Raw genomic sequence first — 144,179 nt, forward strand, 5'->3', positions numbered from 1 at the left:
CTCCGACCGGGTGAGCGGAGCGGACTGGACAGTATCACAATAATTAACAGGCTCTGTGGTCACTTTTTTCTGGCTGATCTTCGGGGGCCCCTCTGATGCTTGTGGCCCGGTACAGGTGTCCCCTTTGACCCCCCTGTCGCCGGGCCTGCGTTGGAGTGCCATGGCATTCCCAGAAAGAAAAACCTGTACTCCGTTTGTATAGTGATGATTGTTCTGTAAAACTGTCTTCCCTGGCTTCAAATACAATAGTGCCACATAGGACAAATTCCAGAGAAATTTAAGGAAAACATTGTACAAGCAAGAGGCAAACAGTTGTTTGTACATAGTAGAGATGAGCGGGTTCGGTTTCTTTGAATCCGAACCCGCACGAACTTCACTTTTTTTTTCACGGGTCCGAGCGACTCGGATCTTCCCGCCTTGCTCGGTTAACCCGAGCGCGCCCGAACGTCATCATGACGCTGTCGGATTCTCGCGAGACTCGGATTCTATATAAGGAGCCGCGCGTCGCCGCCATTTTCACACGTGCATTGAGATTGATAGGGAGAGGACGTGGCTGGCGTCCTCTCCATTAGAATAGATTAGAAGAGAGAGAGAGAGAGAGAGAGATTGTGCAGACAGAGTTTACCACAGTGACCAGTGCAGTTGTTGTTAAGTTAACTTTTATTTAATATATCCGTTCTCTGCTATATCCGTTCTCTGCCTGAAAAAAACGATACACAGCAGTCACACAGTGTGACTCAGTCTGTGTGCACTCAGCTCAGCCCAGTGTGCTGCACATCAATGTATAAAAGCTTATAATAATTGTGGGGGAGACTGGGGAGCACTGCAGGTTGTTATAGCAGGAGCCAGGAGTACATAATATTATATTAATTTAAAATTAAACAGTGCACACTTTTGCTGCAGGAGTGCCACTGCCAGTGTGACTAGTGGTGACCAGTGCCTGACCACCAGTATAGTAGTATATTGTTGTATACTATCTCTTTATCAACCAGTCTATATTAGCAGCAGACACAGTACAGTGCGGTAGTTCACGGCTGTGGCTACCTCTGTGTCGGCAGTCGGCACTCGGCAGGCAGTCCGTCCATCCATAATTGTATAATTATATACCACCTAACCGTGGTATTTTTTTTTCTTTCTTTATACCGTCGTCATAGTCATACTAGTTGTTACGAGTATACTACTATCTCTTTATCAACCAGTGTACAGTGCGGTAGTTCACGGCTGTGGCTACCTCTGTGTCGGCAGTCGGCAGGCAGTCCGTCCATCCATAATTGTATTATTATAATATATACCACCTAACCGTGGTTTTTTTTTCATTCTTTATACCGTCATAGTGTCATACTAGTTGTTACGAGTATACTACTATCTCTTTATCAACCAGTGTACAGTGCGGTAGTTCACGGCTGTGGCTACCTCTGTGTCGGCAGTCGGCAGGCAGTCCGTCCATCCATAATTGTATTATAATATATACCACCTAACCGTGGTTTTTTTTTCATTCTTTATACCGTCATAGTGTCATACTAGTTGTTACGAGTATACTACTATCTCTTTATCAACCAGTGTACAGTGCGGTAGTTCACGGCTGTGGCTACCTCTGTGTCGGCAGTCGGCAGGCAGTCCGTCCATCCATAATTGTATTATAATATATACCACCTAACCGTGGTTTTTTTTTCATTCTTTATACCGTCATAGTCAGTCATACTAGTTGTTACGAGTATACTACTATCTCTTTATCAACCAGTGTACAGTGCGGTAGTTCACGGCTGTGGCTACCTCTGTGTCGGCACCCGGCAGGCAGTCCGTCCATCCATAATTGTATTATAATATATACCACCTAACCGTGGTTTTTTTTTCATTCTTTATACCGTCATAGTCAGTCATACTAGTTGTTACGAGTATACTACTATCTCTTTATCAACCAGTGTACAGTGCGGTAGTTCACGGCTGTGGCTACCTCTGTGTCGGCACTCGGCAGGCAGTCCGTCCATCCATAATTGTATTATAATATATACCACCTAACCGTGGTTTTTTTTTCATTCTTTATACCGTCATAGTCAGTCATACTAGTTGTTACGAGTATACTACTATCTCTTTATCAACCAGTGTACAGTGCGGTAGTTCACGGCTGTGGCTACCTCTGTGTCGGCACTCGGCAGGCAGTCCGTCCATCCATAATTGTATTATAATATATACCACCTAACCGTGGTTTTTTTTTCATTCTTTATACCGTCATAGTCAGTCATACTAGTTGTTACGAGTATACTACTATCTCTTTATCAACCAGTGTACAGTGCGGTAGTTCACGGCTGTGGCTACCTCTGTGTCGGAACTCGGCAGGCAGTCCGTCCATCCATAATTGTATTACAATATATACCACCTAACCGTGGTTTTTTTTTCATTCTTTATACCGTCATAGTCAGTCATACTAGTTGTTACGAGTATACTACTATCTCTTTATCAACCAGTGTACAGTGCGGTAGTTCACGGCTGTGGCTACCTCTGTGTCGGAACTCGGCAGGCAGTCCGTCCATCCATAATTGTATTACAATATATACCACCTAACCGTGGTTTTTTTTTCATTCTTTATACCGTCATAGTCAGTCATACTAGTTGTTACGAGTATACTACTATCTCTTTATCAACCAGTGTACAGTGCGGTAGTTCACGGCTGTGGCTACCTCTGTGTCGGAACTCGGCAGGCAGTCCGTCCATCCATAATTGTATTATTATAATATATACCACCTAACCGTGGTTTTTTTTTCATTCTTTATACCGTCATAGTGTCATACTAGTTGTTACGAGTATACTACTATCTCTTTATCAACCAGTGTACAGTGCGGTAGTTCACGGCTGTGGCTACCTCTGTGTCGGCAGTCGGCAGGCAGTCCGTCCATCCATAATTGTATTATAATATATACCACCTAACCGTGGTTTTTTTTTCATTCTTTATACCGTCATAGTCAGTCATACTAGTTGTTACGAGTATACTACTATCTCTTTATCAACCAGTGTACAGTGCGGTAGTTCACGGCTGTGGCTACCTCTGTGTCGGAACTCGGCAGGCAGTCCGTCCATCCATAATTGTATTACAATATATACCACCTAACCGTGGTTTTTTTTTCATTCTTTATACCGTCATAGTCAGTCATACTAGTTGTTACGAGTATACTACTATCTCTTTATCAACCAGTGTACAGTGCGGTAGTTCACGGCTGTGGCTACCTCTGTGTCGGCACTCGGCAGGCAGTCCGTCCATCCATAATTGTATTACAATATATACCACCTAACCGTGGTTTTTTTATACCACCTAACCGTGGCAGTCCGTCCATAATTGTATACTAGTATCCAATCCATCCATCTCCATTGTTTACCTGAGGTGCCTTTTAGTTCTGCCTATAAAATATGGAGAACAAAAAAGTTGAGGTTCCAAAATTAGGGAAAGATCAAGATCCACTTCCACCTCGTGCTGAAGCTGCTGCCACTAGTCATGGCCGAGACGATGAAATGCCAGCAACGTCGTCTGCCAAGGCCGATGCCCAATGTCATAGTACAGAGCATGTCAAATCCAAAACACCAAATATCAGAAAAAAAAGGACTCCAAAACCTAAAATAAAATTGTCGGAGGAGAAGCGTAAACTTGCCAATATGCCATTTACCACACGGAGTGGCAAGGAACGGCTGAGGCCCTGGCCTATGTTCATGGCTAGTGGTTCAGCTTCACATGAGGATGGAAGCACTCAGCCTCTCGCTAGAAAACTGAAAAGACTCAAGCTGGCAAAAGCACCGCAAAGAACTGTGCGTTCTTTGAAATCCCAAATCCACAAGGAGAGTCCAATTGTGTCGTTTGCGATGCCTGACCTTCCCAACACTGGACGTGAAGAGCATGCGCCTTCCACTATTTGCATGCCCCCTGCAAGTGCTGGAAGGAGCACCCGCAGTCCAGTTCCTGATAGTCAGATTGAAGATGTCAGTGTTGAAGTACACCAGGATGAGGAGGATATGGGTGTTGCTGGCGCTGGGGAGGAAATTGACCAGAAGGATTCTGATGGTGAGGTGGTTTGTTTAAGTCAGGCACCCGGGGAGACACCTGTTGTCCGTGGGAGGAATATGGCCGTTGACATGCCAGGTGAAAATACCAAAAAAATCAGCTTTTCGGTGTGGAGGTATTTCACCAGAAATGCGGACAACAGGTGTCAAGCCGTGTGTTCCCTTTGTCAAGCTGTAATAAGTAGGGGTAAGGACGTTAACCACCTCGGAACATCCTCCCTTATACGTCACCTGCAGCGCATTCATAATAAGTCAGTGACAAGTTCAAAAACTTTGGGTGACAGCGGAAGCAGTCCACTGACCAGTAAATCCCTTCCTCTTGTAACCAAGCTCACGCAAACCACCCCACCAACTCCCTCAGTGTCAATTTCCTCCTTCCCCAGGAATGCCAATAGTCCTGCAGGCCATGTCACTGGCAAGTCTGACGAGTCCTCTCCTGCCTGGGATTCCTCCGATGCATCCTTGCGTGTAACGCCTACTGCTGCTGGCGCTGCTGTTGTTGCCGCTGGGAGTCGATGGTCATCCCAGAGGGGAAGTCGTAAGCCCACTTGTACTACTTCCAGTAAGCAATTGACTGTTCAACAGTCCTTTGCGAGGAAGATGAAATATCACAGCAGTCATCCTACTGCAAAGCGGATAACTGAGGCCTTGGCATCCTGGGTGGTGAGAAACGTGGTTCCGGTATCCATCATTACTGCAGAGCCAACTAGAGACTTGTTGGAGGTACTGTGTCCCCGGTACCAAATACCATCTAGGTTCCATTTCTCTAGGCAGGCGATACCGAAAATGTACACAGACCTCAGAAAAAGAGTCACCAGTGTCCTAAAAAATGCAGCTGTACCCAATGTCCACTTAACCACGGACATGTGGACAAGTGGAGCAGGGCAGGGTCAGGACTATATGACTGTGACAGCCCACTGGGTAGATGTATGGACTCCCGCCGCAAGAACAGCAGCGGCGGCACCAGTAGCAGCATCTCGCAAACGCCAACTCTTTCCTAGGCAGGCTACGCTTTGTATCACCGCTTTCCAGAATACGCACACAGCTGAAAACCTCTTACGGCAACTGAGGAAGATCATCGCGGAATGGCTTACCCCAATTGGACTCTCCTGTGGATTTGTGGCATCGGACAACGCCAGCAATATTGTGTGTGCATTAAATCTGGGCCAATTCCAGCACGTCCCATGTTTTGCACATACCTTGAATTTGGTGGTGCAGAATTTTTTAAAAAACGACAGGGGCGTGCAAGAGATGCTGTCGGTGGCCAGAAGAATTGCGGGACACTTTCGGCGTACAGGCACCACGTACAGAAAACTGGAGCACCACCAAAAACTACTGAACCTGCCCTGCCATCATCTGAAGCAAGAAGTGGTAACGAGGTGGAATTCAACCCTCTATATGCTTCAGAGGTTGGAGGAGCAGCAAAAGGCCATTCAAGCCTATACAATTGAGCACGATATAGTAGGTGGAATGCACCTGTCTCAAGTGCAGTGGAGAATGATTTCAACGTTGTGCAAGGTTCTGATGCCCTTTGAACTTGCCACACGTGAAGTCAGTTCAGACACTGCCAGCCTGAGTCAGGTCATTCCCCTCATCAGGCTTTTGCAGAAGAAGCTGGAGGCATTGAAGGAGGAGCTAACACGGAGCGATTCCGCTAGGCATGTGGGACTTGTGGATGCAGCCCTTAATTCGCTTAACAAGGATTCACGGGTGGTCAATCTGTTGAAATCAGAGCACTACATTTTGGCCACCGTGCTCGATCCTAGATTTAAAGCCTACCTTGGATCTCTCTTTCCGGCAGACACAGGTCTGCTGGGGTTGAAAGACCTGCTGGTGACAAAATTGTCAAGTCAAGCGGAACGCGACCTGTCAACATCTCCTCCTTCACATTCTCCCGCAACTGGGGGTGCGAGGAAAAGGCTCAGAATTCCGAGCCCACCCGCTGGCGGTGATGCAGGGCAGTCTGGAGCGACTGCTGATGCTGACATCTGGTCCGGACTGAAGGACCTGACAACGATTACGGACATGTCGTCTACTGTCACTGCATATGATTCTCTCAACATTGATAGAATGGTGGAGGATTATATGAGTGACCGCATCCAAGTAGGCACGTCACACAGTCCGTACTTATACTGGCAGGAAAAAGAGGCAATTTGGAGGCCCTTGCACAAACTGGCTTTATTCTACCTAAGTTGCCCTCCCACAAGTGTGTACTCCGAAAGAGTGTTTAGTGCCGCCGCTCACCTTGTCAGCAATCGGCGTACGAGGTTACATCCAGAAAATGTGGAGAAGATGATGTTCATTAAAATGAATTATAATCAATTCCTCCGCGGAGACATTGACCAGCAGCAATTGCCTCCACAAAGTACACAGGGAGCTGAGATGGTGGATTCCAGTGGGGACGAATTGATAATCTGTGAGGAGGGGGATGTACACGGTGATATATCGGAGGGTGAAGATGAGGTGGACATCTTGCCTCTGTAGAGCCAGTTTGTGCAAGGAGAGATTAATTGCTTCTTTTTTGGGGGGGGTCCAAACCAACCCGTCATATCAGTCACAGTCGTGTGGCAGACCCTGTCACTGAAATGATGGGTTGGTTAAAGTGTGCATGTCCTGTTTTGTTTATACAACATAAGGGTGGGTGGGAGGGCCCAAGGATAATTCCATCTTGCACCTCTTTTTTCTTTTCTTTTTCTTTGCATCATGTGCTGATTGGGGAGGGTTTTTTGGAAGGGACATCCTGCGTGACACTGCAGTGCCACTCCTAGATGGGCCCGGTGTTTGTGTCGGCCACTAGGGTCGCTAATCTTACTCACACAGCTACCTCATTGCGCCTCTTTTTTTCTTTGCGTCATGTGCTGTTTGGGGAGGGTTTTTTGGAAGGGACATCCTGCGTGACACTGCAGTGCCACTCCTAGATGTGCCCGGTGTTTGTGTCGGCCACTAGGGTCGCTAATCTTACTCACACAGTCAGCTACCTCATTGCGCCTCTTTTTTTCTTTGCGTCATGTGCTGTTTGGGGAGGGTTTTTTGGAAGGGCCATCCTGCGTGACACTGCAGTGCCACTCCTAGATGGGCCCGGTGTTTGTGTCGGCCACTAGGGTCGCTAATCTTACTCACACAGCTACCTCATTGCGCCTCTTTTTTTCTTTGCGTCATGTGCTGTTTGGGGAGGGTTTTTTGGAAGGGACATCCTGCGTGACACTGCAGTGCCACTCCTAGATGGGCCCGGTGTTTGTGTCGGCCACTAGGGTCGCTTATCTTACTCACACAGCGACCTCGGTGCAAATTTTAGGACTAAAAATAATATTGTGAGGTGTGAGGTATTCAGAATAGACTGAAAATGAGTGTAAATTATGGTTTTTGAGGTTAATAATACTTTGGGATCAAAATGACCCCCAAATTCTATGATTTAAGCTGTTTTTTAGTGTTTTTGGAAAAAAACACCCGAATCCAAAACACACCCGAATCCGACAAAAATAATTCGGTGAGGTTTTGCCAAAACGCGTTCGAACCCAAAACACGGCCGCGGAACCGAACCCAAAACCAAAACACAAAACCCGAAAAATTTCAGGCGCTCATCTCTAGTACATAGGCCCTCATTCCGAGTTGATCGGTCGCAAGGCGAATTTAGCAGAGTTACACACGCTAAGCCGCCGCCTACTGGGAGTGAATCTTAGCTTCTTAAAATTGCGACCGATGTATTCGCAATATTGCGATTACTAACTACTTAGCAGTTTCAGAGTAGCTCCAGACTTACTCTGCCTGTGCGATCAGTTCAGTGCTTGTCGTTCCTGGTTGACGTCACAAACACACCCAGCGTTCGCCCAGGCACTCCCACCGTTTCTCCGGCCACTCCTGCGTTTTTTCCGGAAACGGTAGCGTTTTCAGCCACACGCCCCTGAAACGCCGTGTTTCCGCCCAGTAACACCCATTTCCTGTCAATCACATTACGATCGCCGGAGCGAAGAAAAAGCCGTGAGTAAAAATACTTTCTTCATAGTAAAGTTACTTGGCGCAGTCGCAGTGCGAACTTTGCGCATGCGTACTAAGCGGATTTTCACTGCGATGCGATGAAAAAGAACGAGCGAACAACTCGGAATGAGGGCCATTGTGTAGTAATTTAGTCAACATTTCTCTCCAAGGGGTATATTTACTAAAAAGTTGATTTGGGTCGATTTTGATTTTCAAGCTGTAATCACAAATTTACTCAGTTTTTGACAGCCATTTAAAAAAAAATTAAAAAAATCATCTGTTAGTAAATGTGTGATTTAAGATGGATCCTGAGTGATATGGTTTACTATATCGCCCAGTGTGTATGCAGCTGATGACGAGCAATGCGCGGCCCCGCTTGTCATTAATGACCCTTGGTGTCGGCCGTGCATGCAGCTCAATTTGGACTCATCGTTTAAAGCTGCATGATCTGTCCAGCTGCGGCATGACGTCACTGTGCGATATTGCTAGCGATATTGCACAGCGTGTATGCCCGCCATCGGGAAGCCCGGGAGGGGTAACACTAGGCAATGATGCTCACCAAGCACTTTGCCTAGTGTGTATCCACCTTTAGACCCTGAAACACAAAATCGTTAAAAAATCAACCAAAAATCGATCAAAATCAACCTGTAATAAATATACCCCTCAGGGCCTAATATATAGTGGGATACCAGTTATACAGTATGTGCAAGGTATGTGCGTTGCCACTCTGAACGTGCAAAAAATGCAGCTAAAATGCAGAATTAAAAGTAATTTGTATTTGTGCACTTTTACGTGTTCAAATAGAATGTTTGTATACATAACAGAAAGATAGATAGATAGATAGATAGATAGATAGATAGATAGATAGATAGATAGATAGATAGATAGATAGATAGATAGATAGATCATACCTCCCAACTGTCCCGATTTACGCAGGACAGTCCCATTTTTTTGGGACTGTCCCACCCGCGGACCACAGTGTCCCGCGGTGGGTGGGGGCAGTGGCGTCACAAGGCAGGTGCGGGGGGTGCGGCCCGCACCCGGGTGTGACGCCTGGAGGAGGGTGACACCAAATGTCAGCTCCTCCGCACTGACAGGAACCAGGTGCTGCAGTGAGAAAGTCTCCTACAGCACCCGGCTCCTGTCACGGAAGAGGAGCTGACAGCGGACGGAGACTGGCTCTGGGGGAAGCCCAGCATCCCCGGAGATGCTGGGCACGCCCCCAGAGTGACGATTCTGGGATCCCCATGAAGCCACGCCCCCTAAGTACAAGACCACGCCCCCTTTTTATCGCGATCGTGGCAGGAGATCAGGGGCGCGCATCGGGTGTCACCACACCCGGTGACGCCTCTGGGTGGGGCAGTTGGGAAGCTTTTGCCCTCGCTGCTCTGCTTAGCAGGGCAGCAGTGAATAGTGGGGGTCATTCCGAGTTGTTCGCTCGGTAAAAATCTTCGCATCGCAGCGATTTTCCGCTTAATGCGCATGCGCAATGTCCGCACTGCGACTGCGCCAAGTAAATTTGCTATGAAGTTAGGAATTTTACTCACGGCATTTTCATCGTTCAGGCGATCGTAATGTGATTGACAGGAAATGGGTGTTTCTGGGCGGAAACAGGCCGTTTTATGGGCGTGTGGGAAAAAACGCTACCGTTTCTGGGAAAAACGCAGGAGTGGCCGGAGAAACGGGGGAGTGTCTGTGCGAACGCTGGGTGTGTTTGTGACGTCAAACCAGGAATGACAAGCAGTGAACTGATCGCAGATGCCGAGTAAGTCTGGAGCTACTCAGAAACTGCTACGAGGTGTGTAATCGCAATATTGCGAATACATCGTTCGCAATTTTAAGATGCTAAGATTCACTCCCAGTAGGCGGCGGCTTAGCATGAGCAAATCTGCTAAAATCCGCTTGCGAGCGAAAAACTCGGAATGACCCCCAGTGTGCGCACGGCATCTATTCCCTAAAGACGGAGGGAGAGGGGGCATGCCAGCAGCTCATAGAGCGCTGAGAATGCCCCCATAGTGCCGAAAAACGGGGCCGTTGCTCACGATCGCGGCACTTCCTCGAAGCCACGCCCCTTTCCTATAGGCCGTGCCCCTTTTCGGGTGGGTTCCGAAAAGCGTCCCTCCTTCTCTCCTCCCAATGTTTGGAGGTATGGATAGATAGATAGATAGATAGATAGATAGATAGATAGATAGATAGATAGATAGATAGATAGATAGATAGATAGATAGATAGGTAGATAGATAGAAACACCCCTCCACCCCCCCCACCCCCCAAAAAAAGGGAACCACACTATTTATCTGTGCTATTTATCACCATCGCAGGGATGTATCAATTATCGCATGCAGGAACAGAGCTTGCGGTCAAGCTCTGTCCCTGCGATGCCTCTTCGCAGCATCATCGGGGTATTTTTTGTAAAAAATACTCCGATGTCCTGCTGCGCATGCACCGCCCCCGCCGACATCGCCGCTACCCCCCGGTCGACACCCCCCCCGTCATGACTACCCCCACGCGCTGCGGCCCCACCCCCCCTCCAGAAGATCAATATACTCACCTGTCCAGGGAGCCGGTCCGCGCTGCTTCAGGAGGCTGCCGGGCGCCGGGTCCTTCTACAGCGCTGTACCCCTGGTGCTGTAAAGTGCGCTGCCATTTTGCAGCATCACTTTACCGCACCGGGGTCACAGCGCAGCATATGGGGGACCCGGCGCTCAGCAGCGCTCACCAGAGCAGCGGACACCGGCTCCCTGGACAGATGAGTGGGTTTTTTTTTTCACTTTTTTTTTTTTTACACTGTGATCAGCTTGTGTGTCCATCGAACACACATAGCTGATCCCTCTGCCGGGTCCCCGTTCAGCTTTCTCTGCCAGGGGCACACTGCGGTATTTAAAAAAAAAAAAATTTTTGTAAATTTTATAAAATTATAAGTATGGGGAATGCGATGTGGGTTACTAAAAAAAAGTGAATTAAAGGGTTTGGAGCAGTTTTTCATGAAAACTGCTCCAAATGCCCTTTAATACATTCAAGTGATACTAAAATAATGTGAAAAGGGTGTGAAAACACCCTTTTTAACATTATTTTAGTAAAAATAATGTTAATAAATAGACCCCATAGTCTGTGGTGTGCTTCATCTCTTCTGCCGAGTTGAAACAATGCAGTGTACATCCATTTTGGCTTCCTTCTCTCCAGCATATCACTCCTAAATTTATCATTTTGGAATTTGATGATGACCCTTTTAGCTGCCATGCACCGTATACCCCTTTCACACCGCACAAATTACCCAATATCGACCCAGCATATTGCCGGGTCGACACGGGTCACTGTACAGTGTGAAAGGGCCCATGGCGAATTCCCAGGTCGCCTGACCCAGTAATTCAACCCGGGAATAAAGCATTGTTATTCCCGGGTTGAATACCGGATCAGTGTCAGTGTGAACGGGTTGCCGGGTTGATGCAACCCGGCACCCGTTCAGTACATAGGGAAAGGCGGCGTGGAGATGAGCTCATCTCCAGCGCTTCCTCCGCCCACACCCCCGATGATGTCGTAGTCCCCGCCCCTGTATAGCAACCCGACCCGGCAATATTCCAGGTCGGGATGGGAGCAGGTAGGGTCAAATGCCGGGTCCCACCCGGTAAGGACCCGTTTCCAATTACCGGGTGGGACCCGGCATTTGTGATGTGAAAGGGGTATGGATTTCAAGCTCGGAACATATTGCATATCCTTTACTGCCATTGCTAGGTTGTTTCTATATCTTGTCATGTGACCTGTTGTTCCTGAAGCTATAAACCAATTATGGTACAGATGTCCCTCTGTTCTGTTGTTTTCCACTCCTCTGACTTCTGCACGTGTCACTTGAGTGTGGTTTTAACTTTTTGCTTGGACCCTTTTGGGAATGTACTCTGAAGCTCTGCTTTCCTTATTGAGAAGTCTTCCTTTATATGTTCCATTTTGCTTGCACCTAAATCATGTTCTGTTCGCAGAGCCGGCCTTAGGCATAGGCAAACTAGGCAATTGCCTAGGGCATCTGGTATGCCTAGGGGCACAAGCAGCTTCTGCTGATTAAAATTATATGCGGCATGCCTATATTCTGTGTGTAGCATTTTGTATACAGATACAGTCACAGTCGCACACAGTATATAGGCATGCCGCATATCATTTTAATCAGCGGAAGCTGCTTGTGCATCTTTGCTACACAGCAATGCAAATAAGATGCATTTTCATAAAAAAATAGGCACCCGACATTAGCAAAGCTGCCAGATGACTCACGCCAGGAACTATATGTGTCATTATGTGTATAAGGGCATTAATAATGTGTAACATATGTGTAAGGGGCACTGTGTGTGTCATTATGTGTATAAGGGCACTAATAATGTGCAGCATATGTGTAAGGGACATTATGTGTGTCATTATGTGTATAAATGCATTACTAATGTGTGGCATTATGTGTATAAGGTGCTCTACTGTGTGGCGTAACGTATAGAAAGGGCACTACTGTGTGGTCTAATGTGAATAAAGAGCAATATAGTGTGGTGTAATGAGAATAAAGAGCAATATGGTGTGGTGTAATGTGAATAAGGAACAATTCAGTATGATGTTATGTGAATGAGGGGCACTACTGTGAGCAGTAACGTGTGAGATGTAATGTGAATAAGGGACACTATCGTATGATAAATTGCAAATAAAGTTACACTACTGTGAGGCATAAGTTGAATTGGGGGTACTATTTGTGTGGCCATGCCCCTTGCCAGCAAAAACAAACCTTTGTGGCCTGTTGCTGGGAAAGGGGTGCAGGGTCAGAGGCAGAACTAGCGTTGGTGCTAGGGGGCACCAGCCAAAATCTTGCCTAGGGCATCATATTGGTTAGGGCCGGCTCTGTCTGTTCGCTATAATTTATATTTGCAGCTTGAAGGGTCATTACAATGTGATCGACCTTATTGTCATATATGAGTTCCTTTCTACACTGATCTTTGGGGGTAATTCAGACCTAATCGCTCGCTAGCAGTTTTTTGCAGCGCTGCGATCAGATAGTCGCCGCCTACAGGGGAGTGTATTTTAGCTGTGTAAGTGTGCGAACGCATGTGCAACCGAGCGGTACAAATAGACCTTTTGGAGTTTTTGAGTAGCCCAGGACTTAGCCGCTGCGATCAGTTCAGCCTGTCCGGGACCAGAATTGATGTCAGACACCCGCCTTGAAAACATTTGGACACGCCTGCGTTTGTCCAACCACTCCCAGAAAATGGTCAGTTGACACCCACAAACGCCTTCTTCCTGTCTATCTTCTTGTGATCGGCTGTGCGAATGGATTCTTCGTAAAATCCATTGCTCAGCAATGATCCGCTTTGTACCCGTGCGACGCGCCTGCGTAATGCGGTGCATGTGTATGCGCAGTTCTGACCCGATTGCAGCGTAGCGAAAAAACCTAGCCTGCGATCAGGTCTGAATGACCCCCATTGTGAACAACTGCATACCAAATAACATAGCACAGTAGTTGGTTCTAAGAGCTGCTGCCCAGAGATGAAGTACTGCCGCATGCGCAGCACAGCAAAAAAAGCTAGCGTGCAATCAGGTCTGAATTACCCCCATTGTCTATAAGCCAGGCTTCACCAAGTCTAGTGTTAATATAGCTTCAGGTCTTGATTCCAGGGAATTAATCATTCCACTGTATGTGTCAGGTAAACTGTATGGCTATACATGTTTACATTTTACGTCTTCACCCATTAATTGGAGTTGTGCTACTGTCCTTTTATTTGCTCCTGCATGTCCTTTGCCAAGTCTCATTTAGTATAGTTAACTCAATAGAAACAATTTAGTGTTTAAATTCGATCTTTCATGCAACTTTATTGCATTTCTAATGCTTTTTAAGGTAGCCACGTATCTAGAGGCAAATGAACTAAACCTTGGAGAGTTATAAAGTGGAGGGAGATAAAGCACCAGACCATAAGCCCCTAACTGCCATGTTATAGGCTATATTTGAAAATGACAGAAGCTGATTGGCTGGTAGTTTATCTGTCTCCGAAGCTTAGTACAGTACGTCTGCCTCATGATGGGATAGACATAAGGATATCCTTTACAAAGAAATAAGGATCAAATAAGTTTTGAGATAAAAATATGGTTAAAAAAAGGGCAGACTAGATGGGCCAAGTGGTTCTTATCTGCTGTCAAATTCTATGTTTCTATGTTGTGAATTTAGCTCGGCAGCTTCAGCTAATGGGGGTAATTCCAAGTTGATCGCAGCAGGAATTTTGTTAGCAGTTGGGCAAAACCATGTGCACTGCAGGGGAGGCGGATTTAACATGTGCAGAGAGAGTTAGATTTGGGTGGGGCGTGTTCAATCTGCAATCTAATTTGCAGTGTAAAAATAAAGCAGCCAGTATTTACCCTGCACAGAAATAAAATAACCCACCCAAATCTAACTCTTTCTGCACATGTTATATCTGCCTCCCCTGCAGTGCACATGGTTTTGCCCAACTGCTAACAAAATTCCTGCTGCGATCAACTTGGAATTACCCTCAATAAACTTTTGGTTGCTCATGCCTCTCTCTTTTTTTCCCCATTCTTGGATAATATTCTTTCTGAGTTAATAATCTTCTACAAGTTACCTCTGGCTGGCAGGATCTCAACCTTTAATCTTCACAGCTGATAGTGCCCATTATTCATTAGCCCCTGCTAGTTTAAGCTTTTGGGCTGCTGGACATTTTCTTTTCTTTTTACATTCTATACTCTCTTTGAAATACAGGGTTGAGTTACTCACATAGGAAGACATGTATCAAGCATTGGAAAGAAATAAAATGGGGAAATTACCCATTCTGTCATTTATCTAGCACAGTCTATGAAATGAGACTTAAAAGAGAATTGGCTGCTATGGGCAACTTCTCCATTTTATCTCTCTCAAAGGTTTGATACATTTATTCCATACACTTTACAGACACAGCTACTGTACATTAGAGATCATTGATCCTTTTGAGGAAAAAGTGTCGCCTGTGGCCACAGATTTCTTTACATAGCATAGGATAAAAGTGGATGATAAAAAATAGGGTATTTATTTCTATTCTACAATAGATCTGGGTTATGTATAGACTTGTGTTCTATGGCCCTCATTCCGAGTTGTTCGCTCGTTATTTTCCTTCGCATCAGTGCGATTTTCCGCTAACTGCGCATGCGCAATGTTCGCACTGCGGCTGCGTCAAGTAAATTTGCTAAGAAGTTTGGTATTTTACTCACGGCATTACAAGCTTTTTTCTTCGTTCTGGTGATCGGAGTGTGATTGACAGGAAGTGAGTGTTTCTGGGCGGAAACTGGACGTTTTATGGGTGTGTGTGAAAAAACGCTGCCGTTTCTGGGGAAAACGCGGGAGTGTCTAGAGAAACGGGGGAGTGCCTGGGCGAACGCTGGGTGTGTTTTTTGACGTCAAACCAGGAACGAAACTGACTGAACTGATCGCAGTGGCAGAGTAAGTCTCGAGCTACTCAGAAACTGCTAAGAAATTTCTATTCGCAATTTTGCGAATCTTTCGTTCGCAATTCTGCTAAGCTAAGATTCACTCCCAGAGGGCGGCGGCTTAGCGTGTGCACTGCTGCGAAAAGCGGCTAGCGAGCGAACAACTCGGAATGAGGGCCAATATGTACAACATTGTTTTTCACAAGTATCAATAATCCCTGGGGCACTCCTATTTCTCTCTTCCATCCTACAGCAGGTAAATGGAATGCAGAATGGGCAGATGGCCTTAAACTTTCAGACATAAAAGTACCAGTGTTTGCTTAGCAATAAGATCTCTACAAAAATGATAAAAACGGTTTATTTTTCCTTGAATAGTAAAACTGACACATGATGCAATAACTGCTGTATTTATTTACTGCACATAAAAAAATTCCAATGCCATAGATGAGATAATAAACAAAATTCACAGCAAATAATTTGATTATACACATTATACCATTGATCTAGGTTATAGAGAGTATACAGTGTATATTAAAACTGCCTTCATGGCGTAAATATGTAATAACCCTGAATGGCAAATATAAATAAATTGGATGGTTTGCCTTAAAGAAGAAAAAATATATGAAATACATTTTTTAGAGATTTAATAGATTTTGTTTTACATCTTTTTAAATTAAGTAAGATCTTTAATGTGTTATAGGCTGAGTGATGTGCAGGGTCCCACAGTCTTTGTACCCATGCCGTCATACCATTATACCTTGAATTTCATTTACGAAATTAGTGACTATGGGGGTAATTCAGACCTGATCGCTCGCTAGCGTTTTTTGCAGCGCTGTGATCAGGTCAGAACTGTGCATGCTATGCACCGCAATGCGCAGGCACGTTGCACGGGTACAAAGCGGATTGTTGCTGTGCGATGGGTTTTCCGAAGAATCCATTCGCACAGCCGATCGCAAGGAGATTGACAGGAAGAAGGCGTTTGTGGGTGGCAATTGACCGTTTTCATGGAGTGGTTGGAAAAACGCAGGGGTGTCCAAGCGTTTGCAGGGCGGCTGTCTGACGTCAATTTCGGCCCCGGACAGGCTGAAGTGATCGCAGCGGCTGAGTAAGTCCTGGGCAACTCAGAAACTGCACAATTTTTTTTTGTACCGCTCGGCTGCACATGCGATCGCACACTTGCACAGCTAAAATGGGTGGCGTCTATGCGAACGCAGGACTGCAAAAAACAGCTAGCTAGCAATCAGGTCTGAATTACCCCCTATGAGAGAAGTTTATACAATAGCACCACTTTACCTTAAAGGTTTGACCTCATACTGAGATAAGCAAAACAATATTACTTAGACCTTGAGATGTGCGTGGACCCGCGTGTTTTGCTGATGCTTTTGGTTCTAATTCATCATCCTGTTTTGGTTTTCACAAAACTACCTTCAAGTGTTTTGGTTCGGATTCGGTTTAAAATCAATATAATTCCATTAAACAGTTAAAATCATGTAATTTTTGCCATCCAAAATCTGAAATGCGGATTTAGTAATCTGAATTCCGAACCGCAGGAAGATTTGTACCGGAACTCAGCTCGGATTCATCTCATCGGGGGATCTGGAGCAAGTTTTGGGTCAGTTCAGATCCACACAGTTCGGGTGGATTTGGGTTTCTAGAGAACTAAAATGCACATCTCTAGTTGGAACTCAGATATTTTGTTATTTTGGTTCCTTTTATTTACAGCAATAAAGGTACTGTAGGAAAATATTCTCCTAATTTATATTTCCCTGTACTTCTCTTTCCCTCTTTCTGTCACTGCCTCAACTTTTTGCATGAGAAGGTGGGTGGTAAACTTTAGCCTTAGGGGTATCTACACAACACTGGCCTTTATACAGTGGCCCATCATTAAAAGCAGCGGCGGCTGCAGCACCAACTAAATATTGCTGGGGAGGGGGGGGGGGGGGTTAGCACATATAAACACTAGTGATGTGCACCGGACATTTTTCAGGTTTTGTGTTTTGGTTTTGGATTCGGTTCCGCGGCCGTGTTTTGGATTCGGACGCGTTTTGGCAAAACCTCACCGAAAATTTTTTGTCGGATTCGGGTGTGTTTTGGATTCGGGTGTTTTTTACAAAAAACCCTAAAAAACAGCTTAAATCATAGAATATGGGGGTCATTTTGATCCCATAGTATTATTAACCTCAATAACCATAATTTCCACTCATTTCCAGTCTATTCTGACCTCACAATATTATTTTTAGTCCTAAAATTTGCACCAAGGTCGCTGGATGGCTAAGCTAAGCGACACAAGTGGCCGACACAAACACCTGGCCCATCTAGGAGTGGCACTGCAGTGTCAGGCAGGATGGCACTTAAAAAAAATAGTCCCCAAACAGCACATGATGCAAAGAAAAAAAGAGGCGCACCAAGGTCGCTGTGTGACTAAGCTAAGCGACACAAGTGTCCGACACAAACACCTGGCCCATCTAGGAGTGGCACTGCAGTGTCAGGCAGGATGGCACTTCAAAAAAATTGTCCCCAAACAGCACATGATGCAAAGAAAAAAAGAGGCGCACCAAGGTCGCTGTGTGTGTGACTAAGCTAAGCGACACAAGTGGCTGACACAAACACCTGGCCCATCTAGGAGTGGCACTGCAGTGTCAGGCAGGATGGCACTTCAAAAAAATTGTCCCCAAACAGCACATGATGCAAAGAAAAAAAGAGGCGCACCAAGGTCGCTGTGTTACAAGAAAATATATGGACTAGAAAATAGCGCTTGGTGGAAAAAAGCAGCCTAGATATATTCTAGTGATTCCCAATCACTATATGCAAAACTATAGAAAAATAGATAATTGAAAATATCTTTGGCGCTACCACCTTAATGTGAAGTTGCAAAGAAATAACATAATTTAAATTAAAATAAATCTGGAGGAGTGATGAGAAAGTCTATGCAAGTGTCCCAGATGGTTTCTCTGTGAGTAACTTTAATCTTGCTTTCCTCCAAGATTCTTCAGACCTTGAAATTCCTTATAGGTATATGTCCATGCAAACAGAGGGGAAAAAAGATGACATATAGTGTTGTATTTTTCTTAAAAAATTTTTGTTCAAATTTATTTCATATAACAAGAAGATAGAAAACATATAAAAAGGATTTTTCTTCCATCCAATTAAAAGTATGGTCCTTCACTTTATGTGTATATGATTGGAACCGTACCGTGTCAAGCTCCCAGCATGGAGCAATGGAAAGAGCAAAAGATTGGAGTCTCCGGAATTCCTCCTTACTCCCTCCAGGCTAAACACCGGCAGCTGGACCAGGCAAGTTCCTTTCCAAATGTGGATGCAGGTAGATGGATCAAATGGCCGCCTAGGTCGCTGTGTGACTAAGCTAAGCGACACAAGTGGCCGACACAAACACCTGGCCAATCTAGGAGTGGCACTGCAGTGTCAGGCAGGATGGCACTTCAAAAAAATTGTCCCCAAACAGCACATGATGCAAAGAAAAAAAGAGGAGCAATGAGGTAGCTGTGTGACTAAGCTAAGCGACCCAAGTGGCCGACACAAACACCTGGCCCATCTAGGAGTGGCACTGCAGTTTTCTAGTGAGAGGATGAGTGCTTCCATCCTCATGTGAATCTGAACCACTAGCCATGAACATAGGCCAGGGCCTCAGCCGTTCCTTGCCACTCCGTGCCGTAAATGGCATATTGGCAAGTTTACACTTCTCATCAGACGCTTTCAATTTTGATTTTTGGGTCATTTTACTGAACTTTTGTTTTTTGGATTTTACATGCTCTCTACTATGACATTGGGCATCGGCCTTGGCAGACGACGTTGATGGCATTTCATCGTCTCGGCCATGACTAGTGGCAGCAGCTTCAGCACGAGGTGGAAGTGGATCTTGATCTTTCCCTATTTTAACCTCCACATTTTTGTTCTCCATTTTTTAATGTGTGGAATTATATGCCAGTATCAATAGCAATGGCCTACTACTATATATACTGCGCACAACTAAAATGCACCACAGGTATAGAATGTAGATGGATAGTATACTTAATGACGACACAGAGGTAGGTACAGCAGTGGCCTTCCGTACCGTACTGCTATATATAGTATACTGGTGGTCATTGTGTCAGCAAACTGCAAAACTAAAATGCACCACAGGTATAGAATGTAGATGGATAGTATACTTAATGACGACACAGAGGTAGGTACAGCAGTGGCCTTCCGTACCGTACTGCTATATATAGTATACTGGTGGTCACTGTGTCAGCAAACTGCAAAACTAAAATGCACCACAGGTATAGAATGTAGATGGACAGTATACTTAATGACGACACAGAGGTAGGTACAGCAGTGGCCTTCCGTACCATACTGCTATATATAGTATACTGGTGGTCACTGTGTCAGCAAACTGCAAAACTAAAATGCACCACAGGTATAGAATGTAGATGGACAGTATACTTAATGACGACACAGAGGTAGGTACAGCAGTGGCCTTCCGTACCGTACTTCTATATATAGTATACTGGTGGTCACTGTGTCAGCAAACTGCAAAACTAAAATGCACCACAGGTATAGAATGTAGATGGATAGCATACTTAATGACGACACAGAGGTAGGTACAGCAGTGGCCTTCCGTACCGTACTGCTATATATAGTATACTGGTGGTCACTGTGTCAGCAAACTGCAAAACTAAAATGCACCACAGGTATAGAATGTAGATGGATAGTATACTTAATGACGACACAGAGGTAGGTACAGCAGTGGCCTTCCATACCGTACTGCTTTATATACTGGTGGTCACTGTGTCAGCAAACTGCACAACTGAAATGCACCACAGGTATAGAATCTAGATGGATAGTATACTTAATGACGACACAGAGGTAGGTACAGCAGTGGCCTACTGTACCGTAATGCTATATATTATATACTGGTGGTCACTGGTCAGCAAAACTCTACACTGTACTCCTCCTATATAATATTATACTGGTGGTCCCCAGTCCCCACAATAAAGCAGCACACTGAGCACAGATATGGAGTGTTTTTCAGGCAGACAACGTATACTGGTGGTCACTGTCAGCAAAACTCTGCACTGTACTCCTGCTATATACAGCTGCTCCCCAGTCCCCACAATTAAGCAGTGTGAGCACAGATTTATGCAGCACACTGAGCACAGATATGGAGCGTTTTTTTCAGGCAGAGAACGGATAACTGGTGGTCACTGATCAGCAAAACTCTGCACTGTACTCATCCTATATTATACAGCTGCTCCCCAGCCCTCCCCACATTTAAGCAATAGTGCACAATCAAGTTCAACAATAACGGAGAGGACGCCAGCCACGTCCTCTCCCTAACATTTCCAATGCACGAGTGAAAATGGCGGCGACGCGCGGCTGCTTATATAGAATCCGAATCTCGCGAGAATCCGACAGCGGTATGATGATGTTCGGGCGCGCTCGGGTTAACCGAGCCATACGGGAGAGTCCGAGTATGCCTCGGACCCGTGTAAAATGGGTGAAGTTCGGGGGGGTTCGGTTTCCGAGAAACCGAACCCGCTCATCACTAATAAACATACATCTTAACATAGTAAATGCATACCTCCCAACTGTCCCGATTTCAGCGGGACAGTCCCGCTATTCGGACACTGTCCCGCTGTCCCTCCCGAGGGTCGCAGTGTCCCGCGGGCAGGGGGGGGGGGGGGCAGTTGGGAGAGGCTTTCATCACCCGCTGCTTTGCTTTGCAAAGCAGTCGGTGATCACTGAATAGATGCCGCACGGCATCTATTCAATGCTGGGAGGGGAGCAGGGGGCTGCCCAGCTGCTCGTGGAGCGCTGGGCACGCCCCCAAAATGCCAAAAACGGGTCCGTGGCGCTCGGTCACACCCAGTCAAACAGATGTCACGCCCCTTCCACGGCAAGCCACACCCCCTTTTCGGGTCACGCGCGGCTACGCCGATCAGGGGTCCCTCTTACACCCTCTTCAAAGTTGGGAGGTATGTAAAAGTGCTAGCTTGTTTTATATAATATATGTGCTGCCTGTGCATAACAGCCGCTGTGCATACCTGGGAGACAGCATTCAGCTTCACTTTTCTTTAAAGCCCGCTCCCAGACTCGTATTGGCTAGGTTTCACAGGAGTCTGGGGACAAGCTTTGAAGGACAGTAAAGCTGAATGCTGTGTCCTGGGTGCAGCAGCGGCTGTCATAGAAACAGCACTGCTGATCTCCGTGAACCTGCAATCAGCACATATATTACATACATTTCTGCATGTATGTTTATATGTGCTAACCGACTTCCCCTGCACTATAGAGTGTGAGCTGCTGCTTAGGGTCTGCAGCCACCGCTGATTAAAAGGAAGCTTAACACAAGAAATCTGATTTATCAAAGGGAGACAGTAGGGGTATATTTATTAAAGTGCGGGTTTACAAAAGTGGGGTTGCTGACATAGCAACCAATCATAATGTGGCTATTATCTTCAAGAAGGCACTAGGTAAATGATAAGTAGAATCTTATTGGTTGCCATGAGCAACAGCTCCACATTTGAAAACATGCCCTTTAGTAAATATACTCACTGGTGTTTTCTTTGGCAAAAGCACTTGTTTTTACTTTATACTGTACATTAATGGGTTTTGCGCAGGTGATAAGTCTTAGTGGAGAGTGGTACACCCTGTACTGGTAGCGTCACCCTCGGAACAAAGGCATTAAGGCGTCTATTCATTTATTGCGATTGTACCTTAACAACACTTCAAACTAGCTTATCATCTAAAAATAACGACACTGACACAACTGCATTGGATTCAAAGATCATTAATTGGATTGACCCTATTCGTAAAGGGATGGCAAGGAATGCACTACATTAACCAGCTCCAGTTAACTAGATCCAGTTAACTAGAAGGGTAAGTGCCTCACAACAACCACTTGTTCCACACGTGACCGCTGGCCAGTAGAGCCTTCCCGCCTACTGAATTCTAATTGAGTTCCTGATGAAATTAACGTGATGAATTGTATAGTGTGAAAAATTGTTTGGGTGGGTGTGTGGACTTCCAAACCGACAAGAGGAATAATGATATTCAAATTCACCCTTACAACCCCAAACAAAGAATCCGCCCATATACTCACTGATAGGCTAATCTCTAGCCAACTACAAACCCTAAACAGAACTTGATCTGCCTAGCAACAAATAGATCTAAACTACCAAATCACAAAAATAGAAGACTCTTAAATGGTTTCATGCCTATGCAGCCCTCGGGATGTAGTTATGTGACCAGCGGTCAGGAGACCGGTGTTCACATTACCAGCACCTACATCCCGAACACCCACCATCCCGACGGTCAGCATGCTGACCAATAGGGACTATTCCCATTCGTGGGTGTCCACAACACCCATAGAGTGGCAATAGAACCTGTGGCGAGCCAGCTGCGTGATGAGTGCAGCGAGCCCGCAAGGGGGTTCATTGAGCTGCCCCCACCAGCCACCTATCAGCCGGGATACCGGTGTTGGTATTGTGACCGTCGATCTCCTGACCGCTGGTCACACATATCGAACCCCAGCCCTCACCTTATCTAAACATAGTTTATTCTTGAGAAACAAATAAATTATACTTAATTCAGTAATGTTACTTCTTAATTATACAGGCACCACAACCTTGGCCAAATCAGTCAGTAGGGTACCAGATCAGCCAAACATTGTTAATTTTATATAAAAATAAAATTAAAATGATCGGGACCAAAACATGCCCTGTGCCATTTCCACCGTTGAACATGTCATAATAATGAGGGGTTATGGGTAACAAAAGACCGGACAAGTCAGTGATGGCTTTGCTCAGAGTACACAGAGACTGAGCACCTGGTGTGTGGGTCTACCTGGGCTACCATTTCAGACACCCTGCATGCCAAATGTAGGTGCCACAGGGCAGCGATGGTGCTACCCCTTATGCCCTGAATCCTGGGTGGCTGATGTTAACAAGGAAGTTAGCTACAGTAACATATTGATTCCAAACCAGAGTAGGTTTTATTGAATATATAAGGATACACGGGATAGAAGATCAAACAACAGTTAATTCAATAAGGTAGCAAACTCCTTTGGGCTAAGTAGTGTACAGCACTATGATGCTTCAATAACACAGTGGCAGACTTGTACAGACACTTTTATAGAGACATGTAAATAAGTCCAACACCTTGAGCCTAGACAGTCTGACCTTTAAGTTTGGAGAATAATATTTACTCAGACATGTGATGTTATGTAGACAGAGTGATGCACAATAACATAGTTAAGAGACAGCACATAGCGATAAACCATTTAACTACATATCAACAACATCACACCTCTTTTCTAACATAGCACTTTTGCTCTGCTGAGGAGGTGCAGGCTTTGTCATGCCAATGGCCAGAAGGAATATTCTGAATGAACTGCCAACAGTACAGCTTCTACATAGACTACTGGAGCCCTGTGCATACAATGCTATATCAGTGAATAAAGCAGATGCACACACCACACATAGGAGCTGATTCTAAATCACAAGCTGATGCAACTGCTATACCATCTTTATCCATAGTTGCATCTGTGATTTTATGCTAATGCTAGTAAAAGCCCTTACCTGGTGTACAAGTGTCTGAATCTGCAAGGACTGTGCATCACAATCACTACTGCGACTCTGTACACACAATGGGACGCGTGCGCTGTGTGACTTTTTACCTACTTAGACACATGTACAGCTGAAAAACATTGTCTATTTGCGTGACTATCGGCATTGTGTGTGACCCAAAACACATGCTCCAAACTAGAGATGTGCGCCAGATCAATTTTGCTAGTTTTGGTTCTAATTCGTAGTCTGGATTTGGTTTTGCCTAAACGCTGTGACTGGTTTTGGCGTTGTATTTTTGTTCCAAGACTGACAAAAAAGCTAAAATCACATAATTTGGCATGGTTTTTGTTCTTATTAACCTCAAAAACATTAATTTCCTGTCATTTCCAGTCAATTTTGACCACCTCACAGCTCACAATATTTTTTTCATCCACTTTTCGGTAAAAGGCTGCAGCGAGCTGACTGGTTACTAAGCGACAGAGCATCTGCACAAACACACAGCAATTTATAGCACATTTATGAAACAATGCCACACAGACGTGGCAGAAATAAAAAGTGGTGCAAGATGGATTTGTCCTTGGACCCTGCCACCCACCCTTATGTTGGATATTAAAAAGGACATGCACAGTTTTACAAACCAAGCACTTCAGCTACAGGGACTGCCACTTTTGCCCAGTGGCAGTGTGCACATCATCCTCACACAATATCAATTCATCTCCGCTGAAATCCTCCATTATAGAAGTCTCTGTACTTTGATGTCATTGACGGTAAAGGTCCTTGTAGTTCATTTTGATGAACATCATTTTTTCCACATTTTGAGGAAGTAGCCACCTCTGCCAACTTCTGACAAGGTTCCTGGATGTGCTGAAAACTCTTAATGAGTACACACTGGAGGGTGGGCAGCTTAAGTAATGCAAGGCCAGTTTGTACAAGGGCTTCCAAGATTGCCTTTATTCTTTCCAATGGTCACAGGGACTCTGTGACATGTCTATTTGTATGCTGTCATGACAATTATTATTATTATCATTATTACATTTTAGTTATATGGCACCACAAGAGATCCACAGCACCCAGTTACAGAGTTCATAAACAAATAAGCAAAGCAAGAAAACAAGCAAAACAAGAAAACAGTGACTTACAAGTAGGTCTTGAGAGCCTGTTTGAAGTTTTGTAGAGCGGTAGAGAGTCTGAGGGGGAGAGGTAGAGAATTCCAGAGAAAAGAAGCCGCACATGCAAAATTTTAAAGGAAGGAGATAATTAGTAGGTAGGAGAGGCGGCGTGCATTAGCGGTGCACAGAGGACGGGCAGGAGTTTAAAGGGAGATAAGGTTAGAGATGTAAATGGGAGAGGATTAGGTGAGGGCTTTGTAAGTGAGTGTGCGAAGCTTGAATTGGAATCTGAAGGGGAAGGGGAGCAAGGGTAGGGCTTGGAAGAGAGGGGAGGTGGACATAGTATGTTTTGTGAGGAAAATGAGCCTGGCAGCCACACTGGATAGACTGGAGTGGAGAGAGATGTTTGTCAGGGATGAAAGATAGGAGAAGGTTACAGTAGTCCAGTCTGGATATGGTCAGTGAGGGGATAAGGGTCTTAATTGCATCCTGTGTGAGAAAGGGTCTGATCCTGAAAACATTTTTGAGATGAAAACTGCAGGTTTGAGAGAGGTACTGAATGTGTGGTTTGAAGGAGAGGGCAGCACACTTGGGGGGTAGAGGAGATAGTAGTGCCCTCAATAGATAATTAAATTGTGGAAGGTAAGGTTGTGCGGGAGGGTGGGAAGATGATCAGCTCAGTCTTAGACATGTTAAGTTTAAGAAAGTGCTGGGACAGCTAGGAAGAGATAGCAAAGTGTCAGCTGGAGATTCAGTACAAATGAGGAGAGCAGGGGAAATATCAGGTCAGGAAAGGTGGATTTAAGTAATAACATCACATGGATGATATTGTAAGTCAAATGAGCGAATGAGCACACCTAAAGAAGATGTATTGATAAAGGAGAGGACTAAGAATAGAACCTTGGGGAGCACCTATAGTTAGTGCAAGTGAGGGGAAGGTGGAGTCATGATAGGAGACAGATAAAGAATGATCAGAGAGGTAAGAGGATAGCCAGGAGAAGGCAGTATCACACACACTAAACAAGTGAAGGATTTTCGGGAAGAGAGGGTGATCCCCAGTGTCAAAGGCAACAGAAAGATCAACGAGAATAAGCAAAGAGTAGTGGCCCTTGAATTTAGCAGAATTAAGGTAATTGCAGACTTTCATAAGGGCAGTTTCAGTGGAGTGGAGAAGACAGAGGACAGATTGGAATGGGTCAAGCAGTGAGTGGTAGGAAAGAAAGGCTGTAAGGCAGTTGTCGACAATACGCTTAAGGAGTTTGGAGGCAAAAGGAAGAAGAGAGATGGGTCAGTAGTTGGAGAGAGTGTGTGGATCAAGGGTAGGTTTTTTTTAAGAATAGGGGAGATGAGTGCATGCTTGAAGGCAGAGGGGACAGTGCCTGATGAGAGGGAGAGATTGAGGAGGTATGTAATATGGCAGGCAGAAGGACAGAGGTAGCAGTGGAGGTGGGAGGAAATAGGGTCAAATGGAGAGGTGGAGGGAGGGGAACAGATGAGGGCCATGACTATGTCACCAGATGCATGGGGAGGGTAGTAAGGGAAAGATGGTCTGGATGATATGTCCTGACGTATGGAGTAAATTTTGGATGTAAAGTAAGTGGCAAAGTCAAGAGCAGAGAGTGAGTAGATGAGGTGGGGGTGGGCAGAAGAGGGAGATGACAGTGTCAAAGAGGCACCGGGAGTTCCAAGACTGGGAGAAGATGAGGTTCTTTAAGTACGACTGTTTAGCGAGAGAAAGGTATGAACTGAAGGATGAGAGCATAAGTTTCAAATGGAGGAAACCTGCCTTAGAGCGTGATTTCCTCCACTGTTGCTCGCAGTAAGTGAGCATTTTTGCAGATATCTGGTGTATCCTCCACCATTTTTTGTATGGTGACCATATCAGATGGAGTTACGATAGAGGTGTCACTAATTTTAGGCAATTCTTTTAGACCCGACCAGATGTCAAAATTATACAAGAATATATTTTATTCTTTTTTTATCTGCCAGCTTGGCTCACACAGAGTAGAGTCACAGGGCTTACATGAAGTGAACAAAGCACACTGGGGTACAGAATGTACTGGGGTAGGTAGAGTGCACAGAACAGTACAAACAAATTATAAAATATATTTTTTTATTTTTTTTCACTGCCAGCTTGGCTCACACTGTGTGGAGTCACAGACCTTACATGAAGTAAACAAAGCGCACTGGAGTGCAGTGCACAGAACAGTACAAACAAATTATACAATATATATTTTTAGTCTTTTTCTTTTTTTACTTTTTTTTTTTAAACTTTTTGTATACAGTATATAAGTGAAGAAAGTGCACTGGGATACAGTATACTATGGTACAGCACAGCCACTTAATGGACACAGCACAGCCACTCCGGGATGGACAAAGCACAGCCACTTTACAGTAGATGGACACAGTACAGCAATTTGTATGGAGTCTGGACACACAGCACAGCAACTTGTGTGGAGTCTGGAAACACACAGAGCAGCCACTTCTCTGAGGTCCAGACACACAGCACAGCCACTTGTGTGGAGTCTGGACACACACAGCACTGCCACTTGTCTGGAGTCTGGACACTGTACTGCCACTTGTAAGGACACAGCACAGCCACTTTTAATTGAGTCACTGTCACTCTCAACACAGCACAGTCACTTATGGAGTCTGGAGTTTGGACACAGGCACATGAACCAATAGAGCACAGCATACAGCAGAGTGCCTGATAACAGCATGAAATGGCGTCCAGTCCTGGCTGCGGCGCCCTTTTGTAGCATCCAAAAAACATGAGAATCCGACGCTGGGAGGATGACATTTTGCCTCGATTTGGAATCCAAGCCTTGTGGGATCCCGTAGAGCTGCAGTTCGGATTGACTTGGATACCGGAAGTTCAAGCACATTCGGATTAGAGGTAATCCAAATCGCTAATCTATAGTCCGGACTAGAGTCCCCCAGCCCAGCAAACTCCAATTCTCAGTACTACTGGTTATTCTTGTGTACCTGTACAGTTGCATTCGGCTGCCAGTTTTATATTGTATCCCAGTCATCATAGCTTTGGGTTAAAGAGGGGCAAAATATAGCACAAGCAGAGAAGGCATGATGGAAACTAGAGACGAGCGGGTTCGGTTCCTCGGAAACCGAACCCCCCCCGAACTTCACCCATTTTACACGGGTCCGAGGCATACTCAGATTCTCCCGTATGGCTCGGTTAACCCGGGCGCGCCCGAACGTCATCATCCCGCTGTCGGATTCTCGCGAGATTCGGATTCTATATAAGGAGCCGCGCGTCGCCGCCATTTTTCACTTGTGCATTGGAAATGATAGTGAGAGGACGTGGCTGGCGTCCTCTCATTTTGTTTCAGGGGGCTGCATATCTTTATTCTGGGGACCAGCAGTATTATAGGAGGAGTACAGTGCAGAGTTTTGCTGACCAGTGACCACCAGTATACGTTGTCTGCCTGAAAAACGCTCCATATCTGTGCTCAGTGTGCTGCATATATCTGTGCTCACACTGCTTTATTGTGGGTACTGGGGACCACCAGTATATTATATAGGTGTTAGGTTCCTGGTGCTCAGAACAAGGGAGATGTTATGAAGTGAGTCCAGAGCACCAGGACGTAATGCTGGGAAAGGGGGAATGGAAAGGGAATAGCCCCTGGCGCCCTATCTCCGTTGTCTCGCCCGTGCTGTCAGTACACTCTTGCGAGACTATGGTTGCTTGAGCCCATGGCAGCCGCGTTTGAAGGGCGGATTACGTCTGCCCAACTTCGATGCCCCCTCAGGTCTTAATGAGAGACAAAGAGTGTACCGAGACAGGGTGATAACAAGGGGCCCTCTAGCTAAACAACAAGGCCAGGGGCTACTAACAAACCTAAAACCAAAGTATGTGTGGCTTGCCGCCAAAGAAAAAGAACAACAAAGGAAATGCTGACCACACGCCGACACAATACTTTTGTGTACCGGCGGTGACAGCATAAGCAGAACCCTCTGCAAAACACCAGTGACAGAAATATTAACGGAATACAGCGGCCTAGGCCGACGGACGCGGCAGAGCCGCTACTCACGGAACCGGTACGAATACTGGCAAACGGACAGGAACTCCCAATGCTGCCGACACAGACTCTCAGAACTGGAGGACAGGCAGAATCCCAAACGACAGACCGGTGGACACCAAGAAGCCAGAAACTCGACCAGGCATAGGCAAAGCCACTGGACTTCTGTACAGGAACACTTCACGGCAGGACACAGGATCAGACACAGGAATCGACACAGGGACTGACACAGGAATCAACACAGGAAGCAGTTCGACAGACACTGCTACACAGGAGCTCAGGAATTGGCAGGAACAAGCTCAGAACTCAAGCAGACTGGAAACCAAGAAATATCACCAGCGTCTGTGAATAGCACTGAGCCAGCATATAACAGAGAGGCCTAATTAATAATCTCATGCAGCTGCCCTGTTGCATGACTCCAAACTGACAGGATGCAATTAGCAGCCAGGTGAGGCTGAACACATGGGAACAAGCTGCAATTACACAGACTCACCAGCGGCAGCAACCAAGAGTACTCTTAAACAGAGCATCGGGAAATCCTGGCCTGCGAAACAACTTATAAACATAAAATACTTAACTGACATGCAAAACAGGAATGAGCCACAGCCGTGGCTCATAACAGTACCCCCCCTTGAGGAGGGGTCAAAGGACCCCAAAATACAGACTATCCAAAACAAGGGATACAAAAAAAAACCTGACGCACTGGTCTAACAGACACGAAAACAGAAACAAGCTGCAACCACAGCTTGTAACAGTGCCCTCCCCCTGACGGTGGCCACTGGACACAAGATAAGGAAAAAAAATCTTCTTTTTTTTTATATCAAGGCAAGAGTCAAAAATTATTTATTTTTCTTCTTCTTTTTAGAAAGCTCTTTAGGTCTGACCAAGGTAATTCCCCAAACATTGTCTGAACTGATGGTACCACCCAGCAAGGCTGCGTTCAAATCAGAGACAGGTTTCTTACCCTTGGGAGCTGAACTTTCTGGCAAAGTACTATTATTAGAAGAAGAAGAAGTCACAAAAGCACATCCTGCAGTCAAAACAACGGGCTGGGACTCTTGTGCCGAGTTTACAGTATTTGGTGGACTCTCAGCAGACAAGACGGGTGACTTAGAGGAACCTGAACCAATTTCTTTGGAACCATATCTTTTAATAATTGCATCACTGAATGCTGGGGGATCCTGAAGAATGGGATCTTCAGCTTTCATTAGGCTGATCGCCCACTCAAAAGGCTCTCCTCTAAAAGAATAAATCAGATAAAGCACAAGGTTCTCTGAAGTGATGCCCAGAAATGGTCTAGACAACATAATAATGTAATAGTGTTTGTAAAGCGCCAGAAATTGGGCTAAGTCCCCATCAAAGATTATGGATGTTGAGATATCAGAGTCAGGATCTGTTTCCTTCCCATCTGACTGACTGGAGTGCTTTGCTAGGACCTGGTCACTATTGACCTTACTCGAGGCTGAGACTCTCTGAACCCCTCCCGGGGCAGTGACTTTCTGAACCCCTCCCGGGGCAGTAACTTTCTGAACCCCACCCGGGGCAGTGACTTTCTGAACCCCACCCGGGGCAGTGGCCTCCGGGAACCCCGCTGGGGCAGTGGCCTCCGGGAACCCCGCTGGGGCAGTGGCCTCCGGGAACCCCGCTGGGGCAGTGGCCTCCGGGAACTCCGCTGGGGTCAGCACCTCGGATTCTTTTACTGGGACCGAGCCGTCGGCCTCCCCCACTGGGACCGAGCCATCGGCCTCCCTCTCTGAGTCGATAATTATCGAAACTTCTCCCGAGACTATGACTTCCGGAACTTTTGCTGAAGCTATAACCTTCAGCACCTCCACTAATGCTACACCTCTTAAGTTCTTTCCTGGGGGAGCGACCTCTAGACCCTTCTTAGAGGCTGCGTCTTTCGAGACCCCACTTGGGGATATAACTTCAAAGATCCCTTCTGGGGTTTTGCTTCTCGAGTTTCCTTCTAGAACTATGGTTTCAGATACCCTTTCTGTGGTTGCGCTCTTCAAGTCCCTACCTGGGGTAACAGCTTCTGAGACCCCTTCTGGTATGGAAACTTGAGCTATAATATTTGATGTCCCTCTATAAGCTAGAGCATCGGGTACCGCTCCAGCACTCTGGGCATCGGGTACCGCTCCAGCACTCTGGGCATCGGGTACCGCTCCAGCACTCTGGGCATCGGGTACCGCTCCAGCACTCTGGGCATCGGGTACCGCTCCAGCACTCTGGGCATCGGGTACCGCACCAAGATCCTGAGCATCGGGCACCTCTCCAGGACCCTGGGCAACGGGCACCACTCCAGGACCCTGGGCAACGGGCACCACTCCAGGAACCTGGGCAACGGGCACCACTCCAGGAACCTGGGCAACGGGCACCACTCCAGGAACCTGGGCAACTGGCACCACTCCAGGGGCTTGCAACTCTGCTTCAACAGGAACCTCAAGAGAGGAGAGAAACATTCTCTTTTGATTCCTGAATCTATAATGGGGCTCCCTTGCCCAAGGACCCCAATTATAGGACAGAGAGCTTTTTAGTGTGGGTTGTGTGACAAGTACCTCTGCCACAGTAGAGACAGGAGTAGGTCTTGTATCCTGACTCAACTTGGCCAGAGGGCAAGACTCGTCACCACACTTTGGCTTGCGCAACTCACAGGTCTGCAGATAGTGGCCTAAACCCCCACAATATAGGCATAAGTTTAAGTTTCTGCGACGCAGACGCTCCTCTTCTGAGAGTCTAGGCCGCAGAAAACTTTTAAACCTTTTCTCCAATTAAACCAGAGGATTCTCTTGTCACCATACTGTGAACAAGAGTCTCTTTAGAGATAGATGTACTCTCAACGACTTCTGGCAAGATGAGCAAGATTTTAGTCAGAAGGTTTTGCAGTTACTTTAAGGATTGCTGCAAAACTTCTAGTCGCTCTGGTCTCAAAGCACTGAAAGCAGAGTTCAGGGCTGAGAGAGATGCCTGCAGGGCTTGCATGGTAGACATAGGAGGATTTAAAACTAGACAAGACAAGGCAAGACTAGACAAGGCAAGACTAAACAAGGCAAGACTGAATTTTTTAAACTAGACAAAACAAAACTGTTTTTTTGTTTTTGTTTTTTAAACACCGGACTGGATTCTAAACACCGGACTGGATTCTAAACACCGGATTGGATTCTGCACACTGAATTTCTAGGCAAGACTGGATTCTAAACACCGGATTGGATTCTGCACACTGAATTCTAGACAGGACTGGATTCTAGACTAGACACTGGACTAGGCCAAAAAAGAAAAAAAGTTTTATTTCTTTTTTGTGGTTGGGCTGGTGATAATGTTAGGTTCCTGGTGCTCAGAACAAGGGAGATGTTATGAAGTGAGTCCAGAGCACCAGGACGTAATGCTGGGAAAGGGGGAATGGAAAGGGAATAGCCCCTGGCGCCCTATCTCCGTTGTCTCGCCCGTGCTGTCAGTACACTCTTGCGAGACTATGGTTGCTTGAGCCCATGTCAGCCGCGTTTGAAGGGCAGATTACGTCTGCCCAACTTCGATGCCCCCTCAGGTCTTAATGAGAGACAAAGAGTGTACCGAGACAGGGTGATAACAAGGGGCCCTCTAGCTAAACAACAAGGCCAGGGGCTACTAACAAACCTAAAACCAAAGTATGTGCGGCTTGCCGCCAAAGAAAAAGAACAACAAAGGAAATGCTGACCACACGCCGACACAATACTTTTGTGTACCGGCGGTGACAGCATAAGCAGAACCCTCTGCAAAACACCAGTGACAGAAATAATAACGGAATACAGCGGCCTAGGCCGACGGACGCGGCAGAGCCGCTACTCACGGAACCGGTACGAATACTGGCAAACGGACAGGAACTCCCAATGCTCCCGACATAGACTCTCAGAACTGGAGGACAGGCAGAATCCCGAACGACAGATCGGTGGACACCAAGAAGCCAGAAACTCGACCAGGCATAGGCAAAGCCACTGGACTTCTGTACAGGAACACTTCACTGCAGTACACGGGATCAGACACAGGAATCGACACAGGGACTGACACAGGAATCGACACAGGAAGCAGTTCGACAGACACTGCTACACAGGAGCTCAGGAATTGGCAGGAACAAGCTCAGAACTCAAGCAGACTGGAAACCAAGAAATATCACCAGCGTCGGTGAATAGCACTGAGCCAGCATATAACAGAGAGGCCTAATTAATAATCTCATGCAGCTGCCCTGTTGCATGACTCCAAACTGACAGGATGCAATTAGCAGCCAGGTGAGGCTGAACACATGGGAACAAGCTGCAATTACACAGACTCACCAGCGGCAGCAACCAAGAGTACTCTTAAACAGAGCAACGGGAAATCCTGGCCTGCGAAACAACTTATAAACATAAAATACCTAACTGACATGCAAAACAGGAATGAGCCACAGCCGTGGCTCATAACAATAGGAGGAGTACAGTGCAGAGTTTTGCTGACCAGTGACCACCAGTATTATACGTTGTCTGCCTGAAAAATGCTCCATATCTGTGCTCAGTGTGCTGCATATATCTGTGCTCACACTGCTTTATTGTGGGTACTGGGGACCACCAGTATATTATATAGGAAGAGTACAGTGCAGAGTTTTGCTGACCAGTGATCACCAGTATACGTTGTCTGCCTGAAAAACGCTCCATATCTGTGCTCAGTGTGCTGCATATATCTGTGCTCACACTGCTTTATTGTGGGTAATGGGGACCACCAGTATATTATATAGGAGGAGTACAGTGCAGAGTTTTGCTGACCAGTGACCACCAGTATTATATGTTGTCTGCCTGAAAAACGCTCCATATCTGTGCTCAGTGTGCTGCATATATCTGTGCTCACACTGCTTTATTGTGGGTACTGGGGACCACCATTATATTATGTAGGAGGAGTACAGTGCAGAGTTTTGCTGACCAGTGACCACCAGTATTATACGTTGTCTGCCTGAAAAACGCTCCATATCTGTGCTCAGTGTGCTGCATATATCTGTGCTCGCACTGCTTTATTGTGGGTACTGGGGACCACCAGTATATTATATAGGAGGAATACAGTGCAGTTTTGCTGACCAGTGACCACCAGTATACGTTGTCTGACTAAAAAACGCTCCATATCTGTGCTCAGTGTGCTGCATATATCTGTGCTCACACTGCTTTATTGTGGGTACTGGGGACCACCAGTATATTATGTAGGAGGAGTACAGTGCAGAGTTTTGCTGACCAGTGACCACCAGTATTATACGTTGTCTGCCTGAAAAACGCTCCGTATCTGTGCTCAGTGTGCTGCATATTAGAGATGAGCGGGTTCGGTTTCTCTGAATCCGAACCCGCACGAACTTCATGTTTTTTTTCACGGGTCCGAGCGACTCGGATCTTCCCGCCTTGCTCGGTTAACCCGAGCGCGCCCGAACGTCATCATGACGCTGTCGGATTCTCGCGAGACTCGGATTCTATATAAGGAGCCGCGCGTCGCCGCCATTTTCACACGTGCATTGAGATTGATAGGGAGAGGACGTGGCTGGCGTCCTCTCCATTTAGATTAGAAGAGAGAGAGAGAGAGATTGACCTGATTTACTGGAGCTTAGGAGTACTGTAGAACTGTAGAGAGTGCAGAGTTTACTAGTGACTGACCACAGTGACCACCAGACAGTGCAGTTTTATTTAATATATCCGTTCTCTGCCTGAAAAAAACGATACACAGTGACTCAGTCACATACCATATCTGTGTGCACTGCTCAGCCCAGTGTGCTGCATCATCTATGTATATATCTGACTGTGCTCAGCTCACACATCTTATAATTGTGGGGGAGACTGGGGAGCACTGCAGTGCCAGTTATAGGTTATAGCAGGAGCCAGGAGTACATATTATTATTAAAATTAAACAGTGCACACTTTTGCTGCAGGAGTGCCACTGCCAGTGTGACTGACCAGTGACCTGACCACACTGACCACCAGTATAGTTAGTAGTATAGTATACTATATTGTGATTGCCTGAAAAAGTTAAACACTCGTATCTGACTGTGCTCAGCTCACACATCTTATAATTGTGGGGGAGACTGGGGAGCACTGCAGTGCCAGTTATAGGTTATAGCAGGAGCCAGGAGTACATATTATTATTAAAATTAAACAGTGCACACTTTTGCTGCAGGAGTGCCACTGCCAGTGTGACTGACCAGTGACCACCTGACCACACTGACCACCAGTATAGTTAGTAGTATAGTATACTATATTGTGATTGCCTGAAAAAGTTAAACACTCGTCGTGTGACTTCACTTGTGTGGTGTTTTTTTTTTTATTCTATAAAAAACTCATTCTGCTGACAGACAGTGTCCAGCAGGTCCGTCATTATATAATATATACCTGTCCGGCTGCAGTAGTGATATATATATATATTTTATATCATTATTTATCATCCAGTCGCAGTAGACACAGTACGGTAGTTCACGGCTGTAGCTACCTCTGTGTCGGCACTCGGCAGTCCGTCCATAATTGTATACCACCTACCCGTGGTTTTTTTTCTTTCTTCTTTATACATACATACTACTACTACATCTCTTTATCAACCAGTCTATATTAGCAGCAGACACAGTACAGTACGGTAGTCCACGGCTGTAGCAACCTCTGTGTCGGCACTCGGCAGTCCGTCCATAATTGTATACCACCTACCCGTGTTTTTTTTTTCTTTCTTCTTTATACATACATACTACTACTACTACATCTCTTTATCAACCAGTCTATATTAGCAGCAGACACAGTACAGTACGGTAGTCCACGGCTGTAGCTACCTCTGTGTCGGCACTGGGCAGTCCGTCCATAATTGTATACCACCTACCCGTGGTTTTTTTTTCTTTCGTCTTTATACATACATACTACTACTACATCTCTTTATCAACCAGTCTATATTAGCAGCAGACACAGTACAGTACGGTAGTCCACGGCTGTAGCTACCTCTGTGTCGGCACTGGGCAGTTCGTCCATAATTGTATACCACCTACCCGTGGTTTTTTTTTCTTTCTTCTTTATACATACATACTACTACTACTACATCTCTTTATCAACCAGTCTATATTAGCAGCAGACACAGTACAGTACGGTAGTCCACGGCTGTAGCTACCTCTGTGTCGGCACTGGGCAGTCCGTCCATAATTGTATACCACCTACCCGTGGTTTTTTTTTCTTTCTTCTTTATACATACATACTACTACTACATCTCTTTATCAACCAGTCTATATTAGCAGCAGACACAGTACAGTACGGTAGTCCACGGCTGTAGCTACCTCTGTGTCGGCACTGGGCAGTCCGTCCATAATTGTATACCACCTACCCGTGGTTTTTTTTTCTTTCTTCTTTATACATACATACTACTACTACATCTCTTTATCAACCAGTCTATATTAGCAGCAGACACAGTACAGTACGGTAGTCCACGGCTGTAGCTACCTCTGTGTCGGCACTCGGCAGTCCGTCCATAATTGTATACCACCCACCCGTGGTTTTTTTTTCTTTCTTCTTTATACATACATACTACTACTACATCTCTTTATCAACCAGTCTATATTAGCAGCAGACACAGTACAGTACGGTAGTCCACGGCTGTAGCTACCTCTGTGTCGGCACTGGGCAGTCCGTCCATAATTGTATACCACCTACCCGTGGTTTTTTTTTCTTTCTTCTTTATACATACATACTACTACTACATCTCTTTATCAACCAGTCTATATTAGCAGCAGACACAGTACAGTACGGTAGTCCACGGCTGTAGCTACCTCTGTGTCGGCACTCGGCAGTCCGTCCATAATTGTATACCACCTACCCGTGGTTTTTTTTTCTTTCTTCTTTATACATACATACTACTACTACATCTCTTTATCAACCAGTCTATATTAGCAGCAGACACAGTACAGTACGGTAGTCCACGGCTGTAGCTACCTCTGTGTCGGCACTCGGCAGTCCATCCATAATTGTATACTAGTATCCATCCATCTCCATTGTTTACCTGAGGTGCCTTTTAGTTGTGCCTATTAAAATATGGAGAACAAAAATGTTGAGGTTCCAAAATTAGGGAAAGATCAAGATCCACTTCCACCTCGTGCTGAAGCTGCTGCCACTAGTCATGGCCGAGACGATGAAATGCCAGCAACGTCGTCTGCCAAGGCCGATGCCCAATGTCATAGTACAGAGCATGTCAAATCCAAAACACCAAATATCAGTAAAAAAAGGACTCCAAAAGCTAAAATAAAATTGTCGGAGGAGAAGCGTAAACTTGCCAATATGCCATTTACCACACGGAGTGGCAAGGAACGGCTGAGGCCCTGGCCTATGTTCATGGCTAGTGGTTCAGCTTCACATGAGGATGGAGGCACTCAGCCTCTCGCTAGAAAAATGAAAAGACTCAAGCTGGCAAAAGCAGTAGCACCGCAAAGAACTGTGCGTTCTTCGAAATCCCAAATCCACAAGGAGAGTCCAATTGTGTCGGTTGCGATGCCTGACCTTCCCAACACTGGACGTGAAGAGCATGCGCCTTCCACCATTTGCACGCCCCCTGCAAGTGCTGGAAGGAGCACCCGCAGTCCAGTTCCTGATAGTCAGATTGAAGATGTCAGTGTTGAAGTACACCAGGATGAGGAGGATATGGGTGTTGCTGGCGCTGGGGAGGAAATTGACCAGGAGGATTCTGATGGTGAGGTGGTTTGTTTAAGTCAGGCACCCGGGGAGACACCTGTTGTCCGTGGGAGGAATAGGGCCGTTGACATGCCTGGTGAAAATACCAAAAAAATCAGCTCTTCGGTGTGGAAGTATTTCACCAGAAATGCGGACAACAGGTGTCAAGCCGTGTGTTCCCTTTGTCAAGCTGTAATAAGTAGGGGTAAGGACGTTAACCACCTCGGAACATCCTCCCTTATACGTCACCTGCAGCGCATTCATAATAAGTCAGTGACAAGTTCAAAAACTTGGGCCGACAGCGGAAGCAGTCCACTGACCAGTAAATCCCTTCCTCTTGTAACCAAGCTCACGCAAACCACCCCACCAACTCCCTCAGTGTCAATTTCCTCCTTCCCCAGGAATGCCAATAGTCCTGCAGGCCATGTCACTGGCAATTCTGACGAGTCCTCTCCTGCCTGGGATTCCTCCGATGCATCCTTGCGTGTAACGCCTACTGCTGCTGGCGCTGCTGTTGTTGCTGCTGGGAGTCGATGGTCATCCCAGAGGGGAAGTCGTAAGCCCACTTGTACTACTTCCAGTAAGCAATTGACTGTCCAACAGTCCTTTGCGAGGAAGATGAAATATCACAGCAGTCATCCTGTTGCAAAGCGGATAACTGAGGCCTTGACAACTATGTTGGTGTTAGACGTGCGTCCGGTATCCGCCGTTAGTTCACAGGGAACTAGACAATTTATTGAGGCAGTGTGCCCCCATTACCAAATACCATCTAGGTTCCACTTCTGTAGGCAGGCGATACCGAGAATGTACACGGACGTCAGAAAAAGACTCACCAGTGTCCTAAAAAATGCAGTTGTACCCAATGTCCACTTAACCACGGACATGTGGACAAGTGGAGCAGGGCAGGGTCAGGACTATATGACTGTGACAGCCCACTGGGTAGATGTATGGACTCCCGCCGCAAGAACAACAGCGGCGGCACCAGTAGCAGCATCTCGCAAACGCCAACTCTTTCCTAGGCAGGCTACGCTTTGTATCACCGCTTTCCAGAATACGCACACAGCTGAAAACCTCTTACGGCAACTGAGGAAGATCATCGCAGAATGGCTTACCCCAATTGGACTCTCCTGTGGATTTGTGGCATCGGACAACGCCAGCAATATTGTGTGTGCATTAAATATGGGCAAATTCCAGCACGTCCCATGTTTTGCACATACCTTGAATTTGGTGGTGCAGAATTTTTTTAAAAACGACAGGGGCGTGCAAGAGATGCTGTCGGTGGCCAGAAGAATTGCGGGACACTTTCGGCGTACAGGCACCACGTACAGAAGACTGGAGCACCACCAAAAACTACTGAACCTGCCCTGCCATCATCTGAAGCAAGAAGTGGTAACGAGGTGGAAATCAACCCTCTATATGCTTCAGAGGTTGGAGGAACAGCAAAAGGCCATTCAAGCCTATACAATTGAGCACGATATAGGAGGTGGAATGTACCTGTCTCAAGTGCAGTGGAGAATGATTTCAACGTTGTGCAAGGTTCTGATGCCCTTTGAACTTGCCACACGTGAAGTCAGTTCAGACACTGCCAGCCTGAGTCAGGTCATTCCCCTCATCAGGCTTTTGCAGAAGAAGCTGGAGGCATTGAAGAAGGAGCTAAAAGGGAGCGATTCCGCTAGGCATGTGGGACTTGTGGATGCAGCCCTTAATTCGCTTAACAAGGATTCACGGGTGGTCAATCTGTTGAAATCAGAGCACTACATTTTGGCCACCGTGCTCGATCCTAGATTTAAAACCTACCTTGGATCTCTCTTTCCGGCAGACACAAGTCTGCTGGGGTTCAAAGACCTGCTGGTGACAAAATTGTCAAGTCAAGCGGAACGCGACCTGTCAACATCTCCTCCTTCACATTCTCCCGCAACTGGGGGTGCGAGGAAAAGGCTCAGAATTCCGAGCCCACCCGCTGGCGGTGATGCAGGGCAGTCTGGAGCGACTGCTGATGCTGACATCTGGTCCGGACTGAAGGACCTGACAACGATTACGGACATGTCGTCTACTGTCACTGCATATGATTCTCTCAACATTGAAAGAATGGTGGAGGATTATATGAGTGACCGCATCCAAGTAGGCACGTCACACAGTCCGTACTTATACTGGCAGGAAAAAGAGGCAATTTGGAGGCCCTTGCACAAACTGGCTTTATTCTACCTAAGTTGCCCTCCCACAAGTGTGTACTCCGAAAGAGTGTTTAGTGCCGCCGCTCACCTTGTCAGCAATCGGCGTACGAGGTTACATCCAGAAAATGTGGAGAAGATGATGTTCATTAAAATGAATTATAATCAATTCCTCCGCGGAGACATTGACCAGCAGCAATTGCCTCCACAAAGTACACAGGGAGCTGAGATGGTGGATTCCAGTGGGGACGAATTGATAATCTGTGAGGAGGGGGATGTACACGGTGATATATCGGAGGATGATGATGAGGTGGACATCTTGCCTCTGTAGAGCCAGTTTGTGCAAGGAGAGATTAATTGCTTCTTTTTTGGTGGGGGACCAAACCAACCCGTCATATCAGTCACAGTCGTGTGGCAGACCCTGTCACTGAAATGATGGGTTGGTTAAAGTGTGCATGTCCTGTTTATACAACATAAGGGTGGGTGGGAGGGCCCAAGGACAATTCCATCTTGCACCTCTTTTTTCTTTTATTTTTCTTTGCGTCATGTGCTGTTTGGGGAGGGTTTTTTGGAAGGGACATCCTGCGTGACACTGCAGTGCCACTCCTAGATGGGCCCGGTGTTTGTGTCGGCCACTAGGGTCGCTAATCTTACTCACACAGCTACCTCATTGCGCCTCTTTTTTTCTTTGCGTCATGTGCTGTTTGGGGAGGGTTTTTTGGAAGGGACATCCTGCGTGACACTGCAGTGCCACTCCTAGATGGGCCAGGTGTTTGTGTCGGGCACTTGGGTCGCTGAGCTTAGTCACACAGCTACCTCATTGCACCTCTTTTTTTCTTTGCGTCATGTGCTGTTTGGGGAGTGTTTTTTGGAAGGGCCATCCTGCGTGACACTGCAGTGACACTCCTAGATGGGCCAGGTGTTTGTGTCGGCCACTAGGGTCGCTTAGCTTAGTCATCCAGCGACCTCGGTGCAAATTTTAGGACTAAAAATAATATTGTGAGGTGTGAGGTATTCAGAATAGACTGAAAATGAGTGGAAATTATGGTTTTTGAGGTTAATAATAATATGGGATCAAAATGACCCCCAAATTCTATGATTTAAGCTGTTTTTTAGGGTTTTTTGAAAAAAACACCCGAATCCAAAACACACCCGAATCCGACAAAAAAAATTCGGTGAGGTTTTGCCAAAACGCGGTCGAACCCAAAACACGGCCGCGGAACCGAACCCAAAACCAAAACACAAAACCCGAAAAATTTCAGGCGCTCATCTCTACTGCATATATCTGTGCTCACACTGCTTTATTGTGGGTACTGGGGACCACCAGTATATTATATAGGAGGAGTACAGTGCAGAGTTTTGCTGACCAGTGACCACCAGTATTATACGTTGTCTGCCTGAAAAACGCTCCATATCTGTGCTCAGTGTGCAGCATATATCTGTGCTCACACTGCTTTATTGTGGGTACTGGGGACCACCAGTATATTATATAGGAGGAGTACAGTGCAGAGTTTTGCTGACCAGTGACCACCAGTATACGTTGTCTGACTAAAAAACGCTCCATATCTGTGCTCACACTGCTTTATTGTGGGTACTGGGGACCACCAGTATATTATATAGGAGGAGTACAGTGCAGAGTTTTGATGAACAGTGACCACCAGTATTATACGTTGTCTGCCTGAAAAACGCTCCATATCTGTGCTCAGTGTGCTGCATATATCTGTGCTCACACGGCTTTATTGTGGGTACTGGGGACCACCAGTATATTATATAGGAGGAGTACAGTGCAGAGTTTTGCTGACCAGTGACCACTAGTATTATACGTTCTCTGCCTGAAAAACGCTCCATATCTGTGCTGCATTGTAGTATATAGTAGGAGTACAGTGCATAATTTTACTGACCACCAGTATATAATATATAGGAGTACGGTACAGAAGGCCACTGCTCTACCTACCTCTGTGTCATCAAGTATACTATCCATCCATACCTGTGGTGCATTTCAGTTTTGCACAGTTTGCTGACCACCATTATATAAAATATAGCAGTACGGTACAGTAGGCCACTGCTCTACCTACCTCTGTGTCGTCAAGTATACTATCCCTCCATACCTGTGGTGCATTTAAGTTTTGCACAGTTTGCTGACCACCAGTATATAATATATAGCAGTACGGTACAGTAGGCCACTGCTCTACCTACCTCTGTGTCGTCAAGTATACTATCCATCCATACCTGTGGTGCATTTAAGTTTTGCACAGTTTGCTGACCACCAGTATATAATATATAGCAGTACGGTACAGTAGGCCACTGCTCTACCTACCTCTATGTCGTCAAGTATACTATCCATCCATAGCTGTGGTGCATTTCAGTTTTGCACAGTTTGCTGACCACCAGTATATAATATATAGCATTACGGTACACTAGGCCACTGCTCTACCTACCTCTGTGTCGTCAAGTATACTATCAGTCCATACCTGTGGTGCATTTAAGTTTTGCACAGTTTGCTGACCACCAGTATATAATATATAGCATTACGGTACAGTAGGCCACTGATCTACCTACCACTGTGTCAAGTATATTATCCATCCATACCTGTGGTGCATTTCAGATTTGCACAGTTTGCTGACCACCAGTATATAATATATAGCAGTACGGTACAGTAGGCCACTGCTCTACCTACCTCTTTGTCGTCAAGTATACTATCCATCCATACCTGTGGTGCATTTCAGTTGTGCGCAGTATATATAGTAGTAGGCCATTGCTATTGATACTGGCATATAATTCCACACATTAAAAAATGGAGAACAAAAATGTGGAGGGTAAAATAGGGAAAGATCAAGATCCACTTCCACCTCGTGCTGAAGCTGCTGCCACTAGTCATGGCCGAGACGATGAAATGCCATCAACGTCGTCTGCCAAGGCCGATGCCCAATGTCATAGTAGAGAGCATGTAAAATCCAAAACACAAAAGTTCAGTAATATGACCCAAAAATCTAAATTAAAAGCGTCTGAGGACAAGCGTAAACTTGCCAATATGCCATTTACGACACGGAGTGGCAAGGAACGGCTGAGGCCCTGGCCTATGTTCATGGCTAGTGTTTCAGCTTCACATGAGGATGGAAGCACTCATCCTCTCGCTAGAAAAATGAAAAGACTTAAGCTGGCAAAAGCACAGCAAAGAACTGTGCGTTCTTCTAAATCACAAATCCCCAAGGAGAGTCCAATTGTGTCGGCTGCGATGCCTGACCTTCCCAACACTGGACGGGAAGGGGTGGCGCCTTCCACCATTTGCACGCCCCCTGCAAGTGCTGGAAGGAGCACCCGCAGTCCAGTTCCTGATAGTCAAATTGAAGATGTCACTGTTGAAGTACACCAGGATGAGGATATGGGTGTTGCTGGCGCTGAGGAGGAAATTGACAAAGGAGGATTCTAATGGTGGGGTGGTTTGTTTAAGTCAGGCACCCGGGGAGACACCTGTTGTCCGTGGGACGAATATGGCCATTGACATGCCTGGTCAAATTACAAAAAAAAATCACCTCTTCGGTGTGGAATTATTTTAACACAAATGCGGACAACTGGTGTCAAGCCGTGTTTTGCCTTTGTCAAGCTGTAATAAATAGGGGTAAGGACGTTAACCACCTCGGAACATCCTCCCTTATACGTCACCTGCAGCGCATTCATCATAAGTCAGTGACAAGTTCAAAAACTTTGGATGACAGAGGAAGCAGTCCACTGACCACTAAATCCCTTCCTCTTGTAACCAAGCTCCTGCAAACCACACCACCAACTCCCTCAGTGTCAATTTCCTGCTTACACAGGAAAGCCAATAGTCCTGCAGGCCATGTCACTGGCAAGTCTGACGAGTCCTCTCCTGCCTGGGATTCCTACGATGCATCCTTGAGTGTAATGCCTACTGCTGCTGGCGCTGCTGTTGTTGCTGCTGGGAGTCGATCGTCATCCCAGAGGGGAAGTCGGAAGACCACTTGTACTACTTCCAGTAAGCAATTGACTGTCCAACAGTCCTTTGCGAGGAAGATGAAATATCACAGCAGTCATCCTGCTGCAAAGCGGATAACTCAGGCCTTGGCAGCCTGGGCGGTGATAAACGTGTTTCCGTTATCCACCGTTAATTCACAGGAAACTACAGACTTGATTGAGATACTGTGTCCCCGGTACCAAATACCATCTAGGTTCCATTTCTCTAGGCAGGCGATACCGAAAATGTACACAGACCTCAGAAAAAGAGTCACCAGTGTCCTAAAAAATGCAGTTGTACCCAATGTCCACTTAACCACGAACATTTGGACAAGTGGAGCAGTGCAGACTCAGGACTATATGACTGTGACAGCCCACTGGGTAGATGTATTGCCTCCCGCAGCAAGAACAGCAGCGGCGGCACCAGTAGCAGCATCTCGCAAATGCCAACTCATTCCTAGGCAGGCTACGCTTTGTATCACCGCTTTCCAGAAGAGGCACACAGCTGACAACCTCTTACGGAAACTGAGGAACATCATCGCAGAATGGCTTACCCCAAATGGACTCTCCCGGGGATTTGTGACATCGGACAATGCTAGCAATATTGTGCGTGCATTACATCTGGGCAAATTCCAGCACGTCCCATGTTTTGCACATATATTGAATTTGGTGGTGCAGAATTATTAAAAAAATGACAGGGGCGTGCAAGAGATGCTGTCGGTGGCCCGAAGAATTGCGGGCCACTTTCGGCATTCAGCCACCGCCTGCCGAAGACTGGAGCACCAGCAAACAGTCCTGAACCTGCCCTGTCATCATCTGAAGCAAGAGGTGGTAACGAGGTGTAATTCAACCCTCTATATGCTTCAGAGGATGGAGGAGCAGCAAAAGGCCATTCAAGCCTATACATCTGCTTACGATATAGGCAAAGGAGGGGGAATGCACCTGACTCAAGCGCAGTGGAGAATGATTTCAACGTTGTGCAAGGTTCTGCAACCCTTTGAACTTGCCACACGTGAAGTCAGCTCAGACACTGCCAGCCTGAGTCAGGTCATTCCCCTCATCAGGCTTTTGCAGAAGAAGCTGGAGACATTGAAGGAGGAGCTAAAACAGAGCGATTCCTCTAGGCATGTGGGACTTGTGGATGGAGCCCTTAATTCGCTTAACCAGGATTCACGGGTGGTCAATCTGTTGAAATCAGAGCACTACATTTTGGCCACCGTGCTCGATCCTAGATTTAAAACCTACGTTGTATCTCTCTTTCCGGCAGACACAAGTCTGCAGAGGTTCAAAGACCTGCTGGTGAGAAAATTGTCAAGTCAAGCAGAACGTGACCCGTCAACAGCTGCTCCTTCACATTCTCCCGCAACTGGGGGTGCGAGTAAAAGGCTAAGAATTCCGAGCCCACCCGCTGGCGGTGATGCAGGGCAGTCTGGAGCGAGTGCTGACATCTGGTCCGGACTGAAGGACCTGCCAACGATTACTGACATGTCGTTTACTGTCACTGCATATGATTCTGTCACCATTGAAAGAATGGTGGAGGATTATATGAGTGACCGCATCCAAGTAGGCATGTCAGACAGTCCGTACGTATACTGGCAGGAAAAAGAGGAAATTTGGAGGCCCTTGCAGAAACTGGCTTTATTTTACCTAAGTTGCCCCCCCTCCAGTGTGTACTCCGAAAGAGTGTTTAGTGCAGCCGCTCTCCTTGTCAGCAATCGACGTACGAGGTTACTTCCAGAAAATGTGGAGAAGATGATGTTCATCAAAATGAATTATAATCAATTCCTCCGTGGAGACATTTACCAGCAATTGATATATGCAATACAGAAAGAGGACTACTCCTGATTGGCGCTTGACAGATAACACCCACATAAAACATTATGATTGAGCCATGATTGGTAGGAAATAAGGCATGTGTCTAGTATTATGTAAAAACAATCTCTGTTTTAATTTAAACAAACACTTAAAATCAAAACACATATAAAATGGAAGTAGATAACACAGAGAATCCTACCAAGATTGTGGCCGGAGCCGCAGGTGTTATATGCAATTTATACCCGGGAAAGATACCCTGCATAAGGCTCCGGAAGGCGAGATTTTCCCTGTGGTATAAACTGAGTCCAAAAACGTCCTTGGAAGTCCAGAGCACTGGTAGGCAGACACCAACGCGTTTCGGGGACATCAAAGTCCGTTTTTCAAGGTAGTATTCTCTGTGTTATCTACTTCCATTTTATATGTGTTTTGATTTTAAGTGTTTGTTTAAATTAAAACAGAGATTGTTTTTACATAACACTAGACACATGCCTTATTTCCTACCAATCATGGCTCAATCATAATGTTTTATGTGGGTGTTATCTGACAAGCGCCAATCAGGAGTAGTCCTCTTTCTGTATTGCATATATCCATTTCTATTTTTGGGCTCAACAGGGGAACCCTGTGACCACCCCTAGGCCAGCTAAAGTCTATACAGCGCATTTTTCTACCTCAACCCCATTTTGACAATTCACCAGCAATTGCCTCCAGAAAGTACACAAGGATCTGAGATGGTGGATTCCAGTGGGGACAAATTAATAATCTGTGAGGAGGGGGATGTACACAGTGAAAGGGGTGAGGAATCGGACGATGAGGAGGAGGTGGACATCTTGCCTCTGTAGATCCAGTTTGTGCAAGGAGAGATTGATTGCTTCTTTTTTGGTGGGGGCCCAAACCAACCTGTCATTTCAGTCACAGTTGTGTGGCAGACCCTGTCGCTGAAATGATGGGTTTGTTAAAGTGTGCATGTCCTGTTTATACAACATAAGGGTGGATGGGAAGGCCCAAGGACAATTCCATCTTGCACCTCTTTTTTCTTTAATTTTTCTTTGCATCATGTGCTGTTTGGGGACTATTTTTTTGAAGTGCCATCCTGCCTGACACTGCAGTGCCACTCCTAGATGGGCCAGGTGTTTGTGTCGGCCACTTGTGTCGCTTAGCTTAGCCATCCAGCGACCTTGGTGCACCTATTTTTTTCTTTGCATCATGTGCTGTTTGGGGACTATTTTTTTGAAGTGCCATCCTGCCTGACACTGCAGTACCACTCCTAGATGGGCCAGGTGTTTGTGTCGGCCACTTGGGTCGCTTAGCTTAGTCATCCAGCGACCTCTGTGCAAATTTTAGGATTAAAAATAATATTGTGAGGTGTGAGGTGTTCAGAATAGACTGAAAATTAGTGGAAATTATGGTTATTGAGGTTAATAATACTATGGGATCAAAATTACCCCCAAATTCTATGATTTATGAATTTTCAGGGAGGTTTTGCCAAAACGCGTCCGAATCCAAAACACGGCCGCGGAACCGAATCCAAAACCAAAACACAAAACCCGAAAAATGTCCGGTGCACATCACTAATGGAAACATGGTGCTGCCTCTGCAATGGAGGAAGGGAGTAATTACAAAGCTCTATTCTGAATTAGCAAAAAGTTCTATTGACGCAACCGAGTCAGTGTGTTCGAATATTAGCAATACTGCAACAGAAACAGTAACATACTGTATGTGGCTGTCTGTACGTTCTGTGGAAAATCAACCACTTGCCAGATGACTTCTACAGTCTGCCTGACGTGACAAATATTTTATGGTGAGTTCCGGAGACACCTTGTTTTCCTAACGACAGTGCACATTAAAACATTTGTGCCTGGTCAATTATGCAAAATTAAATTACTGATGTAATCAAGGGCAATTTTATAAATCACATTCACAACATTTCCGAACTGTGATAAGGATATTTTTGTTTTAGGGCAGATGGTCCAGAGTCTGTTTTGCTCAGGAGTCATAATTGGTAATTGAAGTGACATGATATATTCTGCCTGCTCCAAATGCATCAGATTTGCCTGGTAATCAGTAACCACAAACAGAACAGAGTCTTGTCAAATGAATCGTCCGGAGGCCTCGAGCCATGTGTTTCACAAGGGGGCCGATCGTTATCAGGTAATTGAAGAAATTCATCTACTCAATAAAACGGCTTTGAAAGTGAGATTATCTGGAAAAGGAAGACATGAAATAAAACACATTATGACTCGGTGGAAGTTAGCATGTATTTCCCATTTTTCCTACAATTTCCCATCCATGGTAAAATAAATAGTTGTAAATGTGAAAAGCAATGGGGTTCCTGAGAGCAATAAAGGCAGTCATTGTGTACAAACAGGATATGGAGAAAAAGTCAATTTAGGATTGCATTCAGCAGAGCGGGCTAGAAATGAAATGATGCTCTCAGCCGTATAAACACATTTCTTATAAAGAAGGAACATTTCCTGTTCTATCATTTTTTATTTTTTTTAGCGGGAAGAAAGACGAGGGGCTTATTTTTCTTTTATTATGCATTTTCTAAGTTACTATAGGTTAAAATGACACATAGCAAGATTGCACATACTGTATGTATATATGATATTCATGTACCATTGGCTTTCTGCTCTTCAATGTTCAGCTCCATGGCTCAGTGTGTAGTATGTCCTCTAATATTGTTTAAAGAATGATAACTTCATAATTCTATTTTAATGTGTCTTGTGAAATTAGTTGCAATTAAGAGTTCCCAATGTATTTCATCAGGCACAAATCACACTGTATTCTTCCCTAATATGAAGTCTTTATTATGTTTGTCAGCTAGCTAAGGATGAACATCATTTACTGACAGAAGGATCATATTTATTTTGCTTGATTTTATTGTTTTTCTACAGTATATTATTTATTATCTTGTTGGATTCAGCAATTCCTTGTAGAACCCTCACTCTTCCTCTTATATTACATGGAAAAGCCCTGTATAGTATCACTAGCCATAAAAAGGATTATTTGTCCTCAGAAAAATTATAACAGCTATGCACTTTCCTTACAACACAATACTAATACTTCTTTTTATAATAATAATAATAATATGCAGAATATTGATGATGATGATGATGATGACGACGACGATAATAATAGTAGTAATAATAATAACAATAATAATGTAATGTCTTTTATTCAATTGATGCCGAAAGGATTCACCCAGTCAAATCTTTACAGTGGCAGGATCTTGGTCAAAAGTGTTCGCCACCCCATAGGTAGCGAACACCTACAGTATGTTTCTCTGGTGCAATTTTTGATGACGCAACCAATAGTGGTGTATTAGGAATAAAGTGAGCACCTCAGTCCTTGCAAATAGAACCGCAGAAACACACACACACACATATATATGTATATACTATTTCCCTATAGATTGTAAGCTTGTGAACAGAGCCCTCCTACCTCTATGACTATCTGTTATTACCCAACTTTGTTTTTTTACTGTTGTTTCCAATTGTTTTGTTTTATGTTATCACAATTTCCAACTGTAAAGTGCAACAGAGTTTGCTGTATATGATAAACTGTTAATAAATAAATAATACAAACATATGAGGCGTGTGCTTACACGTGTATTTTTTTCTGGATGCACAAAAAGCATTATCTTTACAAAGTGATCAGTACATTTTTTCAAATGATTCACCTGAGGAGGCTATGCAAAGTTGTACATACTCAAACCACTTGGTGAAGCAGCTGGACCAGTCCGAAGCAGGTTTATCGTCTACATGCTGGACGAAGGTCTCCACTGCAGCTTCCGGTGACTCAACATGAATCTCTCGTATCTTGTGCTTGATTTGTGGAAATCCGAAGAAGTCATAGGGGGCCAGGTCTGGACTGTACATCAGATAACTCAGCTCTTGGATGCGTTCATTGGCTAGAAAATCGAGCACTTTCCTGGACTTATGGGCAGGAACATTGGAGGTAATTCAGACTGAATCGCTGCAGCGGCTAAGTGCAGCTAAGTGCATTTTTTTTAAACAAATTGTTCTCCAGCCTCCAGCCCCATCCCACTCTTTCTCGTTTCTCTCTCCAGTGTGAAATGACACCCGAGATCACAAGGGAGGGACTTACAGTTCTAGAATCCAAAACATGCGAGATCCAACTCTGGGGAATACCAAACCGCGTGATATACGACACTGTGAACAGGATGTTTTGCCTAGTTCTGGGATCTGAGTGTGGTGGGAAGACCTAAGACTTGGAAGCACTTGAATCACCTAAGTTCGGGAATGTTCGGATTGTGATAAATTGCCAATCTCTAACGAAGAAGAGGTCACTGCCAGTAAATCAGTTTCGGAATAGAAAATAAAAATTTCAAAATTTTAAGGCATTTTATATAGTAAGAACCCAAGATATGACCACATCAAACAAACACAGATTACAAATCTGTTATGAGAAAAGTCTTATTCCTCTTTCTTATATGGTATCCGGTCTATAGATCTACTCTAAAAAGGTCTACAGTCAATAGGTAGACCACTAAAGGTCGACATGCATTAGGTCAATAGGGTCAAAAGGTCTGCATGTAAATGGTTGACAGTTCAATAGAACGACAGGGTCAGAAGGTTGACATGACACTGGTTAACATGAGAATGGTTGACACAAGTTTTATTTATTATTTTTCATTTTTTCAGCTTTTTCAGAGGGTCAACCTTTTGTCCCTGTTGACCTAATGCATGTCGACCATTAGTGGTCTACCTATTGACTGTAGACCATTTTAGCGTAGATCTGATAATCCCCACCCATTTATACTTCCATATAAGACTACATTTTATTTTATTAATTTATTTTGTATGATCCTTTAAGACAGCAAATTGATGCAGAAGGCATTAGTAATTCTAGTCAATAGGAACATGAAAGAAAATGTATATAGAGATTTACTATTATCTATAGCCCCAAGGTTAATGGAGAAAATATAGATATGTTTCCTTTTGAGCTGTGGTAATAATAGAACCTTGCTAAGACCATAATTAGAAGCAGTAATTACACGCACTGGAAACATGTTTCGCCAAGGGTGAATGAGAAAGAGCTGCAATAAGGATGTGCTCAGTAATCAGGGTGCTAAGCGTACCGCAGGTCACCTATAATTTAGAGTCTCATATTTCCAATGGCTGGTCTGAAGCCGTTGGAGAATAGCTCTTATCACACAAGTGTACTGCGCATTCACACATTGCCGAGAACATTCACACAGAAGCGCCACGCTAATTTGTCCTGAACACTGTTTCATTAAAAATTGATTTATTTTACATTTAGAAAGAAACGTAAAAAAAAAACAATAATAAGCAAACCAGCATCATAACGCTTTGTACCATATCACGCTAAAATAATGTCATTTTATTGCCAGTATTTTAAGGCAAAATACTCAGAAATTAATAATCCTCTACAGCGAAAATAATTTTATACCTTATTTCTTTATAATGCTCAGTAAAAAGGGCATAAATTATAGCTGGGACTACTGCGTTACTGATGTCGCTGTTCACACTCAATGCAATTACAGTATCATAACTACAGTATCTTCAATCCAGTAGTTGTTGGCAGATTAACCTCTGCAGAAAATTACAAGTACACTTTATATATAGACCGCCCATCAATGGAGCTTGTGATTATAAATGGAATGACTCCTAGTTGAGGAATTGTAGAACCCACTTGGTAAGTACAAAGCATCGGTGGATTTATTAAGTAGTAACTGTGGGCAATGAAAACAGTCCCCGATCCAATCCACCAAGCAGAGGTTTCAGAACACAGTATATGTATTTATTCTTTAAGATCAGGCAAGCACACAGCTGATGGGCACAAAGGCCCAAATGTATTAAGCCTTAAAAAGTGATAATGTGGAGACAGATAAAGGAGGTCATTCCGAGTTGATCGCTCGCTAGCAGTTTTTAGCAGCCGTGCAAACGCATAGTCGCCGCCCACCGGGGAGTGTATTTTTGCTTTGCAGAAGTGCGAACGCCTGTGCAGCAGAGCGCCTGCAAAAACATTTTGTGCAAAACAAGACCAGCCCTGGACTTACTCTTCGTGTGCGTTGATTCTAACGTTGGAGGGTTGGCTTTTGACGTCACATACCCGCCCAGCGTTCGCCCAGCCACGCCAGTGTTTTCTCCGACACGCCTGGGTTTTTCCAAACACTCCCTGAAAACGGTCAGTTGACACCCAGAAACGCCCCCTTCCTGTCAATCTTCTTGTGTTGTGTCGTGCGACTTAAAGCTTTGCTAGAACCTGTGCAAAACCACAAAGGTCTTTGTACCCGTACGTCGCGCGTGCGCATTGCAGTGCATAGAAATGCAGGTTTTTAGCCTGATAGGTGCTCTGTGAACAAAGGCAGCTAGCGATCAACTCGGAATGACCCCCAACGGCAGCTAGCGATCAACTCGGAATGACCCCCATAGAGTGATAAATGACCAGCCAATCAGCTTCCTAACTGCCAAGTAAAATGGGTGTGTTTGAAAAATGACAGTTAGGAGCTGATTAGCTAGTCATTTATCACTCTTTATCCATCTCCACTTTATCACTTTTTAAGGCTTAATACATTTGGGCCATAGTGAGGAGGAGGCTGAGGGATCTGCTCAGATCTCTCTTCGCAACCCCAGACCTCCTTCCCATAGGAAAGACTGGGGCTCGGAGAATCAACACCATCTGAAGATGGTGTTTGTTCTCTGCAGGCAAACTCTGAAAACATCGGGCTCCTAATAGTGAATAAGCCCGTTATATAAAACATGTGGAAACTAGTGTTTCTGCATGCATAACGGGCCCTTAAGTGACATTGAATAGCCCCCTTAATCCATGGGAACCCCTTCCATAAAATTTTTAATATCTGTAACCTAGTACAGGGTGTTTCACTCGCTATTCGCTGCAAAGTTTTTCTTATACCTTTTAAAGTAATTGACGGAATTTAGTGAAATTTGACATGGATATGCCTTGGGCTATGAGAAACATCAGGAGGTATTAGCAAGTGTTGAAAGTAGTGATGTGCACCGGAAATTTTTCGGGTTTTGTGTTTTGGTTTTGGATTCGGTTCCAGGGCCGTGTTTTTGATTCGGACGCGTTTTGGCAAAAACTCCCTGAAAATTTTTTGTCGGATTCGGGTGTTTTTTTTTTACAAAAACCCCTCAAAAACAGCTTAAATCATAGAATTTGGGGGTCATTTTGATCCCATAATATTATTAACCTCAATAACCATAATTTCCACTCATTTCCCGTCTATTCTGAACACCTCACACCTCACAATATTATTTTTAGTCCTAAAATTTGCACTGAGGTTGCTGGATGGCTAAGCTAAGCGACCCAAGTGGCCGACACAAACACCTGGCCCATCTAGGAGTGGCACTGCAGTGTCAGACAGGATGGCAGATTTAAAAAAAAGTCCCCAAACAGCACATGATGCAAAGAAAAAAAGAGGTGCAATGAGGTAGCTGTGTGACTAAGCTAAGCGACCCAAGTGGCCGACACAAACACCTGGCCCATCTAGGAGTGGCACTGCAGTGTCAGACAGGATGGCAGATTTAAAAATAGTCCCCAAACAGCACATGATGCAAAGAAAAAAAGAAGTGCAATGAGGTAGCTGTGTGACTAAGCTAAGTGGCCGACACAAACACTTGGCCCATCTAGGAGTGGCACTGCAGTGTCAGACAGGATGGCCCTTCCAAAAAATAGTCCCCAAACAGCACATGGTGCAAAGAAAAAAAGAGGTGCACCAAGGTCGCTGGATGGCTAAGCTAAGCGACCCAAGTGGCCAACACAAACACCTGGCCCATCTAGGAGTGGCACTGCAGTGTCAGACAGGATGGCAGATTTAAAAAATAGTCCTCAAACAGCACATGATGCAAAGAAAAAAAGAGGTGCACCAAGGTCGCTGGATGGCTAAGCTAAGCGACCCAAGTGGCCGACACAAACACCTGGCCCATCTAGGAGTGGCACTGCAGTTTTCTAGCGAGAGGATGAGTGCTTCCATCCTCATGTGAATCTGAACCACTAGCCATGAACATAGGCCAGGGCCTCAGCTGTTCCTTGCCACTACGTGTCGTAAATGGCATATTGGCAAGTTTATGCTTCTCATCAGACGCTTTTAATTTTGATTTTTGGGTCATTTTACTGAACTTTTGTAGTATACTTGACGACACAGAGGTAGAGCAGTGGACTACTGTACCGTACTGCTATATATGTACTGGTGGTCACAGCAACATTCTGCACTGTCCCCTCCTACTATATACTGCGCACAACTAAAATGCAGCACAGGTATGGATGCATAGTATACTTGATGACACAGAGGTAGAGCAGTGGACTACTGTACCGTACTGCTATATATATACTGGTGGTCACAGCAACATTCTGCACTGTCCCCTCCTACTATATACTGCGCACAACTAAAATGCAGCACAGGTATGGATGCATAGTATACTTGACGACACAGAGGTAGAGCAGTGGACTACTGTACCGTATTGCTATATATATTATTATTATTATTATTATCCTTTATTTATATGGCGCCACAAGGGTTCCGCAGTGCCCAATTACAGAATACATAAACAAATAATCAAACAGGAAAACAGCAACTTGCAGTTGATAACAGTATAGGACAAGTACAGGGTAAATAAACATAGTTACATCAGCAGATGACACTGGAATAAGTATCAGGTGGCAGAAGACTGCTGGATGTGGTGCAGTTGAAGATTATTAAAGTAAGAAAGGATAAGCACATGAGGGCCCTGCTCGTGAGAGCTTACATTCTAAAGCGGAGGGGTAGACAGACAGGGGTGACACAGATGGGGTACATAGAGAGCGTAGAACAGAGGGTTAGGATGAGATTTGGCTGGGTTTGGTGAAGAAGTGGGTCTTGAGAGATCGTTTGAAGTTTTTTAGAGAGGTGGAGAGTCTGAGGGGGAGAGGTAGGGAATTCCAAAGAAGTGGTGCAGCACGTGAAAAATCTTGGAGGTAGGAGTGGGAGGAAGTAATCCGTAGGCAGGAGAGTCGGCGTGCATTAGCAGAGCGAAGAGGACGGGTGGGAGTGTAAAGGGAGATAAGGTCAGAGATGTAGATGGGAGAGGAGTGGGTGAGGGCTTTGTAAACAAGTGTGAGAAGCTTGAAATGGATTCTGAAAGGGAAGGGGAGCCAGTGAAGGTCTAGTAAGAGAGGAGAGGTGGACGTAGTGCGTTTGGTGAGGAAGATGAGCCGGGCAGCAGCATTGAGGATAGATTGGAGTGGAGAGAGGTATTTGTCAGGAATGCCAGTCAGGAGCAGATTACAGTAGTCCAGTCTGGAGATGACCAGTGAGTGGATAAGAGTCTTAGTAGCATCCTGGGTCAGAAAGGGTCTGATCCTGGAAATATTTTTTACATGAAAATGGCAGGTTTGTGAGAGGTGCTGAATGTGTGGTTTGAAGGAGAGGGAGGAGTCAAGGATTACTCCAAGACAGCGCACTTGGGGGCTAGAGGAGATTGTAGTGCCATCAATAGATAATGAGATTGTAGGAGGTGAGGTTATGCGGGAGGGAGGAAAGATGATCAGCTCTGTCTTAGACATGTTAAGTCTAAGAAAGCGCTGGGACATCCAGGAAGAGGTAGCAGAGAGACAGTTGGAGATACGACTGAGGAGAGCAGGGGAGAGGTCTGGAGAGGAAAGATAGATTTGGGTGTCATCAGCATAGAGATGATATTGGAAACCAAAATAACTAATGAGCTTACCTAGTGAGGACGTATAGAGAGAGAAAATAAGAGGACCAAGGACAGAACCTTGGGGTACCCCTACAGTTAGTGGAAGTGAGGGGGAGGTGGAGTCATGAGAGGAGACAGAGAAAGAACGGTCAGAAAGGTAGGAGGACAGCCAAAAGAGGGCAGTGTCACGCAGACCAATGGAGTGAAGAATTTGCAGTAGGAGAGGATGGTCCACAGTGTCAAAAGCAGCAGAGAGATCAAGTAGAATAAGTATAGAGTAGTGTCCCTTAGATTTAGCAGCATGGAGGTCATTGCATACTTTTGTAAGGGCAGTTTCAGTGGAGTGGAGAGGACAGAAGCCAGACTGGAATGGGTCAAGCAGTGAGTGTGAGGAAAGAAAGGAAGTAAGTCGGTTGTAGACAATACGCTCAAGGAGTTTGGAGGCAAAAGGGAGGAGAGAGATGGGTCGGTAGTTGGAGAGAGTGTTTGGATCAAGTGTAGGTTTTTTAAGAATAGGAGAGATGAGTGCATGCTTGAAGGCAGAGGGGACAGTGCCTGATGAGAGGGACAGATTGAGAAGGTGGGAAAGATGGGAACAAGCAGAAGGAGAGAGGTAGCGGAGGAGGCGGGAGGGGATAGGGTCAAGTGGGGAGGTGGTGAGGGGACAGGAACGAATGAGGGCCAAGACTTCCTCTCCAGATGCATGGAAGAAAGATGTCAGAGTAGGTGCGAGGGATGGGGAGGGTTAATAAGGGATGGGAGAAAGCTGGTTACTGATGGTCTGGTGTGATGTGATGTCCTGACGTATGGAGTCAATTTTGAACGTGAAGTAAGTGGCAAAGTCAAGAGCAGAGAGTGAGGAAGGGAGACGAGGTGGAGGTGGGCAGAGGAGTGAGTTGAGAGTGGCAAAGAGGCGCCGGGGGTTGGAAGACTGGGAGGAGATGAGGTTCTTGAAGTATGACTGTTTAGCAAGAGAAAGGGCAGCACTGAAGGATGAGAGCATAAGTTTGAAATGGAGGAAGTCTGCCTTAGAGCGTGATTTCCTCCAGTGTCGCTCAGCAGTACGTGAGCATTTTTGCAGATATCTGGTGCATTTGGTGTGCCAGGGTTGAGGTGTTAATTTGCAAGGGTGAATAGTAGTGATGAGCGGGTTCGGTTTCTCGGAAACTAAACCCCCCCGAACTTCACCCTTTTTACACGGGTCCGAGCCATACTCGGATTCTCCCGTATGGCTCGGGTAACCCGAGCGCGCCCGAACGTCATCATCCCGCTGTCGGATTCTCGCGAGATTCGGATTCTATATAAGCAGCCGCGCGTCGCCGCCATTTTCACTCGTGCATTGGAAATGTTAGGGAGAGGACGTGGCTGGCGTCCGCTCCGTTTATGTTGATGCATTGCAAATATTTTGTGCTTGCTTATTACTTAATTGTGGGGACTGGGGAGCAGCTGTATATAGGAGGAGTACAGTGCAGAGTTTTGCTGACAGTGACCACAAGTAATACGTTGTCTGCCTGAAAAACACTCCATATCTGTGCTCAGTGTGCTGCATATATCTGTGCTCACACTGCTTAATTGTGGGGACTGGGGAGCAGCTGTATTATATAGCAGGAGTACAGTGCAGAGTTTTGCTGACAGTGACCACCAGTATACGTTGTCTGCCTGAAAAACACTCCATATCTGTGCTCAGTGTGCTGCTTTATTGTGGGGACTGGGGACCACCAGTATAATATTATATAGGAGGAGTACAGTGCAGAGTTTTGCTGACCAGTGACCACCAGTATATAATATATAGCATTACGGTACAGTAAGCCACTGCTGTACCTACCTCTGTGTCGTCATTAAGTATACTATCCATCTACTTCTATACCTGTGGTGCATTTCAGTTGTGCAGTTTGCTGACACAGTGACCACCAGTATATATAGCAGTACGGTACGGAAGGCCACTGCTGTACCTACCTCTGTGTCGTCATTAAGTATACTATCCATCTACATTCTATACCTGTGGTGCATTTTAGTTTTGCAGTTTGCTGACACAGTGACCACCAGTATACTATATATAGCAGTACGGTACGGAAGGCCACTGCTGTACCTACCTCTGTGTCGTCATTAAGTATACTGTCCATCTACATTCTATACCTGTGGTGCATTTTAGTTTTGCAGTTTGCTGACACAGTGACCACCAGTATACTATATATAGCAGTACGGTACGGAAGGCCACTGCTGTACCTACCTCTGTGTCGTCATTAAGTATACTATCCATCTACATTCTATACCTATGGTGCATTTTAGTTTTGCAGTTTGCTGACACAGTGACCACCAGTATACTATATATAGCAGTACGGTACGGAAGGCCACTGCTGTACCTACCTCTGTGTCGTCATTAAGTATACTATCCATCTACATTCTATACCTGTGGTGCATTTTAGTTTTGCAGTTTGATGACACAGTGACCACCAGTATACTATATATAGCAGTACGGTACGGAAGGCCACTGCTGTACCTACCTCTGTGTCGTCATTAAGTATACTATCCATCTACATTCTATACCTGTGGTGCATTTTAGTTTTGCAGTTTGCTGACACAGTGACCACCAGTATACTGTATATAGCAGTACGGTACGGAAGGCCACTGCTGTACCTACCTCTGTGTCGTCATTAAGTATACTATCCATCTACATTCTATACCTGTGGTGCATTTTAGTTTTGCAGTTTGCTGACACAGTGACCACCAGTATATATAGCAGTACGGTACGGAAGGCCACTGCTGTACCTATCTCTGTGTCGTCATTAAGTATACTATCCATCTAAATTCTATACCTGTGGTGCATTTTAGTTGTGCGCAGTATATATAGTAGTAGGCCATTGCTATTGATACTGGCATATAATTCCACACATTAAAAAATGGAGAACAAAAATGTGGAGGTTAAAATAGGGAAAGATCAAGATCCACTTCCACTTCGTGCTGAAGCTGCTGCCACTAGTCATGGCCGAGACGATGAAATGCCATCAACGTCGTCTGCCAAGGCCGATGCCCAATGTCATAGTAGAGAGCATGTAAAAACCAAAAAACAAAAGTTCAGTAAAATGACCCAAAAATCAAAATAGAAAGCGTCTGATGAGAAGCGTAAACTTGCCAATATGCCATTTACGACACGGAGTGGCAAGGAACGGCTGAGGCCCTGACCTATGTTTATGGCTAGTGGTTCAGATTCACATGAGGATGGAAGCACTCATCCTCTCGCTAGAAAAATGAAAAGACTTAAGCTGGCAAAAGCACAGCAAAGAGCCTTCCACCATTTGCACGCCCCCTGCAAGTGCTGGGAGGAGCACCCGCAGTCCAGTTCCTGATAGTTAAATTGAAGATGTCAGTGTTGAAGTACACCAGGATGAGGATATGGGTGTTGCTGGCCCTGGGGAGGAAATTGACAAGGAGGATTCTGATGGTGAGGTGGTTTGTTCAAGTCAGGCACCCGGGGAGACACCTGTTGTCCGTGGGACGAATATGGCCATTGACATGCCTGGTCAAAATACAAAAAAAATCAGCTCTTCGGTGTGGAATTATTTCAACACAAATGCGGACAACAGGTGTCAAGCCGTGTGTTGCCTTTGTCAAGCTGTAATAAGTAGGGGTAAGGACGTTAACCACCTCGGAACATCCTCCCTTATACGTCACCTGCAGCGCATTGATCATAAGTCAGTGACAAGTTCAAAAACTTTGGGTGACAGCGGAAGCAGTCCACTGACCACTAAATCCCTTCCTCTTGTAACCAAGCTCCTGCAAACTACACCACCAACTCCCTCAGTGTCAATTTCCTCCTTACCCAGGAACAGTGACGTGCGGTGAGGTCACTGGTTGGGGAGGCACTGGCAGCTAACAAGCCCTCCCCCCCCCCCCCCCTCCCGAAAAAAAAAAAAAAAGTGTAGTCCCCCAACACATCAGTAAAACCAGCACTAGGCAGAACCAGCCAGGGGGAGTAATGCCATAGCAGGGGAGACACTCAGTGTGGTGTCCCCCTGCCATTCCATTAATCTGCCCCCCCAGCCAGTCAGCCCAGGGTTGGAATTCCTCGGAAAGTGGGAACCCCAAACAATAAAAATGGGGTCCCCCCTCCCGAGCAATAACCAGCACTGGGATGATAGACCTGTGCTATGCCCCGCACCCCTGGTGGCGGTGGGTGCGGGGTTCATTGTGTGTTAATATTGTTCTTTACAGGTGGCCTACAGGTCCCAGCAAGCCTGCCCCAGCATGCTGGCACTTGGAGAACCACAAGTGCCAGCATGCCCGGACATAAAGGGCCTGCTGGCACCTGTAGTCCACCTGCAAAAAATAGTAATATAGTTCTTTACAGGTAGCCTACAGGTCCCAGCAAGCCTGCCCCAGCATGCTGGCACTTGGAGAACCACAAGTGCCAGCATGCCCGGACATAAAGGGCCCGCTGGCACCTGTAGTCCACCTGTAAAGAAAATATTAAAATAAAACACCACACAAAAATAAGCTTTATTAAACCGGGTCTTCACCTGGGGGCGGCGGCCTTTAAGCTCTTTTGCGTGGCCGCCGCCTTCCCAGGGCTTCCGGCGTCTTCACCTCGGGGGCGCCACCCCCCCCCCCCAGGGCTTCCAGCATCTTCACCTGGTGGGCGGCGGCTGCTAAGCTCTTTTGCATAGCCGCCACCCAGCCAGGACTTCCGGCGTCTTCTTTCTTCAGGAGCTCTTCACTGCTCCTCCTCCGCCGTCGGACTGACTCTCCTCCGCCTCGCGCTGACTTATATAAGTCAGACGGAGGGGGCGGGGCGATGACGCGGCGAGCCGTGATTGGCTCGCGGCGGCCATCTTGAATTTCAAAAATGACGCTGAGGCGCCATTTTTGAAACTGGAACCGCTCCGCTGCCAAACTCTGCAGATAAAGGTACATTTCCGCCGCTGCACCGCCGCCGCAACCCGCCACCCGCACCGCCGCCGCATCCCGCCGCCCGCACCATCGCCGCATCCAGCCGCCCGCACCTCCTCCGCCAGCGTCGCCGACACAGTGATTGACAGCGGATCCAGTGACGGATCCGCTGGCCAATCACTGTGGCCTCACTGACAGGGACGTGCTTTCATAGGTTGAAAGCACGTCCCTGTAGGAAAGCGGCACCTCTAATGGTGCCGCTTTCCCATATATTTTCAATGGGCTTTTACAGCCCATGGCTAGTCCCCGCCCGTGCCCGATCCCCATACTGTCCCCAGTGACAACGGGAGGCACCACGATCGGTGCCTCCCAAACACATACAGAGGGGAGCAATGTAAAGAATAATATTAAGAAGATACATATGACACAGAATATGTGTCATTATCATCTTCTTTGTATTAACTTAATCATTAATGACAGGGGAGGCACTGCCTCCCCTGTCTCCCCTGACTGCACGTCCCTGCCCAGGAAAGCCAATAGTCCTGCAGGCCATGTCACTGGCAAGTCTGACGAGTCCTCTCCTGCCTGGGATTCCTCCGATGCATCCTTGAGTGTAACGCCTACTGCTGCTGGCGCTGCTGTTGTAGCTGCTGGGAGTCGATCGTCATCCCAGAGGGGAAGTCGGAAGACCACTTGTACTACTTCCAGTAAGCAATTGACTGTCCAACAGTCCTTTGCGAGGAAGATGAAATATCACAGCAGTCATCCTGCTGCAAAGCAGATAACTCAGGCCTTGGCAGCCTGGGCGGTGAGAAACGTGGTTCCGGTATCCACCGTTAATTCAGAGGCAACTAGAGACTTGATTGAGGTACTGTGTCCCCGGTACCAAATACCATCTAGGTTCCATTTCTCTAGGCAGGCGATGCCGAAAATGTACACAGACCTCAGAAAAAGACTCACCAGTGTCCTAAAAAATGCAGTTGTACCCAATGTCCACTTAACCACGGACATGTGGACAAGTGGAGAAGGGCAGACTCAGGACTATATGACTGTGACAGCCCACTGGGTAGATGTATTGCCTCCCGTAGCAAGAACAGCAGCGGCGGCACCAGTAGCAGTATCTCGCAAATGCCAACTCGTTCCTAGGCAGGCTACGCTTTGTATCACCGCTTTCCAGAAGAGGCACACAGCTGACAACCTCTTACGGAAACTGAGGAAGATCATCGCAGAATGGCTTACCCCAATTGGACTCTCCTGGGGATTTGTGACATCGGACAACGCCAGCAATATTGTGCGTGCATTACATCTGGGCAAATTCCAGCACGTCCCATGTTTTGCACATACATTGAATTTGGTGGTGCAGAATTATTTAAAAAACGACAGGGGCGTGCAAGAGATGCTGTCGGTGGCCCGAAGAATTGCGGGCCACTTTCGGCATTCAGCCACTGCTTACAGAAGACTGGAGCACCAGCAAACAATCCTGAACCTGCCCTGCCATCATCTGAAGCAAGAGGTGGTAACGAGGTGGAATTCAACCCTCTATATGCTTCAGAGGATGGAGGAGCAGCAAAAGGCCATTCAAACCTATACATCTGCCCACGATATAGGCAAAGGAGGGGGAATGCACCTGACTCAAGCGCAGTGGAGAATGATTTCAACGTTGTGCAAGGTTCTGCAACCCTTTGAACTTGCCACACGTGAAGTCAGTTCAGACACTGCCAGCCTAAGTCAGGTCATTCCCCTCATCAGGCTTTTGCAGAAGAAGCTGGAGACATTGAAGGAGGAGCTAAAACAGAGCAATTCCGCTAGGCATGTGGGACTTGTGGATGGAGCCCTTAATTTGCTTAACCAGGATTCACGGGTGGTCAATCTGTTGAAATCAGAGCACTACATTTTGGCCACCGTGCTCGATCCTAGATTTAAAACCTACGTTGTATCTCTCTTTCCGGCAAACACTAGTCTGCAGAGGTTCAAAGACCTGCTGGTGAGAAAATTGCCAAGTCAAGCCGAACGTGACCCGTCAACATCTCCTCCTTCACATTCTCCCGCAACTGGGGGTGTGAGGAATAGACTAAGAATTCCGAGCCCACCCGCTGGCGGTGATGCAGGGCAGTCTGGAGCAAGTGCTGACATCTGTTCCGGACTGAAGGACCTGCCAACGATTACTGACATGTCGTCTACTGTCTCTGCATATGATTCTCTCACCATTGAAAGAATGGTGGAGGATTATATGAGTGGCTGCATCCAAGTAGGCACGTCAGACAGTCCGTACGTATACTGGCAGGAAAAAGAGGCGATTTGGAGGCCCTTGCACAAACTGGCTTTATTCTACCTAAATTGCCCTCCCTCCAGTGTGTACTCCGAAAGAGTGTTTAGTGCAGACGCTCACCTTGTCAGCAATCGGCGTACGAGGTTACTTCCAGAAAATGTGGAGAAGATGATGTTCATCAAAATGAATTATAATCAATTCCTCCGTGGAGACATTCACCAGCAATTGCCTCCAGAAAGTACACAGGGATCTGAGATGGTGAATTCCAGTGAGGACGAATTAATAATCTGTGAGAAGGGGGATGTACACAGTGAAAGGGGTGAGGAATCGGAGGATGATGATGAGGAGGACATCTTGCCTCTGTAGAGCCAGTTTGTGCAAGGAGAGATTGATTACTTTTTTTTTGGTGGGGGCCCAAACCAACCAGTCATTTCAGTCACAGTTGTGTGGCAGACCCTGTCGCTGAAATGATGGGTTCGTTAAAGTGTGCATGTCCTGTTTATACAACATAAGGGTGGGTGGGAGGGCCCAAGGACAATTCCATCTTGCACCTCTTTTTTCTTTCATTTTTCTTTGCATCATGTGCTGTTTGGGAACAATTTTTTTGAAGTGCCATCCTGTCTGACACTACAGTGCCACTCCTAGATGGGCCAGGTGTTTGTGTTGGCCACTTGGGTCGCTTAGCTTAGTCACACAGCTACCTCATTGCGCCTCTTTTTTTCTTTGCATCATGTGCTGTTTGGGGACAATTTTTTTGAAGTGCCATCCTGTCTGACACTGCAGTGCCACTCCTAGATGGGCCAGGTGTTTGTGTCGGCCACTTGGGTCGCTTAGCTTAGTCACACAGCTACCTCATTGCGCCTCTTTTTTTCTTTGCATCATGTGCTGTTTGGGGACAATTTTTTTGAAGTGCCATCCTGTCTGACACTACAGTGCCACTCCTAGATGGGCCAGGTGTTTGTGTCGGCCACTTGGGTCGCTTAGCTTAGTCACACAGCTACCTCATTGCGCCTCTTTTTTTCTTTGCATCATGTGCTGTTTGGGGACAATTTTTTTGAAGTGCCATCCTGTCTGACACTGCAGTGCCACTCCTAGATGGGCCAGGTGTTTGTGTCGGCCACTTGGGTCGCTTAGCTTAGTCACACAGCCACCTCATTGCGCCTCTTTTTTTCTTTGCATCATGTGCTGTTTGGGGACAATTTTTTTGAAGTGCCATCCTGTCTGACACTGCAGTGCCACTCCTAGGTGGGCCAGATATTTGTGTAAGCCACTTGTGTCGCATAGCGTAGCCATCCAGCGACCTCGGTGCAAATTTTAGGACTAAAAAAAATATTGTGAGGTGTGAGGTGTTCAGAATAGACTGGAAATGAGTGGAAATTATGGTTATTGAGGTTAATAATACTATGGGATCAAAATTACCCCCAAATTCTATGATTTAAGCTGTTTTTTAGGGTTTTTTGCAAAAAACACCCGAATCCAAAACACACCCGAACCCGACAAAAAATTTTCGGTGAGGTTTTGCCAAAACGCATCCGAATCCAAAACACGGCCGCGGAACTGAATCCAAAATCAAAACACAAAAAATGTCCGGTGCACATCACTAGTGAATAGTGGTTGGTGGAGCAACAGAGTCATGAGCAGAAGTAAGGGATGCATTTTATGTGGAAGTGGCTTGTTCAGGGCATGAGAGAGAGAGAATAGGAGAGAGAAGTGAATCAAGCAGGGAGGAAAGGAATGTGGTGTCAATAGCTTCAATGTTACACTTAGTGATGGTAGCATTAAGAGGTAGAGATGGGGAAGTCGAGAGAGATAGGTTAAAGGAGAGCAGGTGGTGGTCAGAGAGGGGAAATGGGGAGTTGGAAAAATCAGAAATATCACAGCGGTGAGTGAAGACCAGATCCAGTGAGCTCACATCCACATGGGAGGGTGAGGAGGTCCACTGGGAGAGAGGTGAGGTTAAGGAGTTTAGAGGCAGGGGATTGTGTGGGGATGTCAATAGGGATGTTGAAATCGCCTAAGATAATGGAGGGAATGTCAGAAGAGAGGAAGTGAGGAAGCCAGGAAGCAAAGTTGTCAATGAATTTGGAAGCAGTGCCAGGGGGGCGGTAAATGACAGCTACTCTTAGATGGACTGGTTGGAAGAGGCGTATGGCATGGGCCTCAAATGTAGAGAATGTAAGGGATGGTTCTGGTGGTATGAGTTGGTAGGAGTAACTAGAAGGTAAAAGGACCCCAACACCACCCACATGGCGACCCCCAGGTCGGGGTGTGTGTGTGAATGTGAGGCTCCCAGCAGAGAGAGCAGCAGGAGAAGTAGTGTCAGAGGGCGTAATCCAAGTTTCAGTAATGGCTAGTAGGTGTAGGGAGTTGGAAATGAAAAAGTCATGAGTGGGGACCAGTTTGTTACAAACAGATCTGGCATTCCAGAGGGCACAGGATAGGGGGTATGAGTTTGTGGGAGAGATGTGAATGAGATTATCAGGGTTGCTGTAGGGATGAGGTGAGTATATATACTGGTGGTCACAGCAACATTCTACACTGCCCCCTCCTACTATATATTGCGCACAACTAAAATGCAGCACAGGTATGGATGCATAGTATACTTGACGACACAGAGGTAGAGCAGTGGACTACTGTACCGTACTGCTATATATATATATATATATACTGGTGGTCACAGCAACATTCTGCACTGTCCCCTCCTACTATATACTGCGCACAACTAAAACGCAGCACAGGTATGGATGCATAGTATACTTGACGACACAGAGGTAGAGCAGTGGACTACTGTACCGTACTGCTATATATATACTGGTGGTCACAGCAACATTCTGCACTGTCCCCTCCTACTATATACTGCGCACAACTAAAATGCAGCACAGGTATAGATGCATAGTATACTTGACGACACAGAGGTAGAGCAGTGGACTACTGTATCGTACTGCTATATATATATACTGGTGGTCACAGCAACATTCTACACTGTCCGCTCCTACTATATACTGCGCACAATTAAAATGCAGCACATGTATGGATGCATAGTATACTTGACGACACAGAGGTAGAGCTGTGGACTACTGTACCGTACTTCTATATATATATATATATACTGGTGGTCACAGCAACATTCTGCACTGTCCCCTCCTACTATATACTGCGCACAACTAAAATGCAGCACAGGTATGGATGCATAGTATACTTGATGACACAGAGGTAGAGCAGTGGACTACTGTACCATACTGCTATATATATACTGGTGGTCACAGCAACATTCTACACTGTACCCTCCTACTATATACTGCGCACAACTAAAATGCAGCACATGTATGGATGCATAGTATACTTGACGACATAGAGGTAGAGCTGTGGACTACTGTACCGTACTGCTATATATATACTGGTGGTCACAGCAACATTCTGCACTGTCCCCTCCTACTATATACTGCGCACAACTAAAATGCAGCACAGGTATGGATGCATAGTATACTTGACGACACAGAGGTAGAGCAGTGGACTACTGTACCGTACTGCTATATATATACTGGTGGTCACAGCAACATTCTGCACTGTCCCCTCCTACTATATACTGCGCACAACTAAAATGCAGCACAGGTATGGATGCATAGTATACTTGACGACACAGAGGTAGAGCAGTGGACTACTGTACCCTACTGCTATATATATATACTGGTGGTCACAGCAACATTCTACACTGTCCCCTTCTACTATATACTGCGCACAACTAAAATGCAGCACAGGTATGGATGCATAGTATACTTGACGACACAGAGGTAGAGCAGTGGACTACTGTACCGTACTGCTATATATATACTGGTGGTCACAGCAACATTCTGCACTGTCCCCTCCTACTATATACTGCGCACAACTAAAATGCAGCACAGGTATGGATGCATAGTATACTTGACGACACAGAGGTAGAGCAGTGGACTACTGTACCGTACTGCTATATATATACTGGTGGTCACAGCAACATTCTGCACTGTACCCTCCTATTATATACTGCGCACAACAAAAATGCAGCACAGGTATGGATGCATAGTATACTTGACGACACAGAGGTAGAGCAGTGGACTACTGTACCGTACTGCTATATATATACTGGTGGTCACAGCAACATTCTGCACTGTCCCCTCCTACTATATACTGCGCCCAACTAAAATGCAGCACAGGTATGGATGCATAGCATACTTGACGACACAGAGGTAGAGCAGTGGACTACTGTACCGTACTGCTATATATACACTGGTGGTCACAGCAACATTCTACACTGTCCCCTCCTACTATATACTGCGCACAACTACAATGCGGCACAGGTATGGATGCATAGTATACTTGACGACACAGAGGTAGAGCAGTGGACTACTGTACCGTACTGCTATATATATACTGGTGGTCACAGCAACATTCTGCACTGTCCCCTCCTACTATATATTGCGCACAACTAAAATGCAGCACAGGTATGGATGCATAGTATACTTGACGACACAGAGGTAGAGCAGTGGACTACTGTACCGTACTGCTATATATATACTGGTGGTCACAGCAACATTCTGCACTGTACCCTCCTACTATATCCTGCGCACAACTAAAATGCAGCACAGGTATGGATGCATAGTATACTTGACGACACAGAGGTAGAGCAGTGGACTACTGTACCGTACTGCTATATATATATACTGGTGGTCACAGCAACATTCTGCACTGTCCCCTCCTACTATATACTGCGCACAACTAAAATGCAGCACTGGTATGGATGCATAGTATACTTGACGACACAGAGGTAGAGCAGTGGACTACTGTACCGTACTGCTATATATATACTGGTGGTCACAGCCACATTCTGCACTGTCCCCTCCTACTATATACTGCGCACAACTAAAATGCAGTTCAGGTATGGATGCATAGTATACTTGACTACACAGAGGTAGAGCAGTGGACTACTGTATCGTACTGCTATATATATATACTGGTGGTCACAGCAACATTCTACACTGTCCCCTCCTACTATATACTGCGCACAATTAAAATGCAGCACATGTATGGATGCATAGTATACTTGACGACACAGAGGTAGAGCTGTGGACTACTGTACCGTACTGCTATATATATATATATATATATACTGGTGGTCACAGCAACATTCTGCACTGTCCCCTCCTACTATATACTGCGCACAACTAAAATGCAGCACAGGTATGGATGCATAGTATACTTGACGACACAGAGGTAGAGCAGTGGACTACTGTACCATACTGCTATATATATACTGGTGGTCACAGCAACATTCTACACTGTACCCTCCTACTATATACTGCGCACAACTAAAATGCAGCACATGTATGGATGCATAGTATACTTGACGACATAGAGGTAGAGCTGTGGACTACTGTACCGTACTGCTATATATATACTGGTGGTCACAGCAACATTCTGCACTGTCCCCTCCTACTATATACTGCGCACAACTAAAATGCAGCACAGGTATGGATGCATAGTATACTTGACGACACAGAGGTAGAGCAGTGGACTACTGTACCGTACTGCTATATATATACTGGTGGTCACAGCAACATTCTGCACTGTCCCCTCCTACTATATACTGCGCACAACTAAAATGCAGCACAGGTATGCATGCATAGTATACTTGACGACACAGAGGTAGAGCAGTGGACTACTGTACCCTACTGCTATATATATACTGGTGGTCACAGCAACATTCTACACTGTCCCCTTCTACTATATACTGCGCACAACTAAAATGCAGCACAGGTATGGATGCATAGTATACTTGACGACACAGAGGTAGAGCAGTGGACTACTGTACCGTACTGCTATATATATACTGGTGGTCACAGCAACATTCTGCACTGTCCCCTCCTACTATATACTGCGCACAACTAAAATGCAGCACAGGTATGGATGCATAGTATACTTGACGACACAGAGGTAGAGCAGTGGACTACTGTACCGTACTGCTATATATATACTGGTGGTCACAGCAACATTCTGCACTGTACCCTCCTATTATATACTGCGCACAACTAAAATGCAGCACAGGTATGGATGCATTGTATACTTGACGACACAGAGGTAGAGCAGTGGACTACTGTACCGTACTGCTATATATATACTGGTGGTCACAGCAACATTCTGCACTGTCCCCTCCTACTATATACTGCGCACAACTAAAATGCAGCACAGGTATGGATGCATAGCATACTTGACGACACAGAGGTAGAGCAGTGGACTACTGTACCGTACTGCTATATATACACTGGTGGTCACAGCAACATTCTACACTGTCCCCTCCTACTATATACTGCGCACAACTACAATGCGGCACAGGTATGGATGCATAGTATACTTGACGACACAGAGGTAGAGCAGTGGACTACTGTACCGTACTGCTATATATATACTGGTGGTCACTGCAACATTCTGCACTGTCCCCTCCTACTATATATTGCGCACAACTAAAATGCAGCACAGGTATGGATGCATAGTATACTTGACGACACAGAGGTAGAGCAGTGGACTACTGTACCGTACTGCTATATATATACTGGTGGTCACAGCAACATTCTGCACTGTACCCTCCTACTATATATTGCGCACAACTAAAATGCAGCACAGGTATGGATGCATAGTATACTTGACGACACAGAGGTAGAGCAGTGGACTACTGTACCGTACTGCTATATATATATACTGGTGGTCACAGCAACATTCTGCACTGTCCCCTCCTACTATATACTGCGCACAACTAAAATGCAGCACTGGTATGGATGCATAGTATACTTGACGACACAGAGGTAGAGCAGTGGACTACTGTACCATACTGCTATATATATACTGGTGGTCTCAGCCACATTCTGCACTGTCCCCTCCTACTATATACTGCGCACAACTAAAATGCAGTTCAGGTATGGATGCATAGTATACTTGACTACACAGAGGTAGAGCAGTGGACTACTGTACCGTACTGCTATATATATACTGGTGGTCACAGCAACATTCTACACTGTCCCCTCCTACTATATACTGCGCACAACTACAATGCGGCACAGGTATGGATGCATAGTATACTTGACGACACAGAGGTAGAGCAGTGGACTACTGTACCGTACTGCTATATATATACTGGTGGTCACAGCAACATTCTGCACTGTCCCCTCCTACTATATATTGCGCACAACTAAAATGCAGCACAGGTATGGATGCATAGTATACTTGACGACACAGAGGTAGAGCAGTGGACTACTGTACCGTACTGCTATATATATACTGGTGGTCACAGCAACATTCTGCACTGTACCCTCCTACTATATCCTGCGCACAACTAAAATGCAGCACAGGTATGGATGCATAGTATACTTGACGACACAGAGGTAGAGCAGTGGACTACTGTACCGTACTGCTATATATATATACTGGTGGTCACAGCAACATTCTGCACTGTCCCCTCCTACTATATACTGCGCACAACTAAAATGCAGCACTGGTATGGATGCATAGTATACTTGACGACACAGAGGTAGAGCAGTGGACTACTGTACCGTACTGCTATATATATACTGGTGGTCACAGCCACATTCTGCACTGTCCCCTCCTACTATATACTGCGCACAACTAAAATGCAGTTCAGGTATGGATGCATAGTATACTTGACTACACAGAGGTAGAGCAGTGGACTACTGTACCGTACTGCTATATATATACTGGTGGTCACAGCAACATTCTACACTGTCCCCTCCTACTATATATTGCGCACAACTAAAATGCAGCACATGTATGGATGCATAGTATACTTGACAACACAGAGGTAGAGCAGTGGACTACTGTACCGTACTGCTATATATATACTGGTGGTCACAGCAACATTCTGCACTGTCCCCTCCTACTATATACTGCACACAACTAAAATGCAGCACTGGTATGGATGCATAGTATACTTGACGACACAGAGGTAGAGCAGTGGACTACTGTACCGTACTGCTATATATATACTGGTGGTCACAGCAACATTCTGCACTGTCCCCTCCTACTATATACTGCGCACAACTAAAATGCAGTTCAGGTATGGATGCATAGTATACTTGACGACACAGAGGTAGAGCAGTGGACTACTGTACCGTACTGCTATATATATACTGGTGGTCACAGCAACATTCTACACTGTCCCCTCCTACTATATATTGCGCACAACTAAAATGCAGCACAGGTATGGATGCATAGTATACTTGACGACACAGAGGTAGAGTAGTGGACTACTGTACCGTACTGCTATATATATACTGGTGGTCACAGCAACATTCTGCACTGTACCCTCCTACTATATACTGCGCACAACTAAAATGCAGCACAGGTATGGATGCATAGTATACTTGTCGACACAGAGGTAGAGCAGTAGAAAACTGTACCGTACTGCTATATATATACTGGTGGTCACAGCAACATTCTGCACTGTCCCCTCCTATATACTGTGCACAACTAAAATGCAGCACAGGTATGGATGCATAGTATACTTGACGACACAGAGGTAGAGCAGTGGACTACTGTACCGTACTGCTATATATATACTGGTGGTCACAGCAACATTCTGCACTGTCCCCTCCTACTATATACTACGCACAACTAAAATGCAGTTCAGGTATGGATGCATAGTATACTTGACGACACAGAGGTAGAGCAGTGGACTACTGTACCAGACTGCTATATATTTACTGGTGGTCACAGCAACATTCTGCACTGTCCCCTCCTACTATAAACTGCGCACAACTAAAATGCAGTTCAGGTATGGATGCATAGTATACTTGACGACACAGAGGTAGAGCAGTAAACTACTGTACCGTACTGTTATATATATACTGGTGGTCACAGCAACATTCTACACTGTCCCCTCCTACTATATATTGCGCACAACTAAAATGCAGCACAGGTATGGATGCATAGTATACTTGTCGACACAGAGGTATAGCAGTAGACTACTGTACCGTACTGCTATATATATACTGGTGGTCACAGCAACATTCTGCACTGTCCCCTCCTATATACTGTGCACAACTAAAATGCAGCACAGGTATGGATGCATAGTATACTTGACGACACAGAGGTAGAGCAGTGGACTACTGTACCGTACTGCTATATATATACTGGTGGTCACAGCAACATTCTGCACTGTCCCCTCCTACTATATACCGTGCACAACTAAAATGCAGTTCAGGTATGGATGCATAGTATACTTGATGACACAGAGGTAGAGCAGTGGACTACTGTACCGTACTGCTATATATATACTGGTGGTCACAGCAACATTCTGCACTGTCCACTCCTACTATATACTGCGCACAACTAAAATGCAGTTCAGGTATGGATGCATAGTATACTTGACGACACAGAGGTAGAGCAGTGGACTACTGTACCGTACTGCTATATATATACTGGTGGTCACAGCAACATTCTACACTGTCCCCTCCTACTATATATTGCGCACAACTAAAATGCAGCACAGGTATGGATGCATAGTATACTTGACGACACAGAGGTAGAGCAGTGGACTACTGTACCGTACTGCTATATATATACTGGTGGTCACAGCAACATTCTGCACTGTCCCCTCCTACTATATACTGCGCACAACTAAAATGCAGTTCAGGTTTGGATGCATAGTATACTTGACGACACAGAGGTAGAGCAGTGGACTACTGTACCGTACTGCTATATATATACTGGTGGTCACAGCAACATTCTGCACTGTCCCCTCCTACTATATACTGCGCACAACTAAAATGCAGTTCAGGTATGGATGCATAGTATACTTGACGACACAGAGGTAGAGCAGTGGACTACTGTACCGTACTGCTATATATATACTGGTGGTCACAGCAACATTCTGCACTGTACCCTCCTATTATATACTGCGCACAACTAAAATGCAGCACAGGTATGGATGCATTGTATACTTGACGACACAGAGGTAGAGCAGTGGACTACTGTACCGTACTGCTATATATATACTGGTGGTCACAGCAACATTCTGCACTGTCCCCTCCTACTATATACAGCGCACAACTAAAATGCAGCACAGGTATGGATGCATAGCATACTTGACGACACAGAGGTAGAGCAGTGGACTACTGTACCGTACTGCTATATATACACTGGTGGTCACAGCAACATTCTACACTGTCCCCTCCTACTATATACTGCGCACAACTACAATGCGGCACAGGTATGGATGCATAGTATACTTGACGACACAGAGGTAGAGCAGTGGACTACTGTACCGTACTGCTATATATATACTGGTGGTCACAGCAACATTCTGCACTGTCCCCTCCTACTATATACTGCGCACAACTAAAATGCAGCACAGGTATGGATGCATAGTATACTTGACGACACAGAGGTAGAGCAGTGGACTACTGTACCGTACTGCTATATATATACTGGTGGTCACAGCAACATTCTGCACTGTACCCTCCTATTATTTACTGCGCACAACTAAAATGCAGCACAGGTATGGATGCATTGTATACTTGACGACACAGAGGTAGAGCAGTGGACTACTGTACCGTACTGCTATATATATACTGGTGGTCACAGCAACATTCTGCACTGTCCCCTCCTACTATATATTGCGCACAACTAAAATGCAGCACAGGTATGGATGCATAGTATACTTGACGACACAGAGGTAGAGCAGTGGACTACTGTACCATACTGCTATATATATACTGGTGGTCACAGCAACATTCTGCACTGTACCCTCCTACTATATCCTGCGCACAACTAAAATGCAGCACAGGTATGGATGCATAGTATACTTGACGACACAGAGGTAGAGCAGTGGACTACTGTACCGTACTGCTATATATATATACTGGTGGTCACAGAAACATTCTGCACTGTCCCCTCCTACTATATACTGCGCACAACTAAAATGCAGCACTGGTATGGATGCATAGTATACTTGACGACACAGAGGTAGAGCAGTGGACTACTGTACCGTACTGCTATATATAAACTGGTGGTCACAGCCACATTCTGCACTGTCCCCTCCTACTATATACTGCGCACAACTAAAATGCAGTTCAGGTATGGATGCATAGTATATTTGACTACACAGAGGTAGAGCAGTGGACTACTGTACCGTACTGCTATATATATACTGGTGGTCACAGCAACATTCTGCACTGTCCCCTCCTATATACTAGAGATGAGCGCCTGAAATTTTTCGGGTTTTGTGTTTTGGTTTTGGGTTCGGTTCCGCGGCCGTGTTTTGGGTTCGACCGCGTTTTGGCAAAACCTCACCGAATTTTTTTTGTCGGATTCGGGTGTGTTTTGGATTCGGGTGTTTTTTTTTAAAAACACTAAAAAACTGCTTAAATCATAGAATTTCGGTGTCATTTTGATCCCATATTATTATTAACCTCAAAAACCATAATTTCCACTCATTTTCAGTCTATTCTGAATACCTCACACCTCACAATATTATTTTTAGTCCTAAAATTTGCACCAAGGTCGCTGGATGACTAAGCTAAGCGACACTAGTGGCCGACACAAACACCTGGCCCATCTAGGAGTGGCACTGCAGTGTCACGCAGGATGTCCCTTCCAAAAAACCCTCCCCAATCAGCACATGACGCAAAGAAAAAAAGAGGCGCAATGAGGTAGCTGACTGTGTGAGTAAGATAAGCGACCCTAGTGGCCGACACAAACACCAGTCCCATTTAGGAGTGGCACTGCAGTGTCACGCAGGATGTCCCTTCCAAAAAACCCTCCCCAATCAGCACATGACGCAAAGAAAAAAAGAGGCGCAATGAGGTAGCTGACTGTGTGAGTAAGATTAGCGACCCTAGTGGCCGACACAAACACCGGGCCCATTTAGGAGTGGCACTGCAGTGTCACGCAGGATGTCCCTTCCAAAAAACCCTCCCCAATCAGCACATGACGCAAAGAAAAAAAGAGGCGCAATGAGGTAGCTGACTGTGTGAGTAAGATTAGCGACCCTAGTGGCCGACACAAACACCGGGCCCATTTAGGAGTGGCACTGCAGTGTCACGCAGGATGTCCCTTCCAAAAAACCCTCCCCAATCAGCACATGACGCAAAGAAAAAAAGAGGCGCAATGAGGTAGCTGACTGTGTGAGTAAGATTAGCGACCCTAGTGGCCGACACAAACACCGGGCCCATTTAGGAGTGGCACTGCAGTGTCACGCAGGATGTCCCTTCCAAAAAACCCTCCCCAATCAGCACATGACGCAAAGAAAAAAAGAGGCGCAATGAGGTAGCTGACTGTGTGAGTAAGATTAGCGACCCTAGTGGCCGACACAAACACCGGGCCCATTTAGGAGTGGCACTGCAGTGTCACGCAGGATGTCCCTTCCAAAAAACCCTCCCCAATCAGCACATGACGCAAAGAAAAAAAGAGGCGCAATGAGGTAGCTGACTGTGTGAGTAAGATTAGCGACCCTAGTGGCCGACACAAACACCGGGCCCATTTAGGAGTGGCACTGCAGTGTCACGCAGGATGTCCCTTCCAAAAAACCCTCCCCAATCAGCACATGACGCAAAGAAAAAAAGAGGCGCAATGAGGTAGCTGACTGTGTGAGTAAGATTAGCGACCCTAGTGGCCGACACAAACACCGGGCCCATTTAGGAGTGGCACTGCAGTGTCACGCAGGATGTCCCTTCCAAAAAACCCTCCCCAAACAGCACATGACGCAAAGAAAAATAAAAGAAAAAAGAGGTGCAAGATGGAATTGTCCTTGGGCCCTCCCACCCACCCTTATGTTGTATAAACAAAACAGGACATGCACACTTTAACCAACCCATCATTTCAGTGACAGGGTCTGCCACACGACTGTGACTGATATGACGGGTTGGTTTGGACCCCCCCCAAAAAAGAAGCAATTAATCTCTCCTTGCACAAACTGGCTCTACAGAGGCAAGATGTCCACCTCATCATCACCCTCCGATATATCACCGTGTACATCCCCCTCCTCACAGATTATCAATTCGTCCCCACTGGAATCCACCATCTCAGCTCCCTGTGTACTTTGTGGAGGCAATTGCTGCTGGTCAATGTCTCCGCGGAGGAATTGATTATAATTCATTTTAATGAACATCATCTTCTCCACATTTTCTGGATGTAACCTCGTACGCCGATTGCTGACAAGGTGAGCGGCGGCACTAAACACTCTTTCGGAGTACACACTTGTGGGAGGGCAACTTAGGTAGAATAAAGCCAGTTTGTGCAATGGCCTCCAAATTGCCTCTTTTTCCTGCCAGTATAAGTATGGACTGTGTGACGTGCCTACTTGGATGCGGTCACTCATATAATCCTCCACCATTCTTTCAATGGTGAGAGAATCATATGCAGTGACAGTAGACGACATGTCCGTAATCGTTGTCAGGTCCTTCAGTCCGGACCAGATGTCAGCATCAGCAGTCGCTCCAGACTGCCCTGCATCACCGCCAGCGGGTGGGCTCGGAATTCTGAGCCTTTTCCTCGCACCCCCAGTTGCGGGAGAATGTGAAGGAGGAGATGTTGACAGGTCGCGTTCCGCTTGACTTGACAATTTTCTCACCAGCAGGTCTTTCAACCCCAGCAGACTTGTGTCTGCCGGAAAGAGAGATCCAAGGTAGGCTTTAAATCTAGGATCGAGCACGGTGGCCAAAATGTAGTGCTCTGATTTCAACAGATTGACCACCCGTGAATCCTTGTTAAGCGAATTAAGGGCTCCATCCACAAGTCCCACATGCCTAGCGGAATCGCTCTGTGTTAGCTCCTCCTTCAATGTCTCCAGCTTCTTCTGCAAAAGCCTGATGAGGGGAATGACCTGACTCAGGCTGGCAGTGTCTGAACTGACTTCACGTGTGGCAAGTTCAAAGGGCATCAGAACCTTGCACAACGTTGAAATCATTCTCCACTGCGCTTGAGACAGGTGCATTCCACCTCCTATATCGTGCTCTATTGTATAGGCTTGAATGGCCTTTTGCTGCTCCTCCAACCTCTGAAGCATATAGAGGGTTGAATTCCACCTCGTTACCACTTCTTGCTTCAGATGATGGCAGGGCAGGTTCAGTAGTTTTTGGTGGTGCTCCAGTCTTCTGTACGTGGTGCCTGTACGCCGAAAGTGTCCCGCAATTTTTCTGGCCACCGACAGCATCTCTTGCACGCCCCTGTCGTTTTTTAAATAATTCTGCACCACCAAATTCAAGGTATGTGCAAAACATGGGACGTGCTGGAATTTGCCCATATTTAATGCACACACAATATTGCTGGCGTTGTCCGATGCCACAAATCCACAGGAGAGTCCAATTGGGGTAAGCCATTCCGCGATGATCTTCCTCAGTTGCCGTAAGAGGTTTTCAGCTGTGTGCGTATTCTGGAAACCGGTGATACAAAGCGTAGCCTGCCTAGGAAAGAGTTGGCGTTTGCGAGATGCTGCTACTGGTGCCGCCGCTGCTGTTCTTGCGGCGGGAGTCCATACATCTACCCAGTGGGCTGTCACAGTCATATAGTCCTGACCCTGCCCTGCTCCACTTGTCCACATGTCCGTGGTTAAGTGGACATTGGGTACAACTGCATTTTTTAGGACACTGGTGAGTCTTTTTCTGACGTCCGTGTACATTCTCGGTATCGCCTGCCTAGAGAAGTGGAACCTAGATGGTATTTGGTAACGGGGGCACACTGCCTCAATAAATTGTCTAGTTCCCTGTGAACTAACGGCGGATACCGGACGCACGTCTAACACCAACATAGTTGTCAAGGCCTCAGTTATCCGCTTTGCAGCAGGATGACTGCTGTGATATTTCATCTTCCTCGCAAAGGACTGTTGAACAGTCAATTGCTTACTGGAAGTAGTACAAGTGGGCTTACGACTTCCCCTCTGGGATGACCATCGACTCCCAGCAGCAACAACAGCAGCGCCAGCAGCAGTAGGCGTTACACGCAAGGATGCATCGGAGGAATCCCAGGCAGGAGAGGACTCGTCAGAATTGCCAGTGACATTGCCTGCAGGACTATTGGCATTCCTGGGGAAGGAGGAAATTGACACTGAGGGAGTTGGTGGGGTGGTTTGCGTGAGCTTGGTTACAAGAGGAAGGGATTTACTGGTCAGTGGACTGCTTCCGCTGTCACCCAAAGTTTTTGAACTTGTCACTGACTTATTATGAATGCGCTGCAGGTGACGTATAAGGGAGGATGTTCCGAGGTGGTTAACGTCCTTACCCCTACTTATTACAGCTTGACAAAGGGAACACACGGCTTGACACCTGTTGTCCGCATTTCTGTTGAAATAGTTCCACACCGAAGAGCTGATTTTTTTGGTATTTTCACCAGGCATGTCAACGGCCATATTCCTCCCACGGACAACAGGTGTCTCCCCGGGTGCCTGACTTAAACAAACCACCTCACCATCAGAATCCTCCTGGTCAATTTCCTCCCCAGCGCCAGCAACACCCATATCCTCCTCATCCTGGTGTACTTCAACACTGACATCTTCAATCTGACTATCAGGAACTGGACTGCGGGTGCTCCTTCCAGCACTTGCAGGGGGCGTGCAAATGGTGGAAGGCGCATGCTCTTCACGTTCAGTGTTGGGAAGGTCAGGCATCGCAACCGACACAATTGGACTCTCCTTGTGGATTTGGGATTTCGAAGAACGCACAGTTCTTTGCGGTGCTACTGCTTTTGCCAGCTTGAGTCTTTTCATTTTTCTAGCGAGAGGCTGAGTGCCTCCATCCTCATGTGAAGCTGAACCACTAGCCATGAACATAGGCCAGGGCCTCAGCCGTTCCTTGCCACTCCGTGTGGTAAATGGCATATTGGCAAGTTTACGCTTCTCCTCCGACAATTTTATTTTAGGTTTTGGAGTCCTTTTTTTACTGATATTTGGTGTTTTGGATTTGACATGCTCTGTACTATGACATTGGGCATCGGCCTTGGCAGACGACGTTGCTGGCATTTCATCGTCTCGGCCATGACTAGTGGCAGCAGCTTCAGCACGAGGTGGAAGTGGATCTTGATCTTTCCCTAATTTTGGAACCTCAACATTTTTGTTCTCCATATTTTAATAGGCACAACTAAAAGGCACCTCAGGTAAACAATGGAGATGGATGGATACTAGTATACAATTATGGACGGACTGCCGAGTGCCGACACAGAGGTAGCTACAGCCGTGAACTACCGTACTGTGTCTGCTGCTAATATAGACTGGTTGATAAAGAGATGTCGTAGTATGTATGTATGAAGAAGAAAGAAAAAAAAACCACGGTTAGGTGGTATACAATTATGGACGGACTGCCGAGTGCCGACACAGAGGTAGCCACAGCCGTGAACTACCGTACTGTACTGTGTCTGCTGCTAATATAGACTGGTTGATAAAGAGATGTAGTAGTATGTATGTATAAAGAAGAAAGAAAAAAAAACCACGGGTAGGTGGTATACAATTATGGACGGACTGCCGAGTGCCGACACAGAGGTAGCCACAGCCGTGAACTACCGTACTGTACTGTGTCTGCTGCTAATATAGACTGGTTGATAAAGAGATGTCGTAGTATGTATGTATGAAGAAGAAAGAAAAAAAAACCACGGTTAGGTGGTATACAATTATGGACGGACTGCCGAGTGCCGACACAGAGGTAGCCACAGCCGTGAACTACCGTACTGTACTGTGTCTGCTGCTAATATAGACTGGTTGATAAAGAGATGTCGTAGTATGTATGTATAAAGAAGAAAGAAAAAAAAACCACGGTTAGGTGGTATACAATTATGGACGGACTGCCGAGTGCCGACACAGAGGTAGCCACAGCCGTGAACTACCGTACTGTACTGTGTCTGCTGCTAATATAGACTGGTTGATAAAGAGATGTCGTAGTATGTATGTATGTATGAAGAAGAAAGAAAAAAAAACCACGGTTAGGTGGTATACAATTATGGACGGACTGCCGAGTGCCGACACAGAGGTAGCCACAGCCGTGAACTACCGTACTGTACTGTGTCTGCTGCTAATATAGACTGGTTGATAAAGAGATGTCGTAGTATGTATGTATAAAGAAGAAAGAAAAAAAAACCACGGTTAGGTGGTATACAATTATGGACGGACTGCCGAGTGCCGACACAGAGGTAGCCACAGCCGTGAACTACCGTACTGTACTGTGTCTGCTGCTAATATAGACTGGTTGATAAAGAGATGTAGTAGTATGTATGTATAAAGAAGAAAGAAAAAAAAACCACGGGTAGGTGGTATACAATTATGGATGGACTGCCGAGTGCCGACACAGAGGTAGCTACAGCCGTGAACTACCGTACTGTGTCTGCTGCGACTGGATGATAAATAATGATATAAAAAATATATATATATCACTACTGCAGCCGGACAGGTATATATATTATATAATGACGGACCTGCTGGACACTGTCAGCAGAATGAGTTTTTTATAGAATAAAAAAAAAAAACACCACACAAGTGAAGTCACACGACGAGTGTTTAACTTTTTCAGGCAATCACAATATAGTATACTACTAACTATACTGGTGGTCAGTGTGGTCAGGTCACTGGTCAGTCACACTGGCAGTGGCACTCCTGCAGCAAAAGTGTGCACTGTTTAATTTTAATATAATATGTACTCCTGGCTCCTGCTATAACCTATAACTGGCACTGCAGTGCTCCCCAGTCTCCCCCACAATTATAAGCTGTGTGAGCTGAGCACAGTCAGATATATAATATATACATAGATGATGCAGCACACTGGGCTGAGCAGTGCACACAGATATGGTATGTGACTGTCTTGTACTCCTGGCTCCTGCTATAACCTATAACTGGCACTGCAGTGCTCCCCAGTCTCCCCCACAATTATAAGCTGTGTGAGCTGAGCACAGTCAGATATATAATATATACATAGATGATGCAGGCATGCAGCACACTGGGCTGAGCAGTGCACACAGATATGGTATGTGACTGAGTCACTGTGTGTACCGTTTTTTTCAGGCAGAGAACGGATATATTAAATAAAACAACTGCACTGCTGGTGGTCACTGTGGTCAGTCACTAAACTCTGCACTCTCTTCTACAGTATCAGCCTCAGGTCAATCTCTCTCTCTCTCTCCTAATCTAAATGGAGAGGACGCCAGCCACGTCCTCTCCCTATCAATCTCAATGCACGTGTGAAAATGGCGGCGACGCGCGGCTCCTTATATAGAATCCGAGTCTCGCGAGAATCCGACAGCGTCATGATGACGTTCGGGCGCGCTCGGGTTAACCGAGCAAGGCGGGAAGATCCGAGTCGCTCGGACCCGTGAAAAAAAACATGAAGTTCGTGCGGGTTCGGATTCAGAGAAACCGAACCCGCTCCTCTCTACTATATACTGTGCACAACTAAAATGCAGCACAGGTATGGATGCATAGTGTACTTGACGACACAGAGGTAGAGCAGTGGACTACTGTACCGTACTGCTATATATATACTGGTGGTCACAGCAACATTCTACACTGTCCCCTTCTACTATATATTGCGCACAACTAAAATGCAGCACAGGTATGGATGCATAGTATACTTGACAACACAGAGGTAGAGCAGTGGACTACTGTACCGTACTGCTATATATATACTGGTGGTCACAGCAACATTCTGCACTGTACCCTCCTACTATATACTGCGCACAACTAAAATGCAGCACAGGTATGGATGCATTGTATACTTGACGACACAGAGGTAGAGCAGTGGACTACTGTACCGTACTGCTATATATATACTGGTGGTCACAGCAACATTCTGCACTGTCCCCTCCTACTATATACTGCGCACAACTAAAATGCAGCACAGGTATGGATGCATAGCATACTTGACGACACAGAGGTAGAGCAGTGGACTACTGTACCGTACTGCAATATATACACTGGTGGTCACAGCAACATTCTACACTGTCCCCTCCTACTATATACTGCGCACAACTACAATGCGGCACAGGTATGGATGCATAGCATACTTGACGACACAGAGGTAGAGCAGTGGACTACTGTACCGTACTGCTATATATATACTGGTGGTCACAGCAACATTCTGCACTGTCCCCTCCTACTATATACTGCGCACAACTAAAATGCAGTTCAGGTATGGATGCATAGTATACTTTGACGACACAGAGGTAGAGCAGTGGACTACTGTACCGTACTGCTATATATATACTGGTGGTCACAGCAACATTCTACACTGTCCCCTCCTACTATATATTGCGCACAACTAAAATGCAGCACAGGTATGGATGCATAGTATACTTGACGACACAGAGGTAGAGTAGTGGACTACTGTACCGTACTGCTATATATATACTGGTGGTCACAGCAACATTCTGCACTGTACCCTCCTACTATATACTGCGCACAACTAAAATGCAGCACAGGTATGGATGCATAGTATACTTTTCGACACAGAGGTAGAGCAGTAGACTACTGTACCGTACTGCTATATATATACTGGTGGTCACAGCAACATTCTGCACTGTCCCCTCCTATATACTGTGCACAACTAAAATGCAGCACAGGTATGGATGCATAGTATACTTGACGACACAGAGGTAGAGCAGTGGACTACTGTACCGTACTGCTATATATATACTGGTGGTCACAGCAACATTCTGCACTGTCCCCTCCTACTATATACTGCGCACAACTAAAATGCAGTTCAGGTTTGGATGCATAGTATACTTGACGACACAGAGGTAGAGCAGTGGACTACTGTACCGTACTGCTATATATATACTGGTGGTCACAGCAACATTCTGCACTGTCCCCTCCTACTATATACTGCGCACATCTAAAATGCAGTTCAGGTATGGATGCATAGTATACTTGACGACACAGAGGTAGAGCAGTGGACTACTGTACCGTACTGCTATATATATACTGGTGGTCACAGCAACATTCTGCACTGTACCCTCCTACTATAAACTGCGCACAACTAAAATGCAGCACAGGTATGGATGCATAGTATACTTGACGACACAGAGGTAGAGCAGTGGACTACTGTACCGTACTGTTATATATATACTGGTGGTCACAGCAACATTCTACACTGTCCCCTCCTACTATATATTGCGCACAACTAAAATGCAGCACAGGTATGGATGCATAGTATACTTGACGACACAGAGGTAGAGTAGTGGACTACTGTACCGTACTGCTATATATATACAGGTGGTCACAGCAACATTCTGCACTGTACCCTCCTACTATATACTGCGTACAACTAAAATGCAGCACAGGTATGGATGCATAGTATACTTGTCGACACAGAGGTATAGCAGTAGACTACCGTACCGTACTGCTATATATATACTGGTGGTCACAGCAACATTCTGCACTGTCCCCTCCTATATACTGTGCACAACTAAAATGCAGCACAGGTATGGATGCATAGTATACTTGACGACACAGAGGTAGAGCAGTGGACTACTGTACCGTACTGCTATATATATACTGGTGGTCACAGCAACATTCTGCACTGTCCCCTCCTACTATATACTGCGCACAACTAAAACGCAGTTCAGGTATGGATGCATAGTATACTTGATGACACAGAGGTAGAGCAGTGGACTACTGTACCGTACTGCTATATATATACTGGTGGTCACAGCAACATTCTGCACTGTCCCCTCCTACTATATACTGCGCACAACTAAAATGCAGTTCAGGTATGGATGCATAGTATACTTGACGACACAGAGGTAGAGCAGTGGACTACTGTACCGTACTGCTATATATATACTGGTGGTCACAGCAACATTCTACACTGTCCCCTCCTACTATATATTGCGCACAACTAAAATGCAGCACAGGTATGGATGCATAGTATACTTGACGACACAGAGGTAGAGCAGTGGACTACTGTACCGTACTGCTATATATATACTGGTGGTCACAGCAACATTCTGCACTGTCCCCTCCTACTATATACTGCGCACAACTAAAATGCAGTTCAGGTTTGGATGCATAGTATACTTGACGACACAGAGGTAGAGCAGTGGACTACTGTACCGTACTGCTATATATATACTGGTGGTCACAGCAACATTCTGCACTGTCCCCTCCTACTATATACTGCGCACAACTAAAATGCAGTTCAGGTATGGATGCATAGTATACTTGACGACACAGAGGTAGAGCAGTGGACTACTGTACCGTACTGCTATATATATACTGGTGGTCACAGCAACATTCTGCACTGTCCCCTCCTACTATAAACTGCGCACAACTAAAATGCAGTTCAGGTATGGATGCATAGTATACTTGACGACACAGAGGTAGAGCAGTGGACTACTGTACCGTACTGTTATATATATACTGGTGGTCACAGCAACATTCTACACTGTCCCCTCCTACTATATATTGCACACAACTAAAATGCAGCACAGGTATGGATGCATAGTATACTTGTCGACACAGAGGTATAGCAGTAGACTACTGTACCGTACTGCTATATATATACTGGTGGTCACAGCAACATTCTGCACTGTCCCCTCCTATATACTGTGCACAACTAAAATGCAGCACAGGTATGGATGCATAGTATACTTGACGACACAGAGGTAGAGCAGTGGACTACTGTACCGTACTGCTATATATATACTGGTGGTCACAGCAACATTCTGCACTGTCCCCTCCTACTATATACTGCGCACAACTAAAATGCAGTTCAGGTATGGATGCATAGTATACTTAATGACACAGAGGTAGAGCAGTGGACTACTGTACCGTACTGCTATATATATACTGGTGGTCACAGCAACATTCTGCACTGTCCCCTCCTACTATATACTGCGCACAACTAAAATGCAGTTCAGGTATGGATGCATAGTATACTTGACGACACAGAGGTAGAGCAGTGGACTACTGTACCGTACTGCTATATATATACTGGTGGTCACAGCAACATTCTACACTGTCCCCTCCTACTATATATTGCGCACAACTAAAATGCAGCACAGGTATGGATGCATAGTATACTTGACGACACAGAGGTAGAGCAGTGGACTACTGTACCGTACTGCTATATATATATACTGGTGGTCACAGCAACATTCTACACTGTCCCCTTCTACTATATACTGCGCACAACTAAAATACAGCACAGGTATGGATGCACAGTATACTTGACGACACAGATGTAGAGCAGTGGACTACTGTACCGTACTGCTATATATATACTGGTGGTCACAGCAACATTCTACACTGTCCCCTCCTACTATATATTGCGCACAACTAAAATGCAGCACAGATATGGATGCATAGTATACTTGACGACACAGAGGTAGAGCAGTGGATTACTGTACCGTACTGCTATATATATACTGATGGTCACAGCAACATTCTGCACTGTACCCTCCTACTATATATTGCGCACAACTAAAATGCAGCACAGGTATGGATGCATAGTATACTTGACGACACAGAGGTAGAGCAGTGGTCTACTGTACCATACTGCTATATATATATACTGGTGGTCACAGCAACATTCTGCACTGTCCCCTCCTTCTATATACTGCGCACAACTAAAATGCAGCACAGGTATGGATGCATAGTATACTTGACGACACAGAGGTAGAGCAGTGGACTACTGTACCGAACTGCTATATATATACTGGTGATCACAGCAACATTCTACACTGTCCCCTCCTACTATATATTGCGCACAACTAAAATGCATCACAGGTATGGATGCATAGTATACTTGACGACACAGAGGTAGAGCAGTGGACTACTGTACCGTACTGCTAAATATATACTGGTGGTCACAGCAACATTCTGCACTGTCCCCTCCTACTATATACTGCGCACAACTAAAATGCAGCACAGGTATGGATGCATCGTATACTTGACGACACAGAGGCAGAGCAGGGGACTACTGTACCGTACTGCTATATATATACTGGTGGTCACAGCAACATTCTACACTGTCCCCTCCTACTATATACTGCGCACAACTAAAATGCAGCACTGGTATGGATGCATAGTATACTTGACGACACAGAGGTAGAGCAGTGGACTACTGTACCGTACTGCTATATATATACTGGTGGTCACAGCCACATTCTGCACTGTCCCCTCCTACTATATACTGCGCACAACTAAAATGCAGTTCAGGTATGGATGCATAGTATATTTGACTACACAGAGGTAGAGCAGTGGACTACTGTACCGTACTGCTATATATATACTGGTGGTCACAGCAACATTCTGCACTGTCCCCTCCTATATACTGTGCACAACTAAAATGCAGCACAGGTATGGATGCATAGTATACTTGACGACACAGAGGTAGAGCAGTGGACTACTGTACCGTACTGCTATATATATACTGGTGGTCACAGCAACATTCTACACTGTCCCCTTCTACTATATATTGCGCACAACTAAAATGCAGCACAGGTATGGATGCATAGTATACTTGACAACACAGAGGTAGAGCAGTGGACTACTGTACCGTACTGCTATATATATACTGGTGGTCACAGCAACATTCTGCACTGTACCCTCCTACTATATACTGCGCACAACTAAAATGCAGCACAGGTATGGATGCATTGTATACTTGACGACACAGAGGTAGAGCAGTGGACTACTGTACCGTACTGCTATATATATACTGGTGGTCACAGCAACATTCTGCACTGTCCCCTCCTACTATATACTGCGCACAACTAAAATGCAGCACAGGTATGGATGCATAGCATACTTGACGACACAGAGGTAGAGCAGTGGACTACTGTACCGTACTGCAATATATACACTGGTGGTCACAGCAACATTCTACACTGTCCCCTACTACTATATACTGCGCACAACTACAATGCGGCACAGGTATGGATGCATAGTATACTTGACGACACAGAGGTAGAGCAGTGGACTACTGTACCGTACTGCTATATATATACTGGTGGTCACAGCAACATTCTGCACTGTCCCCTCCTACTATATACTGCGCACAACTAAAATGCAGTTCAGGTATGGATGCATAGTATACTTGACGACACAGAGGTAGAGCAGTGGACTACTGTACCGTACTGCTATATATATACTGGTGGTCACAGCAACATTCTACACTGTCCCCTCCTACTATATATTGCGCACAACTAAAATGCAGCACAGGTATGGATGCATAGTATACTTGACGACACAGAGGTAGAGTAGTGGACTACTGTACCGTACTGCTATATATATACTGGTGGTCACAGCAACATTCTGCACTGTACCCTCCTACTATATACTGCGCACAACTAAAATGCAGCACAGGTATGGATGCATAGTATACTTGTCGACACAGAGGTAGAGCAGTAGACTACTGTACCGTACTGCTATATATATACTGGTGGTCACAGCAACATTCTGCACTGTCCCCTCCTATATACTGTGCACAACTAAAATGCAGCACAGGTATGGATGCATAGTATACTTGACGACACAGAGGTAGAGCAGTGGACTACTGTACCGTACTGCTATATATATACTGGTGGTCACAGCAACATTCTGCACTGTCCCCTCCTACTATATACTGCGCACAACTAAAATGCAGTTCAGGTTTGGATGCATAGTATACTTGACGACACAGAGGTAGAGCAGTGGACTACTGTACCGTACTGCTATATATATACTGGTGGTCACAGCAACATTCTGCACTGTCCCCTCCTACTATATACTGCGCACATCTAAAATGCAGTTCAGGTATGGATGCATAGTATACTTGACGACACAGAGGTAGAGCAGTGGACTACTGTACCGTACTGCTATATATATACTGGTGGTCACAGCAACATTCTGCACTGTCCCCTCCTAGTATAAACTGCGCACAACTAAAATGCAGCACAGGTATGGATGCATAGTATACTTGACGACACAGAGGTAGAGCAGTGGACTACTGTACCGTACTGTTATATATATATACTGGTGGTCACAGCAACATTCTACACTGTCCCCTCCTACTATATACTGCGCACAACTAAAATGCAGCACAGGTATGGATGCATCGTATACTTGACGACACAGAGGCAGAGCAGTGGACTACTGTACCGTACTGCTATATATATACTGGTGGTCACAGCAACATTCTACACTGTCCCCTCCTACTATATATTGCGCACAACTAAAATGCAGCACAGGTATGGATGCATAGTATACTTGACGACACAGAGGTAAAGCAGTGGACTACTGTACCGTACTGCTATATATATACTGGTGGTCACAGCAACATTCTGCACTGTCCCCTCCTACTATATACTGCGCACAACTAAAATGCAGTTCAGGTTTGGATGCATAGTATACTTGACGACACAGAGGTAGAGCAGTGGACTACTGTACCGTACTGCTATATATATACTGGTGGTCACAGCAACATTCTGCACTGTCCCCTCCTACTATATACTGCGCACAACTAAAATGCAGTTCAGGTATGGATGCATAGTTTACTTGACGACACAGAGGTAGAGCAGTGGACTACTGTACCGTACTGCTATATATATACTGGTGGTCACAGCAACATTCTGCACTGTCCCCTCCTACTATAAACTGCGCACAACTAAAATGCAGTTCAGGTATGGATGCATAGTATACTTGACGACACAGAGGTAGAGCAGTAGACTACTGTACCGTACTGTTATATATATACTGGTGGTCACAGCAACATTCTACACTGTCCCCTCCTACTATATATTGCACACAACTAAAATGCAGCACAGGTATGGATGCATAGTATACTTGACGACACAGAGGTAGAGTAGTGGACTACTGTACCGTACTGCTATATATATACTGGTGGTCACAGCAACATTTCGCACTGTACCCTCCTACTATATACTGCGCACAACTAAAATGCAGCACAGGTATGGATGCATAGTATACTTGTCGACACAGAGGTATAGCAGTAGACTACTGTACCGTACTGCTATATATATACTGGTGGTCACAGCAACATTCTGCACTGTCCCCTCCTATATACTGTGCACAACTAAAATGCAGCACAGGTATGGATGCATAGTATACTTGACGACACAGAGGTAGAGCAGTGGACTACTGTACCGTACTGCTATATATATACTGGTGGTCACAGCAACATTCTGCACTGTCCCCTCCTACTATATACTGCGCACAACTAAAATGCAGTTCAGGTATGGATGCATAGTATACTTGATGACACAGAGGTAGAGCAGTGGACTACTGTACCGTACTGCTATATATATACTGGTGGTCACAGCAACATTCTGCACTGTCCCCTCCTACTATATACTGCGCACAACTAAAATGCAGTTCAGGTATGGATGCATAGTATACTTGATGACACAGAGGTAGAGCAGTGGACTACTGTACCGTACTGCTATATATATACTGGTGGTCACAGCAACATTCTGCACTGTCCCCTCCTACTATATACTGCGCACAACTAAAATGCAGTTCAGGTATGGATGCATAGTATACTTGACGACACAGAGGTAGAGCAGTGGACTACTGTACCGTACTGCTATATATATACTGGTGGTCACAGCAACATTCTACACTGTCCCCTCCTACTATATATTGCGCACAACTAAAATGCAGCACAGGTATGGATGCATAGTATACTTGACGACACAGAGGTAGAGCAGTGGACTACTGTACCGTACTGCTATATATATATACTGGTGGTCACAGCAACATTCTACACTGTCCCCTTCTACTATATACTGCGCACAACTAAAATACAGCACAGGTATGGATGCACAGTATAATTGACGACACAGATGAAGAGCAGTGGACTACTGTACCGTACTGCTATATATATACTGGTGGTCACAGCAACATTCTACACTGTCCCCTCCTACTATATATTGCGCACAACTAAAATGCAGCACAGATATGGATGCATAGTATACTTGACGACACAGAGGTAGAGCAGTGGATTACTGTACCGTACTGCTATATATATACTGATGGTCACAGCAACATTCTGCACTGTACCCTCCTACTATATACTGCGCACAACCAAAATGCAGCACAGGTATGGATGCATAGTATACTTGACGACACAGAGGTAGAGCAGTGGTCTACTGTACCGTACTGCTATATATATACTGGTGGTCACAGCAACATTCTGCACTGTCCCCTCCTTCTATATACTGCGCACAACTAAAATGCAGCACAGGTATGGATGCATAGTATACTTGACGACACAGAGGTAGAGCAGTGGACTACTGTACCGAACTGCTATATATATACTGGTGATCACAGCAACATTCTACACTGTCCCCTCCTACTATATATTGCGCACAACTAAAATGCATCATAGGTATGGATGCATAGTATACTTGACGACACAGAGGTAGAGCAGTGGACTACTGTACCGTACTGCTATATATATACTGGTGGTCACAGCAACATTCTGCACTGTCCCCTCCTACTATATACTGCGCACAACTAAAATGCAGCACAGGTATGGATGCATAGTATACTTGACGACACAGAGGTAGAGCAGTGGACTACTGTACCGTACTGCTATATATATAGTGGTGGTCACAGAAACATTCTACACTGCCCCCTCCTACTATATATTGCGCACAACTAAAATGCAGCACAGGTATGGATGCATAGTATACTTGACGACACAAAGGTAGAGCAGTGGACTACTGTACCGTATTGCTATATATATACTGGTGGTCACAGCAACATTCTGCACTGTCCCCTCCTACTATATACTGCGCACAACTAAAATGCAGCACAGGTATGGATGCATAGTGTACTTGACGACACAGAGGTAGAGCAGTGGACTACTGTACCGTACTGCTATATATATACTGGTGGTCACAGCAACATTCTGCACTGTCCCCTCCTACTATATACTGCGCACAACTAAAATGCAGCACAGGTATGGATGCATCGTATACTTGACGACACAGAGGCAGAGCAGGGGACTACTGTACCGTACTGCTATATATATACTGGTGGTCACAGCAACATTCTGCACTGTCCCCTCCTACTATATACTGCGCACAACTAAAATGCAGCACAGGTATGGATGCATCGTATACTTGACGACACAGAGGCAGAGCAGGGGACTACTGTACCGTACTGCTATATATATACTGGTGGTCACAGCAACATTCTACATTTCCCCTCCTACTATATATTGCGCACAACTAAAATGCAGCACAGGTATGGATGCATAGTATACTTGACGACACAGAGGTAGAGCAGTGGACTACTGTACCGTACTGCTATATATATACTGGTGGTCACAGCAACATTCTGCACTGTCCTCCTACTATATACTACAATGCAGCACAGATATGGAGCGTTTTTCAAGCAGAGAACGTAGATATTTTCAGCACACTGAGCACAGATATTTGCAGCACACTGAGCAGATATTTGCAGCACACTGAACACAGAAACTGAGAGAACGCAGCCACGTCCTCTCGCTATCATCTCCAAAGCTCGAGTGAAAATGGCGGCGATGCGCGGCTCCTTATATAGAACTCGAATCTCGCGAGAATCCGACAGCGGGATGATGGCGTTCGGACGCGCTCGGGTCAACCGAGCAAGGCGGGAAGATTCGAGTCTGCCTCGGAACCGTGTAAAATGGGTGAAGTTCCATATGTTTCTCAAAGCCCAAGGTATGTCCATGTCCAATTTCACTTAATTCCGTCAATTACATTAAAAGTTATAAGAAAAACTTTGGGCCCAGTAGAGAGGAGAACACCCTGTAGTAAGTAGTGCCCAGCATATGTGCCTCACTGTTGGATCTATCCAGCCACTCTGAGATCAACACAGCAAAAAAGTTGTCATTCCATAAAAAAGCTAAACTGACACTTCATATGGAAATACTGGAATACGGTAGTTAAGTTTCCTTCTGCCTGCGATAATATTAGATTAAGCTGCGACTGCCACTATATTCTGAGAAACTTCCAATTCTTAGTATTCATACATGAAGGAGTCAGACTGTACACCTCAGTGAGCATGCATGCTGCCACCTGTTGGGTTTCTCTATTCCTCAGGCCAATGCATTAATACTTGACAGCTTTGCTCATGCCCTGTAGTACATACAAATACTCTGCCAGAGTCTACTGCACATGTGCAGGTCTCCGAGAGAATGGCTGCTGCACCATAGACACTTGCCATAAACCATGGGGCAAATTTACTAAGATGGGAGGTTTTTTTTTTTTAGAACTGGTGATGTTGCTCATAGCAACCAATCAGATTTTACTTAACATTTATCTAGCTGCTTCTAGAAGATAATAGATAGAATCTGATTGGTTGCTATTGGCAATATCACCAGTTCTAAAAAAAACCTCACACCTTAGTAAATTAACCCCCTAGAGTGCAAATAAAGTGTTCTAGGCAGATTCGTACCCCTTTCACACCGCAGCTTGTACTCGGTAATTTGCCGTTTTTACTGGCTTCCTAAACGGTTCGAGCTGCGATGTGAAAGGGTCACCTTCAATTTACCGTTTACAAAATACCGGTATTTTGAAACGGTAAAAAAGCAGGGTCCTACCCGTTTCAGACCCGTTTAATTGTGCAGTGTGAAAGGGTCTGAAACGGTATTTGCAAGCCCCAGAAGGTGATAGGCTGTCTCCATGTGTGATGTCACCAGGCAGAAGCAGGAAATAAACATTTAAAATGACAACCACTGTTTTGTATGGGTGAAACGGGTTCAGTGTGAAAGGTACCAAAACGGTAATGAAATGGTAATATACTGGTTACAACATGCGATGTGAAGTGGGTTTAACTGCTCAGACCCGTTTAAAGAACCGTTTCAAAAGCAGGTTTTGCGATGTGAAAGCAGCATGAGTGAGCAGGATTGGTTAAAGGGAAAAGTGATTTTTGTGTACCACCAACTTCTGTATTGGAAAAGTGTCTGTCAGCATTGTGGATACCAACTATATTTGTCTTTTTTCAACCTCACTAACTATGTAACTATGGGGCAGATGTATTAAACCTGGAGAAGTGATAAAGCAGTGATAAGTGCAAGGTGATAACGCACCAGCCAATCAGCTACAGTATGTAAATTGACAGTTAACGCACTGGCCAATCAGCTCCTATCACCTTGCACTTATCACTGCTATATCACTTCTCCAGGCTTAATACATCTGCACCTATGTCACTTGAGAGTTATGCCGACTGTCAGTGCAGCTGCAATTCTGGCCTTCCTTTATGACAACAGCTGCCACCTCCCCACATCCTCTGTAACTACAATAGTGCCTAATGCAGAATGAAACAAAAACTTTTTCCAGAACCAGATGAGGAATAACACTCAGTGGCATAAATGAGGAAGGACAGTCATGGCATCAGTTGGCAGTTTTAAGATTTCTACAGTGACTGGTACAGTATATGTTTAATATCATCACCTTCTACTGCCTCCCCTCCCACACCACAGGAAGCTACACAGAAATACCACTTGCCAATGAAAGCATGATTAATGGCAGCTGATGCTTCTGTCTTACAATACACACACTTTCCCCACCAGCTGTCACAATTTTGTATCATGGCCCTCATTCCGAGTTGTTCGCTCGCAAGCTGCTTTTAGCAGCTTTGCACACGCTAAGCCGCCGCCTACTGGGAGTGAATCTTAGCTTATCAAAATTGCGACCGAAAGATTCGCAATATTGCGAAAAGACTTCTCTGTGCAGTTTCTGAGTAGCTCGAGACTTACTCTTCCAGTGCGATCAGTTCAGTGCTTGTCGTTCCTGGTTTGACGTCACAAACACACCCAGCGTTCGCCCAGACACTCCTCCGTTTCTCCAGCCACTCCCGCGTTTTTCCCAGAAACGGTAGCGTTTTTTCGCACACACCCATAAAACGGCCAGTTTCCGCCCAGAAACACCCACTTCCTGTCAATCACATTACGATCACCGGAACGAAGAAAAAACCTCGTAATGCCGTGAGTAAAATACCTAACTGCATAGCAAATTTACTTGGCGCAGTCGCAGTGCGGGCATTGCGCATGCGCATTAGCTACTAATCGCTCCGTTGCGAGAAAAAAATAACGAGCGAACAACTCGGAATGACCCCCCATGTGTTTCCCATACAACTTGTGAGCTCATTTCAGCAAGACTATCGTTTGCTGCTGTTCCTGTCTTTCAAAGTATCTTGTTTATATCATGGTTGGTACACTTCCATCTGATTGGTCGATATGGGTAACTTCTCCACTTATTGTCTTTTGAAGAATCTCTCATTTTCCCATAGACTATAAATATAACTGGAGCAATTACCATCTCAGTTCAACCTGCTCTGGGGTGGTTTTATGTAGAATTCTGAGAGGAATTCTGGGCAGAAAAACAATGATAGGAGTAATTCTATTGGCAGAGCCTATGTTAATAGGTGTCAGCGGAGTGTGAGTGAGATCAGTCCACATGATGAATAGCTGAACCAGGGATTTGTTTATTAGGCAGGCAGAACAGCAGGATGTGAGACAACTCAGGGTTAATGCAGCACAATGAAGGATCACGCAATGGGGGACAGATACAGCCAGAAGCGGGTTAATTCTAGAGATGAGCGGATTCGGTTCTCAGAGAACCAAACCCTTCCGAACTTCACCACCTGAGCCCGGATCTGAGTCAGGCTCGGGTTTTCCCGCCTGACTCGGAAACCAGAACGAGGCAAAACGTCATCATCCCGCTGTCGGATTCTTGCAGATTTTGGATTCCATATAAGGAGCCGCATGTCTCCACTATTTTCTCTCCAGAATTGGAGACTGAGGGAGACAGACCTCTGTCTCTCTGTGGGTGGTGGCGTCGGAGGGGGTCAGTGTGTGCTCAGTAGGGGTGCTGCTGCAGTCACTATGGTGTCCCTGTGCTGTTAGGGGTGCTGTCCTGGCTGTCACTGGTGTTCATGTGCTGTTAGGGGTGCTGCAGCTGTACATGTGTGTTACTGTCCTGGCTGTCACTGTGTTGTACAGGGGGCTGGGGCACTGTCCTCCTGTATGCTGTGAAAATACAGGGGTGCTGGCCATGTCTTGTATGCTGTAAAAATTCAGGGGTTCTGTTGTTAAAATAAAAGCACACTGGCCTTGTATGCTGTAAAAATACAGGGGTGATGTGAAAATACAGGGGTGCTGGCACTGTCCACGGTTGCGATGTCTAGGCCTGACCTTCACAACACTGTATGGGATGAGGAGGCTTCTGCAACCATTTGCACGCCCTCTGCAAGTGCTGGGAGGAGCACCACCAGTCCAATTGCTGATATTGAGATTGAGGATGTCACTGTAGAAGTACACCAGGATGAGGAGGATATTGATGTAGCTGGCTTTGAGGAGGAAGTTGATGATGAGGATTCGGATGGTGATGTGGTTTGTTTGAATAAGGCACCAGTGAAGACAGTTGATGTCCATGGGATGAAAAAGCCCATTGTCATGCTTGGCAAAATACCAAAAAAGCCACCTCTTCGATATGGAATTATTTCTCCACAAATCCGGACAACAGGTGTCAAGACATCTGTTGCCTTTGTCAATCCATAATAAGTAGGAGTAAGGACGTTAACCACCTAGGAACATCCTCCCTTATACGTCACCTGCAGCGCATTCATCAGAAGTCATTGTCAAGTTCAGAAACTTTGGGTGACAGCGTAAGCAGTCCACTGACACCTAAATGAAGTGGTTTGTGATTTTGTTTGAATACTATTTCTCTGAGGATGTAAACACTGAAGGGGGGTGGGAGAATCTGAGGATGAGGATGACATCTTTCCTCTGTAGAGCCAATTTGTGCAAGGAACTTGCTTCTTTTTTGGTGGGGGCCCAAACAAAGCAATCATTTCAGCCACAGTCATGTGGCAGACCCTGTCACTGAAATGATGGGTTTATTGAACTGTGCATGTCATGTTTTTCTTTTTTTATAACATCTGTTTATTGGTTTTTCTGGGGAAATGACATAGAACATAATATAACAGTCCCAATCCACCATAAACAATAGACATAACCGTAATAATAAAATTAAAGGTAAGGCAACCGTAGACAGGACAGACACACGGGGGGGGGGGGGGGGGAGATGTATCAAGTATATAAGCAAGCATGTATCAGCACAGGAGGTGCAAATGACAGTAACACAGTTGTGAAGGATCAATATATGTGGAAAAGGCATGCTATTATACAATGAGGAAGGAAAAACGAAGGTCAAAGTACATTGTCAAAAATTAACTCAAGAGTGTTTAACCCCAGCAGGAGACCATAGAGTATACATATACATGAATTATTCTGGAAGGAGACCAACTGAAACCGCCCTATACCAACCATGTGAACCCAGGTATTGATGAATTAAGGAGCGGGATTCTTCATTCAAGGCTTCTATGAAGAGATCCCATTTACTGTGAAATGAGCGCATAGTAAACAAATCATCTAAAAGGAGGGATCTAATGTCAAAATATAGGTTCTGTAACAGCTTCTGCTGAAGTTCCTGGATGGAGGGGGCGGATTTTCCCGTCCAATGTATTAGTATTAATTTCTTCACTAAGGTTAAGGCTGAAATCAGAAAGGGAACTATACGAGAAGATTGCCCCTGGAGAGGGCAACCATCAAAATTAAAGAGTAGGCAGGCAGAGGGGTCAAGTGATAACTGGAAACCAATGACCGACTTTATATATAGCAAGGTTTTGTTCCAGAATGTACGTATCTTGGAACATTCCCAGAAATAGTGAAAAAAATTGGCATTAGAAATTCCACATTTTACACAACATCCTGATTCTCCCACCATATATTTCCTTTGCACAGGCACCATGTAGGATCTATAAAGAAATCTAAAGTGAACCTCTTGAAGATATGCTGATTTCAAATAAGAGAAAGAGGCAGTATATATCTTTAGTGATCTCTCTGAATTTTCCGAGAGAGTTGGAATATCTATTTTCCAGGCCTTGAGAATGTGTTCAGCATGAGTGGGCATACCAATTCTAAAGTCTATCAAAGGTAAGTAAATATGTTTCACTCTGTAGGGCTTAGCTATATTATCCTGAAGGGTGGTGATAATTGGATTAGGAGAAGACAAAAAATGGGAGGCTACTGGAAGGGATTGGGTGTAATGCCTAAATTGTAAGTAGAAATAGAAATGGCTATTGGGCAGAGAGTATGTTTGCTGGAGAGTTTGAAAAGTTGGGAAGTGGCCACCAGGATCGAAGACCTTGTGCACAAGAAGCAACCCTTTCTCTTTCCAGAGTTGGTAGCATGGGTTATAAAGGGAGGGAGAGAAGTCAGGATTACCCCATATTGTGAGATCGGGGGATTACCGGAAATCTTTTTTAAACTTTTTATGGATGCTAATCCAACAGAAATAGGTGTCCCGAAAGAGAATATTGGTAAATACCTCTCTGGGGATTGCTGAGGCTTTAAGATGCAATAGGGCTGCCGGGGAGAAGGGGTGGAAAACTGCCAAGTCCAGGGAATTGTCAGAATATGTGGACATAGATAGTAACCAATCACTGGCGTATCTAAAGAATACTCCTAGGGTGTAAGCCTTAAAATCCGGGACACCAAACCCTCCTTGTGATCTGCGAAGAATCAGTTTAGAATAAGCTATCCGTGGGCGCTTCCCTTTCCATAGGAAACGGGAGCGAAGGGATTTTATGGACAAAATATCTCTATTGTACAAGGTGGTGGGCAACATCTGTATGAGGTAGAATAATTTGGGGAAAACAATCGATTTGATCGCATCTGACCTACCCAACAGTGAGAGGGGCAAGGGGTTCCATGAGGAGAGGAGCGTGTCTATTTTACGGATCATGGTTGTGAAGTTTAGTGAGTACAAAGCATCAGTCTTACCAGGAATGAGTATGCCTAAATATTTAATAAAGGATGATGAAATTTAAAATTTCGAAAAGACAGAGTCTACATTGACTTTATATCCGGATATCCTCCCAAAGGAAGACACCAGATCCATAATCTTTGGAAGAGAGTGCAAAGGATCAGTCACAAAAAGCAACATGTCGTCTGCGAATAATGATAACTTGACCTCCTGGGAGGATATCCGGACCCCTTTGAAGTCATGAGAGCGGCGAAGGGCAATTGCTAAGGGCTCTATGGCCATGGCAAACAGAAGGGGGGAAAGGGGACATCCCTACCTAGTTCCCCTGAAAATAGTAAAAGAGTCCGACATATGTCCATTACAAAGGATTTGGGAGGAGGGGTTAGTGTAAAGAGTTTGGATACAGGAGATATAGAAAGAAGGGAAACCAAAGCGAGACATACATGAATACAAATGAGGCCATTGTACTAGATCGAAGGCCTTCTCCGCATTTAATGAAACTATCACACCTGGGGGGGGGATCCCCAGAGAATTTTGGAGATGTTGGATCACAGAAATCACCTTTCGTACATTAAGGACCGAATGTCTGCCCCGGATGAATCCAGTCTGGTCAGGATGTATGATGGAAGGTAGGACCTCCTGGAGCCGGTCAGCTAGTATCTTCGCTAGTATCTTATAGTCAGAATTGAGGAGAGAAATAGGCCTGTATGAGCCTGGCATTGTTAAATCTCTGTCAGGTTTAGGAAGGACTTTAATATACGCAGAATTAAAATACAGAGGGGCATTACCCGATTGGAAGATATGATTAAAGGTGGCTACTAAGGTGTCCAAGATCTCCAAATGTAGTGCCTTATAAAAGCTACCACTGAACCCATCCGGCCCAGGGGCCTTACTTGGTTTTAAGGATTTAATAACGCGTGAAACCTCCCCAGGTGTGATAGGAGTGGACAAGACCCTCCCGCTGCTCAGCCGAAATAGTAGGGAGCGGCAGGGATGGCCATACCATGGTCTGGTCAGAGGAGGAAGAGAGAGAGGGAGAATGAGATGAGTCAGGAGAAGAGAACAAATCAGAATAGAAAGCTTTCATAGTATCTGCTATCTGTTTATTTGAGGAAGTTAAGGATCTGTCCGATTGACGGAGGGGGTGGACTTCCAGAGCAGGGTTAGAGCCTTTTAAGATATTGGAAAGGAGTTTACCTGTTTTATTACCGAATCGGTGGTATCGATAATTCATACGGTATAAGTATTTGTTGCCTCTCTTGTTGAGGAATTCAGTGAAATGGGTGTTGGCTAGAATGTAGGCTGATTTGGTTGTTGGGTTAGGGTTACGTTGGAAGGAGGAGAAGGTTGTGGTGAGGGTGTTTTGCAAGGAGAGGTACGAAACCGCATAGGCCTTGTTCAATTGGGACATATAAGAAATGATATTACCGCGGAGGACTGACTTGGCGGTTTGCCAAAACAGGGGAGGGTCGGATATAGCACTAGTATTGTTATCAGCTGCAAAGCCTTTCCAGCTATTAGACAGCAAGGATTTAAATTCCGGAGAGGAAAGGAGATGAGTGGGGAAACGCCAGGGAGTTTGGGAGGGTCGATCATCTGATGTGTCCATCTCAAACCATAGTAGGGCATGATCGGAGATGGTGATCGGTTCAATTTCCACTGAGGTTATTCTTGTGAACAAGGTTGTGGATGCCATGAGATAGTCTATTCTAGAAAAGGTACCATAGGCAGCTGAGAGACATGTATATTCCAGTGAGGTAGGATTAGAGGACCTCCATATATCCACTAAGGACAACTGGGAGGTGAACTGTGAAATACCCAGTCTAGGCAAGCTTTTGGTAGATCGATGGGGGTTAGGGGGGGAGGATTTATCTTAGGAGGAATCAGAGATAAGATTAAAATCTCCACAATTTATAAGAGACTCGTCCATGTATGGAATTAATTTAACAATAAGTGTAAGGAGAAGTCCTTTGAATAAACAGTGGGGGCATATACGTTACAAAGAGTGTAGACTTGGGAATGCAGAGTCAATCTACTGATAGTGAACCTGCCGTCTGGGTCAGAGAATGAGTGAAGTATGGTGTAGGGAATGTTTTGCTTAATAAGTATGGCCACTCCACGAGCTTTTGAATTAAAAGAGGCCGAGGCCAGGAGCTTCCAGCCTAGCATCTGGAGTTTAACCATCTCATAGGTGGTTAAATGGACCTCCTGTACAAATATCAAATCAAGTTTCATTGAACTAAAACAGACCAACAGTTTTCTCCTCTTTGCAGGGGAGTTGAACCCTCCTACGTTACAGGATCCTATTTTTAAGCTAGACATAAAATTCTATCATGTGAGACATATAATCCATACACAGGCATGTTGAAAGATACAATAGACATGCCTATACACTTGAAAATGCTGTCACGGGTAAATGGGGGGGGGGGGGACATTAGGAAGGGGGAGCACAGAGACATGGAAACAGGGACAGAAAAGAGAAAGATAAGAAGGAAAAGGTCCACGCACAGCGTGGTAGACTGAGAACGAGAGTGGACACTTGAGTTCTGGAGTAAAACATTAAAACAACAAAAGTGCAAGCACCGAAGTGCTGTAAACATACTGATACACATAGGATTGGAAAGTGATAGGCGCAAACACCATAGAAAACGTCCTTACATCTGCTATAGATAAATCAAAACAAAGGAATCCCCTTGCGATCCTTCACTGGAGTGTTTGTAGGTATCCTCTTATGACGCCTTACAAAGTGTAGTCTCTTATCTCAAAAAAGAAAACAAATCATCGGGCAGACCAATTTGGACAAAAGGGGACAGCGAATTTATTACACAGAACACTCACAATGTTTTAAAAAATACAAGGCATATATCCACAACAAAACAGGGTGGGTGTCAAGGGGTGCTGGCAGCTGGAATCGAATTACCCTCCCAAAGAGAACACTGGAGATTCCGGACTTCTGCAGCGTATCGGAAGGAAAAGGTCATCCAAGGAAGACAGCTCCACCTCTCCACACCGGGCAAAGCTGTTTTGTTGTGGATATATGCCTTGTATTTTTTAAAACATTGTGAGTGTTCTGTGTAATAAATTCGCTGTCCCCTTTTGTCCAAATTGGTCTGCCCGATGATTTGTTTTCTTTTTTGAGATAAGAGACTACACTTTGGAAGGCGTCATAAGAGGATACCTACAAACACTCCAGTGAAGGATCGCAAGGGGATTCCTTTGTTTTGATTTATCTATATCAGATGTAAGGACGTTTTCTATGGTGTTTGCGCCTATCACTTTCCAATCCTATGTGTATCAGTTTCTGTGGAATTTTTGTGAAGGTTCCAGTGTTAGTGGTTGGCTGCATATACATCATTGGCAGCGCATGGTGTTTATTCTGTTTTTTGTGCTATAAACATACTACCCAGAGCATGAGCACCGACCGTGCCCAGACAGGTAGAGTGGTGAGAGCTAAATAAAAGTCACGGAGCGAATGAACTTTAAAGGCTGCTCATATCACGGGGGGGGGGGGGGGCAACTCAGAGCTGGCCCTAGGCATAGGCAAACTAGGCAATTGTCTAGGGCATCTGGTATGCCTAGGGGCACAAGCAGCTTCTGCTGATTAAAATGATATGCGGCATGCCTATATTCTGTGTGTAGCATTTCGTATGCAGATACAGCCACAGTCGTTGCTTGTGCATCCTAGCCACATAGCAGTGCAAATAAGATGCATTTTCATCAAAATAAGCACCCGATGTTAGCAGAGCTGCCAGTTAATTCACGCCAGGCATCTCCTGCTGCATGGCGCATGGAGGCAAGATTTATGAGGATACATCTGTATCCAAGCAGAGGCAGAGGTCACAGTGTTAGCGGCCGTGTGAGTGCTGTGTGTGTGTGTGTGTCTTGGTTGTGCAATAGTGTTCGGCATATGTGTAAGGAGCATTATGCGTTTCATGTGTATAATGCATTAATAATGTGCAGCAAATATGTAAATGGCACTATATGTGTATAAGGGCATTAATAAAATGTGTGACATATGTGTAAGAGACATTATGTGTGTCATGTGTATAAGGGCATTACTAATGTGTGGCATTATGTGTATAAGGTGCTCTACTGTTGCATAACGTACAGAAAGGGCACTACTGTGTGGTCTAATGTGAGTACAGTGCAATATGGGGTGGTGTAATGTGAATTAGGAGCAATTCAGTGTGATGTAATGTGAATAAGGGGCACTACTGTGAGGACTAATGTATATAAGGTAAAGTGGTACTACTGTGTGATGTAACGTGAATAAGGGACACTATTGCATGATAAAATGTGAATAAAGTTGCAATACTGTGTGGCGTAATTTGAATTGGGGGTACTAGTTTGTGACAATGCCCCTTCCAGCAAGAACACACCCCTTTGTGGGCTGTGCACCGAATGTGCACACCGTTCCTATTTAAAATATAGGGGGTAGGAACACCAAAATGAGGACTGCTATGCACGAGGGGTGATGGCGCTGGGAAAGGGGTCAGAGGCGGAATTAGCGGCGGTGCTAGGGGGCACCAGCCAAAATCTTGCCTAGGGCATCATATTGGTTAGGGCCGGCTCTGGGGCAGCTGAAGGGACCCGGCCTGAGATGTCACCCGATGAGTCGTAATCATCATCACGCAGGAAATCAGCGGCATCAGAGGGAGAAAGAAAGTCATAATGTTTATCTTTGTAGAAAATGCGGAGCTTTGCTGGATAGATCAGGGCAAACTTCTGTTTGTTGCGCACAAGCCTGGAGCAGATGGGTGAGAAAGCTTTTCTCGCTTTTTTTAGCTCAGCTGAGAAATCCTGGAATATCCGCAGCTTGGACCCTTCCCAGTTGATAACAGGGATTTTCCGAGAGGCTTTCCATATCTCAAGCTTATGAGTGTAGCTGAGGCACCTGAAGGGCGTGACCCGCGGGCGGGAGTCATTCTGGCATGGCGGAGGGCCCACCCAATGAACGCGTTCAACAATCATATCTGTGCAAAGATCTTGGATACCCAGTAGCTGTGGTAGTGTATATTTAACAAACTTTTCCAAATCGGGACCTTTGACGGATTCGGGCAGACCTACCACCCGCGTGTTATTACGTCGCGAGCGATTTTCGATATCTTCAATACGGTTAATAAGTGAGTAGTTTTCTCTCTCCAAGCGTTTCAACTCAGATTGCACATCAGCCATATCATGGGCAAGGGATCCTATTCTGTTTTCAGCTCCTGATACCCTAACATTGAGCTGCTGCACTTGCGCAGATATGTCACTCACCGCCTGTGAAAGAAGCGGCCCCACTGCGGAGGTTACAGCGTCCACCAGGTCAGCGTAGGTGAGAGGGGCATCGGGTGGCCGGAGGAGATTAGGTAGTGCATCAGGTCCCATGTCCGCAGCCGACTTCTTGCTGGCCGGAGACGCTGTCTGCGCGTCTGTGTCCGGCACCATATTGGGATCCACAGCACGCTTCACCTGCCGTAGCGCTTGTTGCTGTGAACGCTGTGGCTGAGAGGATGTCACAAATTTGTCCATAGTGGATAGTCAGCGGGAGTTGGAGCCTAATGTGGGAGCTCTGGGAGGCTTTGCAGCCGTGTATGGGTTAATTATAACCGGGCACGGAGCAGAGCTGTGAGAGGGAGCTGCTCACGCCATGCACCCCGAAACCGGAAGTGTGCATGTCATGTTTAAACAACATAAGGGTGGGTGGGAAGTCCCAAGGACAATTCCATCTTGCACCTCTTTTTTTTCTTTGCATGAGGTGCTCTTTGGGGCCTATTTTTTAAATCTGCCATCCTGTCTGACACTGCAGTGCCACTCCTAGATGGGTCAGGTGTTTATGTCGCCAACTTGTGTCACTTAGCTTAGTCATCCATCTACCTCGGTGCAACCTTTTGGTTTAAAAACAATATTGTGAGGTGTAAGGTGTTCAGAATAGACTGGAAATGAGTGGAAATTAATGTTATTGAGGTTAATAATACTGTAAGATCAAAATGACCCCACAATTCTGTGATTTTAGCTGTTTTTGTTTTGTTTTTTCTAAAAACATCCAGATCCAAAACCAAAACCCGAAAGTGCGGTTTTGGCAAAACCAATCCAGATCCAAAACACGAGCAGAGATCTAGATCCAAAACCAAAACACAAAACCCGAAAAGTGTCCGCCTCACATCTCTAGTTATTTCAGATGGTGTACAGTGTTTGTAATGCACACCTGCGGATACTGTACATGCAGTGGTGGCAGTGGGACTTGTAGTGCGGCCAGCAGTGGTGGTACAGTGATGTACAGAGGCACCACTGCTATTATATGTGGCTCTGGTATGCCTGGGTCACAGTCTCTCTGAGACACACAGGGGCACGCCCGAATTATACTTACCTACTCTCCCAGGAGTTGTGGGAGACTCCTGATTTTTCAGGTAATCCTCCTCACTCTTGAACATCCCGCTCGCTTCTTAGGGAAAAAGGCAGGATAGGGAGATAATGTCAGGAGTCATGGGTCAATATGGAGGAGGCGGAACTAAAATGACATGATTCATAATTTTAGTCCCGCCTCTTAGTCAAGGACCTGCAAATTGTCAGATTTACCTTTATAGGGCAGGGTCTAAGTGAGTAATAGCCCGCCCCCCGAAGTGCCTAGCTACCTCTTCTCTCTGGGCTTCTCCCGGAGAGGAGTATTCAAAAGTCATCAAGTATGGTCCAAACTGTCCGGAGGACAGAGAAAGAAGAACGCGCCGTAAGATGCGCATGCACAGAAGGCACATTGGGTCAGAGGCTACACATGTGCAGTAGCTCACCTCCATTACTATGAGAACCCTGTCACACCGGGAGACCCTGCAGAGCTCACTCCTCAACAAATTCTGCTTGATGGGCCTAAATTCCACTGGAGAAATGCTGAATACTCCACAGACAGTTTAGTAGATTTCCATCAACAGTAATACCATATTAATATATTCTATGTATGTATGTATGTATGTATGTATGTATGTATGTATGTAGTGTTTGTAGAATACATAATAGAAAAGGAAAATGTTTGTGAAAGGCAAATAAACATATGGAAAAAAAATGATTCACTGTTTTAAAATACAAATCTTGACATTTCATTGAAGTCAGCATGCAACAATCATTTTAAACTGACTCCAGCATTCTGTACATTTTCACGTACAGCAAATACAGTAATATATGTTACTGGATGGATGGAAGGAATGTGATTTGTATGGCATGTTTAAGGATGTTGACACAATAGGATATACTAACTATGGCTGCTTTTTATGTAGTCTCTGCATTAGTTTCAAGCTATTCTTCCATTCTTCTCTTTCAAGGCTGAATACCTTATAGGCTTTGACAGCCAATAATACTGTATGCACAACTGGAAAATGACACTTAGAAAATTTTATAATATTCAACAGGAGCAGAACACCCATCGGAAGCAAATTATATGAAAATCAATGCGGAACAAAAATAGCCAATTATTCAGCACTATGAAGAGTACTTCCCATTAAGATGTTCCCTTTCAGCATGAATATCATTAATAACAGCCCAGAGGCTGGAAAATAATAAACTCGCATCTGCACTATACTGTATGAATAATTTCCTTTTTAGGTGCACAAGAAGCAGAGTCTTAATCAACAAATAATGTCTTTACCTTGGACCACCTACGTGTATAAAATAAATTAGTGATACTTCCAGATGAATTATTAATTGTAACCTAGGATAAGCATCACTTGCAAAACTTAACGTACTCTCAGCAATGATGTATCCTGCATACACTGTACATTTCATTAAAGGACAATAACCATTAAAAAATGATTCCCATTAGTGCAGTGTATTCCATTCTGGTGTCTCTCCAGGAAACCCCTCATTATTTCCGCAGTGTCTTCATATGAACTGGAAATATTCTGGATGCCTCAGTGTTTGCTTAATGCATGTGTGTAATGTAGATCAGCAGGGAATGTACATGTTAATGTTACCTGATACAGAAATTAAATGACTATAAATAACTAGAGATGTGCGGCTGGGACTTTTCGTGTTTTGGTTTTGGTTCTGGTTCCACCCTCGTGTTTTTGGATCTGGATTGGTTTTGCCAAAACCACACTTTCGCGTTTTGGTTTTGGATCTGTATGATTTTTGAAAAAAACATATAAACAGCTAAAATCACAAAATTTGGGGGTAATTTTTATCCTACGGTATTATTAACATCAATAACATTAATTTCCACTAATTTCCAGTCTATTCTGAACACCTCACAATATTGTTTTTAGGCCAAAAGTTTTCACCAAGGTAGCTGTATGACTAAGCTAAGCGACACAAGTGTGCGGCACAAACACCTGGCCCATCTAGGAGTGGCACTGCAGTTGCAGACTGGATGGCACTTAAAAAAAACTAGGCCCCAAACAGCACGTCATGCAAAGAAGTAAAAGAGGTGCAGTGAGGTAGCTGTATGACTAAGCTAAGCGACACAAGTGTGTGGCACAAACACCTGGCCCATCTAGGAGTGGCACTGCAGTTGCAGACAGGATGGCACTTAAGAAAACTAGGCCACAAACAGCACATCATGCAAAGAAGAAAAAGAGGAGCAATGAGGTAGCTGTATGACTAAGCTAAGTGACACAAGTGTGCAGCAAAAACATGGGACGTGCTGGAATTTGCCCAGATGTAATACACGCACAATATTGGTGGCACAGGAGAGAGTACCCCTAAACCAGACACACACGGCAAAGCCTGTAAAATTAATTTGGATAATAATAACCCTTTTATTTGGAGCTATTATAATAATATGCAGCACAGGCGAGCGTACCCCTACACCACACAGGGCAAACCCTGTATAAATTATATTTGGATTAATAGTTAATAACCCCTTTATTTGGAGTAAATAATATACAGCACAGGACACTACCACTGGTCTGATGAAGGACAACACAGCAACACTGCAAGGGACTTAATATACAGCAGCACTGGACATATGGCAGCAGAGGACACCACCACTGCGACTGGTCACTAGACTGACTGATACAGGACACTACCACTGGTCTGATGCAGGACAACACAGCGACACCGTAAGGAACTTATTATACATCAGCAAGGATATATGGCAGCAGAGGACACCACCACTGCGACTGGTCACTAGACTGACTGATACAGGACACTACCGCTGGTATGATAAAGGACAATACAGCAACACTGTAAGGGACTTTTTATACAGCAGCACTGGACATATGGCAGCAGAGGACACCAATGTGACTGGTCACTGGACTGACTGATGCACAGAACACTACCACTGGTCTGATGCAGGACAACACAGCAACACTGTAAGGGACTTATTATACAGCAGCACTGGACATATGGCAGCAGAGGACACCACCACTGTGACTGGTCACTGGACTGACTGATACACAGGACACTACCACTGGTCTGATGCAGGACAACACAGCGACACTGTAAGGGACTTATTATACAGCAGCACTGTACATATGGCAGCAAAGGACACCATCACTGTGACTGGTCACTGGACTGACTGATGCACAGGACACTACCACTGGTCTGATGCAGGACAACACAGCGACACTGTAAGGGACTTATTATACAGCAGCACTGGACATATGGCAGCAGAGGACACCACCACTGTGACTGGAATGATGCAGCACAAGACACTACACTGGACTGATGCAGCACAAGACACTACCACTGAACTGATGCAGGATACTGAGGACTGAGACACGTCCTCTCTCTACACTCTCCAATGCCGGAGTGAATATGGCGGCGACGCGCAGCTCCTTATATGGAATCCAAACCCCGTGAGAATCCGACAGCGGGATGATGACTTTTTGCCTCGTTCTGGTTTCCGAGTCAGGCGGGAAAACCCGAGCCGGGCTTGGATCCGGGCTCAGGTAGTGAAGTCCGGTAGGGTTCGGTTCTCTAATGTATGGGTCTGATTCTAAGTTGCACGCAAAAGAGAATACGGTAACATCTATGCAAATTGTTTTGCAGACTCTGTATGTGCTGTACAAGTGATTAATCACAGCTGTTTCTTTCCATCCAGCAAATGGACATTACTGGGTGGCAAATGGAGATGGGTGATTTTAAGCAGTGGTGGTATTTACCTAGGGCCCCTCCCCCAATAAAATCTTCCCCCTGCAGGGACTGCCTAGCAGTGGCAGACACTTCCCATTGGAGGCACTCACTACTAATCACAACCAGACAGGCAGTCCCAGGGGGAAGTATTCCCCCCCCCCCCCCCCCCCCTAGAACTACCATTCTGGACTGGACAATAGAGAGAGAGCGCTTCTCATACCATCGCTTCCCTCCCTGCTATCATGGCAGCCCTATCTGACTTCTAGGAACTGCAGCCGAAGCAGTCCCTAGAAGCTAGCATGTAGTATCTGGCAGTGACAAACCTAAGCCACGCCCCCTGGCAGTGGCGTAACTACTGCCCCCGCAGCCCTCGCGGTGGCTTGGAGGCGCAGGGCTGCAGGGGCGCCGCCACTGATTTAGCGCAGATTGACATGCGGACAAGCCGTCCGCATGTCAATCTGCTGTCTCCTCTCCCTCCTTCCCTCCGCTGCTTCCCTCCGCGCGCCTCTTCTGTGTCCCTCCTGCGTCTCCGGCGGGTCTATTGAATGAAGTGCCCGTTCGTGAGCCCTGATTGGCTCACGAACCGGCACTTCATTTAACAGACCCGCCGGAGACGCAGGAGGGTCACAGGAGAGGCGCGCGCTGTGCCCTCCTTCACAAAACAGTGGGGGAGCGGGGGAGGGGGGGATTTAACTGGCACTGGGAGAGGGGGAGCATATTTTGCACTTCGGGGGCATATGTGGCACTGAGGGGGCAGCATTTGTGGCACTGGGGGGGTATATGTGTACCTGGCACATGGGGGGGGCTATATTTGGCACTGGGGGAATGTGAGTACCTGGCACTGTGGGGGAATATCTGGCACTGGGGGCATATGTGGCACTGGGGGGGGGGGTATATGTGTACCTGGCACATGGGGGGGGGCTATATTTGGCACTGGGGGCATGTGAGTACTTGGCACTGTGGGGGAATATCTGGCACTGGGGGCATATGTGGCACTGGGAGACAAGCCCTAGCAACAAGCACTACCCCCTAGCAATGAGCATGACACCCAGTGCATGAAACCCCTGGCAACGAGCATGACACCCAGTGCATGAAACCCATGGCAACGAGCATGAAACCCTGAGCATGAAAACCCCTGAAACCAGAGAATTTTTTGGCTTGGGAGAGAAAAATTTCTAGTTACGCCACTGCCCCTTGGATATAGACTCCATCTCTCGCCAGACTTAAGCCTCCCGTAACGTCAGCCGTCGATCACCGGGAGGACAGGAAAGAGGTGGAATTAGCTAGAAACGATGCAGACTCCCGGACAGACAGATAATGAGCCCCTGCTACACCCAAGCATCTTTTATTTTCATTATTCCCTACTATATAAACTACATTACAATATATACAAAAAGCCCCAACCACCCACTGTATACATGGTGCATGTTGCTAAGTGTGTGTATACACACTAGACAATGTGGCGATGTGCTCTATGAGCGACGTCGCCTAGTGTGTTCCCTTCCCTGCCGGAGCGGTGGTCGGTAGTACGTGCACACACTGAGCTATATGCAAACGATATCGCTCAGTGACGTCACGCCGCTGCTGGGCCGTGCATGCAGCTTTTAGATGACAGTCCAATTGAGCTGCATGCACGGTCGACAGCAAGGGTCGTTAACAACCCACGGGGCCATGTATCACTCGTTGTTCGGCAGCATACGCACTAGTCGATATGGTAAACGACCGCTCAGGAACGGCAAAATAAGCTACTGTACGTCATGTATTGGCAAGTGTATATTCTAGAGATGAGCGCCTGAAATTTTTCGGGTTTTGTGTTTTGGTTTTGGGTTCGGTTCCGCGGCCGTGTTTTGGGTTCGAACGCGTTTTGGCAAAACCTCACCGAATTATTTTTGTCGGATTCGGGTGTGTTTTGGATTCGGGTGTTTTTTTCCAAAAACACTAAAAAACAGCTTAAATCATAGAATTTGGGGGTCATTTTGATCCCAAAGTATTATTAACCTCAAAAACCATAATTTACACTCATTTTCAGTCTATTCTGAATACCTCACACCTCACAATATTATTTTTAGTCCTAAAATTTGCACCGAGGTCGCTGTGTGAGTAAGATAAGCGACCCTAATGGCCGACACAAACACCGGGCCCATCTAGGAGTGGCACTGCAGTGTCACGCAGGATGTCCCTTCCAAAACACCCTCCCCAAACAGCACATGACGCAAAGAAAAAAAGAGGCGCAATGAGGTAGCTGTGTGAGTAAGATTAGCGACCCTAGTGGCCGACACAAACACCGGGCCCATCTAGGAGTGGCACTGCAGTGTCACGCAGGATGTCCCTTCCAAAAAACCCTCCCCAAACAGCACATGACGCAAAGAAAAAAAGAGGCGCAATGAGGTAGCTGACTGTGTGAGTAAGATTAGCGACCCTAGTGGCCGACACAAACACCGGGCCCATTTAGGAGTGGCACTGCAGTGTCACGCAGGATGTCCCTTCCAAAAAACCCTCCCCAATCAGCACATGATGCAAAGAAAAAGAAAAGAAAAAAGAGGTGCAAGATGGAATTATCCTTGGGCCCTCCCACCCACCCTTATGTTGCATAAACAAAACAGGACATGCACACTTTAACCAACCCATCATTTCAGTGACAGGGTCTGCCACACGACTGTGACTGATATGACGGGTTGGTTTGGACCCCCCCCAAAAAAGAAGCAATTAATCTCTCCTTGCACAAACTGGCTCTACAGAGGCAAGATGTCCACCTCATCTTCACCCTCCGATATATCACCGTGTACATCCCCCTCCTCACAGATTATCAATTCGTCCCCACTGGAATCCACCATCTCAGCTCCCTGTGTACTTTGTGGAGGCAATTGCTGCTGGTCAATGTCTCCGCGGAGGAATTGATTATAATTCATTTTAATGAACATCATCTTCTACACATTTTCTGGATGTAACCTCGTACGCCGATTGCTGACAAGGTGAGCGGCGGCACTAAACACTCTTTCGGAGTACACACTTGTGGGAGGGCAACTTAGGTAGAATAAAGCCAGTTTGTGCAAGGGCCTCCAAATTGCCTCTTTTTCCTGCCAGTATAAGTACGGACTGTGTGACGTGCCTACTTGGATGCGGTCACTCATATAATCCTCCACCATTCTATCAATGTTGAGAGAATCTTATGCAGTGACAGTAGACGACATGTCCGTAATCGTTGTCAGGTCCTTCAGTCCGGACCAGATGTCAGCATCAGCAGTCGCTCCAGACTGCCCTGCATCACCGCCAGCGGGTGGGCTCGGAATTCTGAGCCTTTTCCTCGCACCCCCAGTTGCGGGAGAATGTGAAGGAGGAGATGTTGACAGGTCGCGTTCCGCTTGACTTGACAATTTTGTCACCAGCAGGTCTTTCAACCCCAGCAGACCTGTGTCTGCCGGAAAGAGAGATCCAAGGTAGGCTTTAAATCTAGGATCGAGCACGGTGGCCAAAATGTAGTGCTCTGATTTCAACAGATTGACCACCCGTGAATCCTTGTTAAGCGAATTAAGGGCTGCATCCACAAGTCCCACATGCCTAGCGGAATCGCTCCCTTTTAGCTCCTTCTTCAATGCCTCCAGCTTCTTCTGCAAAAGCCTGATGAGGGGAATGACCTGACTCAGGCTGGCAGTGTCTGAACTGACTTCACGTGTGGCAAGTTCAAAGGGCATCAGAACCTTGCACAACGTTGAAATCATTCTCCACTGCACTTGAGACAGGTGCATTCCATCTCCTATATCGTGCTCAATTGTATAGGCTTGAATGGCCTTTTGCTGCTCCTCCAACCTCTGAAGCATATAGAGGGTTGAATTCCACCTCGTTACCACTTCTTGCTTCAGATGATGGCAGGGCAGGTTCAGTAGTTTTTGGTGGTGCTCCAGTCTTCTGTACGTGGTGCCTGTACGCCGAAAGTGTCCCGCAATTTTTCTGGCCACCGACAGCATCTCTTGCACGCCCCTGTCGTTTTTTAAAAAATTCTGCACCACCAAATTCAAGGTATGTGCAAAACATGGGACGTGCTGGAATTTGCCCATATTTAATGCACACACAATATTGCTGGCGTTGTCCGATGCCACAAATCCACAGGAGAGTCCAATTGGGGTAAGCCATTCCGCGATGATCTTCCTCAGTTGCCGTAAGAGGTTTTCAGCTGTGTGCGTATTCTGGAAAGCGGTGATACAAAGCGTAGCCTGCCTAGGAAAGAGTTGGCGTTTGCGAGATGCTGCTACTGGTGCCGCCGCTGCTGTTCTTGCGGCGGGAGTCCATACATCTACCCAGTGGGCTGTCACAGTCATATAGTCCTGACCCTGCCCTGCTCCACTTGTCCACATGTCCGTGGTTAAGTGGACATTGGGTACAACTGCATTTTTTAGGAGACTGGTGAGTCTTTTTCTGACGTCCGTGTACATTCTCGGTATCGCCTGCCTAGAGAAGTGGAACCTAGATGGTATTTGGTAACGGGGGCACACTGCCTCAATAAATTGTCTAGTTCCCTGTGAACTAACGGCGGATACCGGACGCACGTCTAACACCAACATAGTTGTCAAGGACTCAGTTATCCGCTTTGCAGTAGGATGACTGCTGTGATATTTCATCTTCCTCGCAAAGGACTGTTGAACAGTCAATTGCTTACTGGAAGTAGTACAAGTGGGCTTACAACTTCCCCTCTGGGATGACCATCGACTCCCAGCGGCAACAACAGCAGCGCCAGCAGCAGTAGGCGTTACACGCAAGGATGCATCGGAGGAATCCCAGGCAGGAGAGGACTCGTCAGACTTGCCAGTGACATGGCCTGCAGGACTATTGGCATTCCTGGGGAAGGAGGAAATTGACACTGAGGGAGTTGGTGGGGTGGTTTGCGTGAGCTTGGTTACAAGAGGAAGGGATTTACTGGTCAGTGGACTGCTTCCGCTGTCACCCAAAGTTTTTGAACTTGTCACTGACTTATTATGAATGCGCTGCAGGTGACGTATAAGGGAGGATGTTCCGAGGTGGTTAACGTCCTTACCCCTACTTATTACAGCTTGACAAAGGGAACACACGGCTTGACACCTGTTGTCCGCATTTCTGATGAAATACCTCCACACCGAAGAGCTGATTTTTTTGGTATTTTCACCTGGCATGTCAACGGCCATATTCCTCCCACGGACAACAGGTGTCTCCCCGGGTGCCTGACTTAAACAAACCACCTCACCATCAGAATCCTCCTGGTCAATTTCCTCCCCAGCGCCAGCAACACCCATATCCTCCTCATCCTGGTGTACTTCAACACTGACATCTTCAATCTGACTATCAGGAACTGGACTGCGGGTGCTCCTTCCAGCACTTGCAGGGGGCGTGCAAATGGTGGAAGGCGCATGCTCTTCACGTCCAGTGTTGGGAAGGTCAGGCATCGCAACCGACACAATTGGACTCTCCTTGTGGATTTGGGATTTCAAAGAACGCACAGTTCTTTGCGGTGCTTTTGCCAGCTTGAGTCTTTTCAGTTTTCTAGCGAGAGGCTGAGTGCTTCCATCCTCATGTGAAGCTGAACCACTAGCCATGAACATAGGCCAGGGCCTCAGCCGTTCCTTGCCACTCCGTGTGGTAAATGGCATATTGGCAAGTTTACGCTTCTCCTCCGACAATTTTATTTTAGGTTTTGGAGTCCTTTTTTTACTGATATTTGGTGTTTTGGTTTTGACATGCTCTGTACTATGCCATTGGGCATCGGCCTTGGCAGACGACGTTGCTGGCATTTTATCGTCTCGGCCATGACTAGTGGCAGCAGCTTCAGCACGAGGTGGAAGTGGATCTTGATCTTTCCCTAATTTTGGAACCTCAACATTTTTGTTCTCCATATTTTAATAGGCACAACTAAAAGGCACCTCAGGTAAACAATGCAGATGGATGGATTGGATACTAGTATACAATTATGGACGGGCTGCCGAGTGCCGACACAGAGGTAGCCACAGCCGTGAACTACCGCACTGTACTGTGTCTGCTGCTAATATATAGACTGGTTGATAAAGAGATAGTATACTCGTAACTAGTATGTATGTATAAAGAAAGAAAAAAAAACCACGGTTAGGTCACTGGTATATACAATTATGGACGGGCTGCCGAGTGCCGACACAGAGGTAGCCACAGCCGTGAACTACCGCACTGTACTGTGTCTGCTGCTAATATATAGACTGGTTGATAAAGAGATAGTATACTCGTAACTAGTATGTATGTATAAAGAAAGAAAAAAAAACCACGGTTAGGTCACTGGTATATACAATTATGGACGGGCTGCCGAGTGCCGACACAGAGGTAGCCACAGCCGTGAACTACCGCACTGTACTGTGTCTGCTGCTAATATATAGACTGGTTGATAAAGAGATAGTATACTCGTAACTAGTATGTATGTATAAAGAAAGAAAAAAAAACCACGGTTAGGTCACTGGTATATACAATTATGGACGGGCTGCGGAGTGCCGACACAGAGGTAGCCACAGCCGTGAACTACCGCACTGTACTGTGTCTGCTGCTAATATATAGACTGGTTGATAAAGAGATAGTATACTCGTAACTAGTATGTATGTATAAAGAAAGAAAAAAAAACCACGGTTAGGTGGTATATACAATTATGGACGGGCTGCCGAGTGCCGACACAGAGGTAGCCACAGCCGTGAACTACCGCACTGTACTGTGTCTGCTGCTAATATATAGACTGGTTGATAAAGAGATAGTATACTCGTAACTAGTATGTATGTATAAAGAAAGAAAAAAAAACCACGGTTAGGTCACTGGTATATACAATTATGGACGGGCTGCCGAGTGCCGACACAGAGGTAGCCACAGCCGTGAACTACCGCACTGTACACTGGTTGATAAAGAGATAGTAGTATACTCGTAACAACTAGTATGACGACGGTATAAAGAATGAAAAAAAAACCACGGTTAGGTGGTATATAATACAATTATGGTTGGACGGACTGCCTGCCGAGTGCCGACACAGAGGTAGCCACAGCCGTGAACTACCGCACTGTACACTGGTTGATAAAGAGATAGTAGTATACTCGTAACAACTAGTATGACGACGGTATAAAGAATGAAAAAAAACCCACGGTTAGGTGGTATATAATACAATTATGGTTGGACGGACTGCCTGCCGAGTGCCGACACAGAGGTAGCCACAGCCGTGAACTACCGCACTGTACACTGGTTGATAAAGAGATAGTAGTATACTCGTAACAACTAGTATGACGACGGTATAAAGAACGAAAAAAAAACCACGGTTAGGTGGTATATATTATAATACAATTATGGATGGACGGACTGCCTGCCGAGTTCCGACACAGAGGTAGCCACAGCCGTGAACTACCGCACTGTACACTGGTTGATAAAGAGATAGTAGTATACTCGTAACAACTAGTATGACGACGGTATAAAGAACGAAAAAAAAACCACGGTTAGGTGGTATATATTATAATACAATTATGGATGGACGGACTGCCTGCCGAGTTCCGACACAGAGGTAGCCACAGCCGTGAACTACCGCACTGTACACTGGTTGATAAAGAGATAGTAGTATACTCGTAACAACTAGTATGACTATGACGACGGTATAAAGAAAGAAAAAAAAAACCACGGTTAGGTGGTATATAATACAATTATGGATGGACGGACTGCCTGCCGAATGCCGACACAGAGGTAGCCACAGCCGTGAACTACCGCACTGTACTGTGTCTGCTGCTAATATAGACTGGTTGATAAAGAGATAGTATACAATACTACTAATATACTGGTGGTCAGGCACTGGTCACCACTAGTCACACTGGCAGTGGCACTCCTGCAGCAAAAGTGTGCACTGTTTAATTTTAATATAATATTATTTATCATGTACTCCTGGCTCCTGCTATAACAACCTGCAGTGCTCCCCAGTCTCCCCCACAATTATAAGCTTTATATACAATACATTGATGTGCAGCACACTGGGCTGAGCAGTGCACACAGACTGAGTCACTGTGTGACTGTGTATCGTTTTTTTCAGGCAGAGAACGGATATATTAAATAAAACAAACAACTGCACTGTCTCTGGTGGTCACTGGTCACTGTGGTCGTCAGTCACTAAACTCTGTCTGCACTCTGCACTCTCTTCTAATCTACAGTATCACAGCAATCTCTCTCTCTCTCTTCTAAATCTAATCTAAATGGAGAGGACGCCAGCCACGTCCTCTCCCTATCAATCTCAATGCACGTGTGAAAATGGCGGCGACGCGCGGCTCCTTATATAGAATCCGAGTCTCGCGAGAATCCGACAGCGTCATGATGACGTTCGGGCGCGCTCGGGTTAACCGAGCAAGGCGGGAAGATCCGAGTCGCTCGGACCCGTGAAAAAAAAAGTGAAGTTCGTGCGGGTTCGGATTCAAAGAAACCGAACCCGCTCATCTCTAGACTATATTCCCCTTTAGACTGCTTTCCCACAAACAACAATCTAAAGTTACAAATACTTAAAAACATTACTACAAATAATCACATTATCTAACTCTACTCTATTTTTTTAACATAAAGGTTTCATTGAACACAAACAGCACTGGCGTGCGCAGCACATTTTATTAGGGGGTGCACCGTTGGAGGGGTGTGTCTAGCATCACCTTTTGGGCGTGTCTAGCACCATCTATTGACGGTCAACGCATATAAAATATCCACCTTTGTAGCAATCCTAATAAAGCAGATACATTGTCAGATGTTGTGGTGTGCACCAAACAAACACCCCTGATGGCACTCACTGCAATTATACTGTTCCTCCTCAGCCTGGTCTGGCTCCACCTCTCTTTCCCCTGCAAGCTGCAGCAGCTTACTTACAAGTCAGTCACTCACTGACACTGACAGTCGCAGACTAGTACTGCTGCTGGAAAAACGAGTGACATGTCAGTGTTGCTACCGACTGCCTGCCAGTATTGAATTTGTCTTCCTAAGAGGAACGCTGGCTGCATGCTGCTCCTCATCAGTGGCTGGCGTTGGCATAGCATAGAAGCATACCTCCCAACTTTGCATCTTCATAAAGAGGGACACACGCGCACGCTCCCAAAAGGGGCGTGGCATAAGAAAAGGGGCGTGGTTTTGTGGGAGGACCTGCAATCGCGAGCCATGCCCCCATTTTCGTCACTGAGGGGGCATGCCCAGCGCTCTGTGAGCCGCTGGCATGCCCCCTCTCCCTCTGACTTTAGTGTATAGACGATGTGCGCATGCGCACAGCGTCTATTCACCGCTGTCCTGCTAAGCAGGGCAGCGCGTGCAGGAGCCTCCCAACTGCCCCCCCTCCCCACCACCTCGGGACACTGCGGCCCGCGGGTGGGACAGCGGGACAGTACCCAAAAAACGGGACTGTCCGCGAAAATTGGGACAGTTGGGAGGTAAGCAGAAGGAAAGAGGTGGGCGTGCGAGCAGCATGATGTAATCACGTCACATCACGCTGTATTTGTACGTGGAGGTGGAGCTGGGAGTTTAAAAGCCGGTGGCAGTGGCACCCTTGATTAACCCAGGCGTCTGGTCAGTAATGCAGTCCTGACAGGGTGAAGCGCAGAGGGGACAGTAATCAGCCTGCTCGGCGATCGCTGCATCAGGCATCTGAGATCGGGGTGCCAGACATTAGGGGGTGCCTGTGCGCACCAGGCACCCCCCCTGCGCACACCTATGACAAACAGGGATCATTCGCTATAAACCCTCAAGTAAAGAAATCCCCATCCCCCTTCCCCATCGTATCTCTGTAACACTTTGTTTATGCAAACAATGACCTGTGCAGCGACGGCCTTTGTGCAGGAAACATACATGTATAATATTTGTGAGACAAAACCTGGCAACTTGTCAGTTCTGTTCTTCTTAATGGAAATTATGAATCATCTCTTTCCATCATTTAGCTGCACATTGCACATACTGAAAACCAAAATGTATTTGTTATTGACTCAGAGTTGAGCTTCCTGACTGAAGAGTGTGTGCACTTAAAAGATATCATATTTAAAGGTAAACTCCAGCAAGAGCCATCCGCTTCAGTAACATTTCCGGTGACATAAGACCAGATGCTTAGTTATAATAGTATGTGGTTGCTTAATGATCTGTTAATGGGAGGCTCCTGTTTAACCCTTTCACTGATCTGACACTAAAAATGATGACGAGATAAAAGAACATGGGCAATATGAATGGTGTGGCTTTTCTTCACACATAAACTGCTCCATATAACAAGAGATTATGGCATTGGGGAGATGGTTCAAACCTCGGAGAGAGATAATGAGATAAATAGCTATAAAATGACAGAAGTTTATGCTCTCCACTTTATCTCGCTGGAAGATTTGGTACATATCCACTGGCGTATCTATAATGGGTGCAGTGTGTGCGGTGCACACGGCCCCTGGGTCCAGAGGGGGGCCCACACTGCACACACTGCACCTATTTCTTCTATACTCACCTTTCTGGTGTCCATCGGTGACTGTGTGGGCCCCTCCTCTCCCGTAGCCGTCACCGCCGCTGCTAGCGCTCTGAGCACTAGAGACTTTGGTACAGTGCCTGAGTCTACAGCGCATGCGAAGGACTCTGAAAAAATGGTGCGGCTGCCATTTTTTCAGAGTCCTGCGCATGCGCTGTAGACTCTGGCACTGTGCCAGAGTCTTGGTGCTGAGAGCGCTAACAGCAGCGGTGATGTCTACAGGAGAGGAGGGGGCCCACACACGGAGTCTGCACACGGGTCCCCTCCTCTCTAGAAACGCCTCTGTACACATCCTATGTTATGAGAAATTACATACTGTATATCTTATCCTACAGTCTGCAGTCTACACAGCCCTCAGCAGCGCACTCAGTACTGGCTTTCACTGGAGCTCACTAAGGGGGACATTTACTAAGCAGTGATAAGAGTGGAGAAGTGAGCCACTGGAGAAGTTGCCCCATCAACCAATCAGCAACTCTGTATAATTTTATAGTATGCAAATTATAGATGTTACTTCAGTGCTGATTGGTTACCATGGGCACTTCACCACTGGCTCACTTCTCCGCTCTTATCACTGCTTAGTAAATGTCCCCCTAATACTCCTTTTCCACCAAAATCCTAGGTTCGACCCAGGATTGGGAACACAGGGCCTAATTCTGCTTGGATCGCTATTGAGACAGAAATTGCAATTTTCTCAATCCTGCATCTGCTAAAAATCACATGAGAAGAGCTGCCCAGAAAGGTAAAAGACGCCCACCGATTCAATCGCAAATTGTGTATGCAACAGTAGAACTGCGATGCATACGCAGAAATTCAGTACCATTAACAATTGCAGTTGACCCAGGGCTACTCGGAATAATGAGAATGTAGTCGCACCAGCGCCATGTTTTTAGTCGCAATCCATTGCAACTGACGACAGATACATTCCCCAAAAAACGGCCATGATCCACCTACATCATCTCTAAGCACCGGAAAATCCAGATCTCCCCGTGATTGGTCCGGACCTCGGAAAACCGGACCAGTAACCTGCAGTGTGTCCTATCCGAGATGGTGTCTGTCACAGCTGTCACTGTGGAGATGGGCGGGGAGAGATTACAGCCTCCACGTATGAAGTGGGGATGAGTAGAGTTGGCCCTAGGCATAGGCAAATGCCTAGGGCATTTGGAATTCCTAGGGGCACAAGCAACTTCTGCTGATTAAAATGATATGCAGCATGCCTATATTCTGTGTGTGACTGCGGCTCTATCTGCATATGAAATGCATTACTAATGTGCGGCATTATGTGTATAAGGTGTACTACAGTACTTTGTGGTGTAACGTATAGAAAGGGCACTACTTTGTGGTCTAATGTGAATAAAGAGCAATATGGTGTGGTGTAATGTGAATAAGGGGCACTACTGTGTGGAGTAACCTGGTACTACTGTGTGATGTAACGTGGCAGCACCAAAAGGAGGACTGCTATGGGTGAGGGGTGATGGTGCTGGGAAAGTAGTACGGGGTCAGAGGCGGAACTAGCATCTGTGCAAGGGGGCACCAGCCAAAATCTTGTCTAGGGTATCATATTGGTTAGGGCCAGCTCTGGGGATGAGGTGAAAATGGAAACGGTCTTGACCAGATGGGGCCTCCCTGGTGACAGCTCTCACAAACACCATTCTGTCTTTTACCCAATCCCCATGCTGTAAACGTTACGTGTTTACATTGCCCCTTCAGCCAGTTCCTTCCCATTTCTTCTAAGCTCCGCCTCCATTCATGGTACCCCTCGACATCCCCTTGTACACAAGATACCCTTTAACCCTCACTGTTCCAAGCTCCACCCACCTCATTCGCGCCCCCCCCCCGACTCCCCCACCCCCCTGCACAGGCTCCCCTCTTCTGTCTTCCCTCACTGCTCCAAACTCCACCCTTCCTTTCGCTACACCAACCACCACCCCCTTCCCCACATAGACTCCCATCTCCTCTCTCTTCTCTCACTGCTCAGGGGGAGTTTCAAAATGTGTGGCATGATGTCATGAGGCAGCCATGTATTCTGTGAAATGCAGACTCTGAAGTCGCTGGTGATGAGGAGTGGGAACACTGGATGGGTGCCAGCTGCAGTGCCAGCACAGAATCCCTGGGCGCCAACTTGAGACACCCTTGACATGGACAGTCTGTTGGAGGAAGAGAGATGCAGATGCACACACTTAGCACTGATAGTAAAAATAATTTAAATAAACTCTCACAATTAACATGGAGTATAAATGGAGTTCTTAGCACACATTTGCGCAAATATGAGGGCCCATGTATCACGGCCAGGTGACTTCATCACATGGGTCCCTAACATTCCTAATACTATCACATTCCATAAATTTATTCAGGACTTACCTCTAAATAGGGCCTTATCAATGTGTGATCTGAAATGCAGGAACCCAGCTAATTAAAACACCTGAGAATGAATGGGAGGAGTGCCAATACCAGAGGAGAGAAGCCTTGCCTTCCGGTGTACAATATATACACAAATATAGAGGAAAAAGGGGGGGAACTGGACTGCACATCCTATTACTAAAGATATCAAGAGGTGCTATCATGCTGAGGCTTCTAATACTATGCTGGAGGAAGAGAGATGCAGATGCACACTCTTAGCACTAAGAACACTGATAGTAAAAATAATTTAAATAAACCCTCACAATTAACATGGAGTATAAATGGAGTTCTTAGCATACATTTGTGCAAATACGCGGGCCCATGTACCGCGGCCAGGTGGTAAGAGAGTGCATCTGCATCTCTCTTCCTCCAGCATAGTATTAGAAGCTGCTCTAGACCCCATCAGACGTCTAATAGTGCCCACATAATGTAGTCTGATGACTAGAAGAGTGAGACATTTGGTAATATGTGTTTGGCCTATTTGCACTATTTTGATTGTAGTCTAGAGCAGCGATTCTCAAACTGTGGGTCCCGACTCCATGTTGCTGACTGACAGGCTGATGACTCCTCTGATTTCTCAGCCAGTGATCCAAGGAGTCTGAAAAATCAATAGAATTCTTTTGTTACTTCAGACTCCTCGGATCACTGGCTTAGAGGAGTCATGAGACAGCTCTGCCCCCACCCCAGTGCTCTGCCTCTCCTGTCCCAGCCACCAACCACTGCTGCCACTGATGCCACCAGCAGGCTGCACTCCTGGCTTCCTCATCTACATGCAGATATCTGCAGGGGAAACTTGCAGATGAAATAGGCAGCCAGCAGCAGACCACAGTCAGACTCAGAAGAGAACTCTGAGTCTGTGAACAACCTCTTGTAAGTAAGTGCAGCATGGGGGTAATCTGTGGGTGCCATGGGGGTGGGGGAGCAAGGGAGCATGAGGAGTAAGGAGGGGAGTATTGAGAAAAAACTTCATGAGATATGTCTGTGGATGGGTGCAACAGGGGAGCACACAGTGTATGACATGGAGGGGGAGCAGGGGAAAACACATTTATTAAACACCCACTGCCTCTCTCTAGTCACATTCTGCCACCCACTGCATTCCTCTTAAATTCCCTTGGCACCCCCTGCCATCCTCCATTACCCATTGCCTCCCTGTCACTCTCTTCAATCCCCTGTCATCCACTGCCATCTTGTCATCCCACTGCCAATCTATGGCTCCCTCTGATACCCCCTGTGACCCTCTGCCATCCCCTATCACTCTCTGCCTGATACCTATAACCCCTGCCATCCTCATCACCCACTGCCACTCCCTAGTCACCCTCTGCCTCTCCCTGCCATCCTCTGCAAATCCCTTCCAGCCACTGCATCAACCTCTCCCACTTCCACTGCCACCCTCTGCATCTCCCTGCCATGCCCCTGACACTCTCTGTCAGCCCCATCATCCACTACCTCAATGCCATCTTCTGCTTCACCATCATCCTCTGCATCTACCTAGTCACCCACTGTCTCTCCCTACTCACTCTCTGCCATCACCCCTGTCATCCTTTACTACCCTCTGTCTCCCTCTGCCACCCCGTCACCCACTGCCTCTCACTAGTCATCCTCTACCTCTCCCTGCCATCCTGAGTCTCCCTGCCAGTCACTACCTCAACCTCTCTCCTATTGCTACCCTCTACTTCTCCCTGAAATCTCCCTGTCACCATCTGTCAGCCTCATCATCCACTGCCTCCCATACCACCTTCATGATCCTATGCCTCCCTCTTCCTCTCCCTAGTCACCCAATGCCTCTCTCTAGTCACCATCTGCCATCAACCCTATCACCCTCTACCACACCTGTCACCTTCTGCCTCTCCCTGTCACCCACTGCCTCCTCTCTGTCACCCACTGTCTCCCCTGTCACTCACTGTCTCCCCTTGTCACCTATTTCCTCTTCCTTATCACCAACTGTCTCCATGACATCCACAAAGCCTTCCCAGCAGGTATAAACTTGACATGCGCAAGAATATGATTTAAAAACCACATACAGGGCAGGGACTCCGAATGTAGCTCATCCCTGCAATTGTGTACAAAATGAAGTGATCACATTAGCGGTCACTTCACTTCTGTTTTGTGCCTCCGCAATGCTACTGCACATGAGAGGTGTCCATTCTGCGGTCACTTGCTGGGGTCCTGTAATAATTTTCAATGTCTTATGGGGTCTTAATAGTTTGAGAACCCACTGAAAAAAACATTTAATGCACAGTCAGGTAAGATGCTGTAACATGGCTGAAATGCAACAAAATGCAACAAAACAAAGGAAATTACATATCAGTAAGAGATGTCAGAGGAGGAGTTTAATGGGGAGTCAACCAAATTTTCTCAGGTTAGGCAGTATGATATGTCTCAATATGTGTCACCAAACCACATCAACTTTTACGCCCTTGTCATCTTACCTCAAACTTTTATTTTGTGAGAATCTGAAAAGGAAATTTCTATGTCGTTCTGCTGAATCAGACACATAAATCAGATTTCAGTCTATTTGAAACATCTTCAGGGAAAAGCCCATCCAAGCTTTACTATATTACTAAGTTTATTGATATTTACCTAAATCGAATATTAACTAACAATACTGTATCTAGTGCCATCTCAGAAAGAGAAGCTGTTTGGCCGATCTCAGCTACTAGAGACTCTGAACCTTTTTCCGAGACAGACATCTCAATTTTTGACAAGTATACTTTAATGCACATGTGCATCATTCACAATGAACGTCCTTTTTTAGTTGTACCACAGACATGGGAAGGCTGGAAGTGGGTGTGGCAGTTGTAGCCAGTTGGCCTGCTGATGTGAACAATCCAGGGAGAACAGGTTTCTCTTTGGCACAAGTTCTACTAAGTATCAATCCGTCCAATAGTATGGAATGAACATACATTTAGGAACTTGGGGGTCTATGTACTAAGCCTTGGAAAAAGATACAGTGGAGAGGGTTAAAGTACTAACCAACCAGCTCCTGTCATTTTTCGAACACAGCCATTGATTTGACAGTTATGAGCTGGTTGGTTGGTTGGTACTTTATCTCTGTCCACTTTATCTCTCTCCAAGGCTTAGTAAATACAGTAGACCCTTTTGTTCCTTTGTTGTTGTGCTTTAAGAACAGATATAAAATATTAATACTACTAAGAATTAGTGATGAGCGGATTCGGTTTTACTCGGTTTTACTCGGTTCTCAAAACCGAATCTTATTGGCTCACTGATGTCACGTGTTTTGGATAGCCAATAAGATTCGGTTTTGAGAACCGAGTAAAACCGAGTAAAACCGAATCCGCTCATCACTACTAAGAATCAATCAGTCCTTTAGTATGGAGTAAATATACATGTATGGAGAGTTCATAAAAAGGGTAAAGGTAGTTTTTAATTATGTATGCTTTTAGTGGGTGCACTTCTTGCTTCCTCGTAATGGGTATTCCCAGTGATTTATCTATTGCGCATGCCAGCGCTTTTAGCAGTGACCGCAATGTAATTATATTCAATGGGAGCAGGGTGTGCAGTGAGGTCCCCCTTGACAAGCATTTTGACTTTAATTATAGCATATTGGGGGTCATTCAGAGTTGTTCGCTCGTTATTTTTTTCTCGCAACGGAACGATTAGTCGCTAATGCGCATGCGCAATGTCCGCAGTGCGACTGCGCCAAGTAAATTTGCTATGCAGTTAGGTTTTTTACTCACGGCATTACAAGGTTTTTTCTTCGTTCTGGCGATCGTAATGTGATTGACAGGAAGTGAGTGTTTCTGGGCGGAAACAGGCCGTTTTATGGGTGTGTGTGAAAAAACGCTACCGTTTCTGGGAAAAACGCGGTAGTGGCTGGAGAAACGGAGGAGTGTCTGGGCGAACGCTGGGTGTGTTTGTGACGTCAAACCAGGAACGAAACTGACTGAACTGATCGCAGATGCCGAGTAAGTCTGGAGCTACTCAGAAACTGCTAAGAAGTGTCTATTCGCAATTCTGCTAAGATTAACTCCCAGTAGGCGGCGGCTTAGCGTGTGCAAAGCTGCTAAAAGCAGCTTGCGAGCGAACAACTCGGAATGACCCCCATTATCTATTTATAGGTGCTTTCCATCTTCAGAATAAGTTCATTAGTTTAATTTGCATGGCCTCCAGCCCTTCTTGAATACTGTATGCATAGGAGTTTTTCATGATCACTTCTTTCATGTTTAACCATGTTTTTATATCATCAGGCAGAGTTGTATATTTTAGATGTCCTGGGAGGGATGAAAGGAAACAAAACGTTCAGAAAAGCTGTTACGTATCCTATAGTCATGGGAATAATAATCATTAAATATTGATTAAATAAATATGACATGGCTGGAAAGCACAGAATGGAGACAAAAAAATGGAACTTGTATAGTCAAAACTGCATAAAGCCATGCAAAGTATATTGGGGGTAATTCTGAGTTGATCGCAGCAGGAACTTTGTTAGCAGTTGGGCAAAACCATGTGCACTGCAGGGGGGGCAGATATAACATATGAGAGAGAGTTAGATTTGGGTGGGTTATTTTGTTTCTGTGCAGGGTAAATACTGGCTGCTTTATTTTTACACTGCAATTTAGATTGCAGATTGAACACACCACAACCAAATCTAACTCTCTCTGCACATGTTATATCTGCCCCCCCTGCAGTGCACATGGTTTTGCCCAACTGCTAACAAAGTTCCTGCTGCGATCAACTCAGAATTACCCCCTTTGTGTAAAGGGGCTAATTCAGATCCAGATGGATCTGTTTCCTGATGCGCATAGTACCAATGTTCCGTACTTAGCACAAGCGCAGGACCCATTCTGCATGTGCATGAACAGGTCCTGCAACACAGACTGTCAGTGATTGACAGTCTGATACCATTTGGGGGTGGAGAGGGGGTGGTGACTGCCTCAGTTTGTGAAAAAGGAGGTGGGGGAGGGAAGAGGCCAGGAATCTCCATTGTTGGACAGAGATTTCCTGGCATCTTACGAGGATCTACAGCTGGTGGCTTGTGCAAACCCATGGGTGCTTCAAGCCACCTGATGGTGTCCAAGGACGCAGCTCGGATCACTACTGAAGCAGGAGGTGTCTACTTGTAATAGTCATCTCCTGCTACATTTACATACAGAGCTATCGCGGCTGCTTCCAAAATAGCCAGCCACGTGTGAATGAGGCCCAATGATCTGTCTTCATCATTATGCTGTTTTTTTTTTTTTTTGCATATACTGTATTGATTTCGTATATATAAGAATATGCATGCCTAGTATAAAACCAATGAGCATGTATAATGTGGCTTTAGATATCTTGCTTGGCTTTAGATATATTTCCTTCTCTAAACAACTGACTCTATACCTGGACTGTGCATTTATTGTTGCCGGAGATTTTAACCAGGCGAATTTAAGATCTGTGTTCCCCAAATTTGTACAGAATGTTTTGGTACCAACCCGGGGGGCTAATACTCTCTTCCATGTTTATACTAATGTTAAACATGTGTACAAATGTCTTTTGTGTCCTCATGTTGGGCAGTCCGATCACTCATCACTCTGGTTAATTCCCAAATATCTGTCGGTATTAGGGAGGAATCGACCAGTTACTAGGGAAGTTAAGATTTGGCCAGAGGGAGCCTTATTAAGTCTGCAGGGCTGTTCTGAATGTACTGATTGGGATCAGTTCATTGAGGAGGCTACAGGGGACTTAGGTGTTGATATCGATCTACTGGCCTCAATGGTGTCACTGTATATAAATTGCTGCATAGAAAGTGTCACTAAGAGGAAGGTAGTTCGTGTTTTCTCTAACGATCAACCCTGGATGAATAGCGAGGTTCGCTCTCTATTGAGAGCTAGGGATAGGGCATTTAGAGCAAAGGATAATTCAGCTTATACGATTGCCTGTTTTAACCTAAAAAAAGGTATTCGTCTCGTTAAGGAAGCCTATTCAAATAGGATTGAAGGACATTTTAAGGAATCAGGTGACGCCAGGGCAATGTGGAGAGGAATTAAATGTATTTCTGATTATAAGGGTTCATCTTCTGCTAGGTCAGGTGGGTTTTCGGAGGAGTTAAACCATTTTTATGCACGCTTCGCAGAGGTTGAGCCTTTTATTGGTAATTCCTCTGGACTCCGCGCAGATAGTTTTTTGACTCTGACTGAAGTTGAGGTCAGGAATTGTTTAAGCAGAATGAACGCCAGGAAGGCTCCTGGCCCGGATTGTATTCCGGGCAGAGTCTTAAGGGCGTGCACTGAGCAACTGGCAGGTATTTTTACAAAGATTTTTAATTTTTCATTGAGTCAATGTATTGTCCCGCGGTGTTTTAAAACTTCAACTATTGTTCCAATTCCGTAGACTGCGGTGGTCACTAGTCTGAACGATTATAGGCCGATTGCTCTCACTTCGTTGATTATGTAATGTTTAGAGAAAATTGTTTTGAATCTAACAAGTGTTATTCCATTGGGATTTTACCCCAATCAGTTTGCCTATCGGTCGAATAGATCAACTGAAGATGCAGCTCTTATGGTCCTCCACAGGGTACTCTGTCATCTTGAAAATAGAGACTCCTATGCTAGATCGTTATTCGTGGATTATAGCTCCGCCTTTAACACGGTAGTGCCAGCGGTGTTAGTAAAAAGCTTTTAGAGATTGGATGTGATACGGCCATATGCAACTGGCTGTTGGATTTCCTGACAGATCGCCCGCAGTCAGTCAGACCGGGCTCTGACTTGTCTTCGGAACTGGTATTAAATGTAGGAGTTCCACAGGGTTGTGTTCTAAGCCCCTTCTTATATTCTTTGTATACCTCCGACTGTGAGTCTAATTTAGAGATGAGCGCCTGAAATTTTTCGGGTTTTGTGTTTTGGTTTTGGGTTCGGTTCCGCGGCCGTGTTTTGGGTTAGACCGCGTTTTGGCAAAACCTCACCGAATTTTTTTGTCGGATTCGGGTGTGTTTTGGATTCGGGTGTTTTTTTCAAAAAACCCTAAAAAACAGCTTAACTCATAGAATTTGGGGATCATTTTGATCCCATATTATTATTAACCTCAAAAACCATAATTTCCACTCATTTTCAGTCTATTCTGAATACCTCACACCTCACAATATTATTTTTAGTCCTAAAATTTGCACCGAGGTCGCTGGATGACTAAGCTAAGCGACCCTAGTGGCCGACACAAACACCTGGCCCATCTAGGAGTGGCACTGCAGTGTCACGCAGGATGTCCCTTCCAAAAAACCCTCCCCAAACAGCACATGACGCAAAGAAAAAAAGAGGCGCAATGAGGTAGCTGACTGTGTGAGTAAGATAAGCGACCCTAGTGGCCGACACAAACACCGGGCCCATTTAGGAGTGGCACTGCAGTGTCACGCAGGATGTCCCTTCCAAAAAACCCTCCCCAAACAGCACATGACGCAAAGAAAAAAAGAGGCGCAATGAGGTAGCTGACTGTGTGAGTAAGATAAGCGACCCTAGTGGCCGACACAAACACCGGGCCCATTTAGGAGTGGCACTGCAGTGTCACGCAGGATGTCCCTTCCAAAAAACCCTCCCCAAACAGCACATGACGCAAAGAAAAAAAGAGGCGCAATGAGGTAGCTGACTGTGTGAGTAAGATAAGCGACCCTAGTGGCCGACACAAACACCGGGCCCATTTAGGAGTGGCACTGCAGTGTCACGCAGGATGTCCCTTCCAAAAAACCCTCCCCAAACAGCACATGACGCAAAGAAAAAAAGAGGCGCAATGAGGTAGCTGACTGTGTGAGTAAGATAAGCGACCCTAGTGGCCGACACAAACACCGGGCTCATTTAGGAGTGGCACTGCAGTGTCACGCAGGATGTCCCTTCCAAAAAACCCTCCCCAAACAGCACATGACGCAAAGAAAAAAAGAGGCGCAATGAGGTAGCTGTGTGAGTAAGATTAGCGACCCTAGTGGCCGACACAAACACCGGGCCCATTTAGGAGTGGCACTGCAGTGTCACGCAGGATGTCCCTTCCAAAAAACCCTCCCCAATCAGCACATGACGCAAAGAAAAAAAGAGGCGCAATGAGGTAGCTGTGTGAGTAAGATTAGCGACCCTAGTGGCCGACACAAACACCGGGCCCATTTAGGAGTGGCACTGCAGTGTCACGCAGGATGTCCCTTCCAAAAAACCCTCCCCAATCAGCACATGACGCAAAGAAAAAAAGAGGCGCAATGAGGTAGCTGTGTGAGTAAGATTAGCGACCCTAGTGGCCGACACAAACACCGGGCCCATTTAGGAGTGGCACTGCAGTGTCACGCAGGATGTCCCTTCCAAAAAACCCTCCCCAATCAGCACATGACGCAAAGAAAAAAAGAGGCGCAATGAGGTAGCTGTGTGAGTAAGATTAGCGACCCTAGTGGCCGACACAAACACCGGGCCCATTTAGGAGTGGCACTGCAGTGTCACGCAGGATGTCCCTTCCAAAAACCCCTCCCCAATCAGCACATGACGCAAAGAAAAAAAGAGGCGCAATGAGGTAGCTGTGTGAGTAAGATTAGCGACCCTAGTGGCCGACACAAACACCGGGCCCATTTAGGAGTGGCACTGCAGTGTCACGCAGGATGTCCCTTCCAAAAAACCCTCCCCAATCAGCACATGACGCAAAGAAAAAAAGAGGCGCAATGAGGTAGCTGTGTGAGTAAGATTAGCGACCCTAGTGGCCGACACAAACACCGGGCCCATTTAGGAGTGGCACTGCAGTGTCACGCAGGATGTCCCTTCCAAAAAACCCTCCCCAAACAGCACATGACGCAAAGAAAAATAAAAGAAAAAAGAGGTGCAAGATGGAATTGTCCTTGGGCCCTCCCACCCACCCTTATGTTGTATAAACAGGACATGCACACTTTAACCAACCCATCATTTCAGTGACAGGGTCTGCCACACGACTGTGACTGAAATGACGGGATGGTTTGGACCCCCACCAAAAAAGAAGCAATTAATCTCTCCTTGCACAAACTGGCTCTACAGAGGCAAGATGTCCACCTCATCATCATCCTCCGATATATCACCGTGTACATCCCCCTCCTCACAGATTATCAATTCGTCCCCACTGGAATCCACCATCTCAGCTCCCTGTGTACTTTGTGGAGGCAATTGCTGCTGGTCAATGTCTCCGCGGAGGAATTGATTATAATTCATTTTAATGAACATCATCTTCTCCACATTTTCTGGATGTAACCTCGTACGCCGATTGCTGACAAGGTGAGCGGCGGCACTAAACACTCTTTCGGAGTACACACTTGTGGGAGGGCAACTTAGGTAGAATAAAGCCAGTTTGTGCAAGGGCCTCCAAATTGCCTCTTTTTCCTGCCAGTATAAGTACGGACTGTGTGACGTGCCTACTTGGATGCGGTCACTCATATAATCCTCCACCATTCTTTCAATGGGGAGAGAATCATATGCAGTGCCAGTAGACGACATGCCCGTATCCGTAATCGTTGTCAGGTCCTTCAGTCCGGACCAGATGTCAGCATCAGCAGTCGCTCCAGACTGCCCTGCATCACCGCCAGCGGGTGGGCTCGGAATTCTGAGCCTTTTCCTCGCACCCCCAGTTGCGGGAGAATGTGAAGGAGGAGATGTTGACAGGTCGCGTTCCGCTTGACTTGACAATTTTCTCACCAGCAGGTCTTTCAACCCCAGCAGACTTGTGTCTGCCGGAAAGAGAGATCCAAGGTAGGCTTTAAATCTAGGATCGAGCACGGTGGCCAAAATGTAGTGCTCTGATTTCAACAGATTGACCACCCGTGAATCCTTGTTAAGCGAATTAAGGGCTCCATCCACAAGTCCCACATGCCTAGCGGAATCGCTCCGTGTTAGCTCCTCCTTCAATGTCTCCAGCTTCTTCTGCAAAAGCCTGATGAGGGGAATGACCTGACTCAGGCTGGCAGTGTCTGAACTGACTTCACGTGTGGCAAGTTCAAAGGGCATCAGAACCTTGCACAACGTTGAAATCATTCTCCACTGCGCTTGAGACAGGTGCATTCCACCTCCTATATCGTGCTCAATTGTATAGGCTTGAATGGCCTTTTGCTGCTCCTCCAACCTCTGAAGCATATAGAGGGTTGAATTCCACCTCGTTACCACTTCTTGCTTCAGATGATGGCAGGGCAGGTTCAGTAGTTTTTGGTGGTGCTCCAGTCTTCTGTACGTGGTGCCTGTACGCCGAAAGTGTCCCGCAATTCTTCTGGCCACCGACAGCATCTCTTGCACGCCCCTGTCGTTTTTTAAAAAATTCTGCACCACCAAATTCAAGGTATGTGCAAAACATGGGACGTGCTGGAATTTGCCCATATTTAATGCACACACAATATTGCTGGCATTGTCCGATGCCACAAATCCACAGGAGAGTCCAATTGGGGTAAGCCATTCCGCGATGATCTTCCTCAGTTGCCGTAAGAGGTTTTCAGCTGTGTGCGTATTCAGGAAACCGGTGATACAAAGCGTAGCCTGCCTAGGAAAGAGTTGGCGTTTGCGAGATGCTGCTACTGGTGCCGCCGCTGCTGTTCTTGCGGCGGGAGTCCATACATCTACCCAGTGGGCTGTCACAGTCATATAGTCCTGACCCTGCCCTGCTCCACTTGTCCACATGTCCGTGGTTAAGTGGACATTGGGTACAGCTGCATTTTTTAGGACACTGGTGACTCTTTTTCTGAGGTCTGTGTAAATTTTCGGTATCGCCTGCCTAGAGAAATGGAACCTAGATGGTATTTGGTACCGGGGACACAGTACCTCCAACAAGTCTCTAGTTGGCTCTGCAGTAATGATGGATACCGGAACCACGGTTCTCACCACCCAGGATGCCAAGGCCTCAGTTATCCGCTTTGCAGTAGGATGACTGCTGTGATATTTCATCTTCCTCGCAAAGGACTGTTGGACAGTCAATTGCTTGGTGGAAGTAGTAAAAGTGGTCTTACGACTTCCCCTCTGGGATGACCATCGACTCCCAGCAGCAACAACAGCAGCGCCAGCAGCAGTAGGCGTTACACGCAAGGATGCATCGGAGGAATCCCAGGCAGGAGAGGAATCGTCAGAATTGCCAGTGACATGGCCTGCAGGACTATTGGCATTCCTGGGGAAGGAGGAAATTGACACTGAGGGAGTTGGTGGGGTGGTTTGCGTGAGCTTGGTTACAAGAGGAAGGGATTTACTGGTCAGTGGACTGCTTCCGCTGTCACCCAAAGTTTTTGAACTTGTCACTGACTTATTATGAATGCGCTGCAGGTGACGTATAAGGGAGGATGTTCCGAGGTGGTTAACGTCCTTACCCCTACTTATTACAGCTTGACAAAGGGAACACACGGCTTGACACCTGTTGTCCGCATTTCTGGTGAAATACCTCCACACCGAAGAGCCGATTTTTTTGGTATTTTCACCTGGCATGTCAACGGCCATATTCCTCCCACGGACAACAGGTGTCTCCCCGGGTGCCTGACTTAAACAAACCACCTCACCATCAGAATCCTCCTGGTCAATTTCCTCCCCAGCGCCAGCAACACCCATATCCTCCTCATCCTGGTGTACTTCAACACTGACATCTTCAATCTGACTATCAGGAACTGGACTGCGGGTGCTCCTTCCAGCACTTGCAGGGGGCGTGCAAATGGTGGAAGGCGCATGCTCTTCACGTCCAGTGTTGGGAAGGTCAGGCATCGCAACCGACACAATTGGACTCTCCTTGTGGATTTGGGATTTCGAAGAATGCACAGTTCTTTGCTGTGCTTTTGCCAGCTTGAGTCTTTTCATTTTTCTAGCGAGAGGCTGATTGCTTCCATCCTCATGTGAAGCTGAACCACTAGCCATGAACATAGGCCAGGGCCTCAGCCGTTCCTTGCCACTCCGTGTGGTAAATGGCATATTGGCAAGTTTACGCTTCTCCTCCGACAATTTTATTTTAGGTTTTGGAGTCCTTTTTTTACTGATATTTGGTGTTTTGGATTTGACATGCTCTGTACTATGACATTGGGCATCGGCCTTGGCAGACGACGTTGCTGGCATTTCATCGTCTCGGCCATGACTAGTGGCAGCAGCTTCAGCACGAGGTGGAAGTGGATCTTGATCTTTCCCTAATTTTGGAACCTCAACATTTTTGTTCTCCATATTTTAATAGGCACAACTAAAAGGCACCTCAGGTAAACAATGGAGATGGATGGATACTAGTATACAATTATGGACGGACTGCCGAGTGCCGACACAGAGGTAGCCACAGCCGTGAACTACCGTACTGTACTGTGTCTGCTGCTAATATAGACTGGTTGATAAAGAGATGTCGTAGTATGTATGTATAAAGAAGAAAGAAAAAAAAACCACGGTTAGGTGGTATACAATTATGGACGGACTGCCGAGTGCCGACACAGAGGTAGCCACAGCCGTGAACTACCGTACTGTACTGTGTCTGCTGCTAATATAGACTGGTTGATAAAGAGATGTCGTAGTATGTATGTATAAAGAAGAAAGAAAAAAAAACCACGGTTAGGTGGTTTACAATTATGGACGGACTGCCGAGTGCCGACACAGAGGTAGCCACAGCCGTGAACTACCGTACTGTACTGTGTCTGCTGCTAATATAGACTGGTTGATAAAGAGATGTCGTAGTATGTATGTATAAAGAAGAAAGAAAAAAAAACCACGGGTAGGTGGTATACAATTATGGACGGACTGCCGAGTGCCGACACAGAGGTAGCCACAGCCGTGAACTACCGTACTGTACTGTGTCTGCTGCTAATATAGACTGGTTGATAAAGAGATGTCGTAGTATGTATGTATAAAGAAGAAAGAAAAAAAACCACGGTTAGGTGGTATACAATTATGGACGGACTGCCGAGTGCCGACACAGAGGTAGCCACAGCCGTGAACTACCGTACTGTACTGTGTCTGCTGCTAATATAGACTGGTTGATAAAGAGATGTCGTAGTATGTATGTATAAAGAAGAAAGAAAAAAAAAACACGGGTAGGTGGTATACAATTATGGACGGACTGCCGAGTGCCGACACAGAGGTAGCCACAGCCGTGAACTACCGTACTGTACTGTGTCTGCTGCTAATATAGACTGGTTGATAAAGAGATGTCGTAGTATGTATGTATAAAGAAGAAAGAAAAAAAAACCACGGTTAGGTGGTATACAATTATGGACGGACTGCCGAGTGCCGACACAGAGGTAGCCACAGCCGTGAACTACCGTACTGTACTGTGTCTGCTGCTAATATAGACTGGTTGATAAAGAGATGTCGTAGTATGTATGTATAAAGAAGAAAGAAAAAAAAAACCACGGTTAGGTGGTATACAATTATGGACGGACTGCCGAGTGCCGACACAGAGGTAGCCACAGCCGTGAACTACCGTACTGTACTGTGTCTGCTGCTAATATAGACTGGTTGATAAAGAGATGTCGTAGTATGTATGTATAAAGAAGAAAGAAAAAAAAACCACGGTTAGGTGGTATACAATTATGGACGGACTGCCGAGTGCCGACACAGAGGTAGCCACAGCCGTGAACTACCGTACTGTACTGTGTCTGCTGCTAATATAGACTGGTTGATAAAGAGATGTCGTAGTATGTATGTATAAAGAAGAAAGAAAAAAAAACCACGGTTAGGTGGTATACAATTATGGACGGACTGCCGAGTGCCGACACAGAGGTAGCTACAGCCGTGAACTACCGTACTGTGTCTGCTGCGACTGGATGATAAATAATGATATAAAAAATATATATATATCACTACTGCAGCCGGACAGGTATATATATTATATAATGACGGACCTGCTGGACACTGTCTGTCAGCAGAATGAGTTTTTTATAGAATAAAAAAAAAAACACCACACAAGTGAAGTCACACGACGAGTGTTTAACTTTTTCAGGCAATCACAATATAGTATACTACTAACTATACTGGTGGTCAGTGTGGTCAGGTCACTGGTCAGTCACACTGGCAGTGGCACTCCTGCAGCAAAAGTGTGCACTGTTTAATTTTAATATAATATGTACTCCTGGCTCCTGCTATAACCTATAACTGGCACTGCAGTGCTCCCCAGTCTCCCCCACAATTATAAGCTGTGTGAGCTGAGCACAGTCAGATATATAATATATACATAGATGATGCAGCACACTGGGCTGAGCAGTGCACACAGATATGGTATGTGACTGTCTTGTACTCCTGGCTCCTGCTATAACCTATAACTGGCACTGCAGTGCTCCCCAGTCTCCCCCACAATTATAAGCTGTGTGAGCTGAGCACAGTCAGATATATAATATATACATAGATGATGCAGCACACTGGGCTGAGCAGTGCACACAGATATGGTATGTGACTGAGTCACTGTGTGTATCGTTTTTTTCAGGCAGAGAACGGATATATTAAATAAAACTGCACTGTCTGGTGGTCACTGTGATCAGTCACTAGTAAACTCTGCACTCTCTTCTACAGTACTCCTAAGCTCCAGTAAATCAGGTCAATCTCTCTCTCTCTCTCTCTCCTAATCTAAATCACTGTACTCCCTAACAGCTGCTCCCCGTCCCCAATCCTCCCCACCAGTGGCGTAAGTTTGTCCCAGTTGCCCGGAGGCAAGAAAAATATTGGTGCCCCCCCCCCCCCCCCTATATATCATCCGTGAGCCAATAAGATGCAGTTTTGAGATCCGAGTAAAACCAAACCCACTCATCTCTAATTCTAACTATATGAAGCTAATACAAAACCCGTTGCAACTAGGCAGATCTATGTAGGAGTCCAGCCACACACTACATAGATCTGCTCAGTCACTCACAATGCTGATTATTTCTCTGACAATTAATTTGCAAGTGTCATATCCAGGATTAGAGCCCACAACCTTTTACACTGGAAGCATGCACCTTACTGATGGAGATATCTGCTCTTGCATAGGAAGTATGAGAATTCTAACTACAGGTTGAGTATCCCATATCCAAATATTCCGAAATACGGAATATTCTGAAATACAGACTTTTTTGAGTGAGATAGTGAAACCTTTGTTTTTTGATGGCTCAATGTACACAAACTTTGTATAATACACAGTTATTAAAAATATTGTATTAAATGACCTACAGGCTGTGTGTATAAGGTGTATATGAAATATAAATGTATTCTGTGCTTAGATTTAGGTCCCATCGCCATGATATCTTATTATGATATGCAATTATTCCAAAATACGGAAAAATCCCATATCCAAAATACCTCTGGTCCCAAGCATTTTGGATAAGGGATACTCAACCTGTATATGAAGTTATGTGTAATTGTCTGAGAAATAACTTCATATAGTTAGAATTCTCATTCTTCCTTTACAGGAGCAAATAGCTCCATCAATAAGGTGTCTGCTTCCAGTGTATCTATCATAAAGAGGGTGTGATTTGTAAGGTGCAGTGACTAGTGGGGAAGTCGGCTACGGAAGATATACCGGCTGCTGTCAATTAACTTAATGGATTAATGTCACTGAACACACGGAACAGGAGGAGAGGTGCCCCCCTTCAAAGCAGGAGCCCGGCGGCAGCTGACTCTGTTGCCTCCCAGAGTTCTGCCTCTGCTCCCCACAATTATAACTAAGTCACTCAGTCTTTACTCTTTTCTACTATAACGGAGAGGACGCCAGCCACGTCCTCTCCCTATCAATCTCAATGCACGTGTGAAAATGGCGGCGACGCGCGGCTCCTTATATAGAATCCGAGTCTCGCGAGAATCCGACAGCGTCATGATGACGTTCGGGCGCGCTCGGGTTAACCGAGCAAGGCGGGAAGATCCGAGTCGCTCGGACCCGTGAAAAAAAACATGAAGTTCGTGCGGGTTCGGATTCAGAGAAACCGAACCCGCTCATCTCTAGTCTAATTCGGAAACAATCTCTGTGATAATGTTTGCGAATGATACCACTTTGGTGGGTTTGATAACTGGTGGAGATGAGAGTAGTTATAGAGAGGAAGTGAGAAGACTCGCTGAGTGGGGGGTAAAAAATAACTTGTTATTAAACGGCAAGAAAACTAAGGAGGTCGTAAAAGATTTTAGGAAATCTAAAAAAACTAGCATCTGCCCGTTGATACTGAATGATGAGGAGGTGGATAGGGTTACCGATGTGAAAGTTTTGGGGATTAAATTTACAGAGGATTTATCATGGTCCTTGCATATCATGTCAGTGATTGGGAAGGCTCAGCATCGTCTTTTCTTCTTACGGAAGCTCCGAGCAGCAGGTCTGCAGCAATCAACTCTTGTTAATTTCTACCGCTGTGTGATTGAGAGCTTGCTGACCTACGTGATCACGGTGTGGTATGGTAATGCCAAGTGTTCTGATCTTGTTGCCCTGGAGAGAGTGATCAAATTTGCAGAGAGGATCATTGGCCAATCCTTTCCTAGGTTGGCGGATGTACTCACTGCAAGGAGCCTGTCGAAGGCAATTAAGATGATTGAAGATAGGGGTCACCCCTGTAATGTGTTTTTTTCCCTTCTGCCATCGTGGAGACGTTATAGGTGTTCAAGATGTCGTACCACTAGGTTAAGGAATCGTTTCTTCCCTTCTGTGATTGTTAGCTTGAATTCTCAACTTTGCTAAATTTTATGTGATATATTTTATCTGGTGTATAGGATACGAGAATTGCATGTAATTTCGCTTTACATGTTCATGTTATAGTGACAATAAATTATTCTTATCTTAATGTAAAAAGAAGCAGATGTGATTAAGATATGCATTTATCTACACAGCTAAAAATGTATGTAAATGTATGAAATACCTACAAATAGCAATATCAATAATTAATTCCTCCTTCACAATTTTATCCAGCACAAACTAAGTCAGTCTGGGCCATGTCTCCAATCAAGATGATGAGTCATACAAATGTATTACTCATTATTCCCGGGGCTGATGTCTCTAATATGCCTGTGCTGCAGCGCATATCTCCCTGTACACCTTCATCCCTTTCTCTCTCTCGCTCTCTCTCCCCACTGTGCTTTTCACACTTGATAATGTAAGTTATCAAGGTACCTGGAAGCATTTATCTGTGAGTCATCACAGCAGATGTTTTATTTAAAACCAGGGAAATATAATATGAAACCTCTTCCAGCTGAAAAGAAAAAAGTATGAACTGCGGAAATTGAGCCTTAGCTGACAGAATGGGGAAAACATACTTCAAGCCATTCCTTTAAAATGATTTTTGAATACATTTTTTGTGCTCATATCTATGTGTGCATATGCGTTTGAGAATATACAGCGTGCCCTTTTCATTTGCTATAACGTCTTTTGGTGGAGAGGTACAGTACAGAAGGCCAGACAGTGGGGGTCATTCAGATCTGATTGCTGCTGTGCGTTTTCGCGCAGTTGGCGATCAGGTCATGACAGCGCATGCACATGCACCGTAATGTGCACGCACGTCGGACAACAACGGGCTTCGCTGGTCAGCGATGGGGTAGTGCGAAAAATCAGTTTGCACAGGCGTTCGCAAAGTGATTGACAGGAGGAAACCGTTTGTGGGTGGTAACAGACCGTTTTCTGGGAGTGTTCTGGAAATCGCAGGCGTGCCTAAGTGTTTTCAGGGCGGGTGTCTGACGTCAGCTCTGGCCCCGATCAGCCTGTTCTGATCGCACTGTAGGAGTAAGTCCTGGGCTGCACAGAGACTGCACAGATATAATTTTAGCAGCTTGGCGTACACATAAGAACGCACACTTGCAAGGCAAATATACACTCACCATGGAGGTGGAGACTATCTGAACGCCGGACAGCAAAAATCTCAGCCCAGTGATCAGATCTGAATGACCCCCAATGTTCTACAGGCGTTAGGTTGGAGTGTAACCTAATGCTTATGGATACCCACCACCCTCTACCTTACAATTGTACTAGCCCTGAAGTGGGCACTTTCATTTGTTTGCTATCTGCTGATGCTGTAGCCTGACATAAGCAGCTAATATTGAATCAGATGCCACCAATAAACTGAGAGAGACAAGTGAGCAAATTTATGTGCAGTAGCATCTGTTTGCATTAATGCCAAATGTTGGGTCTGTCCTTTAGGACTAGGGACATATGAGACATGTATCCATGTGTCATATCCATGAGCCTTATGCTTGGGGAGGGTCACATCATAGCCAAATTAAGCGGGGGTGCGGGGAATACAGTACCCTACGCACCCTGACAGAGCACACTGACATCACTAGCTGTCCCTCTTGTGCAGCAGCAGAACCAGGAAGCCAGAATGCGAGAAGGACAGTATGCAGTGCAGGCAGAGACACAGGAGTATCAGGTTTCATGACCTACCGATGGAGCTTCCCGACCAGAGGAGAGATGGGGGGAGAGAGCTGTAAGTGACCCAGGGATCCCAGATTCACCTCCTCTTCTGTGTTGAAATACCTTTCTTATCAATTAAATAGTTCAACACGCCAATCATAGGGTCATATGGCCTGGAGTTAAAAAAAATGCCCTATTGTTTGAAGCAGGGGAGGTGTGGCCAGTGATGTGTGGATGTGGCCAACACCATGTGGATGTGTATACACTTCTATGTACAGCATACAGAAGGTGAACATGGAAAGACAAAAAGGGAGAGAAGTGGAACATGAGGGGAGAGAAAGGTGCAGCATAAGAGAAAACTGAATGGTGAGGGCAGATAGAAGAAGGGAGGGGACAGAGGGAATGAGGACAAAGATGGGATAAGGTGACAATGACAAAGAAAGTGATAAGGGTCAGAAGCACACAGGTGGATGGGAGGGGCAATGGGCAATCATGGGGAAGAGAGAAGGGGTGGCAGAAGCATACGGGATCCGGTCTGAAGATCGACAGTGTCTAGGTCGACAATGTTTAGGTCGACCACTATAGGTCGACAGTCACTAGGTCGACATGGATGGAAGGTCGACAGGGTTTCTAGGTCGACATGTGCTAGGTCGACAGGTCTAAAGGTCGACATGAGTTTTTCAAATTTTTTTTGTGGATTTTTTTATACTTAACGATCCACGTGGACTACGATTGGAACGGTAAAGTGTGCCGAGCGAAGCGAAGGCACCATGCCCGAAGCATGGCGAGCGAAGCGAGCCATGCGAGGGGACGCGGTGCACTAATTTGGGATCCCGGTCACTTTACGAAGAAAACGACACAAAAATAAAATAAAAATCCTCATGTCGACCTTTAGACCTGTCGACCTAGCACATGTCGACCTAAAAACACTGTCGACCTTCCATCCATGTCGACCTAGTGACTGTCAACCTATAGTGGTCGACCTAAACATTGTCGACCTAGATACTGTCGATAAAACGAACCACACCCGAAGCATACATGGTAAGTGGAGGAGGGGTCAGAGGCACACATAGGGAGTAGAAGGGTGCGGAGGCACATATGGAAAGTGGAAAGGTGCAATAACACACATTGAAATGAAGGAGGAGCACATTGGGTGTGGACTGGGAGGAAGGAGCATTCATAATGAGGGAAAGATTCTGAGGTAATCATGGGGAGGGAAGGGAGGCAGAGGCACTTATGTGGAAGGGAGGGGTAAAAGTCTCTCATAGGGAGGGAAGGATTCAGATGCAATCATGGGGAGGAGGAGAGGGTGTCAGAGGCACACATGAGAAGTGGAGAAGGGACAGAAGTACACATGGAGTGTGGATTGGGATGCAGAGGGTCATAAGTGGAGTATAGAGGAGGGGGCAGAGGTACTCATGGGGAGTGCCTCACAATTCATGGAGGTGTGAGGCAGAATGTGGAGGGGAGGGGGGGGGGAGATAAATATGTAGTTAAACTGGGACAGACATTCAAGGTGGTAGGGAGGGAACATAAATCTGTAGACACGTGGGGTGTGATTCCTGTACTAATGTGCTATGTCTGCAGCATTCTTCCTGGGCTGTGTGTCTGACCTCCAGGCTCCCTCATTGCAAGTCTGCTGGGAATCAAGAATCCAGGGCTGGATTAAAGCTTGTGGGGGCTACGGGGCAACTAGGTTGTGGAGGCCACCACAAACAAAATTGATTCCAAGACACACATAAAAGTCCAATGCTGTTGACGGAGGAGATGGAAAGACACAGAGGGGAATCTTTAACTGTTTCTCGGCAGCCTTCTGCCCTCCCTTTAATCCCACCCAGAAGAATTGTCTGGAGAGTGAGGGGCCTATTCATGAAGCAGTGAAAAGATTGGAGAAGTGAGCCTGTGGAGAAGTTGCCCATGGCAACCAATCAGCTGCTCCATACAATTGTATAGTATGCAAATTATAAGTAATACTTCAATGCTGATTGGTTGCCATGGGCAACTTGTTCACAGGCTCACTTCTCCACACTTCTCACTGCTTCATGAATAGACACCTTAATGAATGACTCATCACACACAGCTTAGCTGTGTGATGAGTCATTCATGTACAGTAACTCTCCGGCCAGTGCTAGCAGCTTGTGCTATACAGTGTGAGTGCAACGGGGATTCGTTCCGACGTCAAAATGAATCCCCGTCAGCCCTGGATCGTGCGTACACAATGGGGCGATGCTAATGAAGGTTGGAACAATCATGTTTCGTCCTTCATTAGCATAATACAGGACGCTAGCAACAACGCTTTAGTTTTATGTGCAGCACATAGAACCAAGTGTCCATCTCTAGCTTCTGCGGGAGCGTGCAATCCCCCATACACACTGAGCGATTCAGGTAATATGTCATTACGAAACGGCATATTGTACCCTGCTTAACGATTTATAAATTAAGTCTGCCATCAACTGGGTCCCCTCGACTGCTTGGACCCCGTACGGGAGTGCTGGCTGTGCCACACTGATGGTGATCCTGGCTGCGGAGTATCCGGTCTATAGCTCTACACTAAAAAGTTATACAGTCCATAGGTTGACCACTAATGATTGAAATACATTAGGTCGACAGGGTCAACAGATCGACATGTAAAAAGGTCGACAAGTTCAAAAGATCAATAGATTCAAAAGGTCAACATGAAAATGGGCAATACAGCATATGGTCGACACAAGTTTTTTTATTTTTTTTTACATTTTGTTCAACTTTTGTATACTTTACCATCCATGTGAACTGTGATTGGGAATAGTCACCTGTGCTGAGTGCAGCGGTAGCGGAGCAAGGCACCTTGCCCGAAGCATGGCGAGCAAGGGGATGCATTATACTAATGGGGCTTGTTTTGGGAGAAAAGTGACAAAACACCCCCAAACACTAAATACAATTGTGTCTAACTTTTTTGTGTCGACCATTTCCACGTTGACCTTTTGACCCTGTTGATATTTTGACCATGTTGACCTTTTCTACTGTCCACCCGTTCCATGGGGGTCATTTCGAGTTGTTCGCTCGCAAGCTGCTTTTAGCAGATTTGCTCACGCTAAGCCGCCGCCTACTGGGAGTGAATCTTAGCTTCTTAAAATTGCGAACGACGTATTCGCAATATTGCGATTAGACCTCTCTTAGCAGTTTCTGAGTAGCTCCAGACTTACTCGGCATCTGCGATCAGTTCAGTGCTTGTCGTTCCTGGTTTGACGTCACAAACACACCCAGCGTTCGCCCAGACACTCCTCCGTTTCTCCAGCCACTCCCGCGTTTTTCCCAGAAACGGTAGCGTTTTTTCACACACACCCATAAAACGGCCTGTTTCCGCCCAGAAACACCCACTTCCTGTCAATCACATTACGATCACCAGAACGAAGAAAAAACCGTGAGTAAAATTCCTAACCGCATAGCAATTTTACTTGGCGCAGTCGCAGTGCGAACATTGCGCATGCGCATTAAGCGGAAAATCGCTGCGATGCGAAGAAATTTACCGAGCAAACAACTCGGAATGACCCCCCATGTCAACCTTTTGACCCTGTCGATCTAATGCATGTCGACCATTAGTACTCGACCTATTGACTTTAGACCATTTTAGTGTAGAACTAATGATCCACACCTGGCTGCGGGATATTGGGGGTCATTCTGACCCGATCGTTCGCTGCAGTTTGTCGCAGCGATCGGGTCGGAACTGCGTATGCGCCGGCACCGCAGTGCGCCGGCGCATGGCAGCTGTCGGGACCCAGTGATCGCCTCTGAGAGAGAGGCGGTCGCCGGGCGGGAGGGGGCTGAACGGCGGCGTTAGGAGGAGTGTAAAGGCATCGCCGATGCCTTTGCACTTCTGCGAGGGGGGGGGGGCGGCACTGACATGCGGGGCGGACTAGCCCTGTGCTGGGCGTCCCCCGCATGTCAGTGTGTATGATCGTAGCTGTACTAAATTCGATCAACTCGGAATGACCCCCATTGTTCCTTGTCTGCATGTACACAAGCTGACAATTTGCATTAATTTTTGTTAATCAGAGCTGTAACACACAGTGTAATGCATCTGACTTATGCACACAAAGGGCCTGATTCACTGCGGCTGAGATAGCGATGTTCACAAATCTGCTATTGCTAATATTCGCATGTGAAAAGCCAGAAAGGATGACTCCCACCGATGTATTCACAAATTTGTGTTTACATTGGCAGAATTGCAATACATACGCAAGAAATCACCATCAACATTTGTGGCTGACCCCAACGGGTGGCACTTGATAAACCAGTTGTCAGGATCCCGGCACTCAGCATATTGGCGCCAGGATCCTGACCGCTAGTATACCGACAACTGTTCTCCTCTTGGGGTGTCCACGACAACCCTGGAGAAAGAATAAAATAGCGCAGCGCCACCGTGTCTGCAGCGTGGCAAGCGCAGCATGGCAAGCGTGCTCCCCCAGCTGCCGGCATTCCAGCTGGCAGGATCCTGGCGCCGGTATGCTGGGCGCCGGGATCCCGACAGCCGACAACTCGTAGTACACCCGACCCAACACACAAATCATTGACAATGCAGTCGCACCGGGTGCCATGTTTTTGAAAGCAGAGTTCACAGATGACGTCAGATACACTCCCTGAAAATGGCAATGACACGCCCACATTTTCCCAACCGCTCCCCACAAATGCCATGTTACCACCAACAAACGGTCACTTCCTGTCAATCAAAATGCATTCACTTTACAATCAAGCTGCATACGCAAGGCGATCGCATTTTAGCCTTAGCACACGCGCAATGCGTTCACAGCACATGCACATTCTGGCCCAAAGACCCAAATGCAACCCAGGTATGCCAACATTCAAGCCTTGCAGAGAAGCAACTTTTTTATCAGAATTTTGCATATTTTAGATACATAGATAGACAGACAGACAGACAGACAGACAGACCGACAGAGACAGACAGACAAAAAGACAGACAGACAGATAGATTGATAGACAGAGACAGACAGACAGACAGACAGACAGACAGACAGACAGGTAGGTAGATAGATAGATAGATAGATAGATAGATAGATAGATAGATAGATAGATAGATAGATAGATAGATAGATAGATAGATAGATAGACAGAAGATTAGCTGAAGGCTGCATAAGCCTGAGGCCATATAAGAGCCCAACTTTTGGTGATTGGTTGTTTATGACTAAGCAGTTGCTAGGCAGATCATGTTTCCGGTGGTTTTTTCCTATAGGATCAGAGAGTTGTCCGTCAAGCTTTAAGGGGTTGGTCTCAGGATAGTATATAGGGCAGGGTCATGGGCCTCAGACTTCCTCTTGCCATTTATTGTATGCCCTCCCGCCCTCCCTGATTAAATTTGATTTGTTTTGTTCTCTTTAGTTGGCTATTGACAGCCAGATTGGCGGGAAGTCGCTACCAACCAGCGGTCAAACGGGCATAAGTGGTCATTGTGGGGCACCCTCTTTAGAAGAACGGCAGGTGTGTCCTTCTCTTGCGGTTGGACATTTAGACGTTACCCTGCGGGAACCGAACGTTTGCCAGAGAAAAGAGTGGTGAGGCCAGCACAATGCGGGTTATGCAGGAAGGAGGCAGGGTTTGGGTACTCCCCTCCTTGGTTGGTGGATTTCATCCAAGGGACTGGAGCTGGTGTCTGGTAGCGACTTTTCCTTTGCC

Source organism: Pseudophryne corroboree, chromosome 4, assembly GCF_028390025.1.
Source record: "Pseudophryne corroboree isolate aPseCor3 chromosome 4, aPseCor3.hap2, whole genome shotgun sequence".
Classification (NCBI taxonomy): domain Eukaryota; kingdom Metazoa; phylum Chordata; class Amphibia; order Anura; family Myobatrachidae; genus Pseudophryne; species Pseudophryne corroboree.